The 124,282-nt window shown below is 40.4% G+C and overlaps 2 protein-coding genes across 3 annotated transcripts; both read left to right on the top strand.

Annotated features, from left to right (window-relative positions):
- Positions 1-2,816: 2,816 nt before the first annotated feature.
- Positions 2,817-18,367, top strand: guf1 (GTP binding elongation factor GUF1). Of its 2 annotated transcripts, XM_013275452.3 has the most exons (17): positions 2,825-3,480; positions 3,784-3,895; positions 4,666-4,814; positions 5,736-5,816; positions 5,893-5,970; positions 6,057-6,140; positions 6,219-6,283; positions 6,375-6,578; positions 10,481-10,620; positions 10,854-10,977; positions 13,022-13,154; positions 14,272-14,415; positions 14,800-14,933; positions 15,204-15,305; positions 17,792-17,911; positions 18,010-18,046; positions 18,132-18,367. In XM_013275452.3, exons 1-17 carry the CDS (start codon positions 3,295-3,297, stop codon positions 18,264-18,266), a joined length of 2,028 nt encoding a protein of 675 aa, XP_013130906.1. In that variant the 5' UTR covers positions 2,825-3,294; the 3' UTR covers positions 18,267-18,367. The 2 variants fall into 2 exon arrangements, with proteins under 2 accessions (XP_025754065.1, XP_013130906.1); XM_025898280.1 differs by lacking the exon at positions 18,010-18,046 and having other exon boundaries at positions 2,817-3,480; positions 12,965-13,154.
- A 2,348-nt stretch (positions 18,368-20,715) lies between these two features.
- On the top strand, positions 20,716-104,864 carry pigg (phosphatidylinositol glycan anchor biosynthesis class G (EMM blood group)). Its single transcript, XM_005456329.4, has 13 exons — positions 20,716-21,170; positions 21,271-21,476; positions 31,163-31,372; positions 31,837-32,025; positions 38,189-38,327; positions 45,634-45,846; positions 54,747-54,964; positions 56,739-57,023; positions 68,595-68,998; positions 72,952-73,143; positions 92,411-92,720; positions 97,159-97,322; positions 104,414-104,864. The coding sequence occupies exons 1-13, from the start codon at positions 21,017-21,019 to the stop codon at positions 104,634-104,636; spliced, it is 2,907 nt and encodes a 968-aa protein (XP_005456386.1). The 5' UTR covers positions 20,716-21,016; the 3' UTR covers positions 104,637-104,864.
- The last annotated feature ends 19,418 nt before the right edge of the window (positions 104,865-124,282 follow it).

Here is a 124,282-nt window from a genome sequence, read left to right as displayed (position 1 = left end):
GCCTGGATGTTAAACTTAATTGTTACGCCTGGCAGAGCAGCAACGCTGCTCATTTTATTAAAGATGAAAGAATTTAGACAGTTTGTAACTGTGTGTTGCGCCAGTGTTCGTTTGACTTTGGGACCTGAAGCGGAGTTTGGACCCAGAAACAGCTAATGACGTCAGACTTAAAGACTGGATTGGGAGATGAGGATGGACTTATTAGCTAACATTAACTGGCTTGGTTACCATGGTGCATCCAAAGAATGTATGGGTGGATCACACAGACACAAAAACCTGCTATTGGTGGTATATATCACTAAAAAAAAACAACCCACTAGAATTTCCCTCACCAAAACTGGAGGACAGACCTCTTGATGTTCTATTAGTACAATGAGCCACACAACAATCAAACAAATTATGTCAGATAATTGCATTAAAGTGCTCTAAAAGGCAGACACCACTGGTTAAAAAGATCCAGTTCACTGAATCAGCTCAGAGTGAATTTGCTGAGGTTACAACTAAGAGACAGCTGCCTGTAACCCACCTGGCAGCCAGAGCATTCCTGCGCATTATAATCCACTTCAATGCTTAATATAATTTAAACAAGTGAAGGAAAGCAGGAAATTAAATTATAGACCAGAGACTAAAACTCACCAGGTTTTCTGTAGCAGGTTATAAACATGTTTATTTCTGCTGTTACACTGGGGCTTCGTAACATCTAGTCTAATGGGACTGACTCAGCCTCAGGTTCTCATTCAAAGAACTAGTTTTCTTGCCACATTGGCTTCATTTCTCCATCTCCGAGGTCACCGTTTTTCATGCTTTCATAGGGAAACAATGTATTTTACAAAGTGTTTATTTCATATTTCTGACCTAATAGAAAGTCGGATTTTGTCTTTCTATATCTTTTCAGTGAAGCTAGTTAACATGTCAGCATTGGGAATTGCTATATAAACAAATAACAGGGGTTGTAAGATATCATTTAGGTGTATCCTTTAAAGCACAGATTCTTAAATCCATTCAAGTTCGATGGTATTTGAAATAAATCTGAAATGTGTTATATTAGTTTTTTGAGAACAGCTCTCAACTGTAGCTCAGTTCACAACAGCTCTGTAGGCTCCTGGGACCACGAGTGATGCAACTCGGCCCTTCCTCAGTAGAAGAGGATTTGTTGTCAACCAGTGCTCCTCGGCTGACAGGAACTATCATTATGAGCGTGTTGGTAAAACCCACAAAAAGCCCTGTGGCGGTGAGCTGTTAATGCAAAGCTCGCTGAAGTTTCATTTTTCAATCCACACTGTGGGTGAGCCATGGTCTGACAGAAATCAGTGCTGACGGACGTGAGGTAGCTGGTTGGACAGTACAGTAGAGCTGCTTGCATAGTTGTCAAAAAAATGAGAAATCTTTGCAATTAATGTTTTTGTAAACATCAGATTGACACATTTGAAGCAATTTCACAAAAAAAGCCTAACAACCTAATGCAAGCTACTTGTTTTGAACTATTTTGATCTTCAATTCTTGAAACAATGTGAAGTTTCAGCTGGTTTCCATGAAACAAACCCAACGTCTGAAAGCAGGTTCGCTTAATTACAAGAAATGAAATCCTGGAAATTTGTCTAAATACTAACAGAACAGGTGAGAAAAGGAAGGAGCTATAATTTTATTTCACTACATCCATTTTACACAAAAAAACTAAAAATGGTGTAACAAGGCTAAAAGATTCATGTGAGTGGAAAGTAATCAGTGCACATGAAGGTCCTCCTTTCTGTCTTCTTGGAATACAGGAAGCTCACTGGGAAAAATCCAGCCAGATAACATAATGGTTCAATTCAGTTCAGTTTTATTTATAAAAGTAGGCTCCTAAATCCTTGTCTCCTGAATTCTAACGGTTCAGTACCCAGAGAGGTTTTCTACTCTTTCAAATGTAACCTGAAGAACACACGAAAAACATTATTACAGGTCATAAACATGTCAAGTTTCTTTTTAATCTCTCAGCGTGTTCCAATTCTGTTGTTTAACTGAGCAAACATAGTAGCTGCACTTGTATTTCTGCAGTTAAGCACTGCTCACGTAGACAAATGCTTCTGCAAAAAAGTTCTAATAGTGGGAAAAAAGAGGTTATTTGATGCAACAAGTGTATAATAGCCATTAACATTGTCTGTGTTGGGTGACCAGAAGAGTGGTGCCTTTGACCCCCATGTTTCCCCCCCATGACTGCACCCCTGGTTTTACACTAGTTTTATACTATACTTGTTACGTCACATTAAAGTTTTAACACTGCAAAGAATTACACGTGCACGATGTCTTGCATACCAACAGACAGTCCTGTTTCTGAGATTTATGACCGGGTGCACAGACAGGCATCATTTTTTATTATGCGGGACAAACGAGGCAGAAGCGCCTTTGATGAATGAGGCGCTGTCTTTGAAACGGATGAATGCAACACGTTACATTTAAAAGCCTGCCATTTGTTATCCAAAGCAAAACAGCTTTCAATCAAACGCGTCGCCCAGTTTAAAAGTCTCACGTTTTGAAAAGGGGAAAAATGATTGCATGACAGGCAGGAGCGGGGACTAGCAGAGGCTTATTATCTGTGCTGGCACAAAGAAGAGAGGCATAATCTATTCTTGCGCGAGAGGCAGTTTCGTTGTCATAGCAACTGATATCCATTTTTATCCTTCATCTGACAGCCTGAGTGGGCGGGACTTCCACCTGTCAGTTATTTTCAAAGGTATTTTTATGCGGTGATAATTGACCCCTGGACGCTTTCGAAGGTTTCAAACGTGAGTGTAAAAATATTATTGCAGCATTAATCACTATGGACACTGCTGTATAATATTTAGAAAAGCATTAGCCTGACCTGGGGTCGTGTTAGCATTTTTTTTTTTACATCCCTTCACATGAACAGCAGTAGTCTAGCTAGCTTTATCGACATTAGAGTCATCTCGGCAGATTAGAAGGGAAGTGCGCTAACCTTTGCTGAGTGTACATTTGAATTAAAGAGATGTTTTTGCTTTCTGTGCTGGACTAAACGAAAACGGAAGTTATTGTAAGGCTTCCTCTTGTTGTGTTGCGCCTCTCTTGATAAACGAACAACATTTCCCAGAAGTCCTTGCCGCTGACCTGTCACCCAAAATGTCAGCCCTCTGAAAGCAAATGCGCCGGGGCTATTATGATTACAGTGCTCTTTCTTTTAAATTTTCGTTTATATATATAAATTCGTATATTTAATTGTATCGTGGGAACATTACATCATTATTATTTCTCCTCCCTGTCTTCTTCATGCCGTGAGGCTACAAGCGGAACCGAAACATGTCGTTTTCTATGGTGAAACGGTGCTGTGGGACGCCCCTGTTTAGACGTGTGCTGCAGTTTAAAATGTGCAGAAGGAAGAGTCAAGACTCTAATGTGACCTACACAGTGTTCAGACACCGCTGGATGAAAGCACTGCCTGTGCTATGCAGCAGCTCCAGGAGGCTAAGCACCCAGTCCGACAAGGTAATAACTGCAGGGACTTGGTACTGTCAGTGTGAACTAGATACAATAAACATTGATAATGACAGTATTAATAATAAGCAGGTACACTGTTGTTACAGTTTGGAAAGGATTCTGAGAGTACAGCCAAGAAGCTGCACAGCCATAAAGTTGTTGCCTCCATTAGTAGCTCTGTTTGTCGCCACCAGAGAACCATAAGCTGCAGTTACTGAACCAAGTGTGCAGTATGGCTTTAGGTGGAGTACCGTAATACAGCTGTTCACTGCCTGTCAGTAGTCAGCACGCTTCTGCTGTTTTGCTTTTAAGGATGCTGTGGACCTCTCCAAATTCCCTGTGGACAGAATCAGGAACTTCTGCATCATCGCCCATATTGATCACGGGAAAAGCACCTTGGCTGACAGACTGCTGGAAATGACCGGTATGTTTGCTCGCCACACTCTACACTGACAGCTTTTCACCTTTTCGCCTTTTTCATTTTTTAGCAAATCCAAATTAATCATAATTTATTTTTATTTTTTTAAAAGGCCAGGAGGTAGAAGTTAATGACACAAACTTGTAATATTGCTCCTGTCGACAGTGCTCCATGTGTGAAACTCCACAGTTTCCTCTAGTTAAGGGTAAAAGTAACAAAGAAACAAATGTGAGGCAAAGAGCAGGGTTGTGTGATGCAATGTGACATATGTTTCTGATGCTAAGAGGCGGTCTGAAATTTGAGAAATAAACGCATCCAAAAACAGGAGAAACTTGGAATTTAATGTGTGAGGACAAATCAGTTGTATTTGACTTTGGTTTCATTTCAGCATAACTAGATTAAGGACTGAGGAGAGCGTGACTTGATGGCTTCCTATAATTGTCAAAGTGTTGTAGGCTGTTTTCAGCTGCTGCCTAGTCTGGAGTTCACTGGGGATGAGCCCATACATCACTACTACCCTTTTTCAGCCACACACTTCATTTGAGACTCAGGTGTACTCTGTGACTTCAGTTCATATTCTTCCCTGGGACATTATGTCAATATGTGGTGTGAGTGATCTAAAGTACGACCCCTGGTCACCCTACTCCTGCTGCTGGAGGCCCGATAGCACCTCTCACACACGTCTGGAAGCACCCTTCAGCAGTTCACATTTTTTGCTGTCGCATATGTTGAAACTAATTCATGTCATTTTCACTGATGGTGTGACTGACAAACAGGTGCTATAGCGAAGACGGAGAAGAACAAACAGGTGCTGGACAAGCTGCAGGTGGAGCGAGAGAGGGGGATAACCGTAAAGGCCCAGACAGCGTCTTTGTTTTACAACCACGAGGGGCAGCAGTACCTCCTGAACCTCATCGACACTCCGGTAAGGAGAGGTGTGCGTTGGTATACTAAGTAGCAAGTTCAGTAGAACCGGGCTTTGTTGCGTTAACTGGCCCTACGAACCTAAAACCCCCGTCACAGATGACAGGTGTCACAGTGGCAGTTATCAGCTTTCTTTGTTATCTCAGACTTTCTGCTTCAGGCTCTCTGTGTGCTCACAGAGCTGTTGCATGCATCGTTTCACTCTCTTTTTCCACAAAATCAATAGAGTTACACCCTTCTCCATTCAGAGACATTATCCGAGGAACAGGTGCTGCAGATCTATAATGAGCATTCAAATAAAACACTGTTGTTGCAAGTATGATGAGAGTAAAGCTGAGAAAAGTTGTTAACCAATCATCACTTCACTTAGTGGCGAAAAAAAATAATATTTAGTATAATATATTTACTTTAGCGCTTCCTGATAGTCGATGTGACATTTGTCACCAGGTCAAAGTGAAGTTTATCTTATCGATTGAAAAGGTATTCTTGGTGATAAATAGCTTACAGACTGATCAATGTTCAAGTCTGAGCTCATTCGTTGCAAATCTATATGTGTAAAAGAGCCTCTGCAGCATTGGGACCAAGAATAAAAACATTTATAGATTTTCTGCATCACCAACTGAATACATGCAAATTCGCATAACAATGTGACACACACAGTTTGCACTGCTGTAATTTTAGAGAATGGCTTCCTCCGTCTGTTAGCTCAAAGGTTTGCATGTATGAAATATATTCCTTCAGCAGAGGATATGTTGAACTCTTTAAGAGCACGTCCACATAGTTACAGATATACTGTTGAAACTGCACTTCTTTGTCTTATATTAAAATCAAAATGAGCTGTATGTGGCCCAAAGATGAGTTTGTGATCCCCGGTCTAACATGTGATTTTTGTTCAAGCTGTGCATGTGTATCTTCTCCTCAGGGTCACGTCGACTTCAGCTACGAAGTGTCTCGCTCGATTTCTGCTTGCCAGGGTGTCCTGTTGATCGTTGATGCCAATCAGGTAGTAAAATATGCTTTCTTTGTCATGTGCTTGCTGCATAACTGTGAAGATTTTAATGTTTTGCTGTCGTGTGAAGGGCATTCAGGCACAAACGGTTGCTAACTTCTACCTGGCATTTGAAGCTCAGCTGACAATCATTCCTGTCATCAATAAGGTATGATCTGACCTTCCACTGTTTGGGTTTGTTACACGCTATCGTTATAGTCGAACACATGTTTGATTCTGTTGCGTCTCCTTCAGATTGATTTGAAAAATGCTGATCCAGAGCGGGTGGAGTCACAGATTGAAAAGGTGTTTGATATTCCACGCGAAGAATGCATCAGGGTGAGCACTTGCTGCAAAAGCTGCTCTTTACTTCGCTTTGAGTCACTTTTCTGAGAAACGTCTCCGTATGTTCTTCAGATTTCAGCTAAACTTGGAACAAATGTTGACAAGGTGCTCCAAGCTGTCGTAAACAGGATTCCACCGTAAGAAGGCTCCGCTGGTTTTACTCCTTATCTGAAAAATGATTGATATAAAACAAAAACCCAAACGTAAAATGTTACTTCTTTTTCACAGGCCACAGGCAAGCACTGAAGACCCATTTAAAGCCTTAGTGTTTGACTCCAATTTTGACCACTACAGAGGAGTCGTGGCCAACATTGCCGTGTTTGGAGGTCGGGTCAAAAAAGGGGACAAGATCGTGTCGGCACATCTCGGAAAAGCCTACGAGGTCAACGAGCTGGGCCTTCTCCGGCCAGATGAGCACCCAACGCAGAAGCTGTACGTTCTGTTAATCCTCCACTCATTTTTCCCATTTCTTTTCATTTCCACTAAAACTGGCTTTAGGGTTTATCTCAAGATCTCTGCTACAGTCAGTGATCGTAACTTTTTACATAAATAAAAACTAAACTACTTTCAGCAAATTTATATGAAAAAGAGTTTCCAACTCAAGGGATGAAAACTTACCAGATTACCTGATTTAAGTTTGGCTGCTGTCCCCTTAAAGGTGGTCTTTAGAATAGAATAGAATAGAATAGAATTCAACTTTATTGTCATTGCACATGTCATGGGTACAGGGCAACGAAATGCAGTTTGCATCCATCCAGAAGTGCTTTAGCCGCGATATAGATATATTACAATATATATTAGCAATAATATAGATGTGTAAGTATATTACAGAAATGGGTCTATTATGGTATGTTATAATGTACACGGTGTGAAGTATGTTATGAATATTCTATAACTATAAGTATGTACAGGCTGTAGTGAGTACAAGCTATGTACAGGCTATGAACAGGATATAAATATGAAATAAAAACTATACAGAAATCTGAGATATACAGTTATACAGAAATGTGAACTATGCAAGTAATAAACAGTTGTAGGATTGAAAAATTATCATATGTACAGAATGATATTCACACAGAACTATACAAGTAGTGCAGTTAGGATAATTGTGATAGTGATAAAGTGCTAGTGGTTGTGGGTGTGTGTATGTTCAGTCCATGAGTTTAACGTGGGTCAGATGTCAGGAGGCAGAGTTCAGGAGTCTGACAGCTGTGGGGAAGAAGCTGTTCCGGTACCTGGTGGTCTTAGTCCGGAGGCTCCTGTAGCGCCTCCCAGAGGGCAGGAGGGTGAAGAGTCTATGTGATGGGTGACTGGGGTCTCTGATGATTTTCCCAGCCCTTTTCAGACACCGCTTCCTGTAGATGTCCTTTATGGCAGGAAGTGGTGCTCCGGCGATGCGCTGGGCAGTTTTCACGACCCTCTGCAACGCCTTCCGGTCCGAGGCGGAGCAGTTCCCGTACCAGACTGTTATACAGTTGGTCAGGATGCTCTCGATGGTGCAGCGGTAGAAGTTCACCAGGATGTCTGAGGACAGGTGGTTCTTCCTCAGAGTCCTCAAGAAGAAGAGGCGCTGGTGAGCCTTCTTGACCAGCTTGGAGCAGTTGGTCGTCCAGGTGAGATCCTCGGAGATGTGGACTCCCAGGAACTTGAAGCTGCTCACACGCTCCACAGCCGTCCCCTTAATGTGGATGGGTGGATGTGGGTCAGCATTCCTCCTGTAGTCCACGATGAGCTCCTTGGTCTTCTCGGTGTTAAGCAGCAGGTTGTTTGTGTCGCACCACTCAGCCAGACGATCCACCTCCTCCCTGTAGGCAGTCTGATCGTTGTCACTGATGAGGCCAATCACCGTGGTGTCATCTGCAAACTTAATGATGGTGTTGGAACCATCAGCAGGTCTGCAGTCGTGGGTGAAGAGGGAGTAGAGGAAAGGGCTCATCACACAGCCTTGTGGTACACCGGTGTTCATTGTGATTGTAGATGAGCAGCGGTTATCCAGTCGGACATGTTGAGGGCGGTTGGTCAGGAAGTCCAGTAACCATTTGCAGATGAGGGAACTGATGCCCAGGTCTGTCAGTTTCCTGATGAGTTGTGAGGGGTGGATTGTGTTGAATGCTGAACTGAAGTCTATAAACAGCATTCTGGCGTAGGTGTTGTTGTTGTCCAGGTGTGAGAGGACAGAGTGCAGTGCGATGGAGACTGCATCCTCTGTGCTCCTGTTCTGGCGGTATGCAAATTGGTGGGGGTCCAGGGTGGGGGGAAGACAGGATTTGAAGTGTGCTAAGACCAGCTGCTCTAAGCACTTAGTGATGATGGGGGTGAGTGCTACTGGGTGGTAGTCATTGAGGCTAGATGGGTTGGAGTTTTTGGGTATCGGGACGATGGAGGTGGTTTTGAAGCAGGCCGGTACCACAGCGTGGGCCAAGGACAGGTTGAATATGTCTGTCAGGACTCCTGCAAGCTCCCCAGAACACGCTCTGAGAACACGCCCGGGGATGCCATCAGGACCTGCAGCCTTGTGGACATTGATCCTGCTCAGCACTGCTCCTACATCGGTGGGGGAGAGAGTCAGAGGTTGGTGGTCTGGCGTCGTGTCTGTTTTGGTTGTGGTCGTGGGGTTCCCTCGCTCAAAACGAGCATAAAAGTTCACAATCACGTAGCTCACGATTGTTTTAAGAGTTCCTGATTGATCCTGTTCTGACCGCTTTCACTTGATCAGCTGACGTGTGCTGAATCAACTCCTACACTGTGAGAAAACAGTGACCCGTCATCCTCGGTTTCAGAACGATGAAGCTCTAGGGAGCCCAGTCTGGTGAGTAGTGCTGGAGGTGAGGAAAGATGGTGAGGACGGAGGTGAAGATTTTATACTTGAGAGTGTGAGCTTTAAAGAACATTTCAGGTTGATTCCTGACTTGATGTGCCGCCTTCAGTATTTTTCACGTGCACACTTTTGACAGTGATAATTGTCAGCAGGAAGGAGTCAGTTTGACCCTGACGTTGATGTTTACCCTCTCTGTGAGTTTGCAGCCCATGGGGAAACAGCAGATGTGCATATGGACATGGTCAGAACAGAACCTCCAAAGAACAATCAAAATACAGCAGGAGCCCTGGAATGTTTATGCCATAGACTGTATATAAAAGATGGACCTACTCATTAATTGGTTAGTAAAACCTACAGCTGAGCATTTCCACTGTTGCCATCTTGATGTTTTTGAGCGATGGGCAGGTCTGATCGAGGGACACTGCAGAGCAGTATGGCAACGACATGTCAACAGCATGGTAGAGCACACTCTGCTTTATGCTCCTACTGGACATTAATGACAATTCTGTTGTATTCAGTATGACTTGGCAGTAACATTTGATACTTTAAACCAGTGGTCCCTACCTTTTTTGCGCCACAGACCGGTTTAATGTCAGAGAATATTTTCACGGACCGGCCTTAAAAGGTGTGGCGGATAAATACAACAAAATAAAATGATACGACCAAAACAAAAACTGTGGTGTTTTGTAAATATAATAAAAAACATGAATTCACTGTGTAATTGTGTAACTTTATTAGCAGCGTCCTCCTGAAATGCGCCAACAACATTGAGAGTACCATCCTCCTCTCTACCCCTTAATGCTCTCTGGTCGTTATGGCAACGCGTAAATATTTCTTTCAAAATAAGACACACAACTACAACACGGGAAAAGACCCAGGGAAACCGAGTTAACGATAAAAACCCTGAAAACCATCAATTTCACACCTGAACCTCAACTCTCGTGGCCCGGTACCAAACGACTCACGGACCAGTACCGGTCCATGGCCCGGGGGTTGGGCACCGCTGCTCTAAACCCAGTATGAACGTGTTTACTGGAAGTCTTGGAGCTTGGAAGTAGACTTCTTTTTAAAACCATAAAATTCACCGCGCTACACAAAACACACTTCTTCTTGGCTTTACTGTTAAGACATGAAGGCTGTGTCCATCTTTTATCTACAGGTTATGCTCACAGCACTTTACAATGAGATGAACTTATGTGGGATATCAACCAAATTTAAAAGGTTAAACTGGGTAAATTCTTATTTATTATTTTATGGTGGGAGTCGGCAAACATTTTGATCACACCATATCATTATTTTTTGTATGCTTTCTCTGATTTCTCAGAGACTATCTTTGACAATAATTACTGTTATTTTATTTTATCTATTACTTGAACTATTGAATATACAGACCAACATTTCCAAAACCACAGGTTAAGAAAAATCAGTTTCATTTACAGGCGTGCAGAGGTTTTTTGCAAAATGAAGACTGAAGGTTGTAAATTAGTGTTGCTTTCTGAGGTTAGCTTTTTTGTAGATTTGCAGGTCAGGTGGGTTACATCATAGCAGGGATGAAGGATGTGAAAGAGGCCCAGATCGGTGACACACTGTACCTACAGGAGCAGCCAGTTGAAGCTCTCCCAGGATTCAAACCTGCCAAAGCCATGGTCTTCGCTGGTAAGAAGTTTTTCTTTCTGTTTCAATGAAAAAATAAAAAAGATTAAGAACTTGAGCTAATGTAACCATTTCTACATAAACACTGTGAGATGGTAATAATGTGAAGCCTAGTCCTGAGTACTTCGAAAGAACTGGATAAAGATGAAACTCCTTAGGTGTACTTTGTGTTTCCACTGTGATGCAGGAGTCTTGTTTCCTGCTGATGTACACTCTCTATTTTTCCCGTCCCTCAGGCATGTATCCAATGGACCAGTCAGAATACACTGGCCTCCGCAGTGCCATTGAAAGACTGACCTTGAATGACTCGAGTGTCACAGTGCAAAGAGACAGCAGTCTGGCCCTGGGGGCAGGATGGAGGTTGGCATGAATGTTTTGAATTAGAATAAAAATGATACCCAGCCAAGGATTGGGCTGTTGGGTGTAATGTAGGGGTGAATGGAAACAAAGTGTTTGGGTAATTAAGACACTGAGGGGTGGACACACAAATGTTTAGTTCCCACTTACGGGATTTTAAGGAGGTTACTGTAAAAGTATTGAAAACATTCAAATTTCCCATTTACGTTATTGTTCAGCCATTTGGTACAGGGTGAAAGCACCTTTGGCAGCAGGCACCACTGAGAGCGTCACTGCTTTTTTGGAATGACCCCTACAAGCTTGGCCCACTGCAGTTTTGGAAATATCTTCTATTTTTCTTGGCAGAGTCATTTAAGCTTAACCAGATTGGTTAGGTAGGTCAGTGCGCAGCCTTTGGTCTCTCGAGAGGTTCTCTACCAACTTTAGGTCCAGACTCTGGACTCTAGCTGGGCCACACCAGGACTGTTTTTCACGTTTTCTTGGCAGGCTGCGTGGGGTCATCATCTTCTTGAAATGTAAACCTTTGCCCCAGCCTGAGATCCTCCTGAGCACATGAGGTGACAGTCAGAGGCTGGTCTCCTCAACACATGCCACCGAGATGTGTGAGAGTGTGGCAGAGTAATCAATTTTAAACCAGAGGACTTTGATGGAGTTAAACTTTTCTTAGGGCGAACGACTGAAGTGTCTGCCAGTTACAGTGAAAGATACTGTTACTGATTCGCTTACGAAAGGGTGGTAAATGTGTTATAGGGTTACCTTGGTAACCAGAGACTGGAATGTCTGCTAGCAACTGACCATCAGCAACAACCGAGATTTATCTCAGATTACTCAGACTAGCTGGGCAGCCAGATACTCGAGGGCTGTTGGTGTGTCAAGATTTTTCTTTGAGAAGGTCAGAGGCTGCCACGCTCTTTGGGCAGCTTCATCTAATTTTTGTTTATCTTCCTCTGATCTGAGTCTTGACAGAGTTCTGTCTGTCATTCTGCCACGCACTGTCAACTCAAAGATACCACACTCCTCCATACTTAGATATGGTCTGTGTTTGTGTACTTGGTCAAAAAGTTGTCTGTAGAATGCTGTTTGCCCTCAGTGGTCTCCATCTTGACTACATGAGGAGAAAGAGAGGGACACAGGATACATTAATGAAACAGACTGTGATGCTAATAGCTTGACAGCTTACTTTATTTTTTTTTCTAGATTGACGTTATTTAGTTGTGTTTTTTGGTGTTTATGTGTATTAAGTGATCATCTGTAATGCACAAGAATTTGGAATTACATGTGCTCAGCAACACAACATGTTCAATTCAATTTAATGTAATCTTATTTATATAGCATCAAATCACAGTCAAAGTCAAAAGCAAGGTAAAGACTCTAAAATAATGCAGAGAACTCCCAACACAAGAAGACTCCCTATGAGCAAGCACTTGGTGACAGTGGGAAGGAAAAACTCCCTTTTAACAGGAAGAAACCTCCAGCAGAACCAGGCTCAGGGAGGGGCGGGGCCATCTGCTGTGGCAAAATGTGGCAGTTAGCATGACCGTCCCAAACAGTAAAATCCTCGTTTCCCATTAATGCCCAGCTTTCTGCTTGACAAAGTTTTTAAACGAAGTCTGAAAAAAAAAAATGCAAAAGTTTACAAAAGCTGTTTTCTGCTTTGTCACTTTGGACTATTATGTGTTTTGATTGATGAGAAAATGAATGAGCTGAATCCAGTTTAATATTCTTTCATGAGTTTGTTCACAAACTTTAACAACAAATGATTAATCGGAGAAACATAACTTTCCTCAGGACATACTGGATGTTGCCAGATTACTCAGCCAAGTACAAGTCTGTTTATTATCTCAGGTCACATTATCAGTCCAGATGATGTACATTTGATTCTGTTCGTGGGCGTGATTTAGACAATCTAAATGTACAACACTGTGCTGGGATAGCAATGAGTCTTACTTACTGTTGAACTGTTTCCAAACGGCCTCTTTCTAATTAAAAGCCTGAATATCAATTATGAAGCTCGAGTGCACCTGTGGACCTTCCTGTCCCCCTGCAGACTTGGCTTCCTGGGTCTCCTCCATATGGAGGTGTTCAATCAGAGGCTGGAGCAGGAATACAATGCTTCTGTTATCGTGACTGCGCCCACCGTGCCCTACAAGGCTGTGCTCTCCTCAGCCAAACTCATCAAGGTAAGAGCCATTCCTCGCTCGTATATCTTCTAGCCTTGCAGCAGAGCTTGGCTCACGCTGATTTCATCAAAAAGCAAGTTTCAGCTGACTTGGAAATTGATTACGGATGAAGGCTGTCTGGTGTCACTGGCTTGCTTCCTGTAAAATGATATAGTGTAGGAGCTACTTGATGGGAAATGGTGCAGAATGTTCTAACACTAATGGGAAAACACAAAGCATGCTGAAGTCCCTCTGTTACTTATCGTACACTCAGCTCTATAAATAGTTGGACCATTAAACGTTTTATTATTTTTTTTGTAATATTGCCTCTCTGCATCATTTTAAATCAAACATTCACAGTGTGATTAAAGTTTAGACTTTAAGCTTTTATTTAAGGGGTTTAACAAAGATATTTTATTAACATTTTAGGATTGACAGCCATATTTATGCATAGTCTCTGATTCACAGAGCCCCAGAAGTAACTGGACAAACTAACATAATTTTAAATATAATGATTTTTTTCTCAGATGAAAATCCTTTCCTCCCTTGAGATCCTCTTTAGGCCTTTAATGCAGTCATATATGCCTCTGCTGATTGTTTCAGATCATGAGCTATTCTTTCCTTTTCTATACAAAGTGCTACAAGTTAGTCTTGGTTTTATATCTCCACACTTTTTGTTTGTTTGTTTGTTTGTTTGTTTTCCCAGTACTCTTTTAGATGTTTTCTGGCAAAGTCTAATCTGGCCTTCTTGTTTTTTAATGTAAATCCTCTGTATGTCCACTCATGAAGGCGTCACCTGATAATGTTATGTCTATCTGCTCGACTGTTCTTGAATTTGTTAGATGCTGTTAAGTTGTTTCTTACTAAGGAAATAACTCTGTGATCATTCACTTTAGTTGTCTTCTGTGGTCTTTCAGGGTGTTTGATGTTGTTTAGCTGCCCAGTTCACTCATTCACTTTAAGAATGTATCAGATCGTTGGTTCAAAGACAAAACAACGTGTAATGCTGGGAAACTTTCTTATCCCACTGTCAGTAAATCTTGTAATGATTTTCTGTTATTTTGTCACAAATGATTAAAACTCTCAGAAAATAGAAATAAATATGGTTTACAATGTTCAAACCTTCTTCTGCTTACAGGAACATGGCAGTGGGGAGATAACCATTGTGAATCCCGCTCAGTTCCCCGACAGATCGGTCGTGTCAGAGTATTTGGAGCCCATGGTCCTGGGGACCATTCTCACTCCAGATGTTTACACTGGCAAGATTATGACTCTGTGTTTGGTAAGAAGGAAATTGGAAAAATACAGATGGAATTTAGAAAAAAACTTCTGCAGTTCAACCTGAATTTATTCTCAGTACAAGTTATTTTAGTTTTCTATTTTAACATTATAATATCGCTCTACTTTGTAAACATCTTATTTAAATTGTGGGAGAACAATTTTTTTTAACTCTTTACAAACTGGTCTGATGACAAAGAGGACCAATAATACTGTAAACTGGAGAATGAATTTTCGTCTGTGTTTATGAAAAACGTATTTTCCGATGAAACTTGACATTTTCAGGTGTTTTTGTCTCCATGCAGCCTTCCTCTGTTTCAGAAATAACCAATAAAGTTATAGTTGGTGTATCAATAACATGTCAGACTAACGGTTTGTGTTCTTATAGAATCGCAGGGCGGTCCAGAAGAACATGGTGTACATAGATGACCAGCGTGTCATGATGAAATATCTCTTCCCTTTAAATGAAATTGTGGTGGATTTCTATGACCTCCTCAAATCACTCTCATCTGGATACGCCAGGTAAAGCCAGTGTTATGTAAATACACTGTGTAATGGATTTTTATAGATTTTGTAGGTTTCATCTGCAGTATTTCGGTATTAAGAGTTATAGAAAGAAAGTGTAGATTATTGAAAGTATCCATTGTTACATTGTATCCAATGTTAAAAGTTTTAAAAAAAGTTTCACACATTAGGTTATTAATTCATTTTAATTTTGATGTAAAATTATTTTCCATGCACTCTAATGGCGTAGCCTCTCCTGTGCACCTTATGTATTTTTATGTTGTGCAGCTTTGATTATGAGAATGCAGGTTACCAGGCTGCTGATTTGATAAAGATGGATATTCTGCTGAATGGACGCCCAGTAGAAGAGCTGACCACAGTTGTACACAGGTACATTTCAGATAATGCTTTGACGTAAAAATTGAGACTTTTGTGTTAATTTTCACTGAATAATTTACTTTTTTTGGCCAGGACATGTGACTGGATGTTACTTAAGAGCACCTTGTTATTTATTTTTTTGGTCATATTCTTACCTTCATTGTTATTGTTACTGGCAAGGTTACAGTATATAGTCCTTCATTACTATAGTAATTACTCTTTGCCTGTGGAGCATGAAATGTATTCAGCACTATGGTTAACATTTAAGAAAAAAAGGTCTTTTGGCAGCTGCTGTTAACATGACTTTACACACTGGACAAGGACAAAGGAGTAACTTTACAGAAGAAAAGTGATGACGCTCAGCAAGATCTGTGTTTAATGTACTCACTAGCAAAGGCGGTACAGGAGCCAGCACAGACGTAGGTAATTGAAGGGCGCTACGCTTCGCCAATGATGGCTACTCTCAGACAATTTATACAGTAAGCCTTGGAGCTCAGCCGACTCGAGCGAAGCTTCGGTCTGTTCTTTAAGGCCAACGCACCAATCACAGAGCAGAATGTCTTTTATTGGAGGCGTGTTCTCTACACCTTTTCAAGTAGAGAAGTCATTAACATATCTTACAGTTTGAAAACAGATGTATAGAAAATGTACGATCCAGTTTCTCCAAAGAGATGGGTGATAAAGTTCATGCTTCATTTGAGAGGATGGAGCTAACTGACCCTAGTTCATTTTATCAAATCACGAGAAAACTGAAAGCTTTTTCATTTTTACACGGGCTTAACATATCTTACTAATAAACAAACAAGTAAATATATATTATTAATAAGTATTTTTATCTAAGGAGCTTCTGAACTTCTTGAAGTTTCTTGAAGACGTTTCACCTCTCATCCGAGAAGCTTCTTCAGTTCTAAAGGTAATTGGTGGAGAGTCCCAGATTTTTAAACCCTACTGGGAGTGTCCTTAAGAGGGTCGTTGACCCACTATTGATCATCTGCCTAATCACATGACCCAGGGTGTGAAAACTGATGTGGACCACTATAAGGGTGAACCCATTGTGAGACCTTGCCCCACCCTATCATGTGACTTATGTAAGTGGGGGTTAAGGCGTCTAGGAAGGGATCTCAAAAGGGTTAGGGTGGGCCAGGCTCTCACAGTGGGTTCACCTGAAACCTTGGCTGATAGATGAAATGTCTTCAAAAGACTTCAAGAAGTCCAGTCGCTTTTCTTTTAAAGCTCCTTAGATAACCATGACCTGGATGACTGAGAACCTTCACAGACATTATATTTTTATATAATACTAATATAAAGCATAATTTTAAAACTTTGGACAGAGCTATGCAAGCTCTTTGGAGTATCTTCTTAGTAGCGCTGTTTTAAATTAGGCAAATATCACGTTTGATTGTTGTGTGAAAAAGGAAAAAAAAACAAGGTATGGACACATAACTGAAGCTTTTGAGTATGCATGCTTCCAGTTAGTGTTATTTACATGTTCAAAAACAGTCTGAAAGAGTTTGCACAACATAATTATTCTAAATAAGATAATTGTGTAAGAAAATAAATCAGACAAATGTTATGACTTTTAACTGTTTCCTTTCAATCGCTCAGCTGATGTCTGTCTCTGTGATGTGAGCTAAAGCATTCAGAAGTCTCTCCTTGCACCAGCACTGGTGTGTCAACAGAAAACAGAAAACTTCACCTACTTCAAACAGCTTAGAGCCCAGACGATATCAGCTGTTTGCTGATAAATTGGTATCTGCATTTATAACAACCTGTATAAGCAAAGTTAAAAAGTGAAGCGGAGATGAGAGAAACACCCTTCATTCATGTTAGGACTGTTGGTGTTACACAGTTTATACACCAGAGGGCACTCTGCAACTTCCCTGTCGGCAACATGTTTCTAAAGCCATAAAAACAACCAAACTTTAAATTGCGTTGTCATATTATCTTAGTAGGGACTCATAAATAACTACACATATCAACTGTTCAAGAAATCAGTTTGTTTTGTGAAAGAAAAAAATATCAGCTTCATATACTGGATTTTTAAATCACCAAATATTATATTGGTCAGGACAGTGTTTAGTGAAACTTCAAGTGTCAAACTGACTTTGGTGAAAATCCAGCTTTGCATTCTGCAGTGTTTAGAGGACAGACCCACCAATAATGCTGCTTTTTCCACAGTCTGTTTTTAAGCTAGGACTCTAGATTTAAGGACAAATGTTTAAATTTCAAAGTACCGTGAGTCCTCTGGCTTCAACCACGGTTTGATTTTGTGCTGACCTCCCAAACAGAACGCTTATTGATTAATTGTAAATGACACACGGGCATGTCAGTATTCACTACTGTATTTTAAGGTGACGTGGTGAGGGTAGTCGACTTTATGCTCCACTCTCATTTGCTTTTTCATCAGCTTTACCTGTCAGGGTGAAGCTGATATATGGGCACCCGTCAGTACTTTAACAGTTTTATGATTTGTTCTGATAAGTGTGTTTTCATTACAGGGAGCGTGCGTACAGTACAGGGAAAGCCATGTGTGAGCGACTAAAGGACTCCATCCCAAGGCAGATGTTTGAGATTGCCATACAGGCAGCTATTGGAAGTAAAGTCATTGCAAGAGAAACGTAAGTACAAGAGCTAAGATTTTGTTAAAATGATGTGTAGAAATCAAAAGTAAAGTACTGTATTTAATATGTGGTATGACCACACGTGCCTCTTCCAGAATAAAGGCGTATAGAAAAAACGTTCTCGCAAAATGTGTAAGTAAAGCTTGTTTTTTCTTTCTTCTTAGAAAAGTCCAAATATACCACTGATGCCTTAAAATCATTTTTTTTGTCTTGGTAGTATGGAGGTGACATTACACGGAAGATGAAGCTCCTGAAGAAACAGGCAGAAGGTAAAAAGAAGATGAGGCGGATCGGCAATGTGGAAGTTCCCAAAGATGCCTTTATTAGTGTTCTGAAGAGGAAAGAAAAATAGACTGTGACACTACGTATGAAACAACATGGAGCAGGTTTTTGTTATTGAAAGGCTCTGTTACCTTTTCTTTGAATAAAGTTCTGCAAACTGGAGTGAAAATCCTTATTTGTACATGTGTCACAAGTTATTGGCTCTTTTCTCTCAGACAACACCAACATTACAAACCATTCTTTCATCATTACACCTTCATGTTCATGACCATTATAGTTATAACTTATAGTTATACTTGTAACATTTACATAAATGCAGTGAAACCAATCAGGAGAATGACTAGATGTTTGAAATGTCAAAACCCCACACTGGTTCAACAGGAAGTAAAACGAGGAGCTCACATAGTACAGTTCTGTACAACATCTACCTGCTATATTGTTCAGTATGCGCCCTGATCAAATTATAGAATTATATAGAAATGTAACTGGGAGCCGCAATGAGGAGGCCAAGCAGTTCAGCAGGGCACGGTCGCCATGGCAACTCAATTCAAGTATGTCAAAGGGACTTAGGGGAAAAATACACTTTTGCTTTCTGTTACACCTGAAAATGACGCATTATCTTTGGTGCCATCACGTACAGCAGTTACTAATGTTTTTTTGTTTTGTTTTTTTTCAAGTATCACACAGTATCGAGGAAGGCACTGACACTCGGCGTTTTAAAGAAAAAAAACATATAGATGCCATTTCCATCCTTCATTATCCTAATGTGGAACTTCCCAGACTAGAAACTATCAGACTGCTTTCGCTGGCTGTTTGGCTTTAGTTAGTAGTAAATGCAGACAGCCACTGTCCTATTGTAGTCCTAGACGACACTTTTACGTGACAATGAAAATGCTTTGATAGCTGGGATCACTAATACTTCAGGAATGACACCTTTTCCAAAAAGGCAATGACTCAATTTTAAAATATTTTCTGGTATAACTAGATAAGTACTAGTTTTCACAGATTTGATTGGTAATAAACATCAGTGACTTTAACCACCTTCACTGTTTCTAAGCTTTAGTTAGAGAAAAAAACAAATCGTCCGCAATCATGAAATCACATTTCACAACTTTACTTGGCCAGAAAATTGTTCAGTAAATTGGTAGATTGGTAGAAGACATGAAGTAGTACCTCCACAATTATATAAGCATTCTGATTTTTAGAGTTACACGGTGAATAACATGATTGCTTGTCCTTCTTTCATAAAAGATTTATGTAAATTATTTTTGTTTGACAGGATATTGTTTTGGTCATTGAAAGAATGGCTTTCATCAGATGTGTTAGGATTAGGATTCAACTTTATTGTCATTACATATGTATAAATACGGGTAATGAAATACAGTTTGCTGTACAGACGGGCAGATATACAGATGTACTATGAACAAATATACTGATGTGGTCTGACGCTGATGAAGCCTGATTGGACATTTTCATCAGTTAACAGTGCTTCAATGCAAGCATAACTCAAATCAAACCATCTTTGTTTAGGAAAACAACCTGCACTTTAAATTTACCCCATGGTCCTATCAATATTATTTAGAACCTAGTCCTTCATACTTACTACGTCTTTATTTGTTGTTTTTTAGACCTTTTCAGATGAAAAAAAGGGAAGAAGTACAATTTATATTCCGCATCATTCATGCTGCGTTTCTAGGGGAAAACTAACTTCATTGTTGTCTATCCTGTTTTTCCAGTAGATGGCAGCAGGAGCTCAAGCACACCGTAAGGTGGAAGTTAATTCCGTCCCCAGCTAATTTCCAATCAGGCTTCATCAGCGTCAGACCACATCAGTGTCACATTTAAATTGTGCAAAAGATTCAACACTGTCCCCAGCAGTTCATTTCCCCGATGAAAGTATCTCATTGCCTCTAAGTGCTGTCCTTTGTACTTAGGCAATGTAAGCAAATCCAATTCAGGGACCAGCTGGCATTTTGCTGCAGTAAAGAGGAGGAGGACAAACGCTCACAAAGTGTACTTCAGCGCGTGTAGTGGATTCAAGAGAGGAACACTTCTTATTAATCTGCGTGGACTGTTACAGATTATAGGCTTGTTTTTCCTTCACATTTTGTCAGCATAGCAGGGAGAGCACATACGACTCTGACGGATGACTAATGAGCCCATTAATCAGGAACGTAGGGAATGAATGGCCATAGGTTTGCCAACAGGCAGTTTTTATGTGGCTGTCAGACAAGTAATAGCTTTCAACTGCTTCTGCTGTTGAGATGGAAGCTATTGAGAACAGTACTACAGTATAATTGCAAACATTCAGATGGAAAACTTTCGTTATAATTAAACAGAAAGTCATAGTGTGTGTGTGTGTATAAAACTGTAATATTCAATTCAATTTTAAAGTACCAAAACACATCAGCAGTTGCCTCGGGGTGCTTTATATAGTAAGGTGAAGACCTTACAATAACAGTGTCACTCTGACAAGCAAGCGTCGTAGGAAACGCGATTTGGTGTTGTTAGGCTCCAAGTCCCACCCGTAGTTTCATGCTATCAATGCGGAAGCAGCTATGAATGAACACAGTGCTAACTGCTGGTAGTGTTTTTATTGTAAAATACGCCCACATATACACCACGCAACTACAGGTCATTGACACGTAGCTTTTTAATATTTTGATTCACAGCGCTTCCACCTGAAATGGGATACCATGACTTTTTCTGCTCTTTTTTATTTAAGTAAACAGAGTAGAGAGCGTTATATTGGTTGCTAGCTAGCAAGTTATCCCTGTAGCCTAACTTACTGTTTTCCTAAAGTGTCCGTCGGCCAACACCATGAAGGTCCGCTCGTCTGTTTTTGCCTCCTTTATTTTAATATTCGAAGTGATTGGCATTGCACTTTTCCTGCGGGGATTTTTCCCCGTACCTGTCAAGTCTTCTTTCTCATCCAAGAGCAAGCTGTCAGATCTGCCAGCCGAGCCGCTGACAGGTGAGTCCAGCCTCATCCACATCTGCTCACACTCCTCTCTTCTGCCTGTACTGTTGACTTAAATCTGTTAAAACTCATAAGCTTTCTTTTAACCTCACAGGAAGCGCTCCTAATTCATCGCGCCTCCCGCAGCCCCTGTTTAAAAGGGTGGTTATTATGTTAGTGGATGCCCTCCGAGAGGACTTTGTGTTTGGACCCAATGGTCGTATGTATATGCCCTACACAAGGCACGTGGTGGAAAGAGGCTCATCACACAGCTTTGTGGCCAAGGCGAGACCACCTACAGTAACTATGCCCAGGATCAAGGTAGGATGCCACTAGCATGATGTTGAAATGAGAGCTCACCCATCAAATCTGTCCACTGTCTGTCATCATGGCGTGTGTCTGTTAGAATTCTGGATTAGCGTTTGCTGTAGTGAGTCAACCACTTGGATCCAAACTGTCAGCATTTCTCAAATCCTTTCCAACTCCACAAATAAATCTGCATCTCTGAAACTCTACATTAGCACTTTATTATGTAGTGAAAACATGCAGCGGATGATGCCAGGAATATTCAGTTGTTCATACCTAACCTAACCTTGTAACATTGTAGTTCTTCTTTAAATACACACGAATTTCTCTGCTTTCTCTATGGTGCTGAAGGCATGTAATATTTTCCATTGCAGGCATGAAACCCAGGCTCAGTATTAATGCTCAGTTTACTGTCCATTTTGTCCGCTTTGCAACTCAAATGCAGATTTAAACAACATCCCTAAATCTCATCTGTTTTGGTGCTTTATAGAAATCTGTTGATTCACACTAACGAGAAAATTGGGCGTTTATGTGAACAGACAGTTAAAAAAAGTGCGAGAAATCAAGACAGGAAACATAATAAAACAGTATGGAGGAAGAATAAAATATAACACTTTAAAATGCTTGTGGATAGTATAAGTCTTGATTAAAAGAAAATAGCTAGACAATTGGAAGCGAGCAAAAACCATAGAAAACATAAATGTCTTCAAATCTTTCTGATAAATTCGGTGGATGGAGAGCATTTGATTGCGTACTATTACTCATAGTGAAACAATTGTTTGGCAATATCTAAGAGCTCAGATGAGAAAATCACTGCAATGAAAGAGAAAAAAAATCCAGATCTCCAGCATCCATGGAATAGTGCCAAGAAATTCTACAGTGTGTGACATCTAGCAATGATAGAAGTCATTTTTAATAAAAGATAAGAACATTTAATATATGATATGATACCTGATAATGGAATATATTTAAATCAAAAAGGTTAAAGCCTGCACCTTTCCATTTAGTATTTTGTCTTAAAAAATATTTTATTGTAATTCTGAACATTTTCTGGTTCATGCTGTTATAGGAAACTATAAATAATAACCAAAATGCAATAATAAAAGTTATTATTTTTATTCTTGTTATTATTATTAGTGGTAGCAGTAGTATTCATTTTAAAGACTTGTGTTTAAATTCCTAAGGAAGCCAGGCTTTAATTTGTTTGTACACAGGATTCGCATTTGTTCCTAAAGTATGAACAAATTCAGGTATGAAAATGTTGATAAATGATGGATTTGTGTGTGAAATGCTCGTACGCATGATATACACACAGATTTGTGCGTATTCACTTTTGGTATTAATATCCTTAAGGGAGCGAATGGACTTAAGTTAGGAAAATTCCTTCAGCTTGAAAAAACAACTTAGCACCACCCAGTAAGGTGGTGCTACGTTTTTAACTTCTGTCTTATTTGCACTTAATTCAGATGAAATTCCTGGAGACAGCTAAGGATGGAACTTATGCAGGTTGACTACTAATGATTAAACTACTATATTTGTTTTATGTTAGCATAACAGTGAAATGAGATATTGCGCTCATGAAAAATTTTGCCTAAAGTGAACATGTAAATAAACAAAAAAGCTCCTAAAGATGACTCCTGAGGTACACCACCAGTGATTGGGGTGGAGATGAAGAAAAGCTCCAAATCTTCACCCAAAAGGATCTTAATCACTGTTTTAGATATGGATGAACGTCTTGAGAAGGTTGATTCTGGTGCCAACCTGATTTATTAGGGCGGTTTAAAAGAGTTCTGTGATTGAGGTGTGCAAAGATCTGGTAATACAACAATATATACATAGTGCAATTACCCAAAAGCACCTTTAAGAATTGCAGATTCTTAATAATTTGATTGTAGACAAACGTGAAACTGGTGAAGACCAGGATTGTAATTTTGACTTGTACTGAGAAGGATTTAAATCATTCCATGATCAGAGGTGTTTAAGCTAGAAATGGCAGTACTTCTGTGAGCCCAGAATAAGCTTGTAAAAAGAACCTGTGAGGAACATTTTGAATTAGCCTCTAAGTTTTCAGCCCGTGTCTGAAAATAGGGTTAGATGGCTGAAAGCGTGAAAACATGGTGTGTTGTCACATTTGGATGATGTGTCATGTTGCTGAGAGTATTTTGGGAGCGGAGCCAGGAGGGAGTTGGAGTCATGTCATGTGCACCTTTCATGACAGTCTGCTGTGCTGTAACACGTTAACATCGCAGACAGACAGAGAGCACACCACCAATTAAAGCCTACCTGGAGCCCTTGCTGATACTTTTTAGGGAATATATCTGATATTGATATCATCAGCCAATAGCATTATATGTACATTTACAAAAGAGAGATGGAGTCATTGTTTATTAGTAAATCCCCCCTGCTCGTCTGTGATCGGTACTCAGCTACATGTGCTGCAAACAGGAGCTGTGTGACGGGCTAACCATTTCAAAATCTGCAATCGTATAAAAGGTGTTTATATTGGTGCAAAATGGACAACGTAAAAACCTTTACCTGTATGTTTGTGATATACAGCTTGATATTTCAGTCAGGCGCTGTTGTCAGTGGTATTGAAGAGATTTTGCAAAGGGAATGATTTTCGGGGAAAAAGAGCAGCCCTCTTTTGTCCATGGGTGTCGGGTAGTGCTGAGCTTGGGGGAAGGCATCTAACTGAAATTGTCAGGTGAAGCAGAATATGTGTGCCTGAGTGTCAGAGGGCAAAATTAAAAGCAGAGCCTGTGCCTTAGAGGAAGCGGTCTGCGGTGGGAGGATCGAGGATGTGCTGACAGCATCGAGTTGTTTTAACAGAAGGAGACTGCTATACAAACTCAGACCTGGAGAAACGTGCTGCTGAAGGTTCACAGTATGGACACAGTTCTCCTCTGTAGCGTCTGGCATGGGAGGCGTGAGAGTGCTGACTCGGCAATCTTCAGATTAGTGAGGGTGACAGAAAGCATGTGTTGGTTAGGCAGTGGACACGATGAGAGGTTGAGGCACAAAAAAGTAACTCTGGTGGAGAATGGAGGGTAGAGAAAGAGTCTTTTTTTTTTAAAGTCAACATTTACATGTTCTGTATTTATTAAACATAAAGGGAAATACTTCAATTCTTTTTTTGTTTGGACTTTGATGATTGTGGCTTATAGCTCATTAAAATCAGGAATTCATTATCTCAGATTATTTTAGTATTGTAATCAATTTAGTAATCAATGAATGATTTATAATAAAGAAATGTCCAACTTCTCGAAAAGCAAGTTTATTTATACACTCGACACTGGTTGGGCCTCCGTTAACACAAACTATTGCATGGGTGTGTTATGACATGGAGGCTGAGGTGTTACTGAAGCACAGGTTGCTTTGATAAAAGTCTTCAGCTTGTCTGTATTTTTGGGTCGGGTGTTTCTCATCTCCTACTTTACAGTACTCAATGGATTCTCCGTGGGCTTCAGGTCAGATGAATTGGTTTGCCCGTCAAGCTCAGTAATAACATGGTCAGCAAACTGTTTGGTCAGTTGCTAAGTCCTGGTGGAAAAAGAAATCAGCATCTCTGTAAAGCTTGTCAGCAGACTGAAGCATGAAGTGCTCTACAATCTCCTGGTAGATGACTGTGCTGACTTTGGACTTGATAAAACACAGTGGACTAACCACCACCAACACCAGCAGAGGACATGTCATCCCAAATCATCAAAGACTGCACAAGTTTCCACTGGACTTCAAAGACCATGGATTCTGTGCCTCTGCGCTCTTCACTCTAACACCTTGATTTCCAAATGAATGCAACATTTGCTTTTATCTGAAGGAGCACTTTGGACCACTGAACAGCACTCCAGTTTTTTTTCTTCTTAGAAGAAGTCAAGTCAGAAGTGGCTTCTTAGCCTAGGTAAGATACTTCTGATGTTGTAGACTAGATGACTAAACTAATGAAGTCATGGAGTACTTTTCTGTTAATTGAGTGGTTTGACACTAGGAATGTGGCAGTTGTAGTCCCTTTCCTGAAGACATCTGTGCATGTTGGCACTGAATGTCACCAGACTCAGTCCATTCATATGAAGTTCAAAATATTGACTAGTTCTCTTATGTACTTAAGAACTCAGTCCACAGTCTGTAAGTTCTTGAGTACTTATGGCCGGTCCTTGACAATCCTTTCGAGACTGCAGTCTGTAGTCTTGGAATATTGGCCCACTCCTCTTGTCTTTCTGAATTTTAATTGACAGGATGTTGCACAGGCTGTTGTACATGCCCATTAAAAAGTGTCCCAAATGTGCTCAAAGGGGGTCATGTGTAGCGAGTAGGCAGGCCATATAAGGACTGGGATTCAACTTCAAAGGGTTGTGTACAGATCCTTGTACTGTGGGGTTGAGCATCATCCTGCAACAACTTTAAGTGATAGTACATGACCCCACCCTATCCCCCACCCTGGGGATTCATCTTTGAAGAGAACACTTCCCTAACATGACAGCTGCCGTCAAAGGTGATCACTGGTGAGGACCTTGAGCATGCAGAATAGCAGTTTCTGAGAGTTTTGCAGGAAATTCTCTTATTGTGCAAAAAAGCCGTCCCGTTGGCTGGACCGCCATTTCCAGCTTCTGCCGAGCAAGAAGCTGGATGTGGCGGTCCCGGGTTGCTTTGGTTACATGGTTATGGTCGTGAAATAAACATTAACCTGACAAATTTGCACATTTTCCTGCAATCAGCATCCCAACTGCACCCTCCGTCTAAACCAGCATCATCTGTGGCCTTGTGCTCTGTGATAACACTGCAAAATGTAGAGCGACCTTTATTATTACCGTCTGAAGACACAGCTGTGCAGCAACCACGCTATTAATTCAGCATCTTGATACACTACACCTGTCAGGTGGATAGATTGTCTTGGCAAAAGGGAAGTGCAGATGACTAAAGTAATGAAGTCCTGGGTTTTTCTGTTAATTGAGTGATTGATGTTGGTGTTCTGCTGATCTGCTAATTCACATTCAGGGTTTTGAATGCTTTTACTCTATGTCTCTGTTGCCAATTACATCTGCTAAGTAAAAATATACTTAGAGGTAGAAGTGAATTAAACAGAAAAAAGTAAACTTTCTGTAAATGTGTGAGAGAAAGGGGAACAACCCCCTGAAAAAACAAGCCGGTTGTGATGTTATGGAGCATGTCATTGGTGATGTGGAGGAAGGCTGACAGGATAGAGTGGAGCAAGATTGAGGTGGACTTGCTGGGAGACAGATGTTTCACCATAATCCCCGGATTTAGAGAAGGATGCGGTAGCGATGGGGAGAAAAGACAGCTTAGAAAAACAGTCCCGGATTTGAACCTTTTGAAAAAGATTTCTTGACAGGACCAGAGAGGGGGTGGGGCAGGCGGCCGTAGCAGGAGATCAATAAGAGTAAATTCGAAATTTAGATTTAGAAGCGCGTGTGTGAAGGTTTTACGTTGCAGCAGAGGTGTGTAGTATGGACACGGAGGAGACGGGAAAATTCAAGATGGCACGTCCTTCGGCTGCCCAGAAACATGCAAGTTTGATTTGTGGTTCATCTGCAGTCCTGCAGAAGGGCCACTTAATCACTTTTTAGAGAGCTTGGCTGTAACTCTAGATTCAAGGTAACTCACCTTACATTTTGGGCTTAATGTGGTGACTTCATTTTTCGACACAACTCTCCACAGTAACATCCTGAATGATTGGCATCTACCTTTCAAACTGGGCTTTTTCATCGAGGAGCCGATAGAAAACTAGAAAAACACAGCCTAGTGTAGTGGCATCTGCTGTCACCCTGCAGCCGGTGCGTCACACAAAAACAGGCATGTAGTCATTGCAGCCCAGAGGCACGCGTAGATTTGTTTGCGGTCACCACGCTGGTCAGTTTAACCTTGAAGTGATTCAGAAGTTCTGTTGGCCAAACAAAAAGTGCTCTGTTGCATCGTCGAGGCTTGATGACACACCAGTAGGTGGCATTACAGACCAACTGCCTATTACTGCCCACTATCACTGCATTGCACCCAATTAACTGCTATGACACAGCCAACTAACCTAAATCATAATCTCTCCGTGTCACAGCCATTAATTTACACACGACTACCTCCACAGTTTCTAATAATATAACAGTATATCTCCATGGAGATATATTGCATGGTTGACTTCAAGTCTGGTGCACAGTGAGGTTTTAGAGTCTTCCTTCCTTTGTGTGTTGTTTTATTTGTGGGAAACAAACTGTTAGTACGAAGGAAAACTCTACCATGGGGGTCATTTTTACAAAATTTGATGATCCCCAGTTTAGTTACTCATTCTTACCATTGCAAGCAGAGAAAATTAGTTTCCCTCCCCAGTCCTGCATTCACATGTGGCCGGTAGAGCCCCACTCTCCCACCGGCACAGCAGTCAGTGGACATTACTGAGATGCCGGACTTGGACAGTGAATTCAGTTAATCATAGCAGCAGTGGCAGCAATGCGCTGTGAGTGTTTCAAAGGCTGGTATCTGCCGGGGTAGTAAGAACACAGAAAGGCATAATAGGTTTTTTGTTTTAAACCTCCATAGGTTTTATCTGGTAATAAGACCTGAGAAATTCTGGATATTTTCAAGTTAATGGTAGAAAGTGTTCCTTTCAGGAGTCAAGAGAAAGTAAGCACTGAGGAGGAAACTGAAAAATCTTCTTCCAGGCTCGAGGACTCTGAATCGCAGCCCCCTTCCGTCTGCATTTTGGCACCTTGACAAGTTTTCATCACTATGCCAGAGAGTGTCTCTATACCCCACTGATATTGTATTTGACATTTAAGCAGTAGCGTCGCAAGCCTAGACACATACTGTGGGACAGTAATTAGTACGTTGATGAATCACTGATTCATTCGGGCAGCTTCTCGATGCCGTTTTGGCATCCAGAAGGATTTTAAGATGTAGCCTAATTAAGCTGAACTTTTCTACACAGCTTTCAAACTGATCTTTCTTTACTGTGCAATCATCTAGATACGCTTATGTCCCTTCATTTGTTCTTGCAAACAGTGTTATCATTTTTGCCCTTTTTTATGTCCAAGGCACTGTTTCCATTAGTCAGACTGTCTCTATTAATAGACTTGGGACCTTCCTGAGAGCGAACAAACTGAAAGAGACGCCTGCTTTTGAAGCAGAAAGCATCCATCTCTCCCCGAAACAAGCACCTGCGCTGGCAGAGGCAAAACAATCGCAAGGAAGGAAGTTGTGAATAATTGAGCTCAGGAACAGAGCTCAGAGGATGGGTTTCGGAATTTCAGCTTCATTTTCCAGCTGCGGCATCTTTTTGTTACACCTGTGAATAAACAGAAACAACTGAGAGGCTTCTGCTGTTAGTGGGTTACTTTGTACCAGAGTTTGTGTATTAGTTTGTCATTTTTAAATAGGGAGACACAAATATTTTAAGAAGAATCTTATTTCTCTTAAAAAACATAAAAGATATTGGTATGCATAAGTGGCTGTTATTTACAAGGATGTGCAAAAGGCGTAAACCACTGTGACTTCTTTGTACTTTGCTTCCAAGGCTCCAGAATTCCTTGTAATTTTTTAAAGGTTGCAGTGAGTAGTAGTTCTTCAGGCTTTTTTAAGGTCTTTCAAAGTTTTGATCGTTTTCTTGGGGGGACATTGGCTGCTTTTCACTCATTCTTAGTCCAGTCCCTATCCCTGACAATTTTCAGAAGAATCTTTTGTTTTTAAAACCACTTAACGATATGACTTTCAAATGCTATTTAAGTAATATGAAAAACTCCAGCAAAGACCTGACACAGAACCTGAGAGATTCATCTGGCCCCTTAATCGATCCGTCACCTGTTCATTGAAGCCTCATCAGAAATGGTCTCAGTGGAAGGTTGTCAGTCAAGAAGTCATTCGTAAGGAAGGGAAATTACTTAAGAACTGGTGTGAAAATTGGTGGCGATGGGACTGATGGAGTGATGAACCCAATTGTGAAAATTTTGTTTCAAAATTGTCATTATAATCTAAAACAGTACAGCATCTATAGAACACAGTGGAGGCTCAGTCATGGTTTGGAGCTGCCTTTTAACCAGTATTGCTGGGGATGTTGGTGAATTTCGCTTATTTTAATTATGAATTATTAATGCAGGAAAGTCTGGTCAGATTTTCATCCACCATGCAATTCCATGTGGAAAGCATCCGATTGGCAACAGCTTAATTTTTCATCATGACAATAATCCCAGCACATTGTCACTGTCAATGTGTATCCAAGTATACCTGGATAGAAAAACACACAGTCATGGATTGGCCTCCTCAACCAACATCCAAAGAAGAGCTTTCAATGTCCCTCGAGAAGCCTGGAGAACTATTCCTGAAGACTACTTTTAGTCAGAAAGCTCACTAAGAGAGTTTAGACTTTGTTGAAGAATAAAGGTGGTCATAACCAAATATGGATTTTCAGCCTTGTTAGTATTTCTCAGACTTTGTTTTTGCCTTATATACTGTGTGTCCATGTATGTTTGCAAACGTTTCAATAGAAACATTGCACTACTGCAATATTAAGAATATTAAGACTTTTGCACAGTTGTTTCAAATGCAATTTTGGACTGAATGAATGTTACAGAATAGTGAAATAGGCTTTAAACCAGAAGTGTTGTGGTTACCACTGAAGATGAAGATGAACAAAATAAAATAAAGAATATGCTAACAGAAAAAAATCATGAAACACCAAATTATTAGTCTAAACCTCTGTGTCAGCATTGGCATAGAAATTCACATCTGGTTTCTGTATTCAAAACGTGAAAGCTTGAATCTTGTGACATTGATGCATGATACTTGATGCATTTCTACCCCCATTTTTTGAAGTGTGACATCTTTAGTTTGTTTTCCTGTGAAGAAGCCATAGAATTGCGATAGAGAAGTGGCACCTATACAGTGATATAGCATAAATTGCTGAAAATGTCTTGTAAGCAAAAAAAAAAACCCTAAAAAGACTGAACAAAATACCCAGATGTGGACTCACCTGATCAGGGTTGATCAGATGAATACATAAACACAATAAGGGATGATGCTTTAAGAATAGATGACAGTGAATTTTCTGGCCCTGGACCCCTTGACAGCTCCCTCTGGCTTTTCTCATATAATAAATCCTGGTCACTACTCATTTTAGTCTGGATTTTTGAGTGTCCCCGAGGATCCAGAGCTGTGCTCCAGGCAGCACATGGAGGGGGGGTGTTAAATAACAATGTCTCCTGCCATCATCTACAATCTCTTGCCTACTTCGCTGCATAAAGACAAGGCCTTTGTACTTTCCCCCTCGACGATGCACCAAGCTTTTTCCTGGTTTCCAAAATAGGCTGTGTTATAGTTGTCAGTCAAATGGAGGCCGATGTTGTTTTATTTCAGATTCCATGATGAAATCGGTAGAAACTATACTTCATAAATATCATGTGTCTACCTGATTCAGCTTTCACTTTCCATTTGTGGTAGCAAGATTGGTTTGGTGTTGTGGGAATTGGTTTAATTTCTAATGTTAGATCAGTGTAGTAGCCATTTAAATTAATGGGAATTTGACTGTTTTTTTAACCTTAATAATAAAATTAATTAATGAATGTATACATTTTTTTAACCAATCCCTGTACTGCAGCACAAATCCTAATTAGTGGGGTTAATATGATGAAACTGTAAGGTTGTATAACACCATTAAAAGACAATTATTGTTCAAAGGACAATGACAAAAACATATTCCTCCCCAGGCTCTTACCACTGGCAGTATCCCAGGCTTCATTGATGTGGTAATGAACCTAAATTCTCCTGCACTGTTGGAAGACAACCTCATTTGGCAGGCCAAAACTGCAGGGAAGAGGATGGTCTTCTACGGGGATGACACCTGGGTGCGCCTTTTCCCAAAACACTTCATGGAATATGACGGCACAACTTCCTTTTTCGTGTCTGACTACACTGAGGTATGTGTGAGTCGAGCCGTTGGGGTTTGCTTGTAAAAGTCATGTAATGTAATTTTCTGCTAATATGAAAAAAAAGAATGAAAGCACCTGGTTGCTGATGTGGTACATGGATTTTAGAAATGATACATAAAAATGATCCAAGTCATACGAAGGATAAAGGGAGCTGATCAGCCAGCATCACATCAAAACTGCTCATCTATTAGCTCCATATGCCTTAGCGGCAATGTTCTGTGGGACTGTTTGCAATCTGTTCTTGTTTATACTAGGATTTTGGTGGTTCTGAGCTCATTACCTGATAGGAGGGATGTTTACTTATCAAGGGTACCACAGGTTTGGGTAAATTTCCTCTCAGCTCAGATTTAATGAGTATAGTCTTTGTATGGAGATGAATTTTGAATAAAATAAGCCAAAATTAACTATGACTTAAATCTTGTATGTAAAGACGTGCGTCACCTTCTTTCCAGGTTGACAACAATGTAACCCGTCACTTGGACAGCACCTTAAAGAGAGATGACTGGGACATTTTAATCCTCCACTACCTAGGCCTGGACCACATTGGTCATATCAGTGGACCGTATAGCTCACTAATCCAACCCAAACTGATGGAGATGGACGACATCCTGAAGAAGATCCATAGTGCTCTCATTTCAAAGGTAAATTATTTTCTTAATTTCTACTCTTATGTGCATCATTTGCATTCTCTGTTATAGAAGAATTCCTTTTTGTTTCTGTTGGGAAATCTTTCTTTTATGAGACCTCATTATTTTTATCCCAAGGCCCCTAATTGTAGCTAACTAGCAATATTTACCAACTAGTTTCAACCCAAGTCTTTAGAGAGATGCATGGATTCTAAATGAAACAAAGGTAGTCAGGAACTGGCAACATCTTTAGAATTCAGGAGAATACCTCCAAGACTTTGTAATAGTCAACATTCTCCACCTTGGGAAGAGCACCGGATGACAAAGTTGACGTCAAATTGATCTCACATCTGCTGTTTTGCCGATGGTGTACCTCTCGACTGCCATCACTGCTGGGTTGCAGACACGGTCGTGGCAGTTTTTACCACCATCAGTACAGAACCTCAGAGATTATACAGAGGGAGATGTGTAATGGACTGGTTCTTATATAGCGCTTTTCTACTCTGACTGAGCAAAGCGCTTTATACAACTCGTGCATTCACCCAGTCATACCTAAGGTTTTTTAGTGCTTCTATCTAACATTCACTCGCATTCACAATCCGACTGATGCACCGGAGGGCAACATGGGGTTGGCGACCAATTTGGTTGCACATGCGACCTAATTTCTCAATGGTAAGACTATAAAAAAAATCCTAGGTCCCAGCTGTTTGAGTAAAAAAAAAAAAGTCTCTGCAACTGTGAGAGTCGATGTGTGGTTAACAACAGATGCACATTATGCCTATATCATGGTCTAAACCAATCAGAGATAGTCAAGGGCGGGACCTCTCTGATTGGCCGTGGTCCAGATATTCCTGTAGTCCTACGCGTGTGTACGTTTAAAAGTGCAGGCGGATAGAAGAGGTGCGTCGCCTAGGCCCGACAGAAGTAGATGTAGCTGTGGGTAATGAGAAAGATGAAAAGAATGATTGATAACTTTTTCGTTAAGTTAAGGCTTGATCCATCCGAAATTCATAGCCAGTGCTGTGACACTAAGCCATCAACCTCTCAGGTTATATCTAACACTGGTTCGGAGAAGACATCACATAATGAGCCACATACGATCGACTCCGAGTCAGAGCCCACTGAAAGTTAAAGGGGGAACGTGTATACATTTCAAAGCGAGTGGCTTGACCAATTTCCCTGGCTAAGATACAGTAAAGCTGACAAAATGATGCACTGCATTTACTGTCGTGAGTGTAGAAAAACCATGGCCAGCAATACTACATTTGTGACTGGTGCTAATATGTTTCGAATTGAAACGCTGGACAAGCACAATGTATCCAGAAAACACATTATATGCTGCGATAAATGCACTGACCAAGTGTCCTCTGTCCTCTAATTAAAAAAAAAGATAAAAATGTGAAGATGTAAAACTGCGGTGTTAAGCAATGTGGTTAAAAAATTTGTGTGCACTTAAGAAAAAAAGTTAGGTACACCAGTGCAACCAAAAAGTTAATCCAGAGCCCTGGTCAACCGTTTAAAAAGATAAGACTTTAAAGAAATAATTTTTTAGGAAAATTATTTGGTTTTGACCTGTGGAACCCTTTCAGCCTCCTTCAGGCCATACGTGACCCATAGACATGTAAAAAAAATTGGTTTGCCAAGCAAATAAAATGTGAGTCTTGTTGCTTTCTTCTAAAAACAACCAAAACATAACAAAAATAATGGACTCTGCAACACTCAAAAAAAAAAACATGGGCAAAGTATTTAATCATTAATTAAGCAGTACTAAAGTACTTCAGCTCTGTTATTGCCTGTTAAATATCCCGGACAAGCCTCCAGTTGCCACAGATGGACTCAAGGTAAATAATAAGGAGGGAGTCTACAAAAAGATGTGTACATAAATTTAGTAGACCTTATTGAATACCTGAGGTAGTTTTTTGTGGCCTGGAAAGCCCAGTTGAAACAAGGCCAAGAAACTTATACGACTGTGTATAATGTGTAAGGGGTAGCTCACTTTGGCAAACCCTTGAAAAGATCCAACTCTGCATTTTCTGCAACCTTACGTGTATGTGCTTTGCATTTTACCTCCTTTCAGTCTTTTGTTTTGGGTCCAGGGTTTCATTGTTGGGTTCTGAGCATCATGGAGCATTAAGCTTCAAAAGAGACTGTTATTTTTCTTAGGAAGAGATGAGGGATGGAGTATTGGACCATCAGTGCTGTTGCTGCTCATTGTTAATATAATTTGAGCCATTTTAAAGAGAGGTGAATGTAGGACAGACTTTTTTATTTTGCTCCCCATATTTTGTTTCAGTGCTTTGCCTTCAGATTTTCGTGTGAAGCTAATGGGACTGATGTGCTTTGTAAGACTGAACTGAAATTAGCTATTGCTTGTCAACATCTGTTTGTCTCTAATAAATTTATAGAGTAACTCTTTTTTATGGTTGTTTGAATCTAGTTAGTGTCATAATAAAGTAAAGACAGGAAAATATGCAAAAATTAAGTAATGACTGGTTAATATATTAATATGATGCTATCAGTGATTTTTTTTTAACACTACCAGTTTTTAGGTAGGCATTTAATTACACAGAGAATTTGCACTGTTTCCAGCATTTATTATGTTATCTGTTGCAGGAACCGCCAGAGATTTAATAAACTGTTAAGCTTTTGTTATCTTTAATGTTGCCTTTGATCAGTGTGCAGGTCTTGTGCCTTTGTTTTTTCCCCCTCCTTTCACATGGTCTGGCAGCTGTGCATGCATATTGTCTTTGCACCGTGTGTGTGTTGCTAATGGGCATTTTCTTGCTGTCATTCAGCTATGGAGCTTGTATTTAGATTGTCAAGTCATGTCTACATGAGAGTGCAACCTCCCTCTTCTTTCCCTTTGCTTTGGTATATTTGAAATGGCACTGAAAACAGAAGCCAAGTGCACATAACCCTTTAAGATTTCCTTCCTTTGGATAAGTTGATACAACATTTCACCAGATCCCAAAGTTGTTAATTCTGTCTTGTTAAAAACTGTCTGTCCAGGCTCATGGCGATATCTCTGTGCTGTGGGCAGCCTCACATGTGCTCCCAGTGAGCTCTTTGAATGAAACCTGTTTGAAAGTCTTGCTTCAGTCACATTAGTGGAAGCTGTGCCTGTTCTTTTTTCTTCTAGCAGCACTATGACCTAAATATAGACACAGCCCAGTGGGGTCCCGCAGGATATCTTAGAAGTTCCTACCAAACAACGTTTCCTCAATCAGCACATGCTTCTAATATATCCGGGTGTTTATGATACTGAGGTATCAGGATGTCTCACTGCACACGTAAGCTGGGTGTTATTTACTGCCGCCGCTCCTTGATGCTCTTAAAGGGACGGTGGTTCGAGATGGAGGTAGCCTCAGAGATCCGTTTTGAGGCTACCTCAAAATGAAGCGAGAGGCTTATTTAACTGAGCGCAAATTAGGGACAGAGAAATTCTTTACCTGCAGCATGGACTAACGTAACACACCATTAAAACATGATTGGAAAGCAGGACCTCCTGGTCATAAAGACCTCAGTAAGACCTTTGTGTTAATGGAGAGCTCATGGCCTCAATCTTCTCTTCTATATATTTCAAATGTTACGGGTTGGTTTCTACTTTTGCTGTTTAAAGTATAAAACTTTTTAAATATGACCTGCAGAACAAGCAAGTGATCTAAGGCCTGTCAGGGAGACAAGTGAAAAAAACATTTATACCTGGAAATAGTTTCATGTGTCTATTTCAGTTATCTTTATTAAGTTCAAACGGAAAGCTTGAATATTGTTGTTTTTACTGAGCTATATCGCTCCAGTCTTTCCTTTATCTGAAATGTACAGTTTACTGCTGGGGTTTCTTTTTCTGTTGTTATGATTGGACTAAAAAAACAAAATGCTTTTTATGGCTCTTTGTATGAGCAGTTAGGTCATGAAGTTTTTGGACAGCCAGACAATTTTTGTGATATTTTAAGTTGTACACCACAACAGTGGATTTGAAATTGGATGTAAAGCAGTAAAGTGGATGTAACACAGTCAGTCAAGATGTGATTGATTTTTTTTTTAAGGGGTTTAACAAAAAAATTGTATAAACTGTTAAGGATTTATAATTTATTACTTATATGCAGTTTCCCATTTTCTTAAAACCTTAAAAGTAACCGGGCAGTTGACAGTTTCATGACCAGATGGTAAATGGCCTGTATTTGTATAGCGCTTTACTTAGTCCCTAAGGACCCCAAAGCGCTTTACACGTTCAGTCATCCACACATTCACACACTGGTGATGGCAAGCTACATTGTAGCCACAGCCACCCTGGGGCGCACTGACAGAGGCGAGGCTGCCGGACACTGGCGCCACCGGGCCCTCTGACCACCACCAGTAGGCAACGGGTGAAGTGTCTTGCCCAAGGACACAACGACCGAGACTGTCTGAGCCGGGGCTCGAACCGTCAACCTTCCGATTACAAGACGAACTGCCAACTCTTGAGCCACGATCGCCAGATGAGACATAATACCTCATTTTGGCATCACAGAGATCTTCACTTCCTGTGTTTGACCTCCATAACATGTAGCCAGGTCAGAAACACTCTTGAGGAGGTAGTTGTATCATTGTTAGAGTCTAGTCAAGAGAAACAAGATGCAATCCACTGGTTACACCCAAAAACAAGACGGATTTATGAGAAAACATCTGAGAGAGTCTGCACAGTTCTGGAAAAAAACAAGAGTTTACCAGAACAATGGGAAAAGAAAATTATGGAGAAGGAAATAAACAGCTCATGCATCATCATTTAAACATATATGTAGGAATAGGCGTGTATGGCTGCCGTAACGTGGAATCAAGGTACAATTTCTTTTTTCTTCTATGAGTTATTTAGTTGAGCTTTCCACCCACCTCCTAACAGCTAAAATACCCCTGGGCTGAGAATCACTGATTTACCAGATCAAAAAACATGATTTCAGAGTAAAGTGAAACTTTTTTTTCTCCCTGGCTTGCTCATGGAGAACACGAGCAAGTGTCTGATTCAGGACTGTGTATTGGCTTAAAAAAGGTTTGTTATGAAGTGTGAAAAAACGTCTCCCAGAAGAGGTCCGCGTCATGCTTTCATCCAGGAGAAAACTGACTTCTCTTAAACAGAAAAGAGGCTCACTCAGCGTGTGGCTAGGTGGTTTTTAGTTTCTTTTCTTTTTTCCCCCCATCGTCCCTTGTGTCCAGTGCCATCCTATAACAAGCATCCAAGAGGTAAAATCTGGGGCAGAGGATAGTCTTTTGCTGCTGCTGTGCTGAGTAACTAATATAATTGTTCAGCAAAGCGCAAAGGCACAGTTCAGCGCAGGCTTTCCACCTGCAGCCTCGGCTCAGACCATTCTTCATGTTTTTATGTAACAGTCTGAGAGTATCAGAAAGTTCTCTCGTTCAATAGCTCCATCTACAAAAACACCAGCATTTTCTGCTCCTCTGCTCGGATACTCGTGTTATCCAACTCGTCTTGGCAGGGTTTATCCCAGCTACCTCATTAATGATTACTTTGTCTGTCTTTCAGGTTGTGTCTTGCTTAATGGATTACAATTTTCACTCTTAAATAATAAATGATGGCCTTTGATATTTTTTGTGTGTGTGTGATACAACATTAGAACTGAAGTGTCTTTTGGTAATATGTGGTACGATCTGGCTTTTGTTTTGTTAACATCTGCAGTCGTGCCTTTAAACCAGCCCCACTGCTATGACTCATAAGGCTTTCCCTGTTGAATTCATTGTCAATGGAAGACCCTTGTGAGTCTAGTTGAAAGGGAATTACTTAAGGAAGAAACCAAGCTTGATCAAAGTCTGTCATCCTCGACTTACGATTCACCCTCTGTGTTTATTTGTTTTCTGTGTGTTTTTTTTGAAGATGGTATGAAACGGCCTCAGTGTTTGTTACGGCTTTCTTTTTTACAAGTAATTATTTAATACCTTCCTTTTATGCTGCTGTCGAATGTCGCCATCGTAATAAAATGAAAAGATATCTGAAGAAGTAATCCATTAGCCCAGCAGCCATCATTTTAAGGAATTGTTGTTTTCCAAACTTGATGTATCGTTTTTATTTTGTTAGCTGACACAAGACACATTTAGCTCCAGGCTTGAATAAATCCCATTCAGAGCTTTAAAGTTTGCCTTCCATCTACAGTGGAGTGCCATTAACCTTCAGGTTTGCTTCTCTCAGGAAGTCGAGGGATCCTTGCCTTACCTGCTGGTGTTGTGTGGAGACCACGGCATGTCGGAGACCGGCAGCCACGGAGGCTCTTCGGAGCCGGAAGTCAGTACACCTTTGGTTCTCATAAGTCCAGCCTTCAAAAGAAAAGGTAACTGTTCTAGTGTTTAATGCTTAATTTTAATGTTTCCTTATTTTCTGTCATATGCACTCGCTTTTTAAGTCCATCTTAATAGTACCTGTTTGGACGTCATTTTGCTGCCTTATTTTGGTTCATATTGACATGCTGCTGCTGCACATCTGTCAGCTGCACATCCATAATCCAAATCTCCTGTTCCACTGCATCCCAGCAGTGTTTTGTTGGATTTTAGATGTGGTGATTGTGGGATGAACTCATTGTCATAGTCAAAAAACCAGTTGGAGATGATTTGAAGTTTGAGACATGGCACGTTATCCGGTCAGCAACAATAGTCAGGGAGGCTGTGATGTTTAAACGATGCTCAGTCGGTACGAAGGGGCCCAAAGTGTGCCAAGAAAATATCCTCCATACCATTACACCAGCAGCAGCATTGAAACAAGGCAGGAGGGATCCATGCTTTCATGTTGTTTGCTCTGCCATCTGAATGTCGCAGCAGAGATTGAAGAAACGCTGCCTGGTCAGAATCTCAATCTTCTGCTCCCCAGGTTTGATGGTCCTGTGCAAATTGTAGCCTCAGTTTCCAGTTCTTAGCTGAAAGGTGTGGTCTTCTGCTGCTTCTGAATTTGGAAGGCAAGGCTTAACATGTTCAGAGATGCTCTTCTGCACACCTTGGCTGTGACTAGTGGGTATTTGAGTTGCTGTTCTCTTCCTATCAGCTTGAAGCAGCCTCAGACCTCTGGCTTCAACGAGGCATTTTTACCCAGAGAACTGCTGCTCACTGGGCATTTTCTCTTTGTATTTTTTGTACCTGCTCTATAAACCCTAGAGATAGCTGTGTAGCAAAATCCCTGCAGATCAGCACTTTCTGACCAGTTTCAAACCAGCCCGTCTGGCACCAACACAATGCTACATTCAAAGTTACTTAAAACACCTGTGACTGTGTGTATGTTTGTATTAAATATGGCTCAGGACATGTTCAAGTAATCCATATGAGCCAAATACTTCAGACTGCACTAAATGCTCAGTTTACATGGTTTTTTTTTTTTTGTTCTGTAAAATACCTTGTAGTGGGTATATTCTGGCCACGGAAGCTCAGGCCTTCTCTTTACAAAGGGCAGCCAATCATAAGACAGTTGGCATAAAGGAAGGGTAACAGGAGCTAGAATGACTTATTCCACACAATGGATACATTCTAATTACTCAGTACTTCATACCGTAGACTGCAGAGAATTGGGATAAAAATCCAAATGAACTGTGAACAACCCAACAATGGTGCATTACTTTAGTGCAAACTTGCATTATGCCTTGCTAAAGCACCAAAAAAAGAAAGGAACTTGCAAAGGAGTGCACATGTGTCTCTAAGTATTGTCATTTTAGCGAATAATGTACTATAATAATGTAATAATAATACACTGCTCAGATAATTAAAGGGATATTTTTTAAAATATCCCTTTAATTAATATATAAGTAGAGCATCAAGTCAGTTAAACCAGCGGTCCCCAACCTTTTTTGCCTCACGGACCAGTTTATGCCCGACAATATATTCACGGACCGGCCTTTAAGGTGTCGCGGATAAATACAACAAAATAAAACTAGTACCGGCACTGAAAAAAAGAAGATTTATTCATAACACACGTGAAAAGACCCAGGAAAACAGAGTTAACGATAAAAACGATAACAAAATAACGCTGAAAACTGATAAAAACCCTGACAAACATGCATTTCACACCTGAGCCTCAACTCTCGCGGCCCGGTACCAAACGACTCACGGACCGGTATCGGTCCGAGGCCCGGGGGATGGGGACCGCTGAGTTAAACTTCTGTGATATTGATCTGGTCAGTAAGTAGCAGAGGGGGGGTGGTAATCAATTTCAACTGGTTTGATGTTCATGAAATTAACAACAGGCTCTCCAGAGTGAGCTGGTTTAAAACTTCAACAGTAGCAGCAGCCAGGAATCTGAGGTTTTGACCTTAGCAGGGTAATGCATGCAGTAAATGATGGCAATTTGGGGAACTTGCAGGATGTTAGATTAAATGTGGTCAAATCTGCTCGTGTCCAAGAATGGAAAATATGGATCTGGAAGTGATCAGAACAGGTCACGTTTAAAGGATGCAGGTGGCAGCAGACTTGCCATTAATTTGAAGAGCTTGTGTGATTTTTGTAATGTGTCTGCCAGCTGCTACAGCCTTTCTAGAGTTCTCACACATAACGTTTCATTAGTGTGAGGAACAGTGTCATTGCACACACAGGCTTATGAGCAGAACTTTATTTTGCAGCGATGAATGTGTTTAAGTGTGAAAGTACGGTTGTGATAATTGCTTCTTTCTCAGCCAAGTCTATTTTTGAAACCGTCTTGGCACTTACTTTTTTTAATTTAATTTTTTTATATGTGAACCATTCACCTTAATTAATCATTAACAGTTAGGTTGAGTTGCTACAGCGTGTGTAGTTTTGTTTGTACTTCATGCCTCCTGCTGGGCTCACAGTTTGACTCACTCTTAACCACCAGAGGTTTTTGGTTTAAATATTAAACATGCAACAACCACAGAAGGTTGATGAAGTAAATCTCAAATTATGTGTTTTCTTCAATGAAATAAACTCTTCTTTTGATGAATTCATTCATTCAAGTTCATTCGGTGATCTCTATGCCAAACACGGAGTGGAAAATATTGTACCTTAAAGTTTTTCTAATGAACATAAAACAAAATCCAAACAGGTCTAAAACATTGAATATGTAAGTTTAAATGAGCACGATCAAAAAATATCACGAGGTCTTTTGCTGTCAGTGTTTGTAGAGTGTTTGTGTCCTATTGAGACAATTTGATTGATGGTAGTTAAACTAAGCAGCAGCCTTCAGGGCCGAACAATGAAGCCAGTGTGCAAGTAGTGTGATGCCACCCATCAGAAGTTTGGATTTCAGTTTTGGTGAGTTACATTTTAGTATTTTTATTTCAAGTAGCCTTTTACCTGGAACCTATCAGCAGATATGTGTGTCTGTGTGTTTCACCCATATAGATCATGGATGCCCCTCGCAAACCAATAATGTTAGCTTTAGTTGAGCAGTCTGAGCAGGATGGATGGATGGATGGATAGGTTACTAGCAATCATGAAACCTCCCTATAGTTCCTTGATGTAGGGACATTTTTATTTTATTGTTTATTTATTTGAATCACTGAACTAAATTGAGGACACTGACGTCTATTTAAAGTTCTGTACCTTGATTGTTTTTTCTTTCTGTAGGCACAGACTTGTTACTCATTACCACTTTAGATATAAATATATTGATGCAAGTGTGTTCTATTTTAATGCATCAGTTAGTGCAATCAGTGGCCTTCATTAGCAGAACTTTATTTTGAACGTTGTGAGAATGATAGGTCATTAGCAGAGAGCTCATCTGTCTGTTGTTTTCATTAGAACATGCTGCGGACCATCAGACTTCAGTGCCACCTCACTACCTGAGCTTCACTTTTAAATCTGAATGCATCATTGAGAAAAAACCCTCTAACTGCAGATTGACAGCACATTTAATTGACGTTACTTGGGGCAAAGCTGCATTAATAAGACACTGTTGGTATCAGAAATCTTATGGTTATTGTTTACCTCTGTAATCGTCCTCCTCGGTTTTTGCTTAGAAAATGTATTTTGGTCGTTTGTATTTATCTTGGATTTTGACACAGAAAGAATGTTTTATTAAATTCTCCTGACAGTGGAAAGTTTCTGTTTGCTCAAATGAAATCTAGGTGGATTGGTGACTTTATAGGAAACTGGTCTGACAACTTTAAAAAAAGTGTACTGTGGAAACTTGGAGCCTGCATTGCAGATGGAGTGCATTATGAGAGGAGTTTCAGCAAAGGGGCCATCTTTTATCCAAAGAAATGTGCAAAAAAATTTTTTTTATAGATTATCAGGAAGACACTTGGAGTTTTTTATTGTTGTTGTAATAACACATGATTAATAATGTGTTATTTCAGCAGATTATTGTCATACATTTAGGTCCATAGGTTTGTAGACAATGAGACCTTTTCTGTAATGTTGTACCATCATAGTGGATTTTAAATCAAACAATCAAGATGTGATTGAAGGTCCGGCCTCCATCTTTAATTCAAGGAGTTTGACAACAGTTTACATGAAATTTGTAGCAATTACACACATTTCATTCAACGTCCCTATTTTCAGATGATCAAATGTGATTGGACAAACTAACATACTTTTAAATATATGGACTGTATTTAATACTGTAATGAAAATCCTTTGCAGTCAATGACTGTTTGTCTTTGGAACCCATGGACCAAATGCTGTGTCTCCTCCCTTGAGATGCTCTGGTAAGCTTTCACTACAGCTGCTTTTTTGTCGACCTCTGCCTTCAGTTTTATCACCTTCGCTCTCTGTAGGCCTCCTATTGAGAGCCTCAGGGAACAACTACCAAATCCAAGTTCAACACTTGGAATCAACTCCAGGTCTTTTCTCTGCTTAATCTGGGATGAAATAACGAGTGAGCAGGCCTCTCCTGGCAACTAATTTGGTGTCTTTTCCAATTACTTTAAAATGAAAAGGGCGTCCTTTGTATACAAATAGCTGTAATTCAAGAAGTTGACTTAAGTCAAGTTCTTGATTGCTTGATTTAAAACCCACTGTGGTGGTGCACAGAGGAGCATTTACAATAATTATGTAAAACTTTTGGGCCTAACAGCATATCTCTGAATACATCATACACAGAGAATACATAAGTTGGTAACTTTGTCACTTCAAAACGCAAAACAACAACGGTGCAACCACGTCAGTAACTGAAGCAGCGATGTTGTGACGCACCGATGGACAAAAAATAAGAAGAATCCTTAAGAGATAATGCAGTCATCTTGTGTGTGTGTTGTATTAAAAAGCCAACTGAAAATAGAAACTAACGCTAAATTGCTTTAGGTCTGCATTCTTTCTAATGTCGTGGGGGGGGGGCGACTACACTGGCTACCAGAAGAGGTCAAATTAAATAGAATTCAATGGGGAAATTACCCTCGACTCTCTTGTTTTATGACTTCAATAATTATTTTACTAATAATGTTAAGGTCTCAGTCAGTAGTTACAAATTTTGCTTAATACAATATGATGTTCATCTTGTAAATTGTGGTCCCATTAGGCTGCAACCACACAGGGAGCGATTGGATTGTCGCCCATCGCTGTGAAGCCGGCATTACAGACTCTGGTTGCCTAAACCTTTAATATATTTACTAGCAGGTTATATATCAGTCAGCAATACCCTGTGCTCTTATTGGTAGTTGCTTCAATCATCCCCTTAAAGTTGAATGAGATTTATCTTGGGATCCACCCACTTGGTGTTGGGTTTTTTAACCTCATAGTCACTTGAAGTCACTGAGTGTTGACTTTTTACCTCGGCACTGTGAATTGCTTCCAGCATGGATGCAGCTTTAGAGTCATAAAGGGACACAAAGCAGGATATTGTTTATTGCGGACCTACTTTGCGTCTGACCCTGTGAAAGTGCAGTGTCCATCATTTCCTTATTCAGATTTAATCCACCTCTTGCTCCTCACATCCTGTTTCAAAAAGCTAGGATGGTGTTATGGCGTTCTTCATCTTTTATATACATTCTTTGAGCTGGATTTTTAAAAATATACTCAACCTTTGTGGTCATAAATGAAAGGACGTGATCGACACACACATTTGTTTTGGTTTGATGTGCTCGTGCTCAAACTGTGACCTCCAGAAGTTCTGAATGATCCCTCACTGTACCATTTCAGAAATGTATGAATGGTTATGGCTGTATTTTACATTAGCAAGGCAGATATTGGATTGTACATTGAATTTCCACCAGCTGCAGTTTTCTCAATTATGAATCAGCGTTCAGCCGCTGTAACCTTTAACTGAGTTATGACACATCTATTCAGTGGGAATGTGAATCGCTCTTTCTGTGCAAGTCAGAAATTACAGTGCAAACCAAGCAGGTACTGTTCTAAAGGTTTCATTGGACGTAACTGTATAGGCTTTTACTTACTGCTTGTCAGAGAACAAAAACCAACATTGTAAAATTATAATGTGTGGTTTTAGACACAGTTAATGTGGGATTAACATTTGATAAGATGAATTAATTTTTTCCAGCGGGTTTGAAAAGAACTCGCCTTTGAGAAGAAGACTCTATCAACTTTGCTCATTAGTGTACTTGCACCAGCTAAAACCATAACTGGCATTACTTTTTTTTTTTTTTTTTGGACATTTATCGCTAGCTAGCAGATTTAAACAAGGCCGATATCCTTGATAGCTTTGTGGCATTATCCCAAATAGCTATGAGCTTAATACAGTAAAGCCCGTGTCTTGTTGCAAATCCATCTCCTTTTAATATGAAATGGATGATTCCCGGGCTTATTTCATTGTGTCCAATTACCAAATTAGATCATAGCTGTGGGGTTTGTCTCATGCTTCAGTATGTGGCTCTCCCATTTCCCCACACATGTGATTTGCTTTGTTCAGTTTTGAATATATCACACACCAGTTTAGTTCATTAATGTAACCTGAAAACTTCACTCCAATGACAATCTGGGTAAATACTCCCACTCTCTGTTTGTACAGTTGAAAGCTCTGGATAGGAAGCCAAGTATCAACTTAAAAGTGTCTGACAAGCTTCAAGAAATGACAACCACCAATCACATAATAATGATATTTTTTCTTTCCATTTGTTCATTTTATTGTTTCTGATGTAGGCTTCTGTTTATAGTGATCCACAAACAGTCAAAGTAAAAATTGTCCATTTTGACACATTTTGGCTTTTACTTTGAAGACAAACCTTCAGTTTCAGTTTGCGTTATCCACTTACCTCATAGTTGGCAAGTATTTGCAGACACAAATCTAAAACCTCAGACAGCTGTTACCATCGGCTAGTAACCAAAGTTATTGTTTTGATTGGTACAATTTTGGTGCATGTAATTGCCATCTTGACCTCTTTCAATCAGAAATTAATAGCAGACTGTCTTACCAGAATTTTATTGCATTCTTTACGCACCAAAGTCCCTTTAAAAAAGCAGCAAGTGGTTGCAGACTGGTCCCCATCTTCAAAGCAATCATTTGGAAGGCAGCAAGATCGCACAACTACTGTTTCCCTTGGACGGCTGTAGCATAGCCAGATAGATCGCAGATTCAGGTTGATAGATTGACAAAATGTGAAAGAGCAAAAAAATCACTGTGGGTAACAAATATTTTCAAAACAAAATCAAAATTGTTTGGGCCAAAAACATGCCAGTTATTATTTCACCATCAGCCATTGCACCAGCTGTGTCTTTTTTACTCTTTGCCCTTTTGCCCTGTCTTCTCAGCGGGAATGGAGAAACCAGGAGTGGTGGAGCAGGTTGACCTGACCCCAACCCTGGCCCTAGGCCTTGGCCTGCCCATATCTCAGAACAGTGTTGGCCGCGTGATCCAGAGTGTCTTGGAGGAAACCTCACTGCGAGACCAGCTGCGCTTCCTGCATCTCAATGGCCACCAGCTCAGCTGCTTGCTCAAAGACAGCATATCCGACTATGAGAAAGGTGGGTTGCAGATTCACTGTGTTCCTCCTCTGGACTCGTTAAAAGCCAAGACCTTGTTTGACAGGTACTCTCATCATTATGCTGTATTGTTTCCTGGCTGGTGATGGTGTCAGTAGCTACTTTTTTTTCATTGCACACAGCAGGGTGACTATGCCAAATAATTTAAGGCATAGCTCATTCCAAAATTGAGATATGGAATTTTTACTTCACCTCATGTCAGTTAGAACTCTATTGAAGCTGGAACATCCATCAATTCCCATCATTCCCTATTCTTCAGCCTTCTCCTAAACTATTAAAGTTAAGGGAGGCATACTTTAAATTTAAAAAAAAAAAAAAAAATCCGGTTATTGTCATAATTCCACAAACTGAGTCATTTATAATGTCGCCTGCCACTTGCATTGAACCCATTCATTGCTTAAAGCTGCACATTTAAATATTCCGATGTTAACAGTGAGTAAGGATAATGTGAAAGGGGATGTTTCTAGTGACGGACTAATGGAGACCTTAACTGTCTTTATACATAATCACAGATTAAGAACTGAGCTAAAAGAAGAGTAAACACCAACATGAGTCTGCTAACTGTATTGCAAGTAGTAAAATAAGCTATTTTCAACAAGCTGTTGAGCTAACATATGTCAACTGATGCTCAGACTGTCATTATTGCATTTAAATTACAGTTTAATTTGCAGTCCGCTCAGTTTTGTGCGTATAACAGTTGTGACAGATGGTACAGACTTAAGATGGCTCAAAAGTGATTTTCTTTGAGTCTGTCTCTGTGTTTTGGCATCAAAGCGTCTTCTTAGATGGTTTAACCTGAAGCAGTTTGATTAAAATGAAGGCAGCATCGCATCATCTAACAAGCTCAAAAGATTCAACTTAATTAAGACTATAATCCTGAGCAAAAATGCAGACTTGATAATTTATATATTTCAACATGTGTCAGATGAAACTGAACCAATTCAAACAGGCAGTTTTACTAGGCGCTAATGGGCCTTAATGGTGTTTAGCAGATGTTAAGAAAATATTCCTCTTACAGTTAGAAAATCCTCTAAATGTCTGTGATTACAGTGAGTTTTAAGTTTCTGGTTGTCAAAGATAAACCCCAGAATTTGCAGACAAAAGCTTTACAATGATATAAGAGTTTGAGACAAAAAAAGGCACAAACTTTTGCCAAACATTAGATACTATTCAGTTTGTTGTCGTGGGAGTGTTTCCAACTCCCACAACTTAAAGTCTGTGGTCAGATCTTCAACATGCATTTGCACAGAGATGCAAATGCATGCACATATCCACACATGGCTTTGCTCCCTACTTGCATCTCGGGGTCACACTGTTTGTCTGAGTTATCCATCTTTGAGTCTGTCCTCCACCCTTCTTGTCTGTCTCCCACTCTTTCTCTTGCCGTCTTTCACTTTCCGAAGCATTCGATACACCAATGGCAGCAATTACCGTCAGTCAGAAGTAATTTATCTTATCTTTTTAAAGTATACCAAAGAGGCAGAGATAGGACTACATGCATAATTTGACACATAGCATTTTCTGGTTTAGAAGTTGTTTTCCCTAAATGTTTTTGCTGACTAAGTTGTATTCTAAGCATGCTATCCTAGAGAAAATGTTGTGAGCAAAGGGGGGAAAAAGTCCAGAAAAGCATAACACATTTGAGATTCAGATGATGTGTTTACTTTTTTCATATTGGGAGTTGACTGGATGGAAGTTAATAGTACATCATACTGTTAACTTCCATGAACCTGAGTAACTAATGGTACAAATATAGCAGGTTCATAAAATTTGGGCAATAGCACTATTCTTCTGTTTTATTCGAAATGGTTCACAAAAGTACTGGATTAACTTAGTTTATTTTAAAATGCACTGTGATGTGTGAATGTTCACTTACCGTATTTTCTTCACTATAAGGCGCACTTAAAATCCATTAATTTTCTAAAAAATCGACAGTGCTAATTATAATTCGGTGCACCTTATGTATGAATTCTGGTTGTGCTTACTGACCTTGAACCGATTTTATGTGGTACACAGCGCTCACAAATCTGTCACAAAATGCTTTAGTACGACTTTGGTAAGCTAGGAAGCCGCACCGCTTGATGGATTGTTGGAGCATTACGGCTACCGTTGTAAGGAGCCTCGCGGAGTAATCTGGGTCCTAAACTCCGTCCTGCTTCAGGTCCCAAAGTCAAACGAACACTGCGGCATCACTGAGAGTTAAAAACTGTCTAAATTCTTTCATCTTTAATAAAATGATCAGCGTTGCTGCTTTACCAGGTGTAACAATTAAGTTTAACATCCAGGCATCCATGAAAACAGAATTTATTACATTTAACGGAGTTAGAAGTTAGCAGGAAGTTAGCTTGCTAGCTTCCACTTAAACATGATATAGCATGTTCTGACTGAGAGATTTCTGAAAAAATTCAAACGTACAGCTCTGCTATCACTTCTGACATAGAAAACACAGAAAACTAAACAGCAGTGACGTTTGTAGGGTTACTGAAGTTGGACTGTCTGGTATATAATGATGTGCTACGTGATCGCTAGCGACACAGCCATGTTAGCATAGCATAAACACAGTGAAGCTGGAGGATGAACGCTAGGGCTGGGCGATATGGCCTAAAATCAATATCACGATAAATTGAGCAGTTAACCTCGATAACGGTAAATGGACGATAACCACCCCAAGTGCCAAAAAAACAAACGTTGAAACAAACGAATCACATGGTTGTGCTGCAGGTGGTGGAAGAGGTTGGTTGTGTTACCTTGACTTGACACAACAGTCTTTTTGCAGAGTTTACATTTAACAATTTTTTGATCAATATCATCCTTGTTGAATCCAAAATGTTGCCAAACGATTGATGATGCATTTTTTTTGTTAACAAGCGTCTCCTCTTCCTCCTCCACCAGCTCTACCTCCGTCGCTGCTGCTTCAACATTTAAATCGTCCTCCATTTGTTCACCCGTGTCTCGTCTTGTTACAGGTAGCAGTGTTGCCAACTCCTCAGTAAGGAAAATCGCTATTGGCTGTCCTAAAAGTCGCCAGAAGTCGCTAAATGACATCATCGCCTAATTTGCATAATTGGTCATGCTAATATAATTGTAACCTACGTTGTTGGAGAGAGAAATAACATTGTGGAAGAGACATAAAGTGAGTAAAAAACATCCTAAATGCATTTAGAATTTATTTAGAACTACAAATTAAATTTATTTTAGCAATTATTGTTTTTTTTAAAGTCAGAATTCCAACCCTGCTCCTTTATCCGGGCTTGGACCGGCAAAAAAGACCCGAAATAGGCACTCTGGTGGAGTTACTTTGTGTGTGTGTGTGTGTTTATAAGTAGTTTTAAACCTCGTGATCCACAAAACAGCATAACAGTAAAAGAAGAACTGACTGCATTACAGTCAGTGCGGGAGCAGCGGCTTCGCTCATGCGCGATTCATTTGCAGTTCGGACGCATAGGTGTGAACATCGTCTGCCCTGATAGCAGCTGGGGGAGGACTATCCTCCGCCTGTGAGCGCTTTGGTACGGGCGAGGTGCCCACGGCAGCACCCGCTGCTTGTTGAGAGTAAAAGCGATACCCACTTTCACGTCAAAAAGTCGTCATAAATAAATCTCCAATAACACCAGAAAAAGTCGCCAGATTTGTCGCTAGTCGCTTTTTAGAAAAAAAGTCGCTAAGGGGGTCTGAAAACTCGCTAAATATAGCGACAAAGTCAAGTTGGCAACACTGACAGGTAGTAGAGTCATGTGACTCCACCCCGTCAAGTCTGTAACGTAGCACAGCGTCTTAAAGGGACATGAACATCGCCAACCTGCACATGCCTTTTCTTTTTTTTTTAAATACCGAATTTACCGACATGGGCAACATGACGTCGATGAGAGTCATAAATTTCGGTAACGATAAATTTTTGATATATCGCCCAGCCCTAATGAACGCTAACTTTTTTCCACTCGATAAAAGTTAACGTGAGGGTTCCCGATGGTTAGGGACAAATGCAATCGCATGGCAGGATGCTGTAAACGGACCAAACTTCAGTCAGGAGAACAACTGAAATAATCCTCATTAGAGACAGACTAAGACTTCAGATGCTATTAAAAAACTTTAGACTCTTCCACTCTGCGCACAAAGGTAGCGTAATCTTCTCAAGCAGGAAAACAAGTAGGTTTCCAGCATAAATTACTGAGCGATGTACACTAGTAAAGAATAACCTGCTTTCTTGTATAAAGCAGTGTTAACCCGGAAGTTACCTGCAGGGCTTCTGGTGTCTAGCAGTTCATACATCACTAGAGCTACAGAGAAAACACCAAATAGGTTACTTTCTTGCACTTCAGAATAAAAGCATTTCCATAGGAAGTTGCCGTCCATAGGATGCTCCTGTGCAATGACTCCTGATGATGTGAATTGATTATATACATATATATATCTATCTATATCTAATATATATATATGTATATATATATATCTATCTATATCTAATATATATATATGTATATATATATATATATATATATATATATATATATATGTATATATATATATATATATATATATATATATATATATATATATATGTATATATATATATATATTTCCGGTAACCATCACCGTGGCAGACATCCAAGAAAGGGTCTCCAGTATGAAGAGTTGGACAGCACCAGGGCCCGACATGGTTCACGCCTACTGGCTGAAGAAGCTGACTGCAGTCCACGAGCGTCTGGCAGCACAAATGAACCAGCTGCTAGTTAACAAGAGACACCCGGAATGGCTAACCGAAGGTCGGACGGTCCTGATCCCCAAGGACCCCAAGAAGGGACCGGTCCCATCCAACTACCGACCAATAACCTGCCTCAGTACTACATGGAAGCTCCTGTCAGGCATCATATCAGCTAAGATGAACAGGCACATGGGTCAATACATGAGCGGGGCACAGAAAGGGATTGGCAAGAATACCAGAGGCGCAAAACACCAGCTAATGGTAGACAGAACAGTCAGCCGAGACTGCAAGACCAGACTGACTAACTTGTGCACTGCCTGGATTGATTACAAGAAGGCCTATGACTCAAGGCCCCACAGCTGGACACTGGAATGCCTATAATTGTACAAGATCAACAGGACCCTAAGAGCCTTCATCAGGAACTCAATGGGGATGTGGCGTACAACACTAGAGGCCAACTCCAAGCCCATAGCACAAGTCACCATCAAGTGCGGGATCTACCAAGGAGATGCTCTGTCCCCACTGCTGTTCTGCATAGGCCTGAACCCCCTCAGTGAGATCATTAACAAGACTGGCTACGGATACCGACTACTAAACGGAGCGGTTGTCAGCCACCTCCTGTACATGGATGACATCAAGCTGTATGCCAAGAGTGAACGAGACATCGATTCACTGATACACACTACCAGGCTATACAGCAATGACATTGGAATGTCGTTCAGACTGGAGAAGTGCAGTCAGATGGTAACAAAGAGAGGGAAGGTAGTCAGAACTGAGGGGATTGAACTACCAGAAGGCAACATTGCAGACATAGAGGACAGTTACAAGTACCTGGGGATCCCGCAGGCGAATGGGAACCGTGAAGAGGCCGCTAGGAAAGCTGCAACCACCAAGTACCTGCAGCGGGTCAGGCAAGTCCTGAGGAGTCAGCTGAACGGTAAGAACAAGATCCGGGCCATCAACACCTACGCCCTGCCCGTGATCAGGTACCCTGCTGGGGTAATAGGCTGGCCAAAGGAGGAGATAGAAGCCACTGACATCAAGACAAGAAAGCTCCTGACCATGCATGGAGGGTTTCACCCCAAGTCCAGCACCCTGAGGCTGTACGCTAAGCGGAAGGAAGGGGGCTGGGGACTGGTGAGTGTCAGCACCACAGTCCAGGATGAGACAAGAAACATCCAAGAATACATTGGGAAGATGGCCCCAACTGACAGCGTGCTCAGTGAATACCTCAGGCAGCAGAAACCCAAGAAAGAGGAGGAAGGCGAGGAACCATCATGGAAGGACAGGCCCCTGCACGGTATGTACCACCGGCAGATAGAGGAGGTGGCTGATATCCAGAAATCCTACCAGTGGCTGGACAAAGCTGGACTGAAAGACAGCACAGAGGCACTAATCATGGCAACACAAGAACAAGCTCTGAGTACAAGATCCATAGAGGCTGGGGTCTATCACACCAGGCAAGACCCCAGGTGCAGGCTGTGTAAAGATGCCCCAGAGACAATCCAGCACATACCAGCAGGGTGCAAGATGCTAGCAGGCAGGGCATACATGGAACGCCATAACCAAGTGGCCGGCATAGTGTACAGGAACATCTGTGCCGAGTATAACCTGGAAGTCCCAAGGTCAAAATGGGAGATGCCCCCAAGGGTGATGAAGAATGACCGAGCTAAGATCCTGTGGGACTTCCAGATACAGACGGACAAAATGGTGGTGGCTAACCAACCGGACATAGTGGTGGTAGACAAACAGAAGAAGACGGCCGTAGTGATCGATGTAGCGGTTCCGAATGACAGCAATATCAGGAAGAAGGAACACGAGAAGCTGGAGAAATACCAAGGGCTCAGAGAAGAGCTCAAGAGGATGTGGAGGGTGAAGGTAACGGTGGTCCCCGTGGTAATCGGAGCACTAGGTGCGGTGACTCCCAAGCTAGGCGAGTGGCTCCAGCAGATCCCGGGAACAACATTGGAGATCTCTGTCCAGAAGAGCGCAGTCCTGGGAACAGCTAAGATACTGCGCAGGACCCTCAAGCTCCCAGGCCTCTGGTAGAGGACCCGAACTTGAAGGATAAAACCGCCCGCAGGGGCGAGATGGGTGGGGTTTTTTGTGTGTGTGTGTGTGTGTTGTTTAGCACCCTCTTTGTGAGCAATTTCAGCTGATGACAGCCAGTAACATCCAGTAAGCACTTTCTTTTTGGGGAGAGGGGAGTTCTAATGATCAGAGGTTTCCAGGGGTTGCCAACCAACCTCTAGGCCTGTGTAAACATTTAAACCTATTTATGTTATGATAACCCTTGTGTACTTTGTACACAAATGTCCATAAATGTACCCATGTACAAACAGATGTGGTGAAACAAAGCAAACTTCAACATGAAGTAAATGCAGCATTTTCAAAACAACTACTATTTCCTGTACCATAAAAAAACACTCAGCACTGGCAGCAGTTTTTCCACTTTATTTTGGTCCCTGGTTTCCATAGAGATGGGATGAAATGGAAATTATCTCAGCAGACCTACATTTGGATATGTTGCCTTTTTTTGTATTCGTCCACTTGGGTAATCATGAAGCTGTTATGCAAAAGGATGTAATAGTTGTCACTGCTGGGAAATTCGCCGGGGATGTTATTTTAAGTAGCATGCCTGTTGGACACTTGTTAGGGTCGAATCTTTACTGGGCGTGTGACGAGTTGCTTTGGAGAAATCAGCCTTCTGTCTGTGTCTGATTTCAGTATTCAATGAGGTTTCATCAGGAAGACAAAAAAGTAGCTCATTGGAAAAAAAAACACTTAGCAAGGATTTATAATGCCCGGCCACTCGCAGCTTCAGTCTGGTGCACTAGTTGAATATTTTATGATATTTTTGGGGGGGTTCTCTGTTTTTGCAGTCGCATTTCTTATACTTAAAGTAGACATAACCTGCAACTTTTTAAAGTTCAGCTGTGGCGATACAAACTTTAGAAACTCTCTCTGCCTCACTCTCTCTCTGTCTGCTTTGCTTCAATCTTCATATTGTTTTTTTTTGTTTGTTTTTTTTTTGTGTGTGTGTGTGTGTGTGTGTGTGTGTGTGTGTGTGCGTGTGCGCATGTAACCTCAGGCGTCTTGCAGAGCCATTAACCAATCCCTGTACTTTTAGACAGATGAAACATGGCCAGGGTCATTGATATTGCATGATTCATGCCTGTGGCTTAAAGTTCTGATATTTCAACCAACCCTTCTGTCTGGCAAAGCCACAGCGACTATTTATCATCTCTGCCTATGCTGCTGAGATAGGTGATTGTTTTTAGTAGTCTGGGTGTGTGTGTGTGTGTGTGTTTCACTGAAGTATACCACAACTCAAAGCCTACGCGTTGCTTTGTCCTTGAACAGGCTGAAGTAAAATGAAAGGGAGCATAATTTCATCTGTAAACATGTGAATGAGTCACAGCTTGTCATAGTTAGCATCTTGATAAATTGTACATTGCTTTGCTCTGAACTAAATGGTTTTACCACAGGCGTATTGTTTTCAATTTAGCAAACGTTATTGACACAAGAACGCGGGAAAAAGAAAATGCTGAAATCTAATAGGTTTCTATTTCTGAAAAACAGAATTCAACATCAATGATTGATGAACTCATAAATAGTCTCATTTCTAAGAAAACAAACAGTTGGAATATGTCTGCATTTTCTTTCGGCTAAATTACAACAGGGTAGGCAGCAATATGAAACCTTTTCTTCACATTTGTCATGGATCAGTTTGGGTTTTTAATGAGCTCGTAGTAAAAATACTCTGCAAGTTGTACCAGTATCAGCCACCTGTAGCTTAACATTGTAATTAATTAATATGTCAGCATATGGGGGAAAATTGCTCATTATTATGAGAAAATAATGCCCACAGTTGGCGAATGGTTTATCCTGTAACATTAAGAATATTTCATTTAGATTACAGAGATCCAGGCAGCAAAGTTTTTCTCCACTATATGAAGGCTAAAGAAAGTTTGTCCTGATTAATCACATGGCAGCAAACCAAGAAACTGTGTTAGAATTAAACTGTAGACCTGATGAAATTCCTCATTAACTGTTAACAAATCAGGTGCTATAAATGTCCTCCTCCCTCCCTCCCTCCTGAAATTCAGATTGCAGTAGCTGGAGCATTGCAAATAATAGTGCATTAAAATGTTCTCCCTTCCACTTCTCTCCACTCCAGAGGTAGGGTTTGAGCAGTTTCGTGTGGCAGAAAAGGCTCACGGGAACTGGATGAAGCTTTACCTGGAAGGAAACACCTCCGAGGTGCTGACCAACGTGGGCAAAAAGGTCCTGAGGCAGTATCTGGAGGCCCTGGCTGCCATGAGTGCTGCTCTGAGCAAACAGCTGGGCAAGTATGACATGTACTCCATGATTGCAGGCATGGTGTTTGTCTTTCAGGTAAGGACCAGATCATCGTATTTTTTATCTGCTCTCGTAATAGTTTGGTGTGCTGCTAATCAGTTTTAGATTATGGGAGTGAGGTGCACGGCAACAAAAAGTAAAAACTAAACCCTCAGCAAGTGTCATGCTTTCTTTTTGATAGTGGAAATATTTGTGACAATGAAGCTGTCCTAACAAGACAGAGGAGAAAGTGCTGTCATAAGATAGATTTACTTTAGAGGGGGATCAGTTGTGTTTATCTTGTACTGGGCCTTGCTACAACCCATTAGTTTGTCCACTGTCTGTTTTGGCTCTTTTAGCTCCTTTTCCATTAAGGCCACTGACCCTTTAAGCCAGCTTTCTTCTGCCCCTCTCCAACAGAATATTTGACCATATTAGGCATATCCCCTTCTACTGATGTCAGTGATAGCCATGAAACTGTCTGAAATGAGTGTTTATAGCTGAGCTTTTAGCTCACACACGCTGAATTCTTTATTTTAGAGAGAAGAGACTTTCTCCTGGCAACCTTTCTAAACAAGACCTACTTATTCAGTCTTTTTCTTATTGTACGGTTATGAACTTTAACATTTAACAGTTTGAGCTCTTGGGCTTTTTGCAGTTTCTCTGAACATTGCACAGTCTGATCTCCACGTGGGAATAATCTTTCTCACTGTAGAATGGTGTTTGGAAATGGCCTTATAACCCTTTGCAGATGGATGGAGAGCAACAGTTGCTTCTCTGAGACCACTGCTGTGGCTTTGCTGTTTGGCATTGTGTTAACACACATCTAAAAGCCCCAGACCATCAAACTGCCAAAACTTTATAGACGTGTTCACATTTACTGATGATCAGTTAATTAAATATTTTTGATTATCAGCACACGACTGCTATTTACTCTTTTAAGGAAGCAGTAAGGATGCACTTAGTTTTTCACATACTGCTTCTAAATTTGGGCTCACTTTTGCTTAAATATATAATGACCCCTGTCCAGGGTGTACCGAGCCTCTCGCCCCATGACAGCTGGGATAGGCTACCCCCCTGCGACCCTGAATTAGATAAGCAGATGGATGGATGTAATGAAACAGTGTAATGAAATGTTCTCTGTATATTTTATATATTTTATTTTATTGTTTAATCTATTTAATTTGTAAAATATGTATACACACACACACACACACACACACACACACACACACACACACACACACGTAAAAAAACAAAAAAACAAAAACATATTTAGTGTACACATCCAGTAATGCATACACTCTTATATTGTACATATATTTATTACACTCAGATTTAGCCATTCTTATATTTTGCTTGTTTTACGTTATTGTATTTTTGCACAACTCTGTTGCTTGTGAAGCTCGCACACAAGAATTTCACTCGCATGTACTGTACCAGTGTACCTGCACATGTGACGTGACAATAAAAGTGATTTGATTTGATTTGATTTGATTTGATTTATCGTGTGCTGTTTTTCATCCGAGGTTGTATTTACCTAATTTTCAGACCTACTAGGGACCAGATGATTTTTAATCTGTCCTGATCTGTAAAACCTTTTTGGCACGACTGCATAAAAAAATAAATAAATAAAAGAAAAGCGTCATAGGTCTCTTTCAATTAGAAAATCAGTTAAACGTGTATATGCATGCATTATGTTTGTTATTAAATTGCTCTTCACCGTTCACATAAATTGGGGAGGTTATAAAACTGGAGGTTACGATGATTGCATCAGATTTGTAAGAGACTTTTTCTCTCCTCTCTGTCTCCCTCTCTCCTGGCCTTTAAGCTCCTGTTGGTCTTACTGCTGGCTATGCCTGAAGCCCTCAGCGGTGCCGCAGCAGTGGACCTCCCCATCCTCTCGGCCCTGCTCTCCCTGCCTTTTTACCTCTTGTGCCTGCTTCTTGCCTCAGTGCACGTCTTGGTGTGCACATCTGCTGAGAGCTCCTGTTACTTCTGCAGCCTCTCCTGGGGTCTCGTGTTTACTGCCGTTGCCTTCTCCTCAGCAATGTTTTGTATTCTGGTCTCTATAGCAACACGAAGACTCTCCCTGGGTGCAAAGATTCATGGGAAGGTGAGTAAGTGCAACGAAACACGGGTACATATTGTAACAGATGTTAGCCCTCAAAGATCCATATAGTGGATCTGCATGTAAAGCATGAATGCACAAGCTAACGTGCTAACCCATTCTGCTGCACTCTGATTGCTTTAAAGGGACACTGAGGATAAAAGACTGAATGTTAGTGAATCCATCTATCTCTCTAGAAACCTCGCTGCTTGTCAAACAGATTTGTGTTCTTGTATTTGAATTTTTCACTTCCTGTAGGTAGAGAAACGTTACCTAAGAGACTTTTGGAGTTTATTTCAGAGAAAACCTGCTAAATCTACTGGAGCGAATGGGGTTGCATGCTCTTGTCTGTTGTGCACTCACTTAGTGATTTAGTTTGCAGAGTCTTTAAGGATGCAGATTTAAATCATTTGAGTGCTTCTCAACAGTCTCAGAAAAAAGAAAAAAGTTTTAGTGTATTTTCACTTTGACAAGTAAAAAAAGATTCTGCGAAAAAGTGGCTTAAAAGAAGTGTTTGAGTTAGTGCCTCTTAGTCAATTTAAAACTGCGGGTAACAATTGTATGCTTCAGAGATTGTAAAGAGCTGCAATAATTACTCTTTGATTACTCTGCAGTATTGCACAAGAAAACAAGTGAGAAATAGTAGTGCATTTAAACAAATGATATTGTGTTGTTGTTGTGAGTCAGGCACTCAGAGTGACGGTGAGAGTTGCAGAAAGGCAACACAACAGTACTTTTGGACAAAGCAGTGATCACATAATCATGACTTCTGACATGCCAGAAGTTTGTGGTGTTAGTGTGTTTACCCTGTGTGTGAAACATTTCCATGCTACACAGAAATAATTATTCAAACTGAAACATTGCTGCAGCAGTATTGTTTACTTTGTCAGGTGGTGGGGTTTTATAGTTAGGTCCATTAGTTCTTGTACAGTGACACAATTTTTGTGGTCTGTGCACAACCGCAGTGGGATTTAAATTAACCAATCAAGATGCAATTAAAGTGCAGCTCTTCAACTTTAACTCAGGAAGTTTAACAAAAGTGTTCTATTAACTGTACAGGAATTATAGCCATGTTTATACACAGTGCCTATTTTCTGATAGTTCTTAAGTGTAACCAGAGGTTTGCACCCTGTTGTCTCCATTCACGAAGGCGTCTCTTGTGGACCTTGACAATGATGCAGCTACCTCTTTGAGCGTTCTTGAATTATTTTCATCTTCTGCGGTCTTTGAAGGTCCTCCTGCTCCTGAGCTGATGAGCTGGCCTTTTCAGGAATTGTTGATTTGACCTTTTTCCAATTTTTTCATTTTTCAAATGGCTTTATGTGTTTGTTTGTTTTTAAATGGTTTTTCAGACTAATAATTGCCTCCTTCCCTTGCATCAACCTCTCTTTTGAACACAACTACCAAATACAGGTTCATTTGTACAACACTTGGAATCAACTCCAGTTTTCTTTGAATAATTTTTTATGGAATAATGAGGGAACGGGTCTCCACTTGACATAAAACTTTCATATAAAATCAGTTGTCGAAGTACTTATGAGCCTTTGAAAACGGGGCACTGTCTATAAAAACGTATGTTATTCCTCAACAGTAAATTCTGTACTTCTGTTAAAGCTTGTAAATGAAAACTCAAAATCTGATCTTCAAACACAAGTTGATTTTTTTATTTTAAATCCACTGTGCTCATGTACAGAGGCAACATTACAAAAATGTCTCCAAAAACAGCATCTAGCTTGCTAACAAGTCTAAAAAGCACAGCTATACATAACATCATAAACATACAAAGCTTTCTAGAATATTACACAATCTGAAGTGCATTATATACCAACTGCCCTCCAATAATTATTTAAAAGATGACAAAACAAATTAAAAACACTAATTTGATTCATGTACACATACAGGACCTGACTGCAGAATTCAATCCATATAATGTACAGTTGCTGCATATTATAACTTTTTAATTTTTGCCTCTTTATTGCCAAAAACTTGGCTCCGAGGGTGGGAAAGTGGAGCTGTTTCTGCATAATAAAGTTACGTTAAAAGAAAGTTACATTAGTATATAAATGTCTTATAAAATATTATATGAGTAGATGCATCAGTAGACTGTGGTTCTATTAGGTGAGTAGATGCCGTTTCTCAACATACTGTCCAGTTTATTGGAAGAAAAGTTGCTGACTGTGCCCATAAAACAGCGAACTCTGTAAATAAAACAGACACTAATACAATGGACAGATGGGGTGTCGGGTCTAACTAACAGTTAAAATAGTAAATTAGAAGATATGCACTGCCAGGATCCTTTAGGAGAATGACGTAAAAACATCACTCAGGTAGTTTAAAGACAGTCAGGATTTTTACTTGTTGTGAAACTAAATTGAAAATGAAGAAAACTAAAGACGGTCCATCATTTGGACTCTAACTGCTGGTGCAGTTGGAAGATAAGTGGTGTATTTGTTAAGCCTTCATGATAACACACTCTTGTCTGTGCTATCAAAGGTTTTGGGTAGTTTAAATTTGTTTCAGTAATTTCCTCTTTCCATCACTGCAATGTTAAATTGTCCTTCAACAAATTGAAGTAATTCCCAGCAATATGTTGAAGTAAGTTATCAATCATAGAAAGGTTGAAGTGGTTCTTCAGTGGAAAATGGAAGTGGAACCTTTGAGTCATAAGTGCTTGTTTAAAGGGCCTTAAAGGTAGCTTCCCTTTGCTGCTGCAACTCTTTGCTCATTATTAATTTATCCGTAAAGGTTACATCTCATTTGCCTTCTGGGAACTCTTGAGAAAGTGCTGATGTAGCAAAAAAAAAGCCAGAAGAATCCACTTGGGTCATTAGGCTGGGAGAGGAAATCAACTCTCCGACTCTACAGACTGGAGGATGTGGAGGATTTCATACGGTACGGGAGGTGTTTCTTCTCTGGCTCGATTGACTGTGAAAAGACTGTTTTCTTTTGAGTCTTACAAATGTCATAGTGAACAAAAAAAACTGTGCTCATAGTTCAGTGATGATGATGACCTGTGATGACAAATGTGCTTTTGTACCAGCAGCAGATTTTTGTGAAATTACCAGACTTTGGTCAGAAAAATCAAACAGACAAACTGTTGCAGCTCAACTCATGTAGAAACAAAAATCTCAAAGAGCTCTTTTCAGCCACTGAACTGAAATTCTGCAGGATTCATGAAACACCCTACCTGCCAAGTACCTTGAAAGGCTGTGTGAGCATGTGCCTGGTGCCCAGTGGAGAATGCACTTATAAAAGCAAAGCTTGATCACAACAAACACCAAAGCAGTGTCGTTTCTTTGGCTGCTAAAAGTCATTCATAAATCGAAAGTACTGCTGTATGTACAGCAAACTCAAAGTATTTAGAGGGTTTCAGAGTGGATGAAAACAAACACAAATATTTGCTGCTGATTATAGCTGCAACTAATAATTAATTTCGTTCTTTTTTTTATCCTGGAGGTATTTCCTTCTTAATTGAATTATTGTTGAGTTTATTAAATGCCAGTGAAAGGTGAACTTCCAACACAAAAACTCGAAGATGTGAGATTTGAAGCGATATGAAACAGAAAAAGTAACAAATCCCGAGACTTGAAGCTGAAAATAATTTGGCATTTAGCTTTGATAGATGACTTTGACTTTTCAGATCTTTTCAGGTTGTTATGTAATGGATTTTCTTTGTTTTTAAAAAGTCATATTAAAACAACTGCAGGGGGTGGAGCTAAAAGAGTAATCGAAGAGCAGTGCATGCTCATGCAGGATTGGCAGCAGACCATGTAAACGTTAACGAGGGGCATTCGCTCAAGTCACTTTGCTATTACAAAAAACCCCAAAACACTATGCACAATTACAAGCACACATGCACAGTACACGCTGAGAGAAATGTGGCCACAGCAACTTTCGTTTGATGAATTGGTGTAACTCATAGTTGAAGTGTATCAGTAGGATTCTGCTGAGGAGGCACAGTGATTACTGGGTGGGCCTGAACCCCCGAGGCCCATCAATAACGCCGACAATGGTCATATAATAACTTGTCAGTCACTCGATAGGCTCACCTTAAAGCATATCTTACTTTATCCTCCTCTTTGACTCTCACGGGGAACACAAAATGAGCATCATGTTATATTCAGTAAGAAGTCAAACTGGAATTTCAATTTCTAAAGACTAAAAAAAAAAGTGTTTACTGAAGTCATACATGAAGGGAGCTGGAGGGTCATTCACCCAACGACTTCAATAATAATCTGATATCATTTCAGCCACAAGAGTCGCCGCCTGCTGGCCATTAGAAAGAATCCAGGTTAAAGACCTGGAAGCTAAGTCAGTCTTTCATACACAATATAATCAATGTCAGGTATTAAATCATTCTACAGATATATTGAAATGTTTAACTATTCATAGAACAACTGTATTGAGCTTCCATAATTTGGCTTCCTGTTGATGTTGGAATTGATTTTAAATGTTATTGATTCCTTTAAAAGCTACATATGGATTTAGTCCTGCTGCCACTCTAGGGTGTATATAAAAGTGCCGTTGTGTATCATGCCATGTTTTATTTCTCGTTCCAAAAGTGGTGATTAGGCGCTTACAATCATGGCCCATCTCCACAGCCAAGATCTTTTTAATAACCTGTGAGAGGAAATGCAATTAGTGGACTCCGTGTCCTCAAAGTCATGACTGACAAACTCATTTTGATACTGAGATTAAATAATAAAGCTGCTTTATTGTTACACTGTATTAGTATCAAAGGATGAAACTGATGAATTCCCAGGAAGGCCTGAATATTTTTCCGACAAGAGGAAATCTGCTCAAAATTACAAACTTTTGGACAGATTTCACACAAAAGTGTGTTTGAAGCTACTACCAGATGTAGCATGTAGTGCTGGAAAATGTGACAAATAATCCTAAGGCACAATAGTGTTGTATACTTTCAGGAATCCATTTGGATCTAAGTGCAAAGCTGTGTCTGGTTAGACTTGACAAATAACTGCTTTGGGGGAACTGTCCAAAACATATATTCACTCTGTCCTCATTAGTTTCAGTGCAAGGTGGAAACGAAAAGAAAAACTTGCTGCTCCAGCAAAAATGTGATGAGAATTCCATTTAAGTGAGTTTTAATGACCCAAAGGTGAGGTCATTTTAAAAAAGTAGTTCTGTACAGGAGGTGTAAAGAAGTGTGAAATACCTGGAATCTGTATCTTGTTTTTGCATTCGCCTATCAAGCGATGACTCCCAGTTCGATCCCAGGACGAGACACTGATTCTTTCGGGGTTGCGTCAGGAAAAGCATCCGGCGTTTTAAAAAAACCCAAAATCTGCCAACTTAGACATGTGGCGCTACCTGCTGTGGGAGACCCCTTGTGGGTAAGAGAACAGCCAAAAGTGGCTTATATTTTTCCAACAAGTAAAAAAAGGCTAAGGCTGCGTTCACACCGAACGCGATAGAGGCGAGCGAAAACGCCCTAAACGCGCCTAATTTGACGCGTGCACATTCGCACCTCAACGCGTGTCCAAGAAAAACCCATCGCGCCTCAAAATTGCATCTTTCCACGCGCGTGGACCGGAAATGTGGGAGGAAGTTGTGCCAGATGTGTTGTGCTGCAGATGTCCTCTGAATAAACACATTATCTTGTTAGCGGAAAGGTATTTGTACATCAGTGGGAAAATAGCGGGACAGTAGGCGGGCTTGCTAGCTTTTGCGCGGCTTTATCGGGTCAGTCTGAAAATTAAAAAGGAGAATGAATGAACTTACCAGGTTGCCTGATCTCCTCACTTCTGTGCCTCCAAGCTCGGTCCTTTTTATTCCTGTCTCGGTAGAAGTAGCAGCTGGCATCATACAGCTCTGGGTGATTAGCCACGGCAGTGATGAGTTTTTCCTCCATACTGAATGAAGAATGAAGGGCTTTGGTTTGATCTGCCCCTGTGACCTGGTTACAGCCACGTCACCGGCCTCCTGATTGGTTGTCGGGGCGCGATTTGACGCCGGAGTTCATATTTTCCAACTCCAGCGGTTGGCGCCGTACGGGCGTGTGCACAAAATGCAACACACAATCTGACACGCGTGGTTTTCTTCGCGAGTCAAACGCGGTACACTGACGCGCGTTTCACGGGTTTTGGCGTTTTCGCGACGCAAATCTGCTTCCGCATGTTCGCCGGATGCGCAATCGCGTGTCATCGCGCTCTTTCCATTGACTTTACATGTACACCTGACGCTCTGGCCGCCTCTATCGCGTTCGGTGTGTGCGCACCGTTGAATCCTTTAATAAATGATTCAATTGAGTCTCTCATGACTTTTGTAAGGAGCTTACTCTAGTCTGTCACCAGCACGAGAGTTTAATATGATTTCTTCTTATGCCTGAGTGGAAAAAGTCATATTTTAAATGGCAGAGCTCGGAAGTCAGTCTGAGTCAGTATTACCATTTCACAGCTGCATGATGGAAAGGCAGGTTCAGTGGTCAGCTGGCAGAATATGATAAATCAAACACACATACTGGACACATCGGTTTCACAGGAAAAGTGATGTTAAGTGGCATAGATGCAACGGTGGCATCAAAGACCCTCCAATAATTTTAGGCTAGAAAGACTAAAAGGTCATTTGCTACATCAGTAGCTGTGCTTTGTCATGAAAAGGCCTTTGGCAGGGCAGAGCAATATTCTACTCCAGCACATTAGGCTTCAGGTCAAGTCCTGATTTATGTTCTACTCTACATGGAGCCCTCAGCATGGTCAGAGAATATTTATGCATTATTTAGAATGATCTGCTCAAGCCAATAGACAACCATATCATAGCTCAGTTCATGGTTCGCAGATTAATGTGAAGATGAAAAACCCTCATATGTTTGTTTAATGTAAGACCACACCTATAACCCTAGCATTAGTAAATAAAAACAGCCCTGTGAAGCTCTCTTAATTAAACTGGTTTCTTTTACATGTATAAACTAAAATGTCCCTTTTACAAGATATATGATGGTTGTTTCTCGACTAAATTTCCTGGACTCTCAGCAAAGAACATGATGGAAGTATAATTTCCTCCTAAGTGATGTGTAGACCAGCCAAAAGCACAGAAAACTAAGTCGGGATATAATTTACACTCACCCAGCAATTCATTAGGTTCACCTGTTCAGCTGTTTGTTAAGACAAAAATCTAACTGTACACATGTCATGACGACCAGCTACAGTTCAAGCAGCATTAGAATAAAGGTTAGGGCCAGACAGGCAGGTCTAAACTGCTGATCTAATGGGATTTTCCTGCGCAGGCGTCTCTAAGGTTTATAAAGAGTGGTCTGAGAAAGAGAAATTAGCGGTGAGCAGCAGAACTTTGGGGGAAAGTGCCTTGTTGATGTCAAAGGAAAATAGCTTTAACTGCTCTGAGTTGTCAAAAAGGCAACAGTAACAAATACTGACTTCTCTTTGCATCTCTGATGCACAACACATTGAAACTTTAAGTGGGCCACAGCAGAACACCACACTAGGTGCTACTCCTGTCAGCTAAGAACAGGAAAGTGAGGCTACAATTCATATAGGACCACCAAATCTAGAAAATTCTTAATGTTTATCTTGTATAGAAAAAGACAATGCACTGATCCTTGTTGTTTTCAACGGGTGATGTGCTTGGGAACAAAACTAAGATTAAATGAGTCCTGTCCTGCAAGTGATATCTGAACCAAGTAGGATCGCAAAAGTCGTCTCCATTTTCTTTTGATATATTCTTTCTATATTCTATAAATATATATTGTAGGGAAATGACCCTTCAATATTACAGAGAAAACACCAATAGTCAGGTCACTATTGGTGACATCAAGCAGCCTTGGTGGGGAGGAAGAAAGAAAAGACTTAGGAGGGTGAAATCATCTGCCCTGACCTGCTGGTGAAAAGAGCAGACAGAGAAGTCATGGCACATAGTTGCCCCTCCCATAAACCTGGTTCTGCCGCAGGTTTCCTTCTGTTTTTTCTTCTCACTGTCGCCAAGTCCTTGCTCAAAGGGGGTCATCTGATTGTTGGGGTTTTCTCTGTATAATTGTAGACTCTTTATTTTGCAATATAGAGTTGAGTTCAGCCTAGGGTGTAGTAGGGACTAGTATTTCAACGGGTCCAGTCTCAACCCGTGTTTCAAAAATATCCAAGACTAGGATATGACTGAATGCATCAAAAGAAGCCGTTCTTTCTAATAATAGCTGAATAGCAGTTTTGCCTGGAAAGCGTTCATTCGAATGTCATTGAATGAACAGTGACTACCTCCTCCCCCACTCACAGTGGAGGAGGTGTTGAATACGTATGCCAGTGATACTTTTTATAATAACTTTTCTATAAACTGAAGTATCTCTTGAGTGTTTTGCTCTAGTTTTTCTGTTAAACCCGATGACTAACTTGAGTCATAAATGTGTCATCTGCTGTATTGCTAAGGCATGCAAGTTGTATACTCGAGGATTTAGTGAAATTGTATCTATCCTGCATCACTTGGTTATATTAGCCTGGGTAAATGTTGCTACTTGTTTTTGCTATTTTTTAAGTAATACTTTCATTAAGTATGTATCCATCTACTTTGAAACCATGCCATGAACACAGATTAGTATGCAGCAGGCTTTTCCGATTTCACAATTTGCCAGCCACTGAAGGAAAGAGCAAGGAGCAGTGAAGCTGGAAAAATATATTACAGCTTCCTTTGGGATGTGACATGTTTTATCTCAAAAACAGGAGCTGTAGGCATAAAGGCCATCAGTCCTCTTCTCAGTAACGCATGGATGGCTTATAGTTTCGTACACAGAACAGATGAACAATCTCTACTTGACTTAAACTATGGGACTCGTAGAGAACTATATTTTGGGAGAGTTTAGGAACACGCCGGGTTTTTTAAATCTAGAAGATATTCGTAAAACCTGAAAAGAGCTTAATAAAAATGCAACCTGCTCTTAGTGCACTGTTAATATATGAAAATGTATTCACCCACGACTTTTATATCCAGAGTTAAGTAATGTTTTTCTCTTTCTATGTATACATAACTGCCAGACCAAATATTTAATGACCCGGCATCTTGTTTAAAGAGGGATAGGTGTAAAGGTTGCAATAACAATAACCTGGTGTAAGGGGAAATTATTCTGCAACAGCCCGGTCCCACAGCGAAGCCACCACTGTAGCCTGGAGGTGCTGAATATATCATCTCAGCCTGTCTTTGTCATCAAGGTGAACACAGGCAAAGATGCATGTCTGTTGTTTGTTAGGCTAAAATATTGCTGCTGAGCTAAGAGGCTGGCTGAACTCAGCCTGAACTTAAGCTCAGTGAATAAAATCATTTGCATACAAGTGTTCGATTGGACAAACAGCAATCTTAAAAATGGGATTGAAGCATCCATAACAGACCGACCACAATTTATGAATGACAGCTCATGGTCACTGTCAGCAGTGCCAAGGCAGGAACTTGCTGCTGTACATCCAGTAGTGACATGTGATGGATGATCTGATGTTTGGCAGTAATATTTCTGTTCATCGTAACAGGAGTCTGAATGGTGTACCTTTTTAAATTTGAGTGTAAATAGCACATGCATCGGTTAACGCTTGTTCTCGTTTTGGTCTGCGTGAATATAGCAGGCATGATGGGTTTGAAATTGAACTGTTTTTATACCTCCCGCTGGTGACAGCTGTAGCTGGAGGCGTTATTTTGTCCATAATGCTTTATGTCTTCCCCGTTTTTGAAGACGGTGTAGCTCTTTGAACGCCGTCAGAGATTTCTTCAAGTTAGGTAGAGACATTCCCTTGGATGAGCTAAGTTTGGGTGTGAAAGGCCAAGGTCAGCGTGACCCCATGACACCTTTAATGTATTTATTTGTTTTTATAATTCAGATTTTATTGAATTAGACATAAAAACATCAACGCAGAACAAGGCAGAACAATAGACTGACATAAAGTGAGGTATATAAGTCAGTTTGTGCAATAAGTTGTTGGGTAATATTCATTTGGCGAACGGCCAGTACACACAAGTTATGTTTTCACTTTGGCTTTGGATTTGAAGTCACAGAAACTTTCCCATTGCTCTTAAGCCAGCTCATTTTCACAGTTAAGCCATCCCAACATCTTCTCACAGACAGCAGTGTTCATCATCTGTTCAGTCCACAGTTTTAGCATCAGGGTTTGAGATTATTTCCAAATCACAAGAATCAGTCTGGCATGAGCCTCTGGACAAATCACACTTCAACCATTGGCCCATATATTCCAAAACATTTCTCCAATCAGGAAAAACTTTGGAACACTCCCATGCATGTACCTAAGTGCTTCTTTCTGCCTTACATTTCCAGCATAAAACACAGTTAATTAATTAATTAAACTCATTTTGTGTATTCAGTCCAATTCAGTTTTATTTGTACAGCGCCAAATCACAACAGTCACCTCAAGGTGCTTTATATTGTAAGGTAGACCCTACAATAATACATACAGAGAAAACCCAACAATCATATGACCCCCTGTGAGCAAGCACTTTGGCGACAGTGGGAAGGAAAAACTCCCTTTTAACAGGAAGAAACCTCCAGCAGAACCAGGCTCAGGGAGGGGCGGGGCCATCTGCTGCGACCGGTTGGGGTGAGAGAAGGAAGACAGGATAAAGACATGCTGTGGAAGAGAGACAGAGATTAATAACAAGTGTGATTCAGCAGAGAGGTCTATTAACACATAGTAACTGAAAAAGAAATACTCAGTGCATCATGGGTAATCTCAAAGGAGTATAGTAATACTGATTAATTATTACGACAGCCATTTTTAGGCATAACTCATGCCTAGCTCATGAATTCTCAGGAACACCTTGAGAATATTTGTTAAAATTCGGCACAAACATCTAATTGGACTTTAAGATCTGATGGTCATGGTCACGGTCATTGTAACCTCACAGCCCCGATTTAAGAGTCTGTATGCTAATTTTGACAGAATTCCCTACAAATGACGGAATAAATGAATGAGGTAAAGTCTTTTTTTCTTTATTTTTTAAACGAAGCGTCAAGTCGAAGCTTTCATTGTTATAAACTGCTACATGACTGGTAGAAGCACGAGGCAGTAATCCTAGTATTGTGAAGTGCATGAGTCATATAATGAGTGTCACGAGATGAGGTTTTCAGTATTGTGCCAAATTAGTGTGAATCACCCAAGCAGTAGTTTCATCCATCTAATTGTCCCACTGAGAATTGTGATGCCATCACTCTGGGGTGGGCGAGGTGAAAGTAGGTTGAGTATGTAGTCGGGCCTGTGTGGGTGTAATAGCTCTTTCCTCTCTATCTAAATTGTGTCCAATGTAAATGATCCTAAATTTAACAGAATGAGGTGCAGAAATTAATACAGCTGTGGCTGAAAACCCAATAATCATCTCAGGTGTTGAATCTTTAACTAAATTGTTTTCATTTAATTCTAAATTGTCGTGTTTATCTGTTTGATTTATTAGTCACCTGTCTGAGAAAAAGATGGACAGATCAGGGCAGTGTGCCACTCTCTTGTCAGTAAATATGCCTTTCTTGCAGTGCAAGCAAACACATTGGGGCCTCTTTTATTTTTGATTTTATAGCCTGCTCTAAATCTCCTGGTTTTTATTCTCTTTTCTTCTCTTTCACAGTCTCCTCTGAGGAGCAGTGAAGTTGACTGGTCGCTGTCAGAGCTGGATGTTTTGCTGCTGGCCGGCACCGTCGGTCACACTCTCAGCTTGGCGGCCAGTAGTTTCGTAGAGGAAGAGCACCAAGCCTGGTACTTTCTGCTCAACACGCTCTGCCTCACCGTGTTCCAGGATGTCTGCCGCAAGTACTTCAGAGAGAAGAGGGGCTCTGGAGATGACGAAGAGCACATCCTCCCTTCCAAAGACCGTCATCCCTCTGCTCACCCCAAAGCAGAGATTTTCTCAGAGAAGTGGTTAGCGTTAGCCACGCCACCATTCACTCTGCTCTGCTGCCGGCTACTGCGCTCCCTCAACCAAACTGGGGTGCAGTGGGCTCATATCCCTGACGTTGGGCATTGGCTCAACAGGTGGGTTTATTGATCTAATATTAACTTTGATAAATGCTTCAGTTTTAAGTAGTTTAAATATTTGAGTCACTATATTTTATTCATATCAAGAAAATGCAGGCAGTATTTGGAGAACGATATAAATGAACTGGTTTCACTGATGATTCATCACCTAATACCATATAGTAGTGGATTTACACTCACTGCCAAATTTGAACCCAACCATCTGAATGCTGCATCAGAAATCTAGACTCATCAGTCTTCTGTTGTCTAATTTTGGAGTTTCCTGTTGCTAGCTGACAGCAGTTGCAGTTACTGCTTGTGCGTTCAGAGATGCTCTTCTGCATACCTTGGTTGTAACAACTGGGTGTTTGAGTTAATGTTGCCTTCCTATCAGCGTGAAGCGGTCTGACCATTCTTCTCTGACTTTCACTTAAATGCTTAAATTGCCTAAATCCACAAGCTGCTACCATGTGACTGGCTGCTGGTAAGATATTTGCATTCCTGAGCAGTAGAACAGGTGTGTTTTATTAAGTGGTCAGTGATTGTTTCACAATTCCAGTGTGTCACTTTACCTGAACAAAAACCCAAAGGCACTCATAATTCCTCTTAGCAAGTGGTCAGTTGCTAGTAAATTAGCCAGCTACCTCCTGGATAGCAAGACAAGTGTTTTTATCTGCTAAATTCTAAACTATGTTTATTAAGTAGTCACTAACTCTGTCTGACGATTGGTTGGACAGATAGTGATCATTGTATTGCTGTGAAAGTCAACCAATGTTAAAAAAGGCAATAAAATAGTTGAGGAGGAATGTGGTGCGATTATAGGTCTATTACTGCAGTGATGCTTTTCTTGCACAGTCATATTTTCCATTGTTACAGAAACACTGATTCTAATTCTAATGCATGAAAGCTAGTAGTACTACCTAACTAACCATCACTGTTGGTTTGTGCACATTTATTGTTTAACTAGGCAGCAAAGCAAAGAGAGAGTGGCAACTGCAACAGCTTCTTGGTTGATTCAAGATTAGCTTGGCAGCATTTTTATTCCTAAATCGCTCCTCAAGGGAAAATCAGACGACTCTATGAATAGCAAAAGGATAGAGGGTTCTGTCTCTGATGTGTTTGTGTTAAGCAGTACAAAAGGGCCGGGTACAAAAAGCGATTACACCGAAGTTCAGAAGTTTATCTGAAATCTGTTACATGCATGCATAAATCCCTTCAAGTGTATTTGCTCTCTTTTACTCAAAGCAAAATTTACAGTGGTAAACTCATTGCTGATAAGGCTCTACAGCAAAATCTTCACTATGTTGTTTGTTCTGACAAGCAGTGTTGTATTGTTGATGTTGTAATGAACATTGGGGTGCTAGCAAAGCTGAGGACCATTAGTTCTGTGTCATGCTGTATGGTATATTTCTCTTTTTATGTGGATATGTGGCAGCATGAAGGTGACAGGACATAACAGGAACTTATTTTCAACACAACTACAATTTAAAAAAAAAAAAAAAAAACTACACTTGATGTTTTAGGACAAATCAAACAGAATTAAAAAAGAACAGGCATCTTTCACTGTTTAAGGATAGAAGTTCAACAGTCACATGGGGATACATTCACTGTAGAAAAGCAATCTGTCTGCAGACAGCATACTCAGTAGGCTAAAATGCAGTGCAGCGACAAGATTTTCAATCTCAATTTGTTTCTCCACCTACACACAAATGTAACAGATCAATGTAGCAAATTCATTGATGTTCTCTGGGGAAAGCCGTGATATAGGATATTGCTTACTGTAGTAGACGTAATGAAAGCAGTTGAGTGAACAATACATTTAGATTTCAATGCTAGATATAGACATCTAATGGAAGCTGTGTGGTGTTAACACACAGAGCAAGTCTTTTCTTCTGACACTAAAACATTTTTAATGTGTTTTTCTAGCTGAGAAGCTGATAGGACTACCCACTTATAGCTTTTCTTTTTTTTTAAAGATTCAAGAAGAGAAAATCGTCTTCAGATTGCCCAGACTGAAGGAAAACTGTGATTTCTCTGTAAAAACTGTGGCTTTTTCAGAGCCATTAATATTCTGACAGCAGTGCGAGGCAGGGGGATTATAGTTTGTTCTTTAACATTCATCACATTGTGGAACAGAGATGTGGATTCTGACCTTTTCCCTGTCCAGTGTTGCCCTTTCTTCCTACCTGCAGTGCCTGTTGCTTGGATAATGAGATCCAGGTAGCGTTATGCCTCATCTTGTCTCAAAGCATTCAGCTTCCACTGCCAGTCTGATCCAGCTAATGGCTAAATACACGGCTTCAACTTTGATGTCTTACTATTTCCTATCGGTGCTCAGTGTGGCGTAATTACAGACTTTAATCCAGTGAACAATTGAGGGGCTGTGCCTCTTTAAAATTTAACCTGAAGCTAGAGGATTTGACTGACAGTATTTCATCTCATCAAAGTAAATGTTCACCTTCAGCCTTCAAATGAGAACCTGTAATGCTTTCTCTTCATGTGTTATTATATATACAGTTACACTGGTGAACCGTCGTATTAAAGACGGTCAGTTCACAACAATGAGGTGAGTGTATGTCCAAGTAATCCCTGAGAGCCAGGAGCTAAGGCTTCAAACTGCTTTAATCAGCTGGTCTATCAATATTTTTTTCTACTCTTGGATTTGTCAGGTCAACTCAGGCATAAGTCTCTGGCTGTGAAGACAGAAGCCCCACCCACCCGTGGGTGGAGCGAGCTGTGAGGGGCAGCCAGTGAGAAGACGTCTGGTTTTTCAAGAGTGTGGCCTTAAAAGGAAAGGAGAAAACAGCCTTTTTTAGACAGTAAATTAACTGATAGATGATAGGAATTCACAGTTCAGAATACTAAGGATTATCCTGAAGTGTGTAATGCAAAACCACTCTAGCTCTCTTACACTAACAGCCTGTTTACTTGTCTGAACAAGAAAGGGCTAGCTCGTCTACAGGTTGTTCGAAATTCTGCAGCGAGGCTACTGACCCACTCGAACATGGGAGCTCATATGACTCCTGTTTTGAAGTCGCTACACCGGCTCCCAATCAGATTTAGGTTCCATTTTAAAATTCTACTTTTAACCTTTAGAGCATTACTGGGACAGGCCCCTCCCTATACTGCTGATTTGATTCGTACACATACCTCCTCTCGTAGGTCATCGAATCAAAACCTTTTAGTGGTCCCCCACACTCGTTTTAGAAGTCGAGGGGACCGATCTTTCCAAGCTGTTGCACCCAGACTGTGGAATGCACTTCATCTATTTCTACGGTGTCTGGACTCGGTGGAGACCTTCAAAGAGCAGCTAAAGACATTTTTTATTTCAAAAAGCTTTTAATTAGACGGGTTTTTATGATGTATTTATGACTGTATTGTGTTTTCTTACCTTCTTGTAAAGCACTTTGTGACACATATCTGTGAAAGGTACTATATGAATAAACTTTACTTACTTACTACTTACTAGCAGAGACCAAAAATAATAATAATGAGCTGGAACTGAGCTGAATTCAGAGCTGTCCTGTGGTGCTCTGTAAAATCTACTTAGTTACAGTGAAATGGTTGAATTGGTTTCTGTTCATAAGACATAACAATAATTCAAAAGTAAATATATTGAAATGCAAGAGTGCATGTTAATGTACTTCAATTAAAGAAAAACAACAACAAGATATAAACATCCAAGACTTTAGTGAAACTGCTCATTTAAATCTGTAATTCCTGGACAGGTTACATTTTTTTCATTTACATATATATGTATATATATAGAGAGAGAGATATTGATATAGATATCTATAAACTGACCATAGATGTGGTTTGCCTTGAGCCACTACTTGGCCAACTGTAATACTTTGAGCATTTACTTTAAAAATATATAAACTTTAGTGTGAAAATTCAAAATCCCCTCATCATTTGAGTGCTTGGCACGTTTCTCAGCCCGTGACTGTTCTCTTCCATTTTCTCTCTTCTAGCTCTGAGCACAAGGTGGTCCTCTCCCTGCTGTCCGCTTTCTGTTTGGTTCTCATCTACTTCCTGGTTCAAAGACGGTGCTCGTGGGTCTCGAAGGTCGCCCTCGCCCTCGGGCTTTTGGGTGTGTACAGCTATCGGGCAGCTGTCGGCAACGTCCTGTTTCCCTGGCATCATTCTGGTCAAACTATGTCCAAGTAAGTAAGTCTTTGTGAACCATGAAACAGTGAGTTCATTCACCATAACAGCTGGCAAATTGCTGTCCCCTGGTATTGACTTGATTTAAAGTTCAGGAGTGCCAGGCTGTGCTGTGATGTAGATGAGCGTGAAGACTCTAGTGCTGCTCGTGTCATCTGGGACAATCCCTTACTGTGGTGATGAACTGCAGTACAGTTTTTTTTCCCTTTACATCTACCTACAGTAAATCTCCCTGACCTAGTGTAACGTCATGTCCTCACAGTTTTGACAGTGTCTTAAATTAAATTAATTACACTAAAAGAGGCATCAAGCAATCTATAAATGCTGATTTAAATTGGCAGCCAGTGGGAACTGCAGAAGTATCGACAGGTCTTTTCTCCTTCAACACATCTCTGGCACGGCCGCATCACCACTCTCCCCTCATGTCATCTGTAACTTATGAATCTAAAGTATCACATTCACAACACAGCTACTTAATTAGAGTGGTGAGTACAGAAGAAATAGACTACCATGCAGAATATTGGAATCATTTTTGTAAGTAAATTTGCTTTTCATTTGGTTTGAAAATGAGTTTTTTAGCTGCCATGACTGAAATACAAATCCATGTGTTTGTCTCTATTCCTGCGCAGCAAAGAGCTGTGCAGGCCAGAAAGTGAGGTTCATATTTGTACTTTTGAGTATAATGTCTAAACAACTGTTGGATGGATTGCTATCATGTTGGATACACATTATTAATATTTACCACTCGTAATGACTTCGGATAGATAGCTTGATTTAAGACCAAAACCAATGACAGCCCAGCAGCCTCATTTATCTTTGTATCTCTGTTAAGTGCTAGTTAGCATCATTTTAAATGAATAACCTCACTGCATAGCCACAAGAGTGGAGCTGCTGTGAAAAATGATGTAAAAACAAAATGACTTTTATATCACTCAAACCATTGAAGTGGTTGACTTGAAGAAGGGGACCAGGTCGCCGCTAGAGGCCTTGAGTAAGAACGAGTTGTGTCAGCGGGGCTTCAGAATTTAAGATTGTCAATTCGTCTGTAACTATAGTTACAGTATGTGTTTAGTGGGTAACATGCAGACTTATTTTTTTACCTTTTTACATTTTAAAATTTCATCTCAAAGTTTTGTGCGACTACATCGCTTTAGTGCAGCTAATGTTTCTAACTTTCAAAAGTACTTATAAAAGTATATGGACCATTGCTGGTCCATTGGAGTGAACAGAGATGACGTGGCTGTCTCTGGTCTCTGCTTGCAGCCAATTCTCATCACCAAAGCAACAGTAGCCATGCTTTCATATAGGAGTATAACCACAATACAACCCTGTTGCCAACCAGTTGAATAGATTCCCCCTTTGCAAAAACACGTGCCACAGACTGAGATTGATTACAATGTGTTTGAAACTGTCTGCATCTTTAAATTAGACTCCATTTATTTACAAACCTTCACCAATTGGTCTGAGAGTGATTGCAGCCAGGCCAAGTCACACTGTGATTGTTTGAAGACAGGCTGCTTACCACCAGGCAAGCTGTGCAGTCGCCTTTCAGTGCAAAGCAATCACCCAGAGGCTGAGGCTGTTGCACACTCTGTCGCTGAAAGAGGAAAAATTCCACTGAATCCTTTGGAGAAGAAGTCGCTGTCTTACTTTTACTCCAGTGTGACTGAGGATTTAGTGCACATGGCAGATCATAACATCTGTGAAGGCACCATTAATGCTGAAGCTGGCTTTACATACAGATTTTGGAGCCACATATGCTGCCATTCCAATATGTTTTTCAGGCAGGGTATTAATTGTTCCGGTGGGACTGTGTCCCAGTCCACATCGTGCCGTGGCATGGCTACGTATTTTTAAAAAGTGCAGATGTCAGGCAGCACAATGGTGATCCTCCCCCGTCTCACATTTTCAAAATGTGTTGCTAGCTTCCTGTTTAAGATGAAGATATATTTTTTGCAAAACAGAAAATGTCTCAGTTATGACATTTGTCATCTTGACTTTGTACAATTTTCAATTAAAAAACAGGAAAACAAAATCATGTTAATGGATTGGATTTCATATAGCGCTTTTCAAGGCACCCAAAGCGCTTTACAATGCCACTATTCATTCACTCTCACATTCACACACTGGTGGAGGCAAGCTACTGTTGTAGCCACAGCTGCCACTTTGCATGTTGATGCAAAGTGTAAGTAACTGCAGATCGAGAGATAGTTAAACCTGTGTTATGATCAGATGCCAGCAGGTGTAACTATAATTGTTACTTCATGACTATATTTTAAAGAAATCAAGCTTGCTGCCTCTTTCTAGTAGTAAAGAAAGCCTGAAAGCATAACATTCGAGTGGACGCGTGGAGAGCATTGTTTTCCTCGTCTTGGGGTCATGTTTGTTGACAAGTCAGCCAGCCACGGCTAACTGATTTGTGTATTGAGATTGGATCAAATTGCGTGCACAATTGTGATGACAACAGTAAGACTGGAGGCATTTTAACTGGCTCAACAGTGACAGGTTTTACAAGGATGATGCTTTTTTTCCGGCCTGTTGATTTTCTTATCTCAGATTTTTTTTCAAATGGTCCTCAGTCGTCCCTGCTGTCATTTAAAAACAAATCTTGAGAAGAGTTTTCATTTCTTAAGCCTGAAAATGTATTCAAGCCCTTCCAGTATACCTCTGAGGGTAAGACTCTTCCCTGCTAAGACCCTCAAGTCTTAATCAAGCAACCTAGATGCATAATAATCTTTTTCATTTAAAGAGCTGATGGTGCCAACTGCTCAGCATCCAGTGCATTTAGGAAATTTTGTGTGTCCTTGAACTCAACCTGAATTAAAAAAATCATGTTAATGGTTCAGCTTTAAATGCATTAGTATTCTTGGAGACTGGAGCCTCTTTACACCGTGTATATATCTTATCCTTTAGCACAGTCCGTCTGTAATAGTTGTTGTTAGCATTGTCCGAAAAGAGAGGATTTTTGCACCTCCTAAGTGGTGTAATTTTTCATCCTGTAGCCAGTAGCTTGGCACAGAGTTACCTGCTACTAACCCCTGTCAGAAAATGATGAGTGTTCAGGGCTGCACACGGTTCTCCTGTCTAGTTTTCCTGACCTCCCTTCATCTACCACCAGTACCTGGCCTTCCCTAACCTTTTCTGTTCTCCTTGGCAGGCTCGCCTACCTGCTTGCCTAATTAAAATCTCAACCTCTCACCCTTAGCCAAACAAAGACACCTTACTAAAGCCATGCAGTGACTTGGGCTCCTTTTGACCGACTGTATAATTGACATGGCTGATGTTCGACCCAGTGCTTCAGTGTTTCTTTTCGCACACAGTGATCATGATTGTGCATCACCTCAAGTTTTTCTTTAGCTTTAGCTCTTCCTAGAGACTAACTTAAGTGTTGTTATTTTTGACGACAGCAGGTCGTGTAGCTCAGGTTCTGTGTTTTCATTGCTTGCTAAGGAAATTCTATTTTTGGCCAATTAAAATAGAACTTTGATTTTATCGTATTAAAGCTTCCAACATTTGAGACAAAATAATTTCCCATGGGTCTATATTTTGTTGTTTGGCCATTTTTAAACAGCCATCTAGTTAAAGCTATGGCAATTTTAGATAGATCTCTTTCTGAGATGAAAAATGCCCACCCCCCACCCATGCTGTAATGTGGATCTAAAAAGAAGCAGCTTTGTATAATGACCCTGTTTAAAGTCTGGTCTTCTCGGGTTACTCTTTCTGTGTGTTTTATCAGAGTAAAGCCCCCTGACAACTCCCTGGTTCCCTCCTCACCTCCCTTCGTGCCAACTGCCTAATTGCGCTGCTGCATCTTTCAAAATGGCTAATGGGGTTGAGAACAGCCAACGCTGCTCACTTTAAAGGGCTCAAAGACTCGCTTGGATTGATGTCACTGTGGATACAGTTTGTCTTTTTTCCTTCTCAGTTTTCCTCTCCCCCGCGCACGCCCCTCCTTATGGCATCATCTCAAATGAACCTAAAAATAGAAAGCTAACAAAGTCAGGCGACAGGGCACGTATATACTCTGAATTATTTGTATTTATTTAGATATTGAGAGGTGGGTGATTACCGCTCCAGCACTGACAACACATAACTATAGACAGGAAGATGCAATTAAGGTAACAAAAGCGGAAGCGAATGAAATTTTTCTGAGCGAGCGTTCCAGCAGGAAGTAGCTGAACATCAAAGCAGCCGGCTGAGGTCCAAACCTGTCTGAGGCTGTATGCATCATAGCCAAAGTTTGTTTCAGTCCCCCCTCCACATTTATGGCACTTTTTTTATACTGAACACAAAGCCACTAGAAGCATTTACAATGTTTATGCTTCTGTTTGTGTGTGCGTGTGAGCGCGCGTGCTTCACACCTGCACAAAACATGACCCATTTTATCGTGTACTGCTTGATCTCGAAAGGGGGCTGTTGCGCAGTTTCCCAATTTAAAAATATTCATGCATACCGATCCCGCTTAAAAATGGAAATGTATTCAAACTCGTCTCAAAACACCTGTGAACCTCTGCCACACACACATGCATGCACGCACGCACACGCAGACAGGCACACACAGAATGCAGTTTTCAGTTTTATTACCCAGGAGGTAAAGTGTTTTATAACCCTGTTTCAAAGTCAATTCTGTGTTTACAATATATCAGTGGTAACATTTAGCAAATTATTGTCCTCCACTGACTGCCAGAGCCGTGTACGTAAAAACCGCTTTCTACTGTTTCAGCACAAACGGGATTGTTTAAAAGAAATAACACAAAGTAGAAGTTTAAATAAAGGGGGACATCAACACATGCTGCCAGAGAAGCAGGTATTGATCTAGTGGCTTGTTGCATAATTAGATGTTGTGTCTGTAACCATTGTTTTAAAGTCTTCTCCTCGGTCCCCGTGGCGTTTTAGCAGTCGCCACCGCGACAGGCTCAGCTTTATCCCGCAGAAAGTCCAGGGCTCAGACAAAGTGGGCAGGCCCTGCTCGCTCTCAGGCGTCTGCTTCAAAGCTTTTCCTCTGGCACTGAATCACTTGTTTTGGCTGATTTACTGTAAGTGTTAGCCTGATGCAGGTGATTGATGAAGGGGATCTACCAAACATGTTAAGGGGATTGGACATAGTCTTACCTTTTCTTATTCACTTGCTGGCGCGCCAGTGCTTGTTTCCAAGGTAACATGAAATCCAGGCAGCTCTGCAGCTTGACAAGCTACTATTTTCTGTCCACTGTTACTACTATTAACCTTTTTTAAAAAAATCCAGCAGATAAGAAGATGAAATTGATTGGATTGCACCTCCTCATCAAGCAATGTCAATGTTTCCCAAAGGATTTAACACCCCTAAAAAACATAGTTTCAAATTAGACATCTTTTCTTTCACTCACATTAAATATTCATTACTAAATATAGAACAATCAAAGTTAAAGGTTGGGGGGAAAAAACTCTGATAATATTATTGCTGAGGAGTTTAATACGGGGAGGTTTTGCTTCTTCAGGGCGAGGTCGGTGTGATTTGATCACATTTGAGTGACAGTGGCCTGGAAACATGAATAAATAATCCAATAAGAAGTCCTTTTGATTCAAATAAAGCATTTAACTGTTTTGGTGAATGGAGAATACAGAGCTGGATTCATGACAGTCAGCCTGCCACATTTTTCTTGTGTAACTGCTATAATTGTTCATTATAGGAAAGGGTTTTAATTCGTTAATCTCAGTTCACTGGATATAGAGAGGGGAGCATAGACTGTATGTAACAGATGGATGTAGCCATTGCTTTGAAATTTGCTAGTAAAGTTCCGCTTTGAAGCATCAAGCTGAGCATTTTATCTGTTATCATCAAAGGTTTTTTGTTTTGTTTTTGTTTTTTGTTTTTGTTTTTACAGATTTTACAAACAAACATGGGCTAAATCTGACCAAAATCAATGGGCTTAGTTTGTTTATTGGCTAGTTACTTTTCATTCACAGTTGTGACACGTACTGCACTTCCTTTTTTACTCTAATCAAAACCATAATTTAGAAAAATAAACAATATGTTTTAATAAAGATGACCAGACTGGTCATAAAGCAAAGAAGCAGGAGAGTCATTTCCTGATGAGCTTTTATACAATTTGACCTCATTTTTACAAAGTGATAATATTGCGTGTATTAGGTCAAATCCAACGCACAAACATGAAGTCTTCAGTTAGCCGTTGACGTGTAGTTTACTGCTAATTATGCCAAAATTTAATTCTGCATGGCTTACTCTTTGTGCTTGATGTTGGAATGAAATGACTGTGCCAGTTTTTTTTTAGAAAACAGGGCAACTTTTGTAAATCACTCATAAAACTAACCACATGAGCGCTATTTAGGGGATTGCACTTACACGATATTTTGCCTTGTTTAGTAAATCTGGCCCACTGGGCAGAACTGATTGGGAAACTGAGAACACTGCACTCTCTCTCACAGCTAGTGACTATCAGTCACAGGGAACCACAGGGTACCTTGCTTTATCCTACTTTTTGACTAAATGGCATCTTCATTTAAAAACATTAACACCATGTTGTTTTGTGTAAGACTTGAAACTAGCAGTTGAGGCCATAAACTCATGAAAATATTTACTGAGGTTATTGAAAAAAGGGAGCTGCTGGCCTTTATCCTGTTGATTTCTATACGGTGTGACTTCGTATTGCTACTACAGAAGTCGCCCCCTGCTGGACACTTGAAAGAATGCAGTTCTAAGATTTTCTACTCTGTCTTCTCTTTTTTTTTCCTGAAGCTAGAGCCATCTTTTATATACAGTCTATGGTAGATAGCAGTTGAGCCCCACCCCTTTAAGACCAGTGAGAAGAACAGATACTAAGACAAAAAATATTATTTTGAATGACTTGAAATAAACATTTCCAGTGAAGAATCTCTGAGAGAAACTGGTTTTGAGGAATATCTTTTAAAAATGATGTTGAAAAAAAATTAGATGTAATGTCTTTATGAAAGTAATGCCAAAGCAAATCTGTATGTTAGTAATGCAGTTTTTATCTCACCTGTCAAAACCAACTAGAATAAGGCAACAGTATTATTGCTCTATCTGCTCTAATAAATGCTTACTGGCCTATGAATGACCATCTCCCTGTTTCTGGGAAGATTCAAGTGTTCATTATGTTTCCTGGTGTAGTTCTCAAATCCAAAAGTAATCTCTACAACAACAAAAAAACCCACCAGAAGTAACAAAATGCTCTCTTAGCATTGTTCTTTGTGATGAATGTCCTCCTCGGGAAGACGCAGCTGAACACAACTTTGGAATATTCTGTGTTATTGTTCTTTAATAAGACCAGGCTTCCTCTTCCAAGCTTTGTATTTGTTTAGTGGTCTGAGTTAATGCATGCCAGAAGGCGAATGGCAGACTTGTATAAATGATTCACTACAAAATGACATTATATCTGAGGAGGATTGATAGCATGGATTGTCAATACTAATGACTTTACAATTTCACTGGCTATAATCTGGAACAAAAATTCTTCGACTGCAGTTCCAGGATCCTTTGCATGCATCCACCACCAAACAGCAACATGATAAACAGTGTTATTATCTCAATGATTCTATACTGCATCTCAAACTGTCTGTCAGACTGTTTCTATTATAAAACCAAGACTTTATTCATATCTATTACAGACCACTGTAATTCGAGTGGACAAAAGGGATGAGAGAGCAGGGATATGAAGGGCTGCAGGAGTCCTGTTTACTGTTGCTGCACTTTGTGTTTTGGCTGCATGTCTTTACGTTTGGATGGAAATTGTGGATGGCATTATGCCTTCTGAGACACATGCCATGAGAGTTGGGAAAGTTGAAGAATCTGATGATTAAAATCAGCCTCATTCATGTCTTCAACCTCAAAACTGTGCATGACATGCTATAATCAGGGTACTCTTAAAATCACTGCAGACACTTTTTGAAGGGCCTGCAGTTAGGGAAATTATATAAACATTACATAGAGCCTTTATTGCTCAGACAACAAGGACAGTTTGTGCATTCTGCCTTGAAAATGTCAGCGCAAACAAGATGCCTTTCAGTATTCAGACTTTCTCGTGCCTCTCGGTTCAGGAAGATGGTTATTGTTTCAGAGTGATGTGGATTAGCCCTGCAGGCGTCTATGCAGGTTTCAGAGGGAGAACCATGTCTCGTGCTCTTTCCATCCTGATTACATGGTGTAAACCACAGTGATATCCTCCACATGAACTGCATCATGGAAATGGTGACTAATAAGCAGAAACATGCACCACCAAAAATTTTGAGCCACTTTTTTTTTGGGGGGATGCAGAAAATTGGAAATAGGTTCAGTGATCTGTTGAAACAAGTGCAAACATACATAGAAAAGTTTTTTTTCCCAATTGTTAGAAATGTGAAACTTGATATTTTTAAGCACAGCCTGAACTTTATTGGGCAAGTTTTCTTCCGATTTCTTTAAAAGGTCTTCAGGAATAGTTCTCCAGGCTTTTTGAAGGACATTCAAAGCTCTTCTTTGGATGTTTCTGCCTTTTGTTCTGTTCTCTGAAAAGATGATCCCACACTGCCTCAACAGTGTTGAGGTCTGGAATCTGGGGAGGCCAGTCCGTTCCATTGGGTGTTTTTCAATCCAGGTATGTTTTTACTGCATTGTCAGTGTGTCTGGGATCATTGTGATGCTGAAAAATGAAGCTGTTGCCAATCAGATGCTTTACAGATGGTATTGCGTCGTAGATCAAAATATAATCTGTAATTTTCTGCATTAATTAATTTTGACAAGATCTTCAACACCACAAGGTTGAAATGCAGCTCCAAACCATGACATACCCTCCACTGTGTTTTGTAGGTGACAGCTTTCCATCTCTCAGGTATTGCGTCAGGTTCTTGCTGGATTTTCCTGTTTCTCAGGGACATGACTTTCACATACTGTTCATCTGCTGTCGATAGTGTTTTTTATGCCTGCCACGTCTTCTTTTGTCTTCCACTTGTTCGGTTTCCTCAAACTTTTTAAAGATACACACAGAACGTCAATAGCTCTTTGGAAATCTCATTGTTGGTGTAAAAATAATATTTAATGTCTGTCAAGCTGTGTTATCTTTGACATCATTTGGAAATTCATTTAAAGAAATTGGAGCAAATGTGTTTTCATGACAGGCTGCAACTGTGGTACAAAGGTACAAGTGCCTAAAAATACAATTTAATGTTGTAGCACAACACTGGTTCATCCCTTGACTTACGCACCTTTTTCATCCTTGAATGATTTCCTAGGGCGTAGAAAAAGCATTCCTCTGAAAATGATCAGACATGAGAACTTGATTGAAAATGTCGAAGACCTACAAAAATCCTAAAGAACTATTGCTCAAGACTCCAAGTCTGGCCCCGTGTAAACTAAACCTAAAGAAATGAAGCACTGCTCAAGACTTTTGTACAGTATTCTATACAATTAACAGAGTTTCTGCAAAGAATTTGGACTTTGTTATAAGAAACAAACACAACCTGAATAAGTGATAACAGCTGTTTCAAGTGTTTATTGAATACACTGAGTAATTGTTTGAGGTTGGGAAGGGAACAGGATGTTTATGTGAATGGTTTTCACAGGACTCACAGTGGAGCGGTGATGATTTGGGTTTGTTCTGCAGCCACAGGATCTCAGCACCTTGCAGTCCACCATGAACATTGCATTGAAGCCATCTGTCCATCAGCCAAAGTAGCAAATCTACAACAGACTTGCTGAAAAACAAGAGAACTGAGTTGCTGCAGTGGTCCAGTCAAAGTCAACTGTGGCGAGAGACAGCTGTGCATCAATGAATGTCCACAATTCTCAATGAAGTGAAGGGACATTGTAAAGGAGAGGGGCACCAAACTCATCCACACTGCTGTTACAGGCTGATAAAGTCATATAGAAAACAATTACTTCAAGTAATTGCTACTAAAGGTGGTTCCCAAAACTGCTGAATCATTGGGTGTAATTAGTTTTCTATAGAACCGCTCAGAAACCTGTGCAAACACTCCTCTTCACATGACTGTACCTTTGTGTGGCGACTTCTCCAAAAGCTAGGTAGAATCACATATTCCAATTAAGGAGATGAGATTGAAAGCGTGGGTTGTGAAGATGCCTCTCCCTCTAAATAAAGGCATACAATGTCTTGCTACTGACAAAGTCTGCTCTTCTTTGGAAAGATTGATTGGGGAGAGCCGTGCCTTGAACACAGAAACTTTCACAGCACCACAGCAGGAGCATTAAGGAGCTAGAAGCTAGAACGAGAAACAAAAGGCTTTATGTAGACATGGGAGTCTATAAATCAGAACACTTATAGATGAATAAACAAAAAAAGACCACCTCAAGTTGTGCAACACGTGTGCTGCAATGTTCTGTAGCACAATGATGCAAAATTTAGCATTTCTGGTAAAAATGAACACCACTTTGTTTGAAATGCGGTTAAAAAAACACTGTACATCAGTATAAGATCTTATCTCAGCTTTAATGTATGCACTTGGAAGGTTACAGCGTAGTGTTAAAAAGCGTTTCCAGTTAGCTCACAAGTTACAACATAGATTTACTGCAGAATTCTACATCAGGCTTTAGAATAACCAGTTCAGTCTGCTGACCTTTTCTCAGTTGAGATGCTTAGCATGAGCTGAATAGTTCAGTCAACACCTCCCAGAGTTACTGGTGAACTGAAACAGTTTTGTGGGGAGGACTGGGCCAGAATTCCTCCTCGTGGTTGTGCAGGTCTCCCCAAGCAGTCTCTGGGATCAAAGTTGTTGCTGCTAAAAGAGCTTCTGCCAATGTTCTGCACTGTTTGTTTAACATTAGTTTGGTCGCATCGTGTTTATCTACAATTTTGTGGCTTAAATGAAAATCAGGCCATATTTTCTAATCAGTTTAGAAATCCTGGTAATTTCAGAGGGCTCACAAAAATTTTCCTGCATCTGTACTTTAGAATGAAAGGTTTGTCATCCACGCTAGATGGTTATTATGCCAACCCGGCAGCTCACATCCATCCCTGTCCTCCTGTAAAATCAAATCCAGGCCAGGATTTTCCACTTTTCCTGTGCATAAAATAATGATGAATACAATGCCTGGCATATTGTTAAGGGAGTTGTGAATAATAAGGAATAGTGCTGTATGGGGCATATTACTCTGCTCCTTTCTTCTGTTGGAACAGGTTTCCATAAAACCTGATTAATAATACATGTCCAATACTTGCTCAGCTCCTTCAGGGTCAGCGATTATCCTGTCGTACTTTTGCGGCTTTGACTGCATCCTGCTGCAAAAGAAACGTTCGTTTACTGAGCGATTGCCTTGAAATGAAGACACCAGTGCTTGTCAGCAGGAGATTCTCTAAATGTGCAGAGAGCTTTTTGAGCTGCTGTTGCAGTTTGGAAATATCATCAGAAGCAAAAATGATGGATATTATTCTGATAATTATACAGCTGTTTGGAGGCGAATGGAGCTCATTCACAACAGCCATTTTGGGTTGTCAAAGAAAAATACAGATGATTTGATCATATTAATAAGGCTGCCTTTCAGCCTTAGAAGTTCCTGGTATTGTTAGCACAGCTTACTGGGAGCACCGTCATCCTAATGACTGTTAATCTTCACATGTTTGCAGAGAACAAAATTAAGTCTCAGTTTCCCTCTGGCTGTAACTGCTTTAATATTCAGTGGCTTTCTTAACTTCATTACCTCCTAATACTCTTGATTTCTCCTTCATCTATTATGAAATGGGTAGAAGAAAAAACAACTCACGTCACAGTTCTGTCCACTCTTTTGTTGCCTGTTTTTGTTTTATTGAGGCTAATTTACTTAGTCCTCGTTTTAGGGCAAATATTAATAAATGTAAGTTAATTAAAGAGCAGATGTGAGTGGGAAAATCTTTTCATTTAAGTCTCTCTGGATAAGAGAAAATGCTGAATGCCTGAAATGGAAATTAGACTAAATGTAATTGCCTTCATAATCGAAAGCACTTTTCCTTTAAAGCTTCAATTTGGGACTTTTTCAGTATATAAATTATTGATAGCTTGAAAAGGCTTTTTTTGTGGAGTAAGCCTTTTAGAAGAAGAAGAAGAAGAAGAAGAGCTTGTGGAAACCTGTTTTTAACCTTGCGGTAGCTTCAGACTTCAGATCCAGACTCACCGTCGTGCACCACAGGGCATGCATTACTGGCTTCGTCTGCCTTTGAATCTCGCTGATCATGCTCGCGTTCAGGGGAACCTTTTTTTTTTTGTGAACTTAAAGAAGAGACCATCTAGAAAAAAATTGTTGGATGCAGATTTTCGCTTGAACGTTACAGAACTCTCAATGTGGTGTTTTCCTTTTGCTATATAAAAAGCACATACGCACAGCCCGTGCTTCACTTGGGTTGCCTCTGGTAAGCAGTGTGAGTTTGCACAGACTGTAGGTGTATTTGAAGTAACCATATATAGTGCCAGCAGTTCAAAATCTCACCCTTCATTATATGAGATGACTATAATATATTCATGTGACACACCAAAAGAAGCTGCACACTACATCCATCTGCCAAGACCATCAGATATAAGCCCTGCAGTCAGCCTCTGTGTTGTAAGAAAGAACAAACCGAAGCCTCAGACATGGAGCTAATATGGTTTTCTTACCTGTTGAGAGTGCCTTGTGAGTGCCTCCTCAGATGTCTCAATAGTCATGCAGGGTGTCATTTTCTCTTCTCCCTGAGCAGCAGGACAAAAAAATCCCCCCCAAAATACTAAATGAACACCTACCAGAGCTGTATTTGAGACTTCAGTTGCTTTGTTAGTGATATATGTCCCTCGCTTACTTGGGGTTGGATCAGGTGAACGCTCCTTTAGTCATGCTGTAGGCTCAGGCCCCGGCTGAGGCAATGATCATTTCTCCTTCTTCTTCATCTTTTCGTGTGTGCTGCTACTGCATGTCGTGAACATTTGCCTTCGCTCTCCTGTAGTTTACTTTTTGTTTTTAGTCCCTCTAAGCTCGTTTTTCTCTCTTCTGTTTTCCCTCCAACCAGTCGGGGCACATGGCTGACCCTCCCTGAGCCTGGTAGCAGGGTTTTCTTATATCTTAAGGTGACAACTTGCACATACTGTTCATCTATTATAGATAGGCTTTTAGGTTTGCCGTTTGTGGGGTTTTTTCTCCTCAACTTTTTCAGTTTCCTCCGACTTTTTAAGGACACACTGCACACCGTGCTGGGATGTACCAGTTTTCAGGTCATAGCTCTTTGGAAATCGTCTTGTTGGTACAAAAATACAATATTATGCCTGCCACACTGTGTTGTGTTTGGCATTATTCTGTGATTCAGCTTATAAGTAATAAGTAATGTCTTTCTGCAACAGGCTTCTAGTAACAAAGTGATTCTCTTAAAATCAGTTATTTGGTAAGTTGTCTGTTCACAGCACTAATTCATGTCTTGAGTCAGCTGCCTGTTTTATGCCTGAATGTTTTCAGTCAGTGTTAAGTGTATTAACAAACAAGCAAATTTTAAAAAAAATTCTCTTAATGTCACTACTAAAAAAAAAAGCAAGAAATTCTGGATCATTGGAAGCAAAATAAAGAGAAATGATGTGTGGCTCAAAACTTTTCTACGCTACTGAAGGCGGATACAGTTTAGCCAAATTAAAGTTACTGGTGCAGCAAATTTGTTGTGTCCATGAACTCAGTTGTCGTACTTTGGTTCCGATGTTTGTTCATGTGACTCGTACTTAAATAACCATGCGTACAATTATGTAACATCAGTACTTCAAGGTGGTGACCAAAACATTTGAACTTACTACTTAGTGAGCTCGCTGTTTAGCTCATATAAAACAATGGGTGGGTGGGTGTTCATGTGGACAGCCTGTGCTTCAGTGATATCTACCCCACTCATGCTGGTTTTATAGCACACTGCAGGGCAGGACTACCTACCCTACTAACCTTCTCATTGGTTTACAGCTCCACTACATTTCAACATGCTCAAAGCTCCCATTAGCCAAATTGAAAACACGTGTGGGTGTGAGCGACCTTAATGGAAAATGTGTTATGTGCTGGGAAATCTTTTTTTTGGTGGTGGTTTGTGATGGGTTTGAATTTTTTTTTTCTTTTTTTTTGTCAGAATCGTTTATATCAATAAAGTTAGGCTAAAAATACTTCAATGATTCAATGAACAAGATAATGGTAAATGGCCTGTATTTGTATAGCGCTTTCTAGTCCCTAAGGACCCCAAAGCGCTTTACATATCCAGTCATTCACCCATTCACACACACATTCACACACTGGTGATAGCAAGCTACGTTGTAGCCACAGCCACCCTGGGGCGCACTGACAGAGGCGAGGCTGCCGGACACTGGCGCCACCGGGCCCTCTGACCACCACCAGTAGGCAACGGGTGAAGTGTCTTGCCCAAGGACACAACGACCGAGACTGTCCGAGCCGGGGCTCGAACCGGTAACCTTCCGATTACAAGGCGAACTCCCAACTCTTGAGCCACGAACTCTTGAGCCACGATCGCCCCTGCACTAGTGATAAATTTAGCTTAGTTATCTGATAAATTGGCAGCTAAATGAATATTTATATATGTTGGATTTAGGTCAGGTGAGCATGGGGGCCAGTCAGTGGTATCAATTCCTTCATTCTCCAGTTACTGCCTGCAGACTCTCGCCAAATGAGTCGGGGCATTATCGTGCAGCAGGAGGAACCCAGGACCCATCGGACGGGCGTTAGGGTCTGTCAATGGGTCAAAGGATTTCTGACCTAATGGCAGTCAGGGTGTCGTTGCCTAGCCAGTAGAGGTCTGTGTGTCCCTCCATGGATAGGCCTCCTCAAACCAAACCTGACCTTCCACCAAACCTGTCATCCTGAACGATGTTACGGGCAGCTTAACATTCACCAAGGCTTCTCCAGACCCTTTCACATCTGTCACATGTGCTCAGGGTGAAAATCACAGAGTGCCAGTGTTGCCTCTCCCACTTCTGTTGTTCTATGCCAAATGACAGTTGAGCTCCATAGTGCAGTGAGCACAGGGCCCACTAGAGGATGTCAGGCCCTCAGGCCGTCCTCAGAAAGTCTTTTTCTGATTATTTGGTCACAGATATTCACACAGCTGATCTGCTGAAGGTCATTTTATAGTTGGCAGTGCTCATCCTGTTCCTCTTTACACAAGGGAGCAAATACTGGTCCTGCTGATGGTCCTGTCTAGCTCTGCTACAGTAACTGTCTGTCTCCTGAACTATCCTTAATGCTGTGCTGGGAGACACAGCAAACTTTCTGGCAATGGGACGTATTGATGTGCCATCCTAGATGAGTTGGATTGCCTGTGCAACCTCTGTAGGGTCCAGGTATCACCTCATGCTACCAGTAGTGACACTAACCCTAGTTATATATCGAAAGATTAGTCTTTTTTTTAAGTACAGCAAGATAAATTTTAGATTACAATTTTAGATTAAATTGTAATCGAATTGATTACATGTATAATTTCTCTTAGATTTCACTTAGGCTAGATAGATTAAACTCAACTTGAAGTGACACATTATATCTTTGCTGAGATGAAAAGATCCATTCATCCATTTATCTTCTTCTACTTTTCTAATTCAGGGTCGTGGTTGGGCTGGAGTCTATCTCAGCTGTCAGGAAGTACAGTGTTTCTGCTTTAGCCATCCCTTCGTTAATGATTTCATTTACCTGGAGCCTTATTTGTAAATATCTGAAGGAACCTTTTTAAGCCATAACTTCTTTTTTTAAGCTTCAGAGGTCTATAAATTTCCACTGTGTATGAAACAAGAATAGGCTGTGAGCACCTTACCAGTCCACAAATGTGGTATCTGTCATGTTGGCCCTAATGTAGTGATGATTATATTTGAATGTTACGTTTTAAAATACACAGTTAAGACTAAAACCCTCATTTCATAGACACAGAGTGCATCCAGTGATGACAATATTTTAAACAGAAGGAGGTTAGAGTGTGAGCTAAAAGTTATAATGAAACAATGTAAAGGAAAGATGTATTTATTTTTTTGTTAGGCTTAGGCTAGACTTCACTTAACTCAAGTTAAACAAAACAACTTATATCTTTGCCAAGATGAAAACTTCCATCCATTCATCTTCTTCCACTTATCCAATTCAGGGTTGCTGGAGCCAGTCCCAGCTGTCGTGGTGCGGGCGGTAGGGTGCGCCCTGGCCAGACCACCAGTCTGTCACAGGGCTACAGAGAGGAAGATAAAAACAGTGGCGTGGATCAAAATCAGATTAGAGAAGGAGGGAAGAAAGTGTGAAATCTTTCCATTTTAACATATCATAATTAGCTACATGAAACGGGAAAACAGGAAGTTAATGCAGTGTAGTGTTTTGTTTTAGAAAGACTACACGGTATGCTCGATGCTATATTTGATGTTGTGGCATCATACTCTTAGCAGAGTATAATTTTATGGATGTATAATCTAAGCTATGTACACTCTTGTGTTTTTGGTTTTATTTTGTTGTAATGTATCTTCCCAAATAAGAAGGTAAAGTTAAAAAAACAAACACATGGAGTATTTACCTCCAGAACACAGGTGCAAGCCCAAAACAACAAGAATGTAAGTTTACTGATGTTGCTTCATTTCACAAATCACGCATTTGTCTCGAGGAGCATTCTGCACAGCACATGGAGCCTCTATACTTCAACCCTTTGTTTGGACCGGGTGAATATCCTGGAGGCATTAATAGCTGGGCCAGAAAAACAGAGAGGTCCCAGAGTGGTGGGTCGGTCCGGTACAGCCTGAGTGCGAAGAGAGGACAGAGGATAGAAAATGGAGAAAATGCCACATGCAAAGGAATGGACAAAGAGGACTGTCAATAGAAGATAAATAGAAAACAATTTGTGTATTTTGTCCATGGTGTAAAGTTTTTTGAGTGAAAATGTAAAAACAAAAAAAATATGTGATATATATTTTTCACAATATCTAGCAGGAAAGGTCAGACGATACAAATTTCATACCTTTCTAAATACTTTCTCTGCCATTTCCCAACAATCAGCAGCCATGGACTCCTCGTTGCGGCTGCCTAGCACTTTGAAAATTGAAATAATTGATGCCCACAAAGCTGGAGAAAGCTACAAAAAGAAAGAAAATTGTTTTGAAGTAACAAGTTCCTGAGTTCATAATACAAGTAAGAAATGGTACTTAACAGGAACAGTGGAGGTCAAGTTGAGGTAGCAGAGACAAAGAAAACTGTCTGAGAAAACTGCATGTAGGCTTTTATTTAGAAAGGTAAATCAAAAAAGCCTTGATTTATGAGACAGAATAGATTCAGTTAAATATCAGAAAAGTGCAGAAGAACACAGGACATCTGTAAAAAAAAAATGTCCTTACTTAATTCATGTGAAAAAGCCATTTATATTTATAATAAATAAATCAATGTATGCATGAAGTTGTTCATGCAAAGTTTCATTGACATTGGCCTAACAGTTAGGAGGTAATAGGGCAGGTACACTAAGATCAGTATTGTAAGTTAAGATTGATTTTTAATGTTTGGATGGAAAACCTTTGGAGTTGATGACGGTCTGGACCCGTTAACCTCACCAAATGCCGATGCTCTGTCAGGCCCTTACTGTAGCTGCCTTCAGCTTGTTTGTGGGCTTCACTGCCTTCAGTTTTACCTTCAGTATCTGAAAATGTGATCTATTGGGCTGAAATCAGATGACTAACTTGGCTTTTAAAGAATATCTCATTTTTTGCTTTGAAATACTCGGGTTGGTTTTGCAGTGTGCTTTGGATCATTATCAGGTTTACAGCATTTTGCAGAATCTGAGCAGACAGCATAGCATAAACACTAGTTTACTGATGGTTTGATCTCTCCATATTTTTTCATTTTCAGAATCAGACACTTTTTTAATGTTTTCTGGCAAACCCTAATCTTGCCTTCTTGAGTGTAACCAGTGGTTTGCACCTTTTCATGAAGGCATCTCAGTTGCAGACTTTGACAGTGATGCATCCACCTTCTCTAGAGTGTTTTTGGCAAGATTTTGTGATTTTGTGAATGGTTTTTCATAACCAAGAAAAGAATCTGCACTCAAAATCTTTTGGTCAGCTGACCAATGCATTCGTTCTTTTTAAGAAGGACTTGGCATAAAGTCTCATAAAGTTTATTTGGTGCATTGACATCTCTTTGGAAATAATATCATGTGTATATATAATAATAGAATATGTATTTTATTATATAATATTGAATGTTGCAGCTACCAAATGGAAGTTCAACACTTGGAATCAACTCCAGATCTTTTATCTACTTAATTTGTCATGAAAGCTGAAGGTAGCAGGCCTCACCTCACACATTCCCTTCATTAAATGCTTGTCAGTCAAAACTTCAAATACTTTTAAGCCTCTGAAAATGAGGTACTGTGCATAAAAATGGCTCTAATTTCCAAACAGTTAATGAAATACTTTCCTTAAACCCCATGATTAAAGTTCAAAGTCTGCACTTCACACCACCATCGCACCATTATTAGATTTTAAATAAGAGACCATATGGACGTACCTGTGTAACCACCACTGTGTGCTACATATCTGTGTGTTTAAAGCAGCAGTACATATCATCTGATGACAACAGTGAGGACCCAGGGAAAAAGTCAACCTGATATACAGTAGTAGGAGTTTTGTAGCTGGCTACACGTATAGTTAATCTCTGAGTTTGGACTTTTCCTCTTCATTACTGGCAAAAGAAAGATGAAAATTATTCCAGAGAAATATTTTACCATTACAAATCAGCTGTCATGAAATAACCAAGCCAATTTCAGGAGTAGTGTGTTTAACAGCAACCATCAATATGCTTGCTTCTTACACGCAGCGGTGCTCCACCGAAGAAGGACAATTTAGATAAAATGGCACACGACCTTAAAATGTACTCAAAGTATGTTAATAGCATCAAATTGTAGCGATGCAGGAACCCCGACAGACACCGTGATGGCGAGAAAGTCTGTTTTCCTGCAGCGATTCGTTCTGTCTTCAGTCTCATAGCTTTAATAATTAATGTTACATTGACATACTGCATACTGAATGAAGGGAGGGTTATGACTCACAGAAATGTGAGGAATCCTGTGTAACAAGAGACAGGAATATGAAATTAATTCAAGTGGTGAACTTTAAAAAAAACCTATTGCAACATAAGATCTAAGTCAGTCCCTTTCCTCGTGCCCCCAAACCCCTCTCCTGATATTTAACTGCTAAACACTTGGATAGTTACACATCCCAGAGTCACTCGCCACAGTTACTTGAATGATGGATGAGAAGTTTAACGGAAATTCAGTTCAGGCTTCCTGCAAATGCAACAAACGACTCAGTGTTTGATCTTTCTTTTTTTAGGGGCACGGTGGAAGCTCGCTTTGTTTACGTCTTCGTTTTGGGAATCCTCTTCTCGGGCACCAAGGACCTGTTGCGATCCCAGATCATCACAGCAGATGCCAAACTGAAGAGCAGGGGATTATGGGAGATTTACAGTGGCTTGGTTTTGTTGGTTTCGCTGCTCTTCCGTGCTCACAACCTGCCAGTCCTCTGCTGCTGCCTGCTGATCCAGACGCTCATGGCTCAGTTTATCTGGAAGAAACTCCACTATGATGCCGCCCAGACTACCATCATGCACTACTGGTTTGGTCAGGCCTTCTTTTACTTTCAGGTAAGCTGGTTAAAGTTGATTCTTTTTAAATCAAATTATTGTGCACAGGTATCATTTGTATTCATTCTTGTAGAATCTGCATGAATTTGAATTGCTCAGACATTCAAGTCTTTATTTTGTTTTGTTGGTTTTCTTCTTTGAGACGTGTAACAGTGAAGCAATGAAGTAGCAGAGGTAGTGAAGGTGGAGGAGTTTAAATACCTGGGGTCAATCATTTAATGCAGGCAAGAGAGGTGACGAAGAGGGTGCAGGCAGGGTGGAGTGGGTGGAGCTGAGTGTCAGAGGTGATTTGTGACTAAAGCATAGCGACAAGTGAAAGGGAAGGTTTACAAGATGGTAGTGAGACCTGCTTTGATGTATGGTTTGGAGACGGTGGCACTGACAAAAATACAGGAGGTGGAGCTGGAGGTGTGAAGACTTTGGGAGTGACTGAGATGGTCAGGATTAGAAATTAGTACCAAGGGGGTGGTTTGGAGACAAAGTAAAGAGAGGCAAGGCTGAGACAGATTGGACGTGTGCAGAGGAGGGACGGTGGATATACTGGACAAAGGATGTTGTAGATGGAGCTGCCAGGCAGAAGGGAAAGAGGAAGACCTGCAGAAGAAGGACATACAGAGGGTTGATGTGACAGAGTTGGATGCTATAGACAGGGTGAAATGGAGGTAGATGATCAGCTGTGCAGACACTCACAGGGAGCAGCCGAAAGACAAAGAAGAAAAGCTCTGTTGGGAAAACATGGATTTTTGGATTAATGCGATTACTTTGTGCCTAAACATTGTTACAAACCAAGCATGTCGCCCCAGAGGCAGTGGTCTCTCCCAGCAGAACAATATGTGCCTGTTTCCTCTGGTTTAAAAATCCCTGGATCCCAGTCTAGTCAGGGATCACAAATCCTGCCAGATCCAAATTGTTCTACTGCACCATCTCATTCATTTTTCTACCTAAGGTTTTTAAAATGGGAGTTTTTTGGGATTGAATTGCTTTTGGAGCCAATAGTGTCCACTAGAAGTATTTGGCACCTCTGTGTTGGCTTTATGTTTGTTTTTTAGCCCCAGAGTTTTACACATGTGAGCCTACAGTGTAGGGCTGTTCGATATAACGATATATATCGGATGACGATAGAAAAACGTCTATCGTTTCATTTTACGCTATCGTTTGTTTCGTGGTGTCGCAAAATAAACTGTTTACGGCAATATTTTTTCATCATTTTGATGGTCACTGTAGTGGCTATATTAATTTCTTAAAGTTCTCTCTTTCTCTTATATTTAATATAACCACACTACGGACGGACAAGCGCTTGTTTTTTATGCGTTTTCGTTAGCAACAACGACGGTAAAACCATGGCGTGTCCGCTTGTTTATTTTCCACATAAACCTTTCACAATAAAGCTCAAGATCCCGTTGAGGCTTTTCAAAATAAAACGAGTCACGCGAAAGATGCAGAGTATTAACGGATGAGAAGCAAAAAAGAGCCGCCAGGTGCTAAAAAATAAACCTTAGACTCAAACATTAGAACAGGCTTTTCTTCGCAGCACGCTGTGTAATAAATACTCACAAAGAAAACGGCGGCCATTACAACTTACGTCTAAAAATGTATAGTTCCATGCATCAGTTAAAACACTCGACTCCAGGTACACGACGCCCAGCTGGAAACACTTCACGCAAGTCGAGATGCCCGAGATTCACAGAATTTACAGGAAATGTTACATTTTTGTCATTTATATCGTTATATCGACGATAGATGTCTTAATATCGGGATATGAGATTTTGGTCATATCGCACAGCCCTACTACAGTGTCCATAATGGTAGTCTGCAAGTTTGTTAGCTCAAGCATTTTTTTAAAAACATTTAAGATCACACAGAGAGCACTTGAGCAATCCTAAGCCTGAGATCTTGGCTCACAAGGATTGCTTGACCTCCTCTAAATTTGTAGTCATGTTTAATGTGAGCGCTATACTTACAAAAGAAAATAAGAAAAAGCATAATAGGTCTCCTTTAAGCGTATCATCAAACAAGTTTTCTTGAGAAACCTTACCCACCTTTCCAAATTAACTTTGACTGTTGTGCTGAGTAGTGAAATTCAGATGCGTGTGTGACGTTGTGCGAAAATCACACCTCCCAGAAATACAAAAGGAAGCACAGCGAAGAACCAAACAGTCAGCAAGTGTCTTGATTGTAAGAGACATCTAATTTAACGCCCTGTCACAGAGTGTAGCAACATTTACGGAAGCTATCGCCACTGATAAAGTGCTAGATACTGTACTGTAATAGGTGCTGTTCTGGGCAGAGGAAGTGTTTGTGTATAAATCATATTACTTTCATCCAGCTCTGCCATGAAGGCCAACTGGACCAGCCGCTTCCCGAGGATGTACGATGCCTCTTCCTCAAAGGCTGGAGAGGAAAACCTGCCTTTTGATTCGACTTCCACCTACCGCAGATATTTGATTAGCAACTGTGCATTGTTGTCAACAGCGAACCTCCACGTCGTTAACAATTTAATCACCCTCATCACCCCTCGGGTCATTAATGCTGTGATGGGCTCGGGAATAGACCGCCACCAGACAATTTTCCCATCTAAGCATCGAGGCATGTAATTACAGGCATTTGAGCAAAAACGTTCTTGGCGCAGCTGTAACCATAATGGATGTGTAAGCAGCGACGTACAGTATAAAAGTTAAGCTTGCTGACGTGAAGAATAACCAAAATTATGTCCAATTAAAATCTAATCCGTGAGTACAGTTACAGAGGTTTGGTGCGCACCGAGTCTGAACTGTAACACATTAACAGTCTAGAAACAGAGTTGCTTTGTTGTGTTTTCCAAAGATTTGTTATGATTTTTGGCAGAAAGCTTTTGTTTCTAAAGTCCTTCTCTTTTGGCATTCAAATGTTTGAAAACACAAGAGGATTATGGGAAGTATTCCAGGTAACATCAGCGGCAGACATCGCTAGCGTTACAATAAATAAGTAAAGTGATATCGTCTGTCTCGATCGTTGGGAGTGACGGATTTTTCTCTGGATTTATCGCTGTCCCCCAAAACCAGATGGTCAGCAAGGCAGCAAGGACGTTGTTTACTCTTCAAACATGAGCCAGTTTGTGCAAATGTTGCCGCATGAGCAGTGACAAGTCAGATTCAACTTAGCAAGCTTCTGTGGAAAACGTGATTCATCACAGAGCAGAACTAAAAGGTGGGCTTGAATACACAGAGCAACTTAGAGCAAATATTTTTTATTCCGGTGATCGAAACCTCGCTACTCACCACACAAACCCACTGTAAGCATTTTTAATTTTCCCCCCATGGTGAAAGTGTGCCGCCTGCTCCTCCTTCATATCGACTCCATTAAGGAACAGCATTAGTCCAGCCACACTCTCCGACACTGTCTTGTGAGAATCAATCTTGTCTATAAAAAAACACATCTTGCGGTTCTTTTTATTTTTTTTCTTAAGTGATACATTTGTTGATGGTGCCAAATGACATTTGAAAGATCGCAGCAGGATTCCAGCAAGCAGAAAATATCCATATGCAGTCTCCAACCTGCTCACTGGTATCTGCTGTTTGTTTAAAATGGAGCCAGCTGTTAGTGTTTTCCTCCTCTGTGATCGGAGATGTGCTTACAGGAGGGAGACAAATGCTGACTTGATGCTTGTTGCTGTCTGCAGACCCTCATCGCATTCGCTTTTAAGAAGAGAGACACTGTTGATATCTGGGCTTCATTTTCTTTACCTGCCACAACAAACAGTGTGCGTTTAAAATGTTATTATCACTTGTTGTGTACAGAGGGGCAGGTCAGTGGCTTGAGTTACAGGAAAAGTGTGAATGCTGTGGTGTTGGGGGGATTTTATAAATCTTAATAAGTTTGAACAGAGATTACTTTTGTTGTGTCCCTTTTTTTTTTGTAATATATAAATATATATTATTTCATTTGAACAAAGTCTTTTTGTCCTTGTAACTTTATTTTGCGCTTCCAGAAGATTGGGGCTATAAATCCTGATTGCATTGCAGTGATGATATCTTCTAAAGGCTGAGATGAAAAGAAAGTACAACAAAAGTTTTATATTTTCAGTTTACTGCAGACATATTTATCTTGTTCCAGAGAAGCTCGAAATTGGTTGCAAAGTTAAATAAGGCAGAAATCTGTGTTTTGTTTTTCTTTCTTTTTTTTCAAATAAAGAAATAAAATGTGTTTGCTGGTGCATACAGTAGTCTGAGTGCTACTAAGTCCAGCTCAGACAGAGAGCTGTGTGCGCTGCTCTGGCCAGGGACTGGAAAACAAACAACTGGGCCGCTGGGAAGTGGCCAGAAACTCACAGTAATGATGATAAAGCAAAGCACCAGTTCTTTAGAGCTGTGAAGCACTTACATCCACAGTTCTTTGTTTACTTATTTTTGTCTGTATATAATGTAAATTATTTGAAGAAGATTTCTTTGTTCACCTGCAGGGGAATTCCAACAACATAGCCACCGTCGACATTTCAGTTGGATTCGTTGGACTGGAAAGCTACATAGAAGCACCCGCCATCTTCTTAACAGCGCTCAGCACTTATGCAGGCCCGCTGCTCTGGGCGTGTCACCTCGTCTGCTACCTTAGCTCGGAGAGAGACCGGTAAGTTTCAATTTAAAACCCACTATTCATTGGTTTTTGGATTAGCGCGGTGATTAGCATTGTTGCCTCGCAGCAAGAAGGTCCTGGAGCGTGGAGTTTGCACGTTCTCCAGGAACTCTGGCTTCCTCCCACAGTCCAAGGGGATGTGGTTAGTGGGGCTAGATTAACTGGTAATTCAAAATTCTTCATAGGTGTGAGTCAAAGGAGCTTGCAAAGAAGGTGTGGATGTCTGTGTGTAAATGGTTGGCTTTGTAAACACATAAAAGAGAAAAAAAAAATTGCAAATTTTAGTGTGACTGGAGGTATGCAGATTTGGAATGAGCAGAAAAATCAGCATCTCGCTTAGAGCTTAAGACAGCTGCTACTAAAAAATGTTCACTCCTAAAACCCCCGCATCACTCAGGGTTTTAAATATTCTCAGTAGCTTTCCATTTAAAATACACCCACCTGTGTCTCTGTCTAGATGTATTGTTTTAGTATCTTTATACTGTACTTTAGGAATTTCAAGGTGCTTTTAAAGATTTATGTTAGTATCAGGATACAGAATTAAAAATGATATTTATCGTGATGTCTCGACCCCTTTTTACAAGCTCAGGATCGCTTTTGGGGATTTTACAAATCACTGGTTTATGCATAATTATGATTGTAACTGCATTTTAATTGATTTGTGTATAAACTGAAAGTGAAGTGAACTGCAGGAACCTTCCTGGTGTGAGCTGACTGTGTCCCAAGCTTAGAAAACAAATGTTATTTATGTGTCACCAATTTCCAGCAACAGTCACTAGGGCTGTTCGATATAACGAGATATATCAGATGACGATATGAAAACATCTATCATTTCATATTATACGCCATCGTTTGTTTCGTGGTGTCGCAAAATAAACTGTTTACGGCAATATTTTTTCATCATTTTGATGGTCAATGTAGAATTTCTTAAAGTTCTCTTTCTCTTATATTTAAATAACCACACTACGGACGGACAGGCGACTGTTTTTATGCGTTGTCGTTAGCAACAACGACGGTAAAACCATCGCGTGGGTCCGGTTGCTTATTTTCCACATAAACCTTTCACAATAAAGTTGAAGATCCTATTGAGATTTTTCAAAATAAACTGAATCACGTGAAAGAGTATGCAGAGCGTTTACGGACGAGAAGCTAAAAAGAGCCGTCAGGTGCTAAAAATAAACCTTAGAACAGGCGTTTCCCCGCAGCACGCCGTGTAATACTCACAAAGAAAACTGTGGCCTTTTCAACTTATGTAAAACTCGACTCCAGGTACACAACGCCCAGCTGAAAACACTTTAACCAAGTCGAGTTGCCCGAGATTCACAGAATTTACAGAAAATGTAACATTTTTATGATATATATCGTTGTCGGGACGATAAATGTCTCATATTGGGATATGAGATTTTGATTATATCGCACAGCCCTAACAGTCACGGTAATAAAGACCATAAATATTAGAGGGAAAACTCCAACAGTCCCCCTGTAAGCAGCCACTTGGCAACAGTGGGAAAGAAAAACTCCCTTTAAACAGGAGGAAACCTCCAGCATAACCAGGCTCCGCCCTTCTTAGCTTCAAAGATTGCTCGATATTGGATGTGCTCCTGGTGGCATGACCGTAAGCTGAATAGCTAAAAGAAAAGGGTAAATGGTTGAAGCATCCGGCGTCTGTGACGAGGTGGTAGTCGTTTCGATTCCATAATCCAAAGTCATGTACAGCAATTCTATACGTAAGTCCTACACGATCGAGGTTTTCACTGTCAGTTGGGTTGCATAAAAACATTGTTGTAATCACTTTTTATATAACCGAATGTTTGAAACGACGCCCAGTTTGTAATCCATTCATGAGAAAACATTTGGAACATGGTGGGTGTCACTGATGGAGGAGCACTTGCGCTCCTCGAATCGTGGTATGTCAGCCAAAGCGTTGGGCGCCGCTGCTCTGCGTTATAACCACATTCAAACATGCTCCTCTCTCTCACTGTCTTTTATGGCCACTGTGCCAGCACCGCCACACACCCGCATCGCTATTACAGTTACTTTTGACGCTTGTTTGTTTGTTTCATACTTTTTCAGCCTGTGGGTGGGACAGTGCTGGCGCGCAGAAATGCTATGTTAATTAGTTTACTCGTGGCAACGAGGAGCGTTCCTTGGAGGGTATCAAAGATGCATGTAAACAGCTTAACCTGCGTAAGACCTCCACTGGAGAGAGGCCAGTAGCTGGGCTGCTGTATGTGTGTGAAAGCAGCCAATAACTACCGCTTCCTCTCAGCGTGAGGCCTCTGCACAGCGCTGAGTGATGAGGTCTGTGGCTGGGCAGCAGCTGCCCTGCTGATAGAGCCAAAACTAAAATGCTATTTCAATGCAGACAAAAGATACTGTTTGTGTAAAAGGAGTCGTTTTAGCCTGCTTCCTATGTTATAATGCCAGCAACTAAAAAGCGGAGATATATATGCAAGTCTGCTGCCTTGAGATATAAAGAAATCTTACTTTATGTAATAAAACGTTTGAATTTTGTTGGCACAAAGAATGCATAGAAATTAGACTGTAGAGGGTGAAAATACCCATACATGATTTATATTCTTAATAATCCTTGATCCCAAATTTGAATAAGCTGTGTTTAACATTTCAGTAGTTGAGACGGTCTTTGATTAAAAAGTTCCATCCTTCTGATTTTTTTTTTTCTGCTTTCAGCGGGTAATAAGAATGAAAAATCAGCTTAACTCAACTACCTCAAAGCATTGAGACTAACTATCGTACACACCAACCTGTAAATGCTCTTTTGCACAATATGATAACTAGACTTTTTTTGCACTAACTTCTTTACTTCCCAATTTTTGCTGCTACATTAAGGAATGTTTACTGTTCCTACACTACTACCTACCAAGTTTTCCTTAGATAGTTAGATAGTTAGTTTTTGTTAATTTATGTTGCAATTTATGTTAGGTCAGTCTGGCCTCTTAGTTAGCTAGTTTAGTGTTTTCTGTTAATTTATGTTGTAAATTTATGTTATGTTGTAAATTTATGTTGCATGTAGCACCTTGGCCCTGGAGAAACGTTGTTTCGTTTCACTGTGTCCTAACTGTATATGGTTGAAGTGACAATAAAATCAACTTGACTTGACTTGACTTGATCCAGTAGTCCAGCACTGTGGTCGGTTTTGTCTCGACCTTTCGTTTAGCACTAATGTGTCATCAAAAAAGCCACGTAGTGTCCATCACAGTATTTTTGGAGAACATCTGGTCATATGTCCACGGGAATCTCACCCTAAGTGCTCTAAATAGGTCGGAAATATCAACATAAAATGATGTTATCCTGGAATCGAATATCACACAAACACACGCACAGCAGCAAAGGAAAATTACTTTATGTGCTCCAATAAAAGCATGATACCTGAGATGTCTAGTTGTAATTATTGCATTTACAGTAAGTTGAAAATAGCTCCTGAAAACGTTGCTTCTGAGAAAGCCCGTTCAAACGCAGCACCTGCATTGATCGGTTGTAAACTTGAACCTGAACTGGAGCAATGAAAGCAGGCGGTAAATTCCATTTAGATCGACGGCGTAATTGCAGCCAGTTATGGGATTTGGTGCCTGGCAGCCTCGCCATGTTTGCTGTGGTTTTATCTTCTGAATAGCCAAGTGGGCAACCCATCAATTTCATATGTAGGCTGTAATGAACGCTGCAGCCTCTGGAGGGGGTTAACACCACCCAGCTGATGGTAAACATCACACACTGCATTCCAGTGCAGGAAACTTGATCATCTTTCCTGCTTGTCATCACTCATCCACAAAAGACTTACCTCTAATAGGTGCTCAGAGGTACTCTGACTAATGGCACTAAAATAGTCTGAGTTCATTTAAAATTCACTCTGCAGCATCAGCAGCTCGACCATGAGGCTCGTACTGGAAGTCCTCAGGATCTGCTGAGTAATGACATCAAACTAAATTAGAATTTACACACAGTGTGTTTTTCTTTGTCTTAATCCACTGTAGGTTTTGTAATCTGTGAGATTTCATTCATTTAGCATAAGGCACATTCGCGCTTGGTTTATTTCTAAGGCACTTTGCAATAGTGACAAGTGTCAGTCTTCTCAGCATCTGCGTGCTCGTGAGCTTTAAGATGAAATGATTTACTGAAATAGATTGTAGTTAAAGACAAGACAAACTTCAGTAAAGTAAGTCTTAGGATGGTAAGTGTTTTTTGAAGGTTAGGTCTGATATTACGGTTAAAGTTAGAATTAGGTTAGAGTTTAACACACGCAGATAGCCAAACAGACATGCTTGTAAATATGTGTGTGGCCCTTTCCTTGCACACAGAGTGGAGCAGGCTACGCTCACAGCTTTTCTCAGAGAGCAACTTTTAGCCAAAACATGAGAACCACTTACCCCAAAATCCTCAAACTTGGCACTGAGCAACACAACCACCAAGAGTGAAGCAGATAAACATGTTAACTTGGGTAACAGCTACAGTTCTCACAGCATTAGTATAATGAGCCTTCGTTACACCCTTAGTGATTTCTGAAACTGTCAGTTTTTATAGGTATTGTTCACAGGTTTAACAGACTGTCTGTGTGTTCTCGTGACCCACCTTAGAGGTCGCCTATAAGCTCTATGAGGCAGCACACAGAAATAGACCCCAAGCTGTTTTGATATGAGCAACTCTGTGGAAGTAGGCGTTAGCAGCAAACACAAACAGAGCATGGTGGCATTCAGTTTTTTATTTTTCCCCTTTTTTTAATGCAGCTCTATATTTCTACTTCCTTACTGTGACATGACATGCACCAATTTCATTTCTCTCTATCTGAGAGACTTTGTCAGTCATAGTTTTAAAAACGAGTCCATTAGGGCAGCAAAAGCAACCAGACACATTTAAATATGTCATCCCAACCTCTTACTGTGATGTTAAAAAGCAGGAAAATGTTCATATTATTATCTATAGTGCCTGGAAATATCCATTAGAGCTTCCAGGGGAAGTTTTTAGTTCAGCGTTGACAGGCTGTGCGTACTGTAGTCTATCTAGCATGCCAGCAGTTTTGATTGAATGACAATAATGGGTGTTTTCAAGTGTCGTGATAGTTGTTTTCACTTCCAAAGAAGTGGTTTATGTCACTTTGGAGATGTTTGAAATGTGTCTGTACACACAGGGTTTCACCAGTCATCAGTCCATCACAAGCTTTGTGTGTAAAGCTTTTATCAGACTGGTGTAGCTAAAAGCATAAGAAGCACGAGCACATGGCTAATTAGCATATCATACATAATGCAGGCTACTGAAGCTGCAGTCACTCGGGCTATATTGATACACATGCTGTTTACACCAGCGCTAAATGTAATGCAAGCAAACACTCAGTTAATCTGTGTGCATGTATTCCCACTACAATGCTTGGCTAACATGCCTGTAGCTTCTTTGCAGTTCACTACAGCGATGAAGTTGCCTGCCTCTTGTTTTTATGCAATAATTACATGTCACCAAGGATATTTTAATCTTGTTACAAACCTAGTGCTTTCCAATTAAAAGTAATCAACTCCAGTCAAGAGGAGGTCACAGCAGCAACACTTTGCAGCAGTAAAGTGTGATAGTTAGTGTGTCTGAATTCAGGTACTTCCATCGTTACAGTTTCATCAAATACTCGACGTTCATGGGAAAAAGAAATGTCCTGTGCAGACGTGTGAAAACTAACTACACCCCATGATTCAGTAGCTTGTAGAACCACCTTTTGCAGCAGTAACTTAAGGTAATTGTTTCCTGTATGACTTTATCAGCCTCTGACATCACTGTGGAGGGATTCTGTGCCACTCTTCTTTACAGCCACACATTTATGCACAGCTCTCTTAAGGTCTCACCACAGCGTTTCATCAGGTCGTGGTCCGAACTTTGACTGGACCTTTGCAGCGCCTTTTCTTGTTCAGCCATTCTGGTGTAGATTTGCTGCTGTGCTTGGAGTCATTGTCCTGTTGCATGACCCACTGTGGGCCGAGCTTTAGCTGTCAGACAGATGGTCTCACATTTGACTCTAGAATACTTCGGACTCAATGACTGCAACGTCTCACAGGTACCTGCATATTTTTGTCAAAATGGGTGACTTATTGCTTATTGCTATATTAACTAGTGTTAACTTTGGTTTGTGTAGCTACACCAATAGACAGAGATGGTAGCTGCTTTGTGCAAAAAACAACTGTGAGCACTGCTTAAGAGCCAGTTTATGTCGAGCACTGTGCTTCAGTGAAGTCAAACAAGAGCTTCCTAACCTCTTGTGTTGCGTGTCTGATGTCAAGAGGACGTAACCAAAATCTACAAAACAAAGACTGAGTTTCTGAAAATGTTAGCTTCCACTAAGTAACATGATGTGGCTTTTGGAGATTTTAATAATGTTTAATCAACTGATTTCTGCCTCCACAACTGAGGAAAGCACAGTAACAATGATACACGCAAGCCTTTTATTTTCTCTTGTTATCCAATGACTCGTAAAACTTTATTGATTATCAGTATTGGTCAGTCTTTGATCCACTCGTGTGTTTCTATCTATCCATCTGCTAACCGGTCTACCTAACATGTCACCTACTCCTTTGGTTTGCCTTCCTGTCTTGTGAAAAGACTTAAAGTTCCTCCCCCTCAGCTGGGACTCTGCCTGCTGTAATGAAGAAGATCCCTCAGCTAACTGGCGCATGTGTTTCAGTGTATTACAGACCAAGTCTTTTGTGTATCTGTGCGTGTTTGGCTTTACATCATCGTCGTCTCCTAATCTCCTCACGCCATCCCATCTTGCAGGTTTTAGAGTCATTAACTTCTTTATCAGAATTTGCCAGCAATCCGCATTATTGTGCCAAGATAATTGGATCAGAGTCTTCTCCTGGGTACACGTGTAAAGGAAAAAATGCGAAATTGTGGCCTCTGCTATGAATCACTGAGCAATCTGCATTTTTACCGAGTCAACTTCATCACGACAAACATAAAGCAGCTTTGGATGACCTTGACTTGCATCAAAACTTTTCTCCATAGGAAGTTTTGACTTTAATCCACAGCACAGTCGCCTGCTTTGCTCTCTGCAGTGCATCTTCCTCTCTGATGAATCCTTTTCCTCTCCACAGGAGCCCGGTTGCAGTCGGCCATGGTTGCTACTGTTTGGCCCTGCTGAGGTCTGTGCCAGCCGCAGCCTACATAGTGCTGGTAACTGTTCTGCGCTATCATCTCTTCATATGGAGTGTCTTTTCACCCAAATTACTGTACGAATCCATGCATCTCCTGCTGACTGCAGGAGTCTGTCTCTTCTTCATCACCATGGAACAAAGCCCCAGCTCAAGTAAGTCTTAGGGAGCCAAAGACTGAAAATCCCCATAAAGGATCAGACTTGGTCTTATACTGTGTGGGACTTTCAGCCTGATCCACGCTACAGTGTACTCACCTTCACTCTCTAAGTTAAGTCTGTTCACATTATGTGAATAGATGTTTGTGAACTCTGTTGCGAAAAATACTTTGGGGATGCACTTTTAATGTATTTTTGAGAAGCATATTTAAATATTTCATTCTTTTCCAAAAAGAGAAGTGTTGAAGAGGATTAATATAAATGAGATGATGTAAAGATTTTAGAGCTTTTTTTTTACATACCTGAGGGATGAGTGTACAGTGAGCAGCAGCGGGCGCTTTGACTCCATCATTAATTGAATGACGTTGATGTTACGCTGGAGAGCTTGATGTGAATGTGCTGTGAGCGTTTGATAAGACTTGTTTTAGTCTCGACTTGCACCCTCATAGTTGTTTTCACTTATTCACGCTGAGCTTTATTGTGGTGAAAATGTACAGAGTAATGTTGCACACGAGCAAATACTAATGATTATGACTCAGTTCCATTTAGCGCTTCAGTTTCAGTCCCAGGAGCCTGATTTTTCTTTCTGAAAGTCTTGTGAATGTGATAACTTGAGAACAAAGCAACGTAGATTTTGAAATTTGATACTATAGGCGTGTTTTCTAGGAGGCTGGCAGTTGTCCGAATTGTATGAAATGTTGTGAAGGTGAATCTGAGTACAAGGGAAGCACAGTGCTTCACCTGTATGGTAGGGATCAAATACTGGAAGTTTCCTTTATTAAGTCTTTGATCATCTCCTAAGTAAAACTAAATAAGATCGACTTTATTTATTCCAAAAGTTGGAAAGTTACTGTGAAAAACATGAAAACCAACCTAGCTGTTTTTTATATTGTTAAAATAAATACCACATTCATGGGTTTTTTTTTTTCAATTCATTTTTCAATTCATTTTATATATATATATATATATATATATATATATATATATATATATATATATATATATATATATATATATATATATACACTTTCTCACAGCATGTCAAAACGCATGCTGTGAGAAAGTGTGTGTGTTGTCTCGGTTTAAAAGGTCCAACAACATTAGCAGAGGTTTGAGGGGGACGTCAATCAAGTGGAGCTCCTTTGTGCCCACTCGGTCTTGAGAAAAGAGTCTAATCAGGCAAGCGTGAGTGAAAACACCTGTGTGGGTGTAACATGGGGTGCAGAGTGGGAGTTTTCGAGCACATCGCACAATATTTCCAGTATGCTGCACTAAACCGTTAGCTGAACTGTTCTTTTCTTTCTGTTACTCTTTTTTTAACCCTTGTAAAACTGTAACCATCCAGTGTCTGGTGACATTTTGAAAGATGTGGACAAAGAAAGTTCAGACTTTGGTGTTCGATATGTTCAGATGAAATGAGCAGTTACATCTGTGGTTCTTTGCTGCATTAGCCTCCTTTACGAATTCTTATCCCAGTAAATGACCACATTCACATGAAGTTGAGCTCAGTAAAGTTAGCAAACAGGAAAGAGTTTGATGTTGTGTATAAACCTAAATAACTTTTGTTCAGCTTTAAATTCAAATTTTAGCTTTTGATAAAAGGACGAATGATGCTGTTGTTTTTTTTCCATTCAGTCTTTTTTGATTTTATATTTCACTGAAGCTTTAGATGTTCTTACTGCACAGAGGCAGCATTTGTTTGAGCTCATTGCCGTTTGTCTTTTGATTTCTACTTGCAAAATTGCGAAATTGCAGCTGGTGAAAATCCAAAACTGTGTGGCGGTTTATAAACACTGCACAACAAGTTCCAGAAAGACTGAGCTAATAATTCCTCTTCTTTTCAGTAGGGCTTTATTTCACATGATGAATTGTTCTCGTTTGGATTTCGATGCGCGACTCGTAAAATTTTGTGTCTGCCAGAGGGCCGCGGACATAAACTTTGTTTAATGTCCACTCAATCGGTTTCTTCAGTATAACTGAGAATCCCACCAAAGTAAAACTGGCATGTAAGCTGGCTTCGATCCAAAGCAATAAGAGTATGGAGCCAAGAGAGCAAACAATGTGTCCCTGTCCAAGTACTCGATGGAGCTCACTGTGTGCTTGGACTCTTGTTTTGAAAGTAAAATCTGAGTTACAGTGAAGACTGGAACACTCATCAAACCTCCTGTTTGGCTTCAATTTTGTATAATTTGTTAAAAGAAAATATCCCCGCCTCCAACACAAAAAGCTAGACTTCTAATCCAGCGGGATGTGATGTAAAGTAGAAAGTAAGACATCATTCCAGCAGTTATTGTGTTGACTCATGGGCTTTTGACGTCGACGAACAGAAGCGACTGCTTCAAAGCTTCTTGTTGATCATAACCTGGCAGTTCTAACCAGGAAAAAAAATCAAGTTGAAAGACTCGGTATGCATCTTTTCACCTCCAGACACCAAAGTGAATCTCATGTTCCCGCCCCAACACTTGTCACTCACCTTGATGAGCTGTCTGCATTGAAACAGTGTCTCACCCGGGGCTAAGATCACTGACTCCCTCCCCCCGAGGTGTCAGAGAAGCAGGTGCCAAACTGGGAAAAGTGGGGGAAGAGGAGGCAACGCTGGTGTTCCACGTTTTCCGGAATAGATTTTTGTTTGATGCGAGGCGAGCTCGTCACTCTTTATTTTGCCGCCGTTGTTGTTGCTGTGACTCACCTTGACAGGGACCTCACTGCTTACTACATCGGCACAGAATGGAATTTAAATGCCCCGAGCATCATTGGAAAGTCAGACAAACAAGAGGATTTGCATTTGAATGCAGGGGGGGGTCAGGGGCAGACACACACTGCATATGGATCACTGCAGGTGAGCTGGTTTGCATTACAGGGAGGACACATTTAGCTTTTTTTCTTCTTTCTTTTTTTGGTGGAGCCAGCCTCAAAGCTAAACTGGCAGCACCTTATTGTCAAGTGCCTTTTTCCTCTCCTTAGTTCAACGAGGAATCTCACAAAGATATCAAAGTGTGATGTAAATAGTTGATGAACCAGATAATGATCTACAGGATTATTCTGTCAGCATGCTTCACTTCGCTCGACTTGTCCGATAGTCTCGCGCTGTCTTTACAAGTCGAGCTCCTGATCCGACTAAATCTGGATTCCCATACTGTCTTTTTTTCTTTTTTTTTTACCAAGATCTCCTCCTGTGATTGTAAAGTGATTTAGAAAAATTTAGAATGACAAGCAACACATTTTCTCAGATGGAGATCGATTTTCTGTTTTTTGTAAGAATAAAACATTATGAACCGCTCTGTGGGAACTGCAGCGCCGATGATGAATTATGCTTGAAAAGAGTAACATCCGTCTGCATCTCATTGGCCTCATGAAAATTCTTGTGAAGCCGCTTTATAATCCTGACCAGTTCCGTTGAGTTTGACAAACTCCTGCAGTCTAAAAGCTTGATTTATAGTACTGCGCTGAATCCCTGTGGAGCACGCACCGTGGTGGGTGACATCATTGTTTGCAATGGTACTTGAGTGCGGATGTCTCTGTGCTGCTCTGTCATCATGAGTAAAAGTGAGCTGATCAGGCTGGAAATGAATGATATGATAGCTTATGAATATCCAGAAAAACAAAGGTTACTTTATCAAAATGCAGGAAAAAGAGAAGACTTAAGTAACAGCATGGTACTAAAAAAGAAGACAATATGGCACATGTCCACATTGTAAGACTATCTTAGAAAATAGTCTGGATATAGCCATCGGTGAAATCACCTGTTGCATCTGTGCTCCACAGCTGGTTACAAGCTAACGTTATGCCAGCTAATGTTAGACATGCTAAATTATGCTAAAATTCACCTTCTCACTGTTTGATTACATTTTTACCCTGTATTAGAGTTTATTGTGTGAGTCTAAAACTGTTCTTATCCTTTATTTATCCAGCTAAAAGTCTCATTGAGATTAAATTCTTTTTTCCAAGACCTAGCCGAGATCCACTTTAAAGAAAGTTTCACTAAAGCTGGCTAACAGCAGCTAACACAGGCTAACAGCAGCTAATAGCAGCAGTTACCAGCAGAAAGTTTAGGATACCCTCAACAACTGACCTCAGTGTCCTTGTCATCAGACAGAAGTGAACTTTACTGACTCACTGACATATTGGACTCCTTTTAGAAAGTTTTACAGTTTCCTCCAGAACAAATAGTCACTCGAGTTGTCACTTGAATTAGGAGGGATGAGAAAACAGAATTCAGTTGACTGCAAGCTGCAGTTTTACACACTGTAACTTTAAGCTTTAACATTAGCATGTTTATTGTCACCATTTTTGGTTAGTTGGAACCAGAGGTGATTACATTTGGATAAAAAGACAGAGTGCTAAGTCATTAGCTAACGCTAGCCACTGTAGTTAGCAAGTGGCATTGAGAGTTTTTACACATGAAAAGTAAGACACACAAAAATTGAACATCTAGTGCTAAGAAATAGACAAATAAATATTAAATTAGTCACAAAACTGATGCACAAACGTCTTGGATAACCTGTACCACTCACGCCGCAATATCATTTGTAATTCCATAATTCCACACTAGGCTCTAGCTACCTTTGTCAGAACACCGGACAGTCAAAGCTGCCACTACCACTATCCAGCTGAATTATAAAAATTAAAAAGGTAATCACTTTCAGAGAGGGGACACTATCTATAGAGACCAAGGTAGTAGTTTGTTTTTGTTTTTTAACATGGGACTCTGGGGATTGAGTCACTTTTAGCCAAGTCTCAAGTGGCCACTAAAGGAACTGCAGTTTTTTGCACTTAAGCTTTAGCTTCATTTTTAACCTTCTTAAGTTGCTGCTTGAAAACTGTCCGCTATAGCATTAGTGCTTTCAGGGAGGTACAAACAATTAGAGACGCCTACATTTTTCTTTATAAAGGCACTGGTACAGAGCAAAGTATAAGAAGTTGTGGCAGCTATATTTGATTACTTTTGTTAGAAAGTGCATGCCAGATCATCTCTATAGAACACAGTACACTATAAATCAGGTTCCAGAGTTGGTTTTATGATTAGAGCTTTTGTTTAATTTATGGGGTTATTTTGTTGTCTATAGTTGTTTGTTTTTTTTCCTAGTTTCTGTTAATACTGTCTGTTAAATGTCCAATAAGACCAAGACTTGGATCAAACATTTAAAGAATGCAATAAGCTGTTGTCAGGTGAAGCAAACGGGTTTTATTGATCAGTCGTCACTTCAGAACAAGAGGAGGAGACGATGTTTGAAATCCAGAACTGTTGTCTGCTTCAGTGTAGCTGAAATGCTCGGCTCACAGTAAAGAGCTACATAAAGGTAACAGCATAGTTGGTTTGTTAAGTTATTTAATCTTTTTGAAAACTTCACGATTCGTCTATAAAACGATCAGAAGCCTCGGAACAGTTTCTCACCAGTGTGATGAGGCAACACTGTGACAGTTTGAACTCATTCCTCTGTATCCAAGTATCCAGCAGACCATGAAATAGATCCGAATAATTGTTTTGTTCACATGGTCGAAAGCTTTTAGGCATGTGTTGTACATCACATCAAAACCTGACTGTGTGGGGTTATTTTTGCCCATCCGTGTTGAGATGACTCTTGTATTTCTGTGTGACCTGCACTCCACATGTATTGAATTCATTCCACGGTGATGTCAGTCTGTTTTTAAACCTTTTTGTTTTCTCCTGTTCGTAATTTGGCAACAGCCCTCGTGTTTTGTTTTGTTGTATTTTGTTTTTTCCTAATCTAGCCTGTGGTAAACTATGCAATTCATACTGTTTCTGTATTCAAACACTTCACTCCTCTGTCTGTATGTGATGAATTAGGTGTTTAATCAGATGAAATCTGCCTTGAAGTTGAAAATCCCTTTTTTATATCTGTAGTTTTCTGAGTTGGTGTTTGGGGTTTGTTTATTAATGTGAAAAGTGACAGACTTACAAGAATCATCTGTTTATGTTCTCCATATTAAAATAAAAGACTTCCTCTGCAGGATTTGTGTGATTCCTACAAGCTGTTACATTAAATGTTTTGATAAGGATGTGCACACGTTCCTCCTGTGATATTAGTGATTAGCTGCCCATTAAATTGTCTTTCAGCTTCTTGCATCCTGGGTGGAAGCCATCTGTCTTGATTCCTCCTGCTCTGGAGGATGGATGACATATGATGCACTTTTCACTAGAGTCTCAAAGTTTCCTACTGATTTAGTAAAATTGGACATAAAACCATCTGTGAAAGTGCACCTAGCGTATCTTAACATACAGTATAGAAGTAGGAGGATGATAATTTAGTAATCATCCCTCTATCTGCTATCCACCCACTAAATAATTATTTTATGCCTTCAGGAGCTGGACTTCAATGCCACCATTAAAGGAGCCACACATTCCACGCTCCGCTCGCTTCTGAGTAGGAGTCTCTCTTAAAACCTCCAAAGTGATGATGCACCCAAGATGTGTTATAGCCCTCATGCCACAAATCTAAGGCACACAAAGCTGAATTCAGGGAGCTTTTAATGGAAAATATTGACTCGAAACTAGAAACCAACTGGAAATAATAGATACACACGTGAAAGCATCAATATGGGTTGGTTTGTGCAGTTTTAGTCCATACTTAAGTATGCATGTCTAATATTTCCTTCTTTTGCTTGTTTTCATGATGCACAGTGCTCCTGTTGGCTGAATTCAAGCAATTCAAGTTGAATCCAATCACCTTTTTTCTACAGCTTTTGAGTAATCGTGCCTTCTAGCTTGCTCTGAGGCACTGAGGTGTTCCCAGGCCTTAGGGCCCACTTTTAGATTCCCAGGTTCACGAGAGCTTCTGACCAGATGAGCAGACTCCCGTCCAATTGGCAAAGGTGCCGCCAGGTGTCCAAAACAGTCAAACTTCACTTTTCAAAGTGAAGTTTTAATATTAATGTCGAGCGTAAAGTCGTCGGACTTACCAGCCTCATCCAACACAAGAGCTTTGCTTGTGTGAGAACTGAGGTTGTAATTATTTTGGCCTTTTCTGTGGCTTTATTGAGGACAGATAATCTCAACCATTCACCGATATGAGCACAGAAATATGTGCATACTGTGAAAGTGCCCACAGAAAATGACTCTGGATTCATGAAATGTGAGCTCTGACCAGTTTCATCCTTACCTCTGTGCATACGTTAGTGCATCTGAATGTAAGTAAACACATTCATTCAGAGGTGTGTCATGGAAAAGTACTGCTGAAACAAAAACTCTTCATTGACTGAAACTAAAATTGAAGAAAGTGTCCGTGGATGAAGCCAGCAAAGGTCTACCTCGTAATTTCCTCAGGCGAGAGGATGGATAACACAAAAAACAAAGAAGTGATATTTAGGCTGCACTAACTGAGTCAGTGAAGGTTGTGTCCACTGAGACACGAGGCTGCTGTATACTCTAGCTTGGGTTAAAAAAATACACAAAGCTCTGACATCAAAAACAGTTAGACTGGAAGAAAACAAGGGAAGTGGGAGGAAGATGAGGAGCAGCTGATTTATCTGCCCCAGGTGAGAAACTCACCACATTTATTTTAAACAAAGTCCATAAGTGAGAAATCACTAATGAATTAAAGTGTAACTGATGTCAACCAGGAAGGATGTGCTTCTTTAATGAATGCAGTTTTAATACGCTGAGCATACAAATGAGTTATGACCACTGCTGTGTATGAAACAATGATGCTTTGGAATTGTTTTCTTCTGTGAACATATTCCTACATATAAAAACAAAGGCTCCAGCCTGTTGTTCAATCATTTGTGTTATTTCAGGAAATTAAATAATGACCAGAATCAAATTCTTAATAACAAATGAACCAATTTCCAATAGTTATCTTGGCCTTCTTCATCTAAGGTTTCACCTCATACTCAAATGCAGATATGTAGTTCAAGAGGGACATTCCCTCTAGCCCGACTCATGCTTGTTGTTGTTGTGGTGGTGGTGGTGGTGGTGACCACCCTCAGGCTCTGGCCTCTGAAGGATTACACTGAAACGCTACAAGGAGACCATCAACTCTGGAATGTTGCAGGATGTAAACATGTCGGCACAAACAGCAGCTGAGACCAGCGGTAACATCGAGGTGATGTGGCTGTGTTTTTGGCCCAAACAGCAACACCGCAGTGCTCAGCTGTGGGCTCATGAATATATCTGGCCCACTCTTTTCACCCCAGGCATCTCTGTAAAAGGAAAGTGTCCTGCTCCAATCCGAGCCTGGTGCATTATTTGGAAAACTCTTTTTCTTTCTCGCTCTGTAGAAATTGTAATCTTTGCGATCTGTGCCACACGTGTCAGAATCATGCCCGCATGTTAATCCAGACACGTACCACTTTAAGTTGTTAGCTTGTTTTTGCTTTCCCAGATAAGAGAGTGTAAAGAGAGCACAGTGCATCCATTTGTTATGAGAAACTTTCTTCTTCTGAAAGACTTTAAATGTTGGAATCTACATACGAGCAAAGACACAGACAGAGACAGGAAACAGAAGCTTTCAGCCCGTCCTAACACCATAACCAAACGTCATTGTTTTGTTTTGTTTTGTTTTTTATAAAACCTCCCACACAGCTGTTAATTTGTTATGCTCATGCCTGTGAAACAGACTAGATAAGAAATATGTGCTAGGACAAAGTTAAAGATTCCGTGCAAAGCTTTTCCAACACAATGAATCCGACTTTATTAAATGACCCACTCTGTCAGGAGCTGTTAAACTCTGCTTGTGAGTCGTGTGATTTTGCTGTGTGGAAGCCTGTCTGTAGAACTACGGTCAGAATCCACAAGTGTGCTTAACTCAATGTTGCTAAAGAGTGTGGCCAAACTGTACATGCGAAGGCTGTACTGGACACACTTCTTCGGTGAAGTCAAAGCACGTCAAACTGCATGTTTCTGGCTGCTGGTGAGATTGTCAGCTCGCAGTGAGGCCCTCAAAACAGTCCCACATATTTCACCTTCATTACTGTCATACGTTCATCTACAACACAGCTCTTGCTCTTTAAACAATAACTAAAATGTGTTTTTAAACACACTGCTGGGTCTAAGATCTAAACTGCAGCAACTAGCGAATATTGGCTGTTTCGCCATGGTAACCCAGAAACCACAGAGCCCTCCACATTTCAAATCCCCATTTAACCTCTTTGTCCAACACACATTGTCTATGAAGCCGAACATGTTGTAACCACTTTCTAAAGAGACTGAGACCTTTAAAAGGATTAAAAAAAGCTGGAAGTGACACAGAAAGGACAGTTATTGATTTGGTTATTATTGTTTTTATTTGTATTATTTTATCATTTGAGATTCTTGAACTCACTTAGGCCAGATTTTAGTTTCAGTTCTTTAAATTACTTTTTTTAAATTATACCAGGTGGTGTGTTTAATGTCAGAGACTAATCAGATGATCCCCAGTGAGAAGCACTTGGCAACAATGGGAAGGAAAAACTCCCATTTAACAGGAAGAAACATCCAGCAGGATGTTTAAAATTCTCTAAGATGACGACTTATCATCAAAAGAAAAAAAAATGGTGTCATTCCTGGTAAGGTTTGTGTTGATCAATCAGCCAAGGATCTAAAGGTCAAAGGTCACTCTTTCGTGGATGCCAGTGTTCACATTTTGGACAGAGAGGACAGATGGTTTGAAAGAGGAGTGAAAGAAGCCATTTATGTCCACTGTGAGCGACCATCTTTGAACTGAGGCGGTGGCTTACGACACCAGCTGTCTGCCATCTTTAATCCAGTTCTGAGATCCTTTCCCAGACGCCTTAACGCCCACTCACATCCTGGGCCATCTGACCTCAGGAAATCACATGATAGGGTGGGGCCAGGTTTCACAATGAGCTCACCCGAAACCTTGGCTGATTGTGACCTACACCCGTTTTCACACCTTGGTTTGTGTGATTAGGTAGAGGATCATCAGGGGGTCCATTGTCCCTCTTGGGGGGATACTCCCACAGGGCTTAAATCTGGGACTCTTCACCATTTGACCTTAGAACTGAAGAAGCTTCTCGGATGAGAGGTGAAACATCTTCAAGCAACTTAAAGAAGTCCAGACGCTTTTCTTTCCAAGCTCCTTAGTTTGTGTTTCTACAACATCACTTACTGGAGCAGTAAATGTTTATCCTTGTTATAGTGATAATTTAGTAACTAACTGAATGTTTGTACAAGTCTGCTCTTGATTACTTAAACAACTCCTGCCATTAGGTCGAATAATGCTAGACTAATTGCAGCTGTGGAGTAAATAAAATTTGGTATTGACAACTTCAAATTATAATAAAAATTTAGATATATATGCAGTTTTTGAAAATGTAGAGGACTGGTTTTTTTGGAAGTTAAATTTGAGATTAGAGCCCCATCAATAAGTTTCATGTCTGGCCCCCAGTCAGACTCAGCTCCAGACGCGTCTTCTATCACGTTTGGATGATCTGCCGAGAGACATAAAAACATCTCACTGTCTGAACTGTAAGTCTCTCAAAGCTCCACTGCTTCAGAACACCAACGGCATCAAGGTGTTTAAGGACCCACTAGTTAGGTTTGCTGGGAGGGATTCCTGGAGTTAGATATCAGCAGGCATTACCGCTCTTCTGGTTTTTGACACATAACCCTTTGAATTCACACTTCTTTTTTTTTATCAGAGTCAAGTTCAGATGCAGCATGCAGCTGTTTTCACAAACTAGGTGCACACAACCCGTCTAACACCAAGGCCAGTCTAGCAACAAGCTGATGAACACACACAGCCTTTCGTAACTGAAAAGAAAGCAGATTTTTCCCTTTATAATGCAGCTTGTGCTCCCTTCCAGCAATGCACATGTTGGATAAAACATATCCTGTGACGATAATTCGAAATTTATAAAAGCAACCTAAATATTTTTATATGTTTCTGTTCTGTAGTGAAGAAAAACAGAATGTGTGAAATGAGAGTTCTTCCTCTTGCAGTGTGATGTATCTTTAAATCACCACAGGCCTGTGTTTGTGCCCATGTGAAAGGGCATAAATCATTTTCTCATAAATCGGTAAGCATTTTGCACCTCCTCAGCATGTATGCCGAACGAAGGAATGAATATCTGAAACGTGTGTGTTTGTTTTTGCCCCTCGTCTCTCTTTTAGGTAAGGTAAGATCCAACCGTGCCTGCCTGTCCATCAGCAAATGCAGGACTAATTACAGCTGCACCGCTCCTCCACTCTTTTGATGCTCCAGGAGTTGTCTGCTAAGTGGCAGATGGCAACGAGCCAGAGAGGTTATTGCAAGTTTAGAGCTGGCTCCCTCTGAAAACACTGCCACTGCAGGAGCTATTGATTGACGCACGAGTCACTCTGTGGCTGCAGACGCTGCCAGGGTTCCCCTTCTCCCCTCACTGAGTTTCTGCCACAGTTTCTGTTCCAAGCTGCTGAGAGGAATCCAGCTCGCTAAACCTCGGCTTAGTTGTTAAGAAGCCTGGAGGGAAACACTTGCTGTTTGCATAAAATTACTACTGGCTTGACTCACACAGCAGTGGAGGAGCAGCTCGTTAACCCTCCATGAACTACATGGGACAAGAACGCGTTAGCTCAGACGTTTCAGGGTCTGATCTGATTTTGTGTGAAGTCATTCTGAGAGCACTTTCCAGAACTTCACTAATATCTACAATAATACTGTAGCTTCTCTCTTGCAGAGGTTTTGGTTTAGAAATGTAGCACTCGCTATTTCTCATTTTCAGTAAGAATGCAACAAAATAAAAAAATAACATTGCTAGAAAATGGTGTTTAATAGTATGTGGAACAATGGAACAGACAGATATCTGGTGTAAAGTGTTTGGTTTACGCTGGTTATTAAAAACAAATAAAAATTTATATAGCAGCAGAGATGAAGAGCGCTCATTAAATATTAACTCAGCAGGTGTGAGATGATCCAGCCACAGGTCGATGATGGTGGAGTCCAGGTCGCTAAAAGGGCTTTTAAGCAATCCTCATGACCCTCATCGAAATAAAAATGCCCTCTGTGAGCAACACTTTTTAAGCAAGGAGATGCTTCATGAGGTGGGAAGGTTTCAATCTGATACACCGTACTGACTGAAAAAGGCTGAAATCTCAGGACCTGACAGACTCACTTCTAGCCTACTGATCAGAAACCACAAAGTGCACTCGCTAGTTTTTCTGGAGCTCTGAAAAATCGGTAAATGGTGTTTGCAAACTTGTGTCTGTTTACAGTTTACCTGCTGATGATATCCTTGAATCATGAAGACCGTGAGCTGTGACTGAAAAACTCTGGTTAACAATGTTTGCTTAGAAACTATTTCTAAAGCCAAGAGTGAGCGCTGATGCTCCATTTTAAACCGAGACTGAAATGATTAGTGAGTTATGTGATGTAAACATACAATAAAATAAAATAAAATAAAATAAAGATCTTTCTGTTTCCTTGGGTAAGATATTAAACTTTGTAAGCAAAAACGAAGTTGTAAAAAGGTTTTATCGAATATTGCTGACATGCAGAAATTTGGATATACACATCTGTTTCACCAGATGTTTGAGGTGATGTGTAAATCAGTAAACATTGGTCACATTTACAGATTTGCATAGTAACTCCTGAATCTTAGTGTTTGCTATAAACTATATTGTTATTGTGTTTACAACAGTTCACTCTGTGAACACATTTTATTAGGTTCATCTTTTGCTCTCCTTACAGCTGCTCATCGGGTCCCTTCATGCTTGGTGCGTTGCGTGTATTGCCGACGACCTGAGTGAGAGTCGGTGCCAAGTTTGAGTAGTTTAGGAGAGCCGGTGTTCTGACAAAACACCCTACCTATCAACGGTCCTACTTGTTGTTACTGCGCATGCGCACAACTCAAAACGGCCATGTTTTCGGTGTTAATAGTACACGCCTAATATGTGATCCTACCCCGATCTCGTGCGTGCGAAAAAAGGTTAGTATTATATGTTTTACTTCTTTATTACAGTTGATACTTGTTTTCCTTAAGCTGTTGTAAATTTGTTAACTTTTCAAGCTAACATACGTTTTGTTTTTTGTGCAAAAATACTCCAATTTGGAGTCTCAATTGAAGTCGTATTTCAAGTCTTGATTTACGTCGATTTATTTACGTCCTATCTAAATAAATCCAAACCGGAAGCATGTTTTGATAAGTGTGCTTTGGCCATCAGAACGTCCTACCTATAGATATGTGCGATGGAGGCATAAACCACGTAAGGTATTATATTTTAATAAGGTAGCATGGATTGATAGACATGACTATAAATTTAGGCTATGGTAGGGTGTTTTGACAAAGTTTTGTCAGAACACCGGAAGTCTTTTTGCAACCACGTGCACTGCCCCCTGGTGGCCTTTTAAAAGAATGCAGGTTTAAGGCACTTCCCAGTTGGCTTCACTCTTCAAACCCAGAAGCTTTGTCCATCTTTTATATTGTCTGTGAGAGGGGAACGGGCACACATAAGCACAAAGGCATATTCTTTGGCTTACTTTGTCAGGACAGTCACTGACACTATTTTATTCCCAAGCTTCTTAAAACTAAGTTTCACTCTAACTTATGAAGTGGCAAACCCTAACCTTAATTTAAACTTAAAACTAATCCTTACGTTGACCCCAAAGTCTTTGTCTAGTGGTCACAAATATAGCTGGATATGTTTTTACAATCCCAATTCCAAAAGTCAGGACACTGTGTAAAACCCATATTTTGTTGACAGCAGAACATAAAAAATATCAAATGTTTAAACTGAGACAGTTTATGCTTTATGAAAAATATTAGCTCATTTTGAATTTGATTGCAGCAACGTGTCTCACAAAATTTGGGATGAGGGCAAAAAAAAAGCTGAAAGAGTAAATGATACTGAAAAGAAACATTTTGTAACTACTCAGGTTAACCAGTGACAGGGCAGTAACGTGATTGGGTAATTGACAGAAGTTCACCAATCTGTAAAAACTGTCTACAAATTTTGCAACAATGTCAGAATAATGTTCCTCGATGTAAAACTGAATATTATCATCATCTGCCATACATAATATCATCAAAGGAATCAGGGAATCTGGAGAAACTGCTTTGCGCAAGTCAAAAATCAATATTGGATGCCTGTGATCTCTGGCAAGCACTGCATTAAAAACAGGAATGATTCTGTCACATCTAAAGAAATCATTGTTTATGAACACAAATGCAGATTAATCGTCTACCATGCAAAAAAAAAGCCATATGTGAACACAATCCAGAAATTTCACCGTCTTATCTGAGCCAAAGCTCATTTAATGTGACTGGAAACTAGTGGTCAGACAAATTGAACTTTGAAAACATGGACTCTGCGTCCTCCAGACTGAAGAGGAGAAGGAGTGTTATCAGCACTCAATTCAAAGCCCTGCATCTCTGATGGTGCGGGGGCTGCATTAGTGCCTATGGCAGCTTGCACGTCTGAAAAGGCATTATGAGAGCAACATATGCTCCCATCCATATGACGTCTTCAGGCCTGGCATGTTTTAGCAAGGCAATGCTGAGCTGCATGCTGCATCTGTTGCAACAGCAGGGCTTTGTAGTAGATGAATCTCAAAACATTTGGAACATTTGGAACATCATGAAACAAAGAAAACCAGAAAGAAGGCGTTTGGAGTGTTTCTGAAAGACATGTTGCTGTGGCATTTTATTTCTTAAAATGGTGCAGTTTGACATCTATCAGTCTGTAAACGATTACAAAGCCATTTCTAAAGCTTTGTGATTCCAGCAAACTACAGTGAGAGCCATTATCCATTATTGGAACATCCCGAGAGAGGTCAGCTTATCAAAGTTAATCCAAGAGCACATCAACGACTCATCTAGGAGGCCACAAAAGAACCAAGAAACATCTAAAGAACTACAAAACTCACTTATGTGTTCATGATTCAACAACAAGAAAGGGAATGGGCAAAGAAATGAAAGGCACTGCTGACCTAAAAGACCACAAAGACTCATCTCACATTTACCAAAAGACATCTTGGTGATCCCAGAGACTTCTGGGAAAATATTCATTGGACTGACGAGACAAAAGGTGAACTTTTTAGAAAGCTTGAGCTTCCATTACAATAACAGGATTTCATATAAAGAACAAGAATCGGACACGGTGGTGGTGTGATGGTAGGGGCTGCTTTGTTGCTTCAGGATGATTTGATTCAGTCATGAATTTTGCTCTCTACCTGATCATCCTTGAGTTTCATGCCCTGAAACTCAAGAGCACTTGGGTCATGCAGCAGGACAATGATCCGAAACAGTCCTTAAATCTGATTGAGATGCTTTGGTATGACCTTAAACAGGCCGTCCATGCCTGAAACCCTCCATTGTGGCTGAAATAAAACAATTCTGCGAAGAAGAGCGGGCTAAAATTCCTCTACAGTGATGCAAAAGACTCATTGCCTGTTATTGCAAATGCATGACTGCAGTTGTTGATGATAAGGGTCACACAACAGTTATCCGCTTCAGGGGGGAACTACTTTTTCGTACAGGGCCTGGTATGGTTGGATGATGTTTTTCCTTTAATAAATAATATCATCATTTTAAACCTGTATTTTGTTTTTATAATTACTATTTGTTTACTTATTTATCTTTGTCTAAAATTAAAATGTATTAACATTTGAAACATTTAAGTGTGACAGAGATACAGTATTGCACATTTTGTCTACATCCTCTAAATAAATAAATAAATCTGAACCTCTGAAATTATACAGAAAGTATCTGAATAGGTTTGGATCATGTGTCCATCATTCATGTGAAGGACTACACTGGTGGTTACTCTGCTGAGGAGCACCTGTGAATGACTTCATAGCTTACATGTATTATAAATGAAGTTGGTTAGTTAAAAGCAGCCGCTAAAATGGCAAAGACAAGTGAAGTGAGCTCAGAGAAAAGGTCATGTTTGTCTGCATAAAGAACGCCGCTCTGTTCGACAGGCCTCCACAGTGGGGGGAAAAGTTCACAAATAGAGAACTGAGAACAGGAAAGTGCACATGCAGACCCAAAGAGCTCAGCAACAGACTGGGAAGCATAATTGGGAGCAATGTTGAGAGAAACAGATGAGAAAAGGCAACAGAGAGAAAGTGATACAGCAAAAAAATCAGGCGTATCCTCAAAGAATGAGACAGAATGGATTAAGAGCATACACAGAAAACAGACCTCTGTTATTTTCATTCAAGAGACAGCTTAATGCATATGGCTCGTATGGTGGGAAGTTTATATAGAGAATATGAAAGCAATGAAGTTGAAAGCACAGTGCCTATAAAAAGCATTCCTCCCTCCATTTATTGCTTTTATAAATGGAATCATGGTAAATATAACTTGGTTTTTATGGCAAGAATTCATTTAAAAAACATTTGACAAAGTTAAAACAGACGTCTAAAAAATAAAAATATAAAACAAATGTCATGTAAAATAAGTGAATGCATTTAACAGATGAACCTTTGGCTGCCATCACAGCACCGAGTCGGTAGATACCGCTCAGTCAAACTACTCAAGCTCTGTCAGGTCGGATGTAAAGAGTCCTTTTCAAGTCCAGCCATAAATTCCTTGTTGGATTGATGCTTTGACTTGGACACTCCAGAGCCTTCACCTTGTTCATCTCTGTAAACCATTTCTGTGCTTCAGGTCATTGTCATGCTGTAAAACGACCCCCCAATCTCCAAAATAATAAAAAATCAGATTGTCTGCGATGAAGCATCCCCACAGCATGACGCTGCCCCCACCATGCTTCACAGTGTGGATGGCATGTGTGTGGAGATGAGCAGCGTTTGGCGTCTGTCTAACATCGTGTTTAGTCGGATGGCTAAACAGCTCATCAGATTCTTCTAGTTCACCTTGGAGTTTCCCACATGCTTCCCCAGCAAAGATTTAACATGAGCTTTTTTCCTCTCTTTTCTATTGTTCATAAAGCTTTGACGGGTGAAGCTTTCAGGCAACAGTGTTGTATTCACAGTCTCTCGGTCTCGGCTGTGAAGCTTTGGAGTAGTCACAGGTGGCCTGCGTCTTGCAGACTCAGTTTGTGAGGACGGCCAGTTCCACGTCTGTTTACATCTGTCTTCTTTCTTACTGACAGATTTAACTGAACTCCAAGTGATGTTCAGTGACTTCATATTTTTTACATCAGTCCCTGACTTCTACTTTTCTATAACCTTTTCTTGGAGTTGCTTAGAGAGTTTATCTTCATGGCATAATAAACCAGATACAGACACAGGAAGTTCACTCAGGCGATCTCTATTTCACTAACTGTGATTCGACTAGCATCATCTGGATGGACCTGAATTAGGTTAGCCATTTTAAAGGAGGTTTAAAGCCATTTTATGTATTCATTAAAGCCACTTTTGGCTGCTGCTTTATTCATAAGGGGTCACCACAGCAGGCAGCTCCTTCTGTTTGATATGACAGATTTTTAAGCTGCATGCCCTTCCTGACGCTACCCCAAAGGGATTTATATCTCCTCCCAGCATCAAACTGGGGATTTTTTTTTTACTTGTTGGGCAACTAAATTAACTGACATTAATCTGTAGAAGTCTGTTTTTTCCTGGACATGAGAGAGATGTTTGGTAAATTCCTTACAAAAAGCAATTAACTCTTATATGTTGGGAGGTGTTTTTTATTCAAGTCTTACAGAAGAAGAAAAGCAGTGACTGGATGTCCAAACAATTTAGACTTTGTAATCTATGCAACTGTTTTACTGCATGTTTGTAAGTGGATACCTTGCTGTCTTTCTTTGAAGTACATTTTACTGTCTAGTCTAAAGATATTTCTCCATTTTAAAGTGTCCAAATCAAGAACATTCTAAAGTTGTGTGCAGCTAGCATCAGCGACATGCATAAAGATTATGCGTTATTTGCAAAAAATGTGAACACACAGTTAACAGGTCGAGTTGGAGCAAACTAAATGTACATGTGTACGGTGCTTTCAGAAGTATTTGCCCTGTGATTTGTCCTTTGTGCGTTCAGCAATAATGACAAGCCTCAAAATGTTGCTCCTGATAAGAAAAGTGAAAATCAGAAACTTTAAAATGCTACTTTAGAGATCTTAAAGGAGAATAAAGGTTTCGAGTAGTCGGCTCAAACGTGTCTAATAGCTTGGAAGCCCACACATAGGTAATGAACCACATTTCTGTCAGGAAAGGAGCCTGGAGTTGGCTTTTACTGGAGCTTTTCCAGACACAACTTTCCCTGGCAGCCATACACAGCAAATGGATATGTTTCTAATGAAAGGCTTTTAGGGGATATCGATTTTTTTTCCATAAGTATGGCTGGCAGTTTTGTCCTTGACATGCAGTCGGACGAATATGCAGATGGGAAAGAAAATTTAATGAAAAATTCTGTTTCAAACCCAGTGTGCCTGTTTTCTGAGCAACGTGGTGATTATTTTCTCTGCGTGACCACCATAGAGTGGCACTATGACATTTAAAAAGTTATTACACACATTAATGAGCTAATTGTCTCACCAGGTCTCACGCAGTGCCAAAGACATCTTTGATCTAACTTCCTCACCTCAGGATTCACCCCGGCTGCACACTCCTGTCCGTGTACATCAGTCATCTAAATATCTGCAGCGTAATCACTTGTGCAGAAACGTTCTCTTATTCCTCAGAGTGAAAAACTTTAAGATGCAAGTCAGCAATTTTTTTACTTTGTGTGTGACCAGAGCTGGGGGGTAGTGTCATTACACTAATGCGGTACTGCTATCCAATAAAGGATCTGCCACCAGGGGGGAAAACTCTGGACAGCAAAGAACACAGATCTTAAGATAATGGACTGCCCTACATTACAACCTTACTCATCTTTCATTTTTTTAAATATCCTCTTGCTCATTCTACCTCCGAAGCAGCAGGGTATCATGTGTTATCTTCAAAGGCACAGTGACTATATTAACATTAACAGAAGTACTCACACTGTCAGTGGCATCTTAAAGCAGTTTTAGCATTTCATTAATAATTAAAAAACAGCCACAAACATTTTAAAAACATTCGCAAGATGTCTTTAAAATCCTCATCAGCTGAACGGAGAATTTTGAAGCTCAGATTTTAAAGCTAGGGAAAGCAGGTATGTGCACAGGAAGCCTGCAAGTCAAAGCCCATTAAAAGGCACCACTAACAAGGCACTTAACCCCTGTCTCCTCTCATGTATCAGCTCGGTAGCAGCAGTATAAGACGCTGTCCACACCAGGCTCTCGGTGGGATTCGGTAAGTTGCTGAAAAAAGCCTCCAGGCTCAGTAAACACCCGTGGATAAATACAGATTAGATTGATGGTGTAATCTTAGATTTTCTTTCCAGTGAGCAGGCAGGTGACATTTGTTAATGACCACAGATATGTACAAGATGCATTTAGACAGCATGTTATAAAATACTCCCACAGTGGTGACTTTTTAGAAAGTTAATCTCTCCCTCTATTACTTGTAAGGGTGAATGCACTTTGTCAAATAGTAATTGGATCTGATGGAGCTGATATTTAAGCTCAGCAACACGGAGAAACATGCTGGATAAAAATAAGTCAGACTAAATTTAGAGTTTCTTTATTCTGGCCTGGAAAACAGCCAGTGAGGAAACAAAATTGTTTTTGTGGAGATAATGATCAGTTTCAAAAGATTATTTTGAGAAAAAAATATTAAATGCTCCCTACGGTTATGTGTAACCCCATTGCAGGTTGATGATCAATTTTTTAATCGTATCATCAGATCTGCGACCATATGTTCGAGATACTCAGGTGAAGAGAGGTGCAG

The sequence above is a fragment of the Oreochromis niloticus genome, linkage group LG2, assembly GCF_001858045.2.
Source record: "Oreochromis niloticus isolate F11D_XX linkage group LG2, O_niloticus_UMD_NMBU, whole genome shotgun sequence".
Lineage (NCBI taxonomy): Eukaryota > Metazoa > Chordata > Actinopteri > Cichliformes > Cichlidae > Oreochromis > Oreochromis niloticus.
The sequence above is the reverse complement of the archived record's forward strand: the minus strand, read 5'-3'. Positions and strand labels throughout refer to the sequence as shown.

Excerpts from the sequence above, each read along its gene's own strand:
- guf1 (XM_013275452.3), top strand. The coding sequence starts at position 3,295 with ATGTCGTTTTCTATGGTGAAACGGTGCTGTGGGACGCCCCTGTTTAGA. Across the intron at positions 3,481-3,783 it reads TAAGCACCCAGTCCGACAAG|GATGCTGTGGACCTCTCCAA; the intron begins GTAATAACTGCA and ends TTTGCTTTTAAG. Across the intron at positions 6,579-10,480 it reads GAGCACCCAACGCAGAAGCT|ATTTGCAGGTCAGGTGGGTT; the intron begins GTACGTTCTGTT and ends GCTTTTTTGTAG.
- pigg (XM_005456329.4), top strand. The coding sequence starts at position 21,017 with ATGAAGGTCCGCTCGTCTGTTTTTGCCTCCTTTATTTTAATATTCGAA. Across the intron at positions 21,477-31,162 it reads TAACTATGCCCAGGATCAAG|GCTCTTACCACTGGCAGTAT; the intron begins GTAGGATGCCAC and ends ATTCCTCCCCAG. Across the intron at positions 38,328-45,633 it reads TCCAGCCTTCAAAAGAAAAG|CGGGAATGGAGAAACCAGGA; the intron begins GTAACTGTTCTA and ends CTGTCTTCTCAG.